The sequence below is a fragment of the Haemaphysalis longicornis genome, unplaced genomic scaffold, assembly GCF_048455015.1.
Source record: "Haemaphysalis longicornis isolate Haplotype H1 unplaced genomic scaffold, Haemaphysalis longicornis Haplotype H1 scaffold_8, whole genome shotgun sequence".
Taxonomy (NCBI): Eukaryota; Metazoa; Arthropoda; class Arachnida; order Ixodida; family Ixodidae; genus Haemaphysalis; species Haemaphysalis longicornis.
In genome coordinates, this window is record NW_027526445.1 from 121046721 (window position 1) to 121190899 (window position 144179).

Consider the following 144179-nt stretch of genomic DNA (forward strand, 5'->3'; position numbering starts at 1 on the left):
GTCGTTGCCTGGAATTCGTGGGGGCGGTGTCCCGAACGCCACACCCTTGGCCACGGCCGGGCTAGAGCGGCGGACGACGCCTCTGTAGCCCGGCCATGAGCCGGGAGAAAGAAAGCGGAGAGGAGCGTCTTTCGAAGGGTGAGACAGCGGAACATGCCATCCTGATGTGCTAGCTTGGGGCCGCACCACCACGCGACACAAGCGCAGACACCGAAACAATTCGTCATGTGAGCTTAGTGATTCCCATTTATACCGATTTAAACTAGTTACTTTAGTAAGTTTCAGAATTGCGAGAAAGCTGAGGGAACTTTTATAATCGCTATTTATCAATACCAGTTGCTACTTTCGCCTTTTGTAATAGCTGTTAAAACACAACCGGAATGGTATTCACCAATTTAAAAAAAACGGAGTCCCATTCGTGTCAAGCCGTGCGCAAAAGGTAGCGTTTCTGTAGCTGCCAGGTGTCTGTATGTGGTGTCTACATTTTGTTTCCCGCCTTGCAAACCAATCCTTAACGTATGTTTGCTGTACGACCACTTAATTCCGTTGGGTGCGGGTTACCCTGGAGGTGCTGTCGAACAAGTTAATCAAGCCGTGCGAAGGCACCCCGCAATGGACGCGAAGCTGCACCAAAACAGGGCCAAAACAACCACCGCTCAAGCAGACGACAAAGTCGTAGCGCCGTCGCCGCCGCCGGCGAGCCGGCACTTCCACGCGGGGAACGCTGGGTAAATGCGCCGCGCATCTACAGTGTGCTCCGTGAGTGAAACCCTCCGCCCTACCATGAAGAGAAAATACAACTTCGTTTAATTTGAAAGAACTAGGATTCAGTATCTCACTCAGCTCCATTACATCCACGAAAGACGTTTTTTTAACGAAAAAAAGCAAGTATTTAAAAAACTTTCAAATTTTGTGCCACAGTGACGTGTTATGAGCAAGAATGACGTCATACGGGTCCACAATAAAACACAATTTTCAGTGCGTTAACTGCACGTTAGCATTCAAGTAATGCGGTCAAATGGAACTAGAGGCCCCATTACAAACGTCCAGTCATGTGTCGTCGCGACAGGGGAGTTAGGCGGCCGCCAATCGCACAAACGAAGTTCCGTGACGTCATAGAGAACTTGCGGGAAATTGGCTAGTGGGTCGCGACTGCTTCACACGTTTTATTTCATATCTCCGTTATTTGTTCGAAGCTTGCGATGATATTGGTATCATTGTTATCGGGACTAAGCACTCTTTCTAATAAACCCAACTTTTATTTTGTCTTCATGCCTCCTTTAACCCCCGCCGCCGCCTCCGCCGCGTTGGGAGTTTGTTGTCCCTCACGCCACGAAAGAACCGTTGTCTGGTAGAGCTAGAAAGCTTTGCTTTACGAGTAACCTCGGGGCTTCAATTCTTCCTCTATGGAATGCGCTTATATATAGGAGAATATTCCTATTATGCTGTGCACGTTTTGAATTCAGGCCGCGGCGGCCGCTTTTCTGATGGACGCGAAAAGCAAAAACGCCCGTGTGTGCGAGATTTCGGCGCACGATAAAGATCCCCAGGTAGTCAAAATTAATCCGGAGCCCTCCACTACGGCGCGCCTCATCGCCTGCGTTGCGTCGGCGCGTTAAACCCTACAATCAATCAATCAATAGCGACGCCAAGCCTGCGAGTGCTGTAAGAGAATCAGTGAAGACAGGCCGTTTATTTTCTGGCTGCGTTAAGAGGGAGTCAAACGCAGACCGCTGCCCAACCAGCTCAATAGCCATCGTCGATGTATTCTCGGCACGTGGTGCGCAAATTATCATGTGAGCATGTGGCCACCACTGAGCCGTCAGTGTGCATGTGCGTATCGGCTCCACAGCTGTTTTAATGAGGTCCAAGGCAAATAAGTTTGGAGCAGGGGCAGGTATGTGTGCCTCTTGATTGAAGCTAGGCAAAGGGGTTGCAATTTTTTTCGGTGGAAACGTCCGGGATGGGAGATGGAAAAGCGCTGGAGCCTAGTATAACGCAGGTAGGACCTCATGCTCCTTCGATACTTAGATGACAGCCAATCATTGCCCGCGCTGCCCCGTTACAATGCGCATTTCAGAGTGACAAAGCTACTGTGCCCGCAAAACGTTGGCGGTCTACTTTCTGTCACAGGTTCCCACATCATATGTGGTCTTCGGAACGCCAAGACAGATTCGTATACGAATCTGTCTTGGAACTACTGGCCAAATGTCTATAGACATTTGGCCAGTAGTTTCTTTAGCACTTTCAGTTTCCGTTAGAGGAAGGGGTCACTACAGGGAGACTGTAGCCGACGTGACCTTCACAAAGGGTGCCATATGCCCTTAAAAGAGAGTGGCACCGCATCCACCAGCACTGGTAAACAGCATGCCAGTGATGCGTGCAAGCGATATGAGCCAAGGCGTTTTCAAGCCATGAAAGTGCTGTGTCCATTTCAGATGACTGTCGAAGTTGACTCCCGCAAATTGGTGATGGCCAACGTATGTTACTGGTATAACTGCGGCTGCTAGCTGGTACTTGGGGCGGTTAAGTGGCACGGCTAATTACGTGCCGTCTGCAGTTGAGTATGAGCGGTGGCACATGCGGAAATGATGTGTTCAAGGTCGCAAGGTGAGAATGTGTTAGTGGCCAAAAAACCCCACAATATGGTATTTATGTCAACGTATACTTCACGTTTAGTCTTTCAGACGAACTTGTTGCCGGGCGAGCTGATATATACTTGACGACAATATTTAGCCATAAAAAATGACGAACACTTACAAGGTCACAGAACAAGCGCTACGTAAAATGTTTTATTCAATTTAGATGTCTAAACATCTGCAGGACACTGACGAGCCGGCAAAAAACGCGCACACGTAGCCAGTACTACGCATCCCGCTGAGGACTTGCGGAATCAAGAACATCTTGCTCTTGTTAAAGGGTACCAAGGCATTCGACTGGGCTAGTCGGTACATGTCAATTGGGTTGTGGTCGCGCTAACAAAATCTATTCCTTTTTAACAGCAGAGTTGATTAAGCTTGAGTTTGGTCCGGTGTCCTTCGCAAATATGCCAACAAAAATATCGAGTGCACCTGAGCTTGCGTCTCGTGAGGGGCACCCGGCGTCGTAGAACTCGACCTCCGAGAACGCTCTGCCGAGAGTTCGTGGCGTGATCTCTCGCGTACTCTTCTCCTCGCCAGTTTACGTGCGTTTGCAACTGAAGTGGGGATCACAGACGCCGGGATCGCGCTACAGGCGCTGAGTTCGTGAAGCCAGTTGCCGCAGGTTCTAGCGCGTACTAACACAGTCCACCGCGGAAGAGGTGTGAAAACCTGCGTACAAAACGATCCGGGCCTGCCAGTCACGGAGAACTTTCAACGGCAAGCTTGGAAATTCATGGGAGGTGCAACAGCGCGCCTTCGACGAAGGTACAGGGGTCGCCAGCTCTGCTGTTTCTCAAGCGTTGCACCACTAGTGAATGATGAGCTATTTTTTTTCTTTCCAATATATGCCTCCTAGCGTCCATGGAGAACTAATTTCTAATTGTACTTAGAACCTTCGTTTCCCGAAATACCGGCACATACACGTATTTGCAACAATGGGAGGAAAGGTAGGCATTATCAATTCTCTTCAAATTTTGGGCACACCAGTTTACCGGTCCCCAGTACGAACCATAGATCCTATGAAAATAAGAGGCGTACCATTGAAGTAATTGAGAAGCCCTCTTATTTATAGGACTGAATCGCTGGGAAGATGGAGGGCGTATCAAGCCAAGTCAACTAAAAATCAACTAGGGTTGAAGGCCGGGGTTGCTAGAGTGTATTTCGTCTCAACCCTCATAAGACTGCAGTTATCGCCCCGGCGGTCCACTGCCATCGACTCAGGCGCAACCCACACCACATTGCTAGCAGACACCAACTATATGCCTCTTGACAGTGGTGGGTACATTTGTGGCGGAGGGATACGTGTCCTCGATTCGCAATGCCGGAAGAGGCTTCCGTAAAGCATGCGTCTGCAAACTCGCGTGTTAGTGGCGTGGGGTTTAAGATGCCGTGTTAAGATGTTCACGTATTGTCCCTCCCCCTAAATCTCAGTTGTACAATAAAGCGGTTCTCTCTCTCTCTCTCTCTCTCTCTCTCTCTATCTCTCCGGGAGGCCAATAGGTAGGAGGGGCATCGACGGTATCATCGCTCCCATTTCTATTTTTGTATTGGTTATGTTTTAGTTTTTGGTTATGGGGAGGAGGTGATTGTCGGTGTCACGTTCATTACCTTTACCTCTGCGTCCTTCTCCCTGCAAGCCATTGGCAAGGCACCAGAAAAGTGATGCGCCGCGTGAGCGTCCATGTATGGTTCACGCCTTCCTTGGCTGGTGTATTTTTGTGTGTTCTTGATAACCCTCGGCACGTCTGGGTTTACAAAAACAATTTGTAGTAGCAGCAGCAGTAGTAGTAGCAGTAATAGTAGTAGTAGTAGCAGTAGAAGTAGTAGTAGTAGTAGTAGTAGTAGTAGTAGTAGTAGTAGTAGTAGTAGTAGTAGTAGTAGTAGTAGTAGTAGTAGTAGTAGTAGTAGTAGTGACACACATGTTCATTGGCCCCATATGGGCGAGGTAGTTGCCCGGTAGTTGGCACCCCTAGTCCGGGATGCCACGGCCTGTAGGAGTACGAACGGCTCGGTTCACCAGGCCACGCTGATTCTCCAGGTCCGTGCTGGTCAGCAGGTTCTCCCACTGTTCCGGTGATGGTGCCAGTGTCTTCTGAAGTTCCTTACCACCCTTAAATTCGCATACAATGGGGTACAGGGTTTTAGGCGGGCCGGTGCAGAAGTTGCATTCATAACTGTATAATGTAGGGTACCCCTTAAAGAGTTCAGCGGCGTGGGGACATTATTTTTGTTTGAAGACTGCGTAGTTGTGTTACTTCTGCGCTTGTAAGAATAGGATATGGAGGTGGGTATTTTCATCTTGTAAGCCTGTGGTGTTCTAAGATGTCCCGGCTTCATTTGGGAATCGGCCGGCTGTGTGGAATCCCGGGGAAGTGATCAGTTCCAGCTGATTCGGCAGCTGCCTGGAGTGAGAGGCCTGGGACAGTGCCGTCGGTCTCTACGCTACTTTTAGGAACTCGTGCCCCGGTCCACATGATGTAGACTTCTAGAAGGTTTCGGCGTGCTTGAAATGCGTTAATCATTACCTGAAGCGCAATTCTCGATATTCGTCCCTTTTAAAAATACATAGGATCTGCTATAAGTGTTTTGGTTCCGCACGGCCAGTACCTGCTACGAGGCACTGGGCATACGCGCGCTCAGATCGTATGAACATCACTGGTGTATTTGTGACTTGATAACCCGCGCAATATATCAATGGCAAATCGAGGCTCTCCAGTCACTAATCGTATGTTCGTAGTTTTACCGCTAAATCATGCTTAGTTTAAAGTGTCTGATAAGTCACCAAATATAAGTGCGCATGAAAGACCCGTGTATTTAAAGAAAACGCACATTACAAGTAATTACTAGTTGTGAGTACTTTACCGTAAGCGTCTTCGTGCATGCACAAGGAGTGCAGAAAATTGGAGTTGTTAGGTAAGTTTGTGTACAAAAACTGTTAGATGCCGCCCCGAGGGAGGCCATTAAAGTAGTATGTTTAACGACTCAATGACACAGTCGACAATACAAAGGTTACATTTAGTCCTCCGAATTCGTGCATGTACAAGGAGTGGAGAAAATTGGAGTTGTTAGGTAACTTTGTATACGCACAATGAGTGCAGAAAACTGGAGTTGTTAGGTAAGTTTGTATGCGAAAACTGTTAGATACCGCCCCGTGGGAGGCCATTAAAGTAGTAGGTTTAACGACTCAGTGACACAGTCCACAATACAAAGGTTTCATTTAGTACTCGGAACCTTTAGTATTTCTTCGAACAAGCGTCTCATAATTGCCCAATTATCCCCCCCGTCACGGTCAAGACTTTCCAAGAATGCTCTCTGGCTTTCCTCCAGTGCCAGCATTGCTCCGGTCAAACTCTCTTTTACTTGCGCTAGCGTTTCCGAAGTCATTTTCTTTGTTTCAGTAATGCCGCGGTGCACCGCTCTCACAGTTTCTTGATGCATCAAGGCCGTAGCGTTCATTTGTTTGTTGATCACATCCAATGAGCGCTGACGCATTGAAGAGTGCTCCGCCATCTGGTGACTCGTGTTATCAAAGATATCATTACTCATTTTAGTCGCTTTTGACATCTGTAGACTAATCCAATTGAGTGCTTGATTTTGCAGTTGTTGCGTCACCTCTAACGTTTCCGGATCTCTTTCAACTTCTCCCTTCAGGAGTTGCAGGGGCCCCTCAAACCTGAAAACAAAAAAAATGGTTGGCACAGGAACTTCGACAAGTATCACTACAAACTAAACTGCGAAATCGACCTGGAGAGTTTCCTTTGGCCATGAGTTCTGGCAACTTGCCTGCTCACACTGTGTACACCACATCCTATTCAATTGAGCACTGAGAAAGAAAAACACCCTGCCAACAATCACTTTTCATTTCAGAGGTTATGACATTAGGAAAGCCTACTTACTTTTACGTCATTACGATTTGTTTCGTTCGTAATGCTTCCGGAACGAACACCACAATCTTACAAATACACAAAGACCTTTGGCCTTATTAAGGCATCGGAACTAACGCCTACTACCAGCTGGCTATTCTAAACCACTTTCTAAATATAAGGCGTACCGTCCCTGAGTAGCCCCCACTAGGGATATTCAGAGGTTGTGATTACGGCATAGTATCGCTGAACAACCCGTACGCCACTAAAGAAATCTTAGTTGCGGTCGCTGCTCGTTTTGGCAGCTACTAAATAAAACTGCTGTTTGCGAACGGTACGCGGATAGCAAGCTCAGTCAGTTTTTAAGCGAATAGTTTTTCCGCTAAACGTCCGATGTTTTTTATGAATGTTTAACGCACTTCAATCTTTCAGCGCTGATACGCTTCAACGGCGCTCCGTGCGAAGGAAACCATGCGCAATGTACGCTTCGAGGCTGAAGCACTTACTGGCGACGGAGAACCGTCTACGCCCCAAGCGCTTTCTGCATCGAGAGTGTTATGTGACGTGTGCCGACAGAGAATTGCGCACAACGCAGCCTCTGGAGCTTCACGAAGCAACTATCGTTTGGGTACTTTTCAACAGACCATAAAGGCAAGAGGCCTGTGTCATCTGCGCTGTTATGATTCTGCGGCAGTTTTCACGCCGCAGAATCGTAATGGCGCCGACGACATGCCGACCAGCCCTACCACGCAAATGCGAATAAACATAAGCAAATAAACGAAATCTTTACCTATGCAACCAAGTTTCTCTTTACAAAGACTGATGAAATACAAACATCCACATGTAGCAGGCTATTTCAAATATTTACTCACAACTCAGCTCTACCCCTGCGACTATATCCACTGCTGCACAAAATGGCTCCGTCCGACAAATGAATGCCCCCAGAACTGAAACGAAAAAGGGGCGCAAATTATGTTGAATTTTTAATCACAGTTTATACCGGCTGTCAACTTATAGGGGGCGAACAGTCTAGGTAATCAAATCATTTTCGCAGTCACAAAACAGCACAAAAAGGAGCCGACTGTCTGACTCCACAATTTTAGTGTATCTGAATAAGAGGTGATTACGCTCTAGCAGTTATAAATCGGAAACCATAGATAAGTACCTCCGTCGACGAAGCCTGCACTCCTCCCCAGCTAATTCCGTATTTTCGCGCCTCCGAAAACCAACGGGGGGTCCATTCTCGGCGCGCGCTCCTGATATAGAATTTCAGATAAACAACACTTCAATCCCAAAGGTCAAACTGTCCCTCTACTAGGACTTACGCTGCAGCAACATGGAGCGGGCATGGCAACACGTCACAACTTGCAAACCACCATTCATCAATTAATACATCTCATCCACCGATATGGCAGAGAACCGTTGCTGCCTTAAAGGAGCCATGAAGAGAAAATGCAAGTTGGTTTTATTCGAAAGATTTCGTGTTGTATAGTGCCCCCAGCGCTTGTCCGGATACAAACGGTGCTTTATTCACTGAAAAATTAAACAATTTAGGTTAAAATTTTGATTTTCCCGCTCAATCGTGTGTTTTCGTGGTCCCAAATAACATCACAGTAACCGACCGCTCTTCAGCCTAGAATACCTTCATTCACGCATCCGCCGTACAGGGTAGAGACACGTATACGCTGGCGCCGCCATTTTCGGTTGCTCGCTCGCCGCCGAAGCAAGTCATTGTGTCAAAACCGCGCTAAAATTATCGCCGCAACGTGGTTTCCTGAAGAAGTTTGAATCATATTGTCTGTTTCGCGTTGCTAGGTCTAGTGGGAAACGAAAAGAATAACGCGTTGAGCCCGCTGGCCCAATTGCGGCGGCACGGGACCGTTCAAAGGTTGTCTCCACCCTGTACAGCGGTGTTGGTTTGTTCCCGCGTTTCTTTACGTTCCGTAACCTAGATGGCGCCACCATACCGTGGCAAGCGTTTGGTTTGTTTTTGCCCGCATTTAAACCTGGCTTGTTTTTGTTCTGGGAGAAAATATTCTTTCCCTGAAACAGTGCTCGCTCGACAAATGGGGTCACGTAAGACACCATTGCTTGCGTCAATCGGCCAGTGTCGTCTTAGACAACCCCAAGCCCCGTAGTGCTGTGCAGCTAAACCAAGCATGCTGTGCGCAGTACGAACAGCAGAACGCATCAGTACTTCTATGTTTACATGTGCTTTCGTAACTTCCACTGTTTGTCCCATCATTCTTATTGCTTTGTAAAGAATGTGCCCTAAATTTAAGCGCAAATCGCTCGTTCGTCTAGTTTGTAAGCTCTACCTAATGTCCAAGATAAGCATTCAAACAAGTTTCGGTTTTCGTTCTGTAAAACAACATGCTTTACGTCCGACGTTACCGTTGGATGGGCATTCTCGATATCTCAATAATCGCCATATCGCGCTTCTGCCATGTTGTCGGCTGTAACATGCCTAAGATAAGCCTCACAGGACGGCTTGGAATCGTCGTAATCATTACCCGAGGCCTACGCAGTGGATGAACGTCCTCCGCGTCACCGCAGACGCTCAAATTCCACGCGCTTTTCCCCCATATTTGGAGCTTGCCTCACTCATGCCTGTATTATAAAAAGCGTGTTCACACCATGGCCAAGAGTCTGCTGATTCTGGCCTGCGCCCACTGCCCGCAAACAGTCGGTGCTTATGGCAACAGCACGTCAACAGGAACTCGATAGCACGTCAGTGTCAGTCTGCGCGCGTTGTGCGAACTCACTCGTGGAGCAGTGAGTGTTACGGCCTAAAAATGCTGAACTGAGTATACAAAACACCGGCCGAAAACGAAAAAAATCAACTTCCAAAAGAATGTACCCTCGGGGATTCGAACTTGCGACTTGCATAATAATACACCTGTACCGCTCCAGACCACTCGGCCACGAGCCAGCGCGGCCGGGGTTGGAAATATAATGTATATAATGTATAACCAGTTTACACTTTTATTTAGTTCGAGCGTTTCAAGCAGCTTAGGTGACTATTTCTTGTATAGCGCTCGTGCAGTGAGCATCCGCCAAATTTCCACAATTCCTCACGTCTAGAAATTGCATTTCTTAGACGGAAAAGCGTTCGCAGAGGTCTGGTCGTGCTGCTTACCGCTGTGCTTGTTCGCCCAGCGCAAGAAAGTGCTTCCTGCTCCCTAGTTTTACTCTGCGTGTACGGTAAAAGTTTCAGTTGATTTTATTTCCTTAGTACCTATATTGACTAAGGATGAAATACATTCTTGCAAAAGAAAATCATTCGCAACGTTGCTGACGTTGGTTATCTGTCCTCAACGCGTACCTGGTTTCCCTTGTATAATATTGTTAAAATTAAAAACATGTACAACTTCCGAATACTGCGCATGTTTCGTTTTTCATCCAGTACGCACAAATGTTTTGTGGCAGAAACTGCCTCCGTGACGCCCAATATCAAATGTGTTGCTACACGAAGCACAGATGAGTGGTTTGTACCCCGGTTTCGAACCAATTACAAATTTTAGATGCTCCATCATAATCTGCAGTTTATATTAAACAGTTACACTTTATTAACATTCAAAGATATGCGACAATGTTTTGTAAGCATGTAAATTGATGTTGCTCTGCTCGCTTGTATCGCTTGTTTGATATGTTTAATGTTATGATATATTTCGTGTGTCATTTAGATTTTTTTATAGCAGTTTGGAGAGTGTTTATTTAATTTAACTATGTTGGCAACTGTGTTTCTCGTACGATAGGTGTGTATACTTTAATCCTGTATCGAAGTTAATCCCGTTAGTTATGAAGTTGTACACCCGGTATTTCTCTGGTCTTCATTCTTATATCGTTCGTATTTTATTTATTTTTTTTTCTGTACGTACTGCTCCGCCGTTGCTGTATTGTAATGGCTTCCCGGGCCCCGTCAAGCTGTGTAAAACAGCTTTTAGCCCAGGAAGCTTCTCAGGAACCTCTGGGAAAATAAAGAATTGAATTGAAATAAATACTTCGCTGAGTCTTCTCCCGCCGTCAAGTGGCCTTAGATTTTCCTACTAGCGTAGCAGTCAGCGAAGCGTCGCATGTGCGCTTGTGCAGCGCTTGTGTGGAGCTACCTGGACTTGGAGCTTGATACAGTGTACAAACTAACAAAGTAAAAAAAAGGCACATTCTTCCATTCACAAACGTGTCGTGGCTTAGTTTCAACTGAGCGAATGAATTGCGACGACCCGTCGGCGGCCGGCGGACTAAACGCTCCGCCGACTGACTCTGTCGGAAGGTACGCGAGCCGTGCAGTAGCGCAGTCAAGCCAAGTCGTTTCCTCCTGGCGTCACACGAAAGCGCCACAGAAAATGGGCGAGAATGCATAGAGGAGGACAGCATTTTCGGATTGATGTTGGTACTAAATAAATTCGCGTAAACGCACTCAGAGTGGTCGACACATGGCCCATAGAATCCGGACTACAATTTGCGCTAGTAATCCGGCAATATTTACAAATAACTTCACAGCCCCTTTAAAAAACCGGACAGCATGAAAATCGTAAAATTTCACTAACGATTGGAATTACTTATAGAACGCCATATCATTCCCTGAAAAACAACGAAAAAATACATTAGTAATTAAAGCTTGCAAGTTTTCTCTTGGTTTGCACCCTCCGCCCCCTTCCTCTACAGGCAAATTACTGGAATAAGGTTTGCACAACGTTTGGAGGAATTGGTGGAAGCCCACAAAACCAGCCGTTTCGAACGCCTAAAAGTCACCAAGACTGGGAGACACACCCTAAAAAAACTGGGTGACCAAGTCCGAAAAGACAACCACGCTAAACAATGTATTTCTCTACATCTTAGACACTGTCACCCCAATTCTAAAGGATATGCATCCGATCCACAACAAGGCACGGCGCGAGGCAAGAGCTAGAGCTCTTCGAACGTGTGCATGCGAGAAACGCGGACGTTAGGTACGCCGACGGAGCAGTATATATCAGTGGATTAGCCGACTCCATCAAGGTAGTTGTAAGGTTCACTCATGGGATCAGTGGCCAGGCGCCCAGGCCACGCCTGTGAAAGGTAAGATCCCCGCCGCCCGGTCTGGCGGCACAGCCCTGCCGACGCTACGGTGGGGCCGCCACAAATTCGCTCCGGCGCGTTCGGGAGGCGGCTTGTCTGGACGGAAGAATGCCGCAGGAATAATCCTCTTTAAGAATGCAGACGACCTCGCCAGGTTCTGAGAATCGTTGACGTAGTAGTATCGTCGTCTGCCCGCGCGGCGGGGGCGGCTTTTCCGCGAGACCCCGTTGTTGCGCGCCGCAGTCGGAACGGCCGCCGCGCGCCGGCTTTTGACCCGGAGGTGGTGGCGCCTTATTGACTGTTCGGCAAATGGCTGAGTGACAGCTGTCTGCGTGAATTTGCGCCTTCCCTTACGCGTGTACGAAAGCTAGAGGGGCGTGCCCGAAAGATAGTAATACCGAAGTGTTATAAGGCCGAACTTGGCCTCAAAACAGCGTTCTTGTCTGAGGTCTCAGCTGGGCAGTTCCCGGCGAGACAAGGAGTCTCGACCGTTAAAGCTAGGTTGGGAATTGTGAGCCTTCTAAGCGAGAGGTACACTTTAGGATCGCGTCGGAAGTTTAGGGTACAGCTGTGTACCGGGCAACTAGACGGGTCCTGCGGCGGGGACAGAGTCCCGGCCGTCGTTTCTCGAGCGGTTTGTGTACGCTCCGAGGATAGAAGAGTTAGACGGAGTTGGAAAGCTCGAGTGACTTGTACGCACTTGGAGCTAGCGTCTAGCTAAAGTTTGAAGTTTTTCCGTTTTTATTACTCATGTACCCAGTTATCCTAATACAAATAGTTGTATATAAACTCTTTGTTCCCTTCATCAACTACAAACGTCCCGAGTTCATAAATTCGGTCGCCATCTCCGAGAACTTCAACACCATCTCCCTGCGAGCCTAGCTCTTGCTAAATCAACCGGAGCCCGGGCGATTGGGTTCCTGATCGACACCGGACTTCGGGGAAACGAACATCATCAATCTTTACGGTAGTTAGCAACAGCGGAGTGGAATTAACATCTGTTGCCATCCCAACAATGGGCATCGACACCGCCGAAGAAGCAGCCATTGTCCTTGGAGCCACCGTCTTATCGTAGTCACAGACATGTCACTCTCATATCAGACTATGAGACTGCGTTTCGAAACCTCCAAATGGAACGTATTTCATCTATAGCTGAAAAATTCTATCTACCCAACCTCGTCTACGGGGCATTGTCATCATATGGACCCCAGATCATTAATCCCTGGAAGGGAGTGAGGCGGCTCACACCGCTGCCCTACCTTACAGAGTGCGGTAGTCATCAGGGATTCCAGTCAGTACTGCGATTAGTCCAACGAGCAAAATTATCCCCAGAATATGCCCTGACATGATGGCCAATTACCGCTTTGGAGGAATAACATTTTTGGCTCCATCTCTCAAGATATCTCGCGAAGACATGGTCATATACCGACAGCTCCAGCAAACACATTTCCACATGATTACTACACTTCATACACACACCTACAATTGTAAATTCTGCCTAGGGTCATGAAATATTTATAACATTGGTTCACAGCCATGCGTGTGGGGGGACCCCCTTCGGCCATGTAAAAGTGATGGGAGACCCCCCCTACGGGCCATCTTGATCTGTGTCGTCATGTCAAGATTTTTTCCCTGCAGCTAAAGTCGCCCGCATGCTTCAATGCTAGCCTTTTGTGTCTGATTTCTGTGCGGAAGCGTGTCATATTGCAAAACAATTTACTTTTGCGGCCAAAAGTTACCCGAACGCCTCATAATCATCATCATCATCATCATCATCATCATCATCACCAGCCTATCTACGCCCACTGCAGGGCAAAGGCCTCTCACATTATTCTCCAATTACCTCGGTCCTGTGCTAACTACGACCAATTTATCCCTGCAGACTTCTTGATCTCATCTGCCCATCCAACTTCCTGCCACCCCCTGCTACGCTTGCCTTCTCTAGGGATCCACTGTGTTACCCTTAGTGACCAAAGGTTGTCTTGCCTTCACATTAAATGCCCTGTCCACATCCATTTCTTCGTCTTAATTTCTACTAATATATCCCTAACATGCGTTTGTTCCTTGACCCACTCCGCTCTCTTCTTGTCCCTTAATGTTACCCCAACATCTATGCACTGCATTTTGTGCACTGTATCGGGCTTTTTCGCATAGCTAGCGTGCCGTGCAAAGGCCCAACGTTAAAGCTTGGGCTACGCGGAGAAATAGAACGTACAATTGAAGTCATCGAGCGAAGCCACATTTTTGCATCGCCAGCTAGTTTGGGCAAACAGGAGAAAAGAACGTGGGAAGAGAGAATTTCAGCTAGGGCTTCGCGGACACCTGAAATGTCCTCGCGAACCTACTGGGGTCCGCTGACCTTTACTTGAGAATCACTGATCTACCACATAGTGTGGGAGCGCCGCCACATACCATCCCTTGCCCCAAATCCTATTTCACCAGTGGGAGGGTCGAATTACCAACTGCAACCCGGATCCCCTACAACATCTGGTAGACCGGGTGAGACAGGCCGCCCAGACTCAGGGCTTCTTGGTTAAGGATTTCCCTCACCTTGCGGTCAATTAAACTTGCCCTAATAAACGTTTATTCCTGCTCCTCCTCTTGTGCCTTCTTTTCGAAGAGGACGTCTTGTTACAGTACAATATTGTTACTGAAGCGCTGCTCTAGAGCTTCCAAAGTCTGCTTTTGTTATGTTTAAAATAAGTATTTATGAAGTAGTATCTGTGGTAACGTTTTACCCTTGCAACGTATGTATTTGAACTAACGAAATTTACGGGTACACCCAGGTGTACGTAGGTAAAAAGCGCTACTGCGCATCAATTCGCAACCTCAAAACTGGTAATACAGGAACAGAAAAAATTTTGAACCGGCAGAAATATATAACTACCCTAAAGACGTGGCCAGTGCAGATCCCAACGCAGAGAAAAAAATTACGCGTCGAATTGGGTAGGGCTGAGGAGAGGCGGCAGTCCCATGCAACTATAGAACAGTAAGCTACCTGGCTTACTCCACGGAATCGTGTATAAGCACTGCTGGGGATGACAGATAGGGTAGGAACTTCGAGCCTCACTAAGCACTTGGTAATAAAACTTGCCTAATGCCAACGTGTCAATGGACGGAGCATGATAACAGTAGGGCTCGGGTATAGCAAACCTGTGTCACGAGTCTGAAAACAAACTCGTCGGGAAGGCTGTAAAATAGGCTATTTTCTCACCTACAATACTCACCGCGCTTTATTTGTCATGCTAAAGAAGATTTTTTGCAATGTTAGGGGAATTTCTGGATGCAGCTTGGAGATTTATTTGCATTTTGTGGTCTGAATGTTTAAATTTTCTATTCACAGGCTACCAAAGCACAGGGAAGTATACTGTTTACTACCAGGCAGCCATGTCAAGAAAACAAGCTTCGAAAACAAACACAAACTAAAAAATGGTTTCTAGATTCGGGTATGAGAGAAAAGCACATGAAGACGAGTCTGGTCATGCCTTGTAGTGGAGAGGGGATTTGGGTGGATTTGGCTAGAGGATAGGTCTTTACCGTACATTAGACATGATTGACCTCCTTGTGATGATGATCATGATGACGGCGACGAAAAATATGATGATAACAATGACAGTGACGACATTTGTAGGTTTTTATTGGGTAGGCTTCCCGATGGTTCTCGTAAACTGGCGTTCGTCCTTTGCGTAATCGCCAACAATGCCCCTGCAATGCCCTTTTTCAGCCACCTGCATAACATATGGATAGCCCGTTTTTGTTCGGCGTCTAGGAAATATGCTCAGCGGAAGCAAGAACTGACGACCATCACCAAATACCGTGAATTTTTTTAACAATTTCTTACAAATTAAGAAAATGTATGATTTTGTCGTTTTGTAGACGCCACCAAACTAAACGGTCTACTAGCAGATACGTACCAATTGAGCAAGGACCTGAGCGGAGAGCACTATGAACGACGAAGTGCTTAAAAATACAAACAATTATTCATATTACTAGGAAAGATAACAATTCTGTTGCTTTGTAGTGTGTTACTCATGTTTCGTGCGGGTTTAGGCACAACTAAAATTTAGTTGAAGCCTTTTTTTCGCGCCGGTAGCAATTCAAGCAAGGAAAAATATTTTTGACCATTGAAGGCAAACCTGCTGACTGTTTTACCCAAGACTTATAGGTAAGTAATAGTCATAAATTTATCTCATGCATAGGTTTAGCACCTCTGGGCATACGTGAACACAAGAAAAATAAACGCCAACTTGTTCACGGGGCCAAATATTGACGTCGGGAAAACACTAAGTGTATTATTAAAATCCGCCACACCACAGCATGAAATAGCCATACAATGCTTAAATTGATAGGGCTCATATTAAAATTTATGCTCCACTGAGCCGGAAAAGTTCGGAAAATGAGCTTCAGCCCACATTACAAAGCACTGTGCGTGCAATACTGTAGCCCTGTCATTTATATCTTTCCAGCGCCTTTTCCCAGTTATGAAACTTCAGAAAAGACGTAAGTGCTGATCGTCCCCGTACCTCTTGCAGACGTATGTCTCACCTGTTCGCTGCAGACGAAGAAGACGGCTCCATTTTCATGAGTTCTAGAAAGAAAAAAAAGTCCTTGATTTGAGCTCAGGCCCGTATCACCTAAGATATTTTTCATGCCGTGAAGTAAGGCTCTCCTTTCACTTACGCTACTTTACGACTTTTACTTCGAGCTTTAAGAACGAAAGTACAACGGTATTACTTAAATGGGAGAAAAACGCACGCAGTTTCTGACTTCAGCATGGCTAGAACAACTAAGAGAATAAATATTGCAAATAACACTGGTAGATGCGAATGAACATCGCTCTGGTATAACTTAAAAAAGTTTTCAAGTGCCCACTGAACAGAGAAACCAAAGAAAAGAAACGCGAGGAAACGAAAGGTAAATGTTAAAAGTACGAATGGTTTATTTATGCCTTGACTGCCTAGTTTTATTTCCACCGTTCTAAAAACAGATAAGAAGGACAATATGAGGTCAAAAATAAATGTTTGCAAATGCCGCCAATACATTAGCCACACCAACTGTTACCTTAAAAAAACCCCTTGAGAAAGACCAACGGAGCATCATAACCTCGAAACGTTAATAATAGCGGTTAAGCACTGGAAATGCATACAATCTATTCTTTTTGAACGGCAATACACTTCTACTGAGTAACGACAGAAGAAGTAAGGAAGGCTTTGAAGGAAATAAAAGGGGGCAAAGCACCTGGTGAGGATCAGATAACAGCAGACCTCTTGAAAGATGGCGGAGAAATTGTTCTTGAAAAACTGGCAAACCTGTATACGCAATGCCTAATGGCCGCAAGTGTACCGAAATCTTAGAAGAACGCGAACATCATCGTACTTTATAAGAAAGGTGACATGAAGTACTTGAAAAATTACAGGCCGGTCAGCGTACTGTCAGTCGTCTACAAGGTGATGATAACAGAATTTCTGCAACCTTAGATTTAAGTCAACCTAAAGAACAAGCAGGGTTCCGTAAATGCTATTCACAATGGACCATATTCACACAATCAATCAGGTGATAGAGAAGTGCGCTGAGTATACGGAACCCCTGTATATAGCCTTAATAGATTATGAGAAAGCATTTGACTCGGTCGAAACCTCAGCAGTCATTCAGGCATTACGGATCCAGGGTGTAGTTGAGCAGTATGTAAGAATACTACAGGATATCTACAATGGGTCTACAGCTAGCATCATCCTCCATAAGGAGAGCAGTAAAATACCTATAAGGAAGTGCGTCAGACAAGGAGACACAATTTCTCCAATGTTATTCACAGCATGTTTACAAGAAGTATTCAGAATATTGCATTGGGAACAGGTGGGAGTAAGGGTTAATGGAGAACACCTCAGTAACCTCGGATTTGCTGATGACGTTGCCTTGCTTGGTAACTCGGGGGCCGAATTGCAAAGCATGCTTTCCGCACTAGAAAAACAGAGTAGAACCGAGGGCTTGAAAATAATATGCAGAAAACTAAAGTAATGATCAATAACCTCGGGACAGCACAGCGGTTTGAGATAGGTGGCGAGGCAGTGGAAGTGGTAAGCGAATATATCTACTTAGGTCAAGTTGTGACCCCGTATCCCAACCATGAGGCTGAGATAATTAGAAGGATAAGAATAGGATGGAGTGCATACGGCAGGCATTCTCAGATAATGAATGGCAGCCTACCACTGTCCGTGAAGATTTGATTGATTATAGGGTTTAACGCGCCGACGCAACGCAGGCGATGAGGCGCGCCGTAGTGGAGGGCTCCGGGTTGGTTTGGACCCCCTGGGGATCTTTAACGTGCGCCGAAATCTCGTACACACGGGCGCTTTTGCTTTTCGCCTCCATCAGAAAAGCGGCCGCCGTGGCCGGGAAACGAACCCGCGACCTTGTGCTCAGCAGCGGAACGCCTTAGCCACTGAGCCACCGTGGCGGGTCTGTCCCTGAAGAAGAAAGTGTATAACAGCTGCATCTTACCGGTACTCACCTACGGGGCACAAACTTGGGGGTCACTAAGAGGGTTCAACTTAAATTGAGAACGACTCAGCGTGCAATGGAACGGAAGATGATAGGTGTAACATTAAGGGACAAGAAGAGAGCGGAGTGGGTCAGGGAACAAACTTGTCTTAAGGACATATTAGTAGAAATTAAGAAGAAATGGACGTGATTAGGGCATGTAAGGCGAAGGCAAGATAACCGTTGGTCATTAAGGGTAACAAAGTGGATCCCTAGAGAAGGCAAGCGCTGCAGGGGCCGGCAGAAAGTTAGATGGGTAGATGAGATCAAGAAGTTTGCGGGGATAAATTGGTCGCTGTTAGCACAGGACCGGGATAATTGGAGATTAATGGGAGAGGCTTTTGCCCTGCAGTGAGCGTAGATAGGCTGGTGATGACACTTCTACTGTATGTCCTGTAGGAGCGTACGGGGAAATTCTGGAGAACAAGAAAAAGACCAAAAGCGAAAGCCTGGTGGTCGTGTTCTAAAAATGGGAAGGTTGATTCAATTGAGCGCGTATGGTTAAATAACGCTTGGTAAACTCTTTGGACGCGTGGTCGAATCGCCTAACCTTCTGACCATCGCCTTAAGCTATATAAAAAATCCCCAATATTATCGTGAAGTTTTAAGGTCATTTAGTCAAGCTCCCCTCAGTGTCCTCTTAACGTGAGGTTAAGCTTCCAGTCCAACCTACGTCTGGGTGATAATCAGTAGTTATAAACGCTGCACTCAGAACGTACTACTGCTGACCATCTGCTTAGCATAATCTTTGGAGGAAATGTTTTCTTGAGTCGAAGTTGAAAATCAAGAGATTTGTATGGCTGGCTGTTGTAGTGTGCCACATGGAAGAAGACTCAGGGCCAGACGCCGCGATATTACCATGAACCTAATTTCTGTCTGCGTTCTAACCAAATATTCAAATTCTTCAGCAGAATGGCCGGCTTTGACAGTTGGGAAATCCGCATCCCGAAAACTTCAAAAAGCGCAACACTGAAAACGTGAGACAAACAGAACAACAGGAAGCGCTTGTGCTGTTTTTCGGACAAATGAGGACAAACACAGGCGCTGTCTCGGAGCGCAGAGTCATCAGCATCCTTTGGACGTGGTGAGTGGACGCAGCTTAGAACCCAACAAGTGGCTGTAGGTCTGACGGGAACTGATGATGTCGAATATGCCATTCCAGAGCGTAAGCACGACAATCTGACGAAGTAACAGTGGAACAACGAAGGCAGGGTTAAATAATCGGTTCGGACATGAACGGAAAGAGCTCGAATAACTAGAAATGAACTGTAGCAGTAATGAAGGGCGAGCTAATTTGTATGGTTGCATTCTTCTAACAGCGCTAAGATGACGGGGGCAAGGAAAAAAGGACAAACACAGCCGCTTCCGTCTTTGTCCCCATCGTCCTAGCGCTGTTAGAGGATTGCAACCATACCAACTAGCTCACCTTTCATTCCTGTTGTTCTGTTTGTCCCACATTTTGAAGGTAGCGCGTTTTGAAGTTTTCGTCAATAATATTCAAATATTGTCACGACATTGCAAGTTGAACACATTTTTGTCATGGCTCAAACATTTTATGTTTTCTGAGTTTATGAAATTTTGTTGGGTGACCAACGACGTCAGGTTTGCTGGAGATTTGATAGTTTATGCTGGAATCATTAACTTTTCCCTCCCGTTTTCCGTGACATTTAGGAGAACGCCAGTAAGGGTGCAAAGCGAGCCGGCACGATTCTGGCCTTCACTCTAATGTCGCCATGTTCCTGAAAGCCTGTTGTTATAGGCGTTCTTTACGTCGTGCTTATGGAAAGCCAATCATACGGGGATTTTCTGATGCCATCTTGGAATGGTGGCGCCCCGCACAGAATGGCCTTAAAGGAGCCATGAAGAGAAAATAGAACTTCGTTTAGTTTGAAAGAAGTAGGATTCAGTATCTCACTTAGCTCCATTAGAGCTACAAAAGATGTTGTTTTAACTGAAAAAAAGCAAGGAGTATTTAAAAAATTTCCAGTTTTGCGCCACAGTGACGTGTTATGAGCAAGAAGGACGTCATATGGGCCAACAATAACATATAATTTTCAGTGCGTAACTGCACGTTAGCATTCAAGTGATGCTGTCAAATGGAACTAGAGGCCCCATTACAGACGTCCGGTCATGTGTCGTCGCCACAGGTCAGTTAGGCGGCCGCCAATCGCACAAACAAGGTTCCGTGACGTCATAGAAAATTGGCAAGGGGGTCGCGGCTGCTTCATACGTTTTCTTTAATATCTCCGTTATTTGTTCGAATATTGCGATGATATTGGTATCATTGTTATCGGGACTAAGCAGTCTTTCTAATAAACCCAAATTGTATTTTGGCTCATTTAACGCCCCGCCTCCCTGCAGCCCATTCCCGAGCGTTCCTAAAGTCACAGGAACTAGGAAAGTACACCCTTTGTCAAAATTTTTCAGGGCCAATCCTAAGCCTTCTCGACCATAAAGAAGACAAATATTCGGCTTTACCTTTTAATGTGACAGAAATATTTTAAGGCCGTAAGATAGAAAGGAGTTTTCTCTAGCTTTCCTGCATAAAACGTTTGTGCCGCCCTCGGGACGTAAGCTTGTAGATTGTAGTTTTTACAGCCTGCGCGTTTCCGGCTTGGCCCACAATATTTTGAGAAAGACTATCATCATCAGTGGGTGGCGCGCGGGCAACATTGCGTGTTGTTGCCAGGTTACGTCCAGCGCTTGCAGGGTCATCGTCTGCTATGCGTAGAAATCGCCGCTCACACGTGCGAGATTTTTCTACAGCTGGTGGGTTATCCCATTCTGAAATGTTATCTGATAATTCCGCGTAATTTACGAACCAAAAAATAAACAGCTTCAAAATATTTTTTTAGTCCTTGTTAGGTAACCATAGCAACGCCAAGGAGCAGTAACCCGCTTTCTCGTGAGCGGTAAAGCCATCCGACTTCGTGCGCCGTAGAAGTGCGCGCCATTTGTTTCTCCGGGGCTTAAAAGTGCACGTACTGTTTGGGTGGCCATCATCTTTATCATAAGCTGCTTACCCGAATGGGACCGAGTCCTACCACTCTTATCGAGCCAGTTTTCCAACATGCACTGGTGCGTACGGCGCATATCAGCGAACATCGACATTATGAGTATGCGCCAGAGGATACACGGTTTCTTTCCGAGTTGCCGGGCGCATATCAGCAGATATTCTCGTTAGGAGTATGCGCAAGTGGCCTACACTAAATTTCTTTCCGGGTTTGCGGGCAACGAGGGTGCTCACAAAATGTGAAAACATAAGGAGAGCAAATGTAACAATTTATATTGAAAATCAATCTTATTGTTCAAAACTTTAAGATAAGTTATATCCGCCATAGGCAGTCTCAGTTGGCCTCGATTGAAGCTATATAACATCCCGTAACAAAATGCAGTGGAGGGCGAAGGGGGCGCCTGCCTTTCCCATCCGCGCACGGAACGTATACATGGTTCGTTTAAAGGGGCCATGCAGGCAAAACACAAGTTTGTTTTATTCGAAAGATTTAGTTTTTTATAGGGCTGTAAGCGCTTGTTCGGCATCAAACGATGCTTTATCCACCGATAAATTAAATAGTTTAAGACAAATTTTCAATTCTCCCGGTACATCGTGCGTTTTCGTGATATCTACGATAACGTATTAAGAGCAGGGCCTTAAAACTAAATATAGCCTGCTGACCACGGCTGCTCCCACCTCACAAGCGCCCGTTTGATTATCTTGTTTTCGCCCACTTTCACAGATGACGCTGCATACTGCTGAAGTGTCAGTGTTCGCACTTTGCTTCTGGCCGGACTTTTACACCTACCGTATTTTTATTACGGTTCATACTAATCGTTTTATACAACATAAGGCATGACTCCACAAACATGGATACGTAAGCTACGTTCCGCTTGTGTCAGTTGGTCAGTGTTATTTCAGACAAGTGCAGCGCGTCCGACGGCGGTGTTAGCGGTGTCCGCCGGCAAAGTGCCGCGCTAACTGCCCCAGTGTTTACGTGTTCATTCGTAACTTTAATTGTTCACTTCACAATTCTCCCTGCTATAAAAGAATGTGGCTTACATTTAAGCGCACATAGCTGGTTCGGCAAATTTATAAATCTTGCGTTATTTGCGTTTGCTGGTCTTATGAGCTCATAGGATCTGTTGCGAGAAATGAAGTGGGTCGCACGGCCATTCCCTTTTTTCCCTAATTATGTAGCCTATTTGAGGGAAGTTTACGTTAAAAGAGGTGTCCGTATGATTCTAACGGGGCAATCATTCGAATGAACCGAACTCGTGTTTTGTATGTATGACCCCTTTAACGTGCGTCGCAATATCTTCTGGCTTATCCATATTAGATTTAAATAGCTGTAAAACAAAATTTCTATCAGCACTAGCTGCAAGAAGCATTCAGTGTTCTGATTTTCCCCGTCGGCATTTTGTGAATGTGTTCCGAGAGGGAATTGCCTACAGCCAACGGTATTATTAAGGGGTATATGAGGCTTTTTTCTTTCGAAATGAGCCAAGCCCAGCTAACGCGATTTTCAGAAAAAAGCGGGAGTTCGTTACAAGACCTAACTGCAACGCTGTCAAAGCTATCATTTGACATGCTTTACATGTCGTCTAGGGGCAGATTATGGCCACATGCAATTAAAAATTACGCTGCTGCGAATTTGAACAATAATGGAATGGTAAGTTTAAAGTTGGCTCATGTTGAATTGAAACAGTCAAATGTAATGTGGCATTCTACTAAAAACTTTATTTAAATTGATTTTAAAGAATGGTAAGATGGATTTTGGACGGAGAAGGCATTAACCATATGCAACAGGGCTTCATGAACAGTAGAAATATACATGAAGAAAAGGTATGTCCTCTTGTCACCATTAGCAGCTCTTTTTCGAATTATTCCGTAGGGTAACTTTTTTGGGCACGCCTTAGCGCACTCACGATGTAAGAAAGGTCTTTATTGCCTTGTCATGAATTTCGAGAACGCTTCACAAGAAGGCTGCTCATATCTTCTTCTTTACCCTAATAAAGTGGTTCGTTATTTTATTTTTTTTTATTTAGCACATACTGCAGTTCTCTAAAGACCAAGCAGGACGGCAGAAGAGAAAGGTACATCTCTTACATGGTAGCGATGAATACATATCAATTACCATGCTTTGGTCACACACACAAAAAGTATTAAGATATAAATAAATACATACACATACATACATATATACACACGTATGCAGGTAACAAGTAACGGAAAGATCATTTTAAACAAAAACCGTTGCACAATAAAAAACTCGTTATAAACTAAAAAGTTACAACGATCACAATATGTTTCTACGTCGAGAGAAAAAAAACTTTCGTACAATAGAAGCTCGTACAATAGGAGACCACCCTAAATGTTTCCACATCAAGAGAAACAACAAGGACCAAGAAAATACGCGAATTCAAAACAAACAAACAAAGAAACCCGCAAATAAAACGTCCTCAGCATTCAAGAGCTACACGGGAAATAGAAAAGCGCAAGCAATTAGTGGGAAAACCTCTGACAGAAACATGCTTGTTATTCTAGGGCAGCAAACACCTTCGCTGAAAAATCGGCTGCAGTTCGCGCAGACAAAACCGAACTCGGTAGGGTATTCCACTCCGCAACTATCTGCGGGAAGAAAGAGCATTTGAATAGATTTGTGCGAGCTTTGTAGGGAAGAAAATTGTGTGAGTGGCGATGTCTCGACGCTCGAGGCAAGAACGGTTTCACGTAAGCGTTTGTGTTGAGCTTCAGGTGCCCATGAAAAAGGGACAACAAAAATCTTGAGCCAACTAGTTTATGTCGCTGCTCTAAAGTTGAAATTCGATGTTGCACCATTAATGAAGACGGGGAATCAGTTGATCTGTACTTGCCGAAAAATAAAACGCACTGCTCGGCGCTGCACGATTTCTACCTTTTGCTTGTCTTTCTTAGAAAAGGGGTCCCAAACAACGTTGGCGTATTCAAGCTTAGGTAACACTAAAGTCTTATAAGCCAGCAGTTTTGCTTCTGTAGGGGCAGCTTTAAGTTTGTGCTTTATGAACCCAAGCTTGCGCATGGCAGCTGCGCAGATATTTTCAATGGGCTTAGACCATAATAATGTATTAGTAATTGTCACCCTTAGATATTTGCGTTGAAGATTTTCTTTAATAGTCACCCCATCAATACAATAAGAAAATATAAACGGCTCTTTTTTGTTTTTGATTCGCAGTAGAACAGTTTTATTCATGTTTAACATCATAAACCACGACGTGCACCAGTGGCCAATACGTGTCAGGCTGTCATTTAAGGTTATTTGATCCTCAGGACATGTAATTTTTCTGAAAATGATGCAATCATCTGCAAATATTTGTATATGAACATCAAAGGAGACAACTGAAGTTATACCATTTACATAAATTAAAAAGAGAGTTGAGCCCAAGACGCTTCCCGGTGGAACACCTGATGAGACAGGTAATGCGCCTGACGAGCACCCGGAGATCTCCACATATTGGGTCCTGTTAAAAAGGTGAGATTTATTCCAGTTAACAAGAAAATCGGGTATACCAAGGTTTAGTAGTTTGCCTAAAAGTTTAGCATGCGGAACGCGATCGAACGCCTTGCTGAAGTCGAGGAACACCAAGTCGATCTGGCTGGCCGAATCAAGTGCAGAGGCAATTTCGTGCACAGTAGCTATCAGCTGTGTGTGCGTCGATAGCCCTTTACGAAAACCGTGCTGAAATTCGGAAAGTAACCACTTACGTTAGAAGAAGTCTGTTATGAAATGAGCAACAATGTGCTAAATTAATTTACAGCATGTCGACGTTAAGATCGGGTGGTAGTTTTCTATCAGTAAGCGATATCCCTTCTTGTGGGCTGCCAAAATTCGAGCAACTAGCCAGTCATAAGGCAAAATTGCAGACGCCAGGGACAAACAAAAAATTTCAGTTAAAATGTGAGATATTGGTTCGGCGTATCGGCGTAAAAATGCGTTGGGTATGCTATCGGGACAACTAGATGACTTGTCTCGTACTCTGAGCAGCAATAATAACACGCCGTTTTGATATATGAGATCTTCAGGAGGGCATGCTGTAGGAACCAAGGGATAACTATCATCGTGCGGTGCAGAAAATACTGAATGGAAGTAGTCGTTTGCCTTGTCGGTTCACTGTACGGGCGTCAGTGACAAGAGCACTGTTTTGTTGTATTTGTTCTAGCTTACCACTCTTAAAGGCTAGATAACGCCAAAACTTTTCCGGGATTTCTTTCGTGAAGTCTGGCAACGTTATTCTAAAATATTTGTTTCTAGCAGTCGCCAGTGCTGCGGAGAGCTCCGTCTGCAGCGTCTGTATTAGCTGAACACTTACGACCTGTTTCTTTCTGCACGTTTTAGTCTTTTTTTAAATGTATTACATTGCGATCAATCCAGAGACTTTTGCGCTGCGAGTTGATGCACTGTAAGGGAACGTGCTTAATAATACAGTCCTTCACAGTTTTCTTCAATGTTTCCCAAAGCGTTCGAGGATCAGTATCAGAAATTTTGTCAACAAGCTTCGACAGTCTGTCAAGTATGGATTGACCATCAGCACGCGTAAAGTCTCTGATTGTTTTGAGTACAGGGTTATTAGGTACACATTTATCAAAATCGCATGAAAGAAGCACTACTTTATGGTCCGATACTCCCGGCTCCAAACTTAATTCATATTCGGGAAATGCGTTGCTTAAGAAAACAAGGTCTAAAATTGAGCCGCCTCAGAAGAGGGGGGGGGGGGGGGGCGGAGATTTGCGAGGGTTTGTAAGTGGCGGCTATTTAGTTCAGTACTAAAAAAGGTACATACGGGAGTATAACAAATAAATATAACCAGAGTTACTCCATAGAGACGGGGGAGAAGATATGAAATGATTGTTTCACATCTCTGTTTCATTTCGCTCACTTCTTCTTCTGTTCACTTTGTCGTCGACGTCTGGCGACAGATGGACAGATCTTTCGCCGATCTCTTAATTTCTGTCTGAGTTCATGGTAACCCAGCTCATAAAAGCATAAAGAAAAAACTTCTGAAAACACTTACGAAGCAGTCTGAACAGTCAAGCTAAAAAGCAAACTCCCGTTGGGAAAATGTATTTGGCTCATTTTTATCCGTGATACATCTGGCCCATTTTCGATGCAAAGTACGATCATCGTACACGTTTGCAGGGCGTCATCTCACCTATTTTCATGCCACCTCTTTTTTGGGGGAATTTGCCGAGTTTTTCTTGTCACTGCAGTTTTAACTTACTTAGATTTGGGTTTGTGGATTTGGCTAATTTCGAAAAATAAACGCCTCATTACCTCTTTGGGCCTTCGAATGCCCAGCCGCTTTCACCATGACGTACCTGAGATTTAGCGTAGTGCCATTTAAAAGTTCCCTTCAACGAAGTGTCCTCACCGCAACATCATGCGTTTGCGTTATTTTTTAGCACGTACAGAATACAGAGAAAAGGACAACGGTCTATGATTCATATAAAAACAAGTAAAATGGGTGCGAAGTTCTCTACGGCGCCTGAAACAAAACTGGCGCAAGCTGCGTAATCGACTCCGTACTATAACAGGTAACGTTTGCTCCTTTGAACACTTCAGCTCACCCGTTTCGTTCGTAAGATCCATCTAGGCCCAGCGCGATGTAACATACAAAAAGAAGCAATTGTAAACCCTTCTGTAAAACCCTCGCACAGTTTTTTATCCCCTGTGGCGACACATTTGTCCTGTTGGATCCTGTGTATCGATATCGAGTGTCGCTTAGCATCGGCCTTGCCTCTTGGAATGGATAGAAAGACCCTTTCCACACTCCCTTAGGTTTCTGCAGCCAAAAGCACAGCACCGTGGCATTCAGTTATGCTTTGCATTGGGCTGTATGACGTAGTGCAATGAAAAACAGACACATAAAAATGATGAAAGAATTCGATTGTTGCATGATCGCAGCCGCCGCCCACGAGGAAAACCGAACAGATGGACCGTAAGTGGTCGCCACCGACCACGTGAACGAAACCGGCCAATGAACAGCGCGGATTCGGGCGGCGGCGGAAAGAAAAGGATGGCGGCAGTTTCCAAGTTCCAGTGATTTTAAGCGTTGCCATGAACTACTGCAGCCTCGTAGCAGACGCAGAAAACACGTACGCAATTGTCCAACCTATACAGTTGATGGCCGTCCCCGTCCGGGCAGCGTAGCCCACAGCGCTAAAGACCCTGTTTGTGAACGCAAGGTGTTTGTTTATACATCGGAAGTAAGGAGTGTACAGTAGACTTTCGTGCTCACCGATACATTTGTTTCCCCTGCGGTCGCACTTAAAAGCTAAAAAATTAGACTAATAGACGGTGAAAAAATTCGCAGAGCCCGCTATAAGGCATCCTAATTTATCAGATTTGATAGCTGATGTTTGTGTCTTTTAAAAAGCACGGGCTGAGCTATTGCTCCCGCGTAGATTTATACCACATTTATAAGTATAACCTCCGGCTTCGGTTCTAAAAACGCTAACATGAGCGCCACAAATTCGGTGATTCAAATTTTGTCTGGAGACGTCACAAAATGCAGTGTGGACATTTTTTTTCTTAAAGGTGTTGTGCCACCAAATTTGTTGCTTGTGCATTCTTTGTTGCAAACGTTTTATAATTCGTTAGAAAGCATGATACATGCTCTCACACGCACATATTCTGAGTGAAAAATTTATTATCGCACGATTCATGTGAACAGGATTCGGTTTCGGTTTCTGGGCGCCGATTCAAGCAGTGACGTCACAGCGTTGCGCCATAGCCTCCTTTAGTAGGTTATATAGGAGGCTATGGTTGCGCGGACGCTCTGCCACGCGTGTCTACCATGCGGCGCTGCGGTACGTTGCGACTTTACTGCGGCGTCTGCTCCTCCACATACGTGCTTCACCACGGAAGTAAACACGCCAACTCGTCACGTCAAGCCGCGACAGCTCCGACCTGGATTCTTTGTCTGCATCCTCGGATGCAGACAAATGAAAACCATGGATTTGCAAACCATAAAAATGCTAAAAAAAACGCTAAAAAAAAAAAAAGCTGCCCCCGCCGCGAATCGAACCGGCAACGTTGACCGGATGGGCGGAACGCGCGAGACCACTGAGCCAGCGAACAAACGATTCCGCTTCGCGATATGGCCGGTGTACTAGATGGAGGCCCATCCTTGGAGTCGTACGTCGGTGTTTACTAGCTAGTTTACAGAATTCCTGGCTTGTAAACTCACATTTTTTAAATAGCGCTTGCGCAGCAAGGTTCCGCGAAGCCCCCGCGACAGCTTATCGCCATCAACTCTGCTCTTCTGCGAAAGCGCTCGCAAAAATAAGTGTGCCCGGCTGCGACTGCGATTTTGCACTGAAGGGATAGTGCTTGCCGTACTTTGGTTTTACGTTTTACGTTAAAAACATTTGCCGATACTGATCCCTTATTACCCAAATTACCCTACGTAACTGTTCTTCTGCACGAAACTGACCTTATATTTTCTACAGGCGAGCCGATCGCACACACATTCCGGGGTAGCGGCGTCGCCGAAGAGCACGGCCGCAGCGTCGAACGCCAAAATACGGATCGCATTAGCGCTAGTGTTGAGTTGTATGGGCTTCATGGAACTTACTGAGCTTATTACCCTCCAGAAACTAACAAAATAGAGCCGCGTGCATTGCGGCACGAATGTTGTCGGGGCGCAGTTCTCGCTTCTCGGTCGATTGACGACGCGTCGTGCGACCAGTCAGGCGACCGGTTTTGTTGGCGTCTTCGGTCGGCGAGTCAGTCACACTATGGCGACTTTCCATCGGCCGACGTATTTGTGTCGCCGTCGGCGTGGTGTGACAACGCGGTCTGGCAATTCGGCAGTCGGCCGATGTTTTAACGACTCGCCGGCGTCGCGTCGTCGTCGCCGTCGTATCGGTATAGTGTGTCGATACGACCAAGCGACCAAACAAACTGTGGTAACTGGAGTTCACGTTCACGTCGCCCGAGTCGCTAGCGTTGTATGACGTCACAAACTTTGCGGCGCTGGCAATTCACTGACGTCATGGTTAGTGGCGCTAGCGATGGGTCCCGATTTCCAGAAGAGCATTTAGGTAATTTTTAGAAGCGAATTAAAATATATATTAAGCGCTTGCTGTACCCAGCACTTCGTGTTGAGGGTCGTTGCATGCAGAGGAAGCCTACAGCAGGCTTTTTACAGACTTAAAATTTGGTGGCACAACACCTTTAAGACAATTCAAAGAATTCCTGCCAACCATGGATTTGGCGGCGCTGCTAATATTTAATTGCGGGTACATTATTCAATTACAGGGTAAGAGTTAAGTAAGAGTGAATAAGAATATTTCTCAAGCACTTTTTGCATCGTCATGCAATTTAAACGTGGGCGTTTCTGTTTTTCTATTTTTTTAGTAAGCAAGGGCAAATGCAGGCTTCGGTCAATGAAACCGTCGTTGGACGACGTGACAACATTCGTCTTTGATGGCCTTTCAGAGCGCGTTTCTCGCTGTGGCCTTCGCTGGTCCCAACACGCATCGGCGATCACCGACGCGGATTGATGGCGAATTCATCCATTTTTTTTCTGCTGTTGCTGTGAATAGGGACTCAGCGCCCGTCGATAGAGTGTTTGCGCCAACCCTCAGTTCGCTTAGGCACAAGAAATAGCACAGAAAGGTTCTATGATCCAACGTGGCTTTGCCTGCAGCGCAATTTTGATTGGCGTCCGTCGCCTACTTTCTTGTTCGCGTGGTTCGCTCAGCCAGAAGCTATCAGGCGGCTTTATTTTCTTTGTATTTCTACTTGCTGGCCAAAGCCATTAATGCCTTAAGGCTGTAACATCGTTCTATATGACACAATTAAACTTGTGCTAATGACGCTCTAAAGATTGTTGCAAGAGATTTCCTTTCCAGAGTACGCTGAAACGGTTGGTTGTGTAGGCATGAATTTATGAAAATCAAGGGCTGCAAAACAAAATAACCCTGAATGGGTGTGAATTTTTCTGCCTTTCCTTGACCGCTCCTTCAGGTTGGACGTGCGATGAAAAAGCTGCAGCGCTAAACGTTACTATATAATCACACACGTTGGAACCACCACCCGACGCATAGAGTAAACGGAAAAATTACGTATGAGTGGCAATTAATGTGCACTCAAGTGCACTCGTGCACAAATCGTGAAATATTATTTTTAGCGCGTGCAGTGAAGCAGCTAATCAAGTGGTCGAACTGCGTTAGCGGACGCAATGTTTTTTCTCGAGCTGGCACATAAAGCTGTTGACCTGAGCACTGCTTCGCGTTTCGCGTTTTTTAATTGTTTATTGCAGTCTTGGTCGGGCAGCATATGTGACACAAAAATTTTTGATGGTCATTCCTTTTTATTGTTTTAGATAGCTATTCGTTGAGTGATTTTTGTCAGATTTGCTACAGTAAGTTTTAGTTATTCATGACTTAATGCTGCGATAATCATGCATGCTGCTGGTTGGAATGCAAGAGAGGATTTAATTTCTTAGAGTTCAAGCGACGAAATTCACTTTTGTAGCGGCCATTCAGTAGTGCCGCTGCATCAGTCTACGCCGAAAATATTAAGATTACTCTGCTTCAATGTTGAGGAGAATCGTGCGAGGAAATATATCGCTTTAGATTTCACAAATACTGCCGGCCCCGAGAGTGGTTTTCGCAAGGTACGTGATGCTGGCTGTGAGCGAGAACTATGAACGTTTTGTTATGAGCTCCAGTTTTAACTGATGAATGCGTTTTTAGTGAATTTTTCACATTTCGCCTAATTTACCTGTAGTAATTAGCGTGACAAGGAGGGCACACGGAGGGGACATTAACTGTCCGGAGCGAATGACGGATTGACGCTAGTGGTGGCGGCGGTAGGACGTTCGCTGGTCTCAGAACATTGTAGCAGTTCCGTGAACGTTTGGTTCCGCTTCGCGGAGACTAACATGTGCTCCCACTGCGGCGACAATGTTGACAATGTTTGGTTATGGGCTTTCTTTGTGCTTTCTACGTCCACCTAGCGACGCACTTCCCCACGGACAATGGTAATCTACGGCGGAAACTGCAACTGATCGGTGGCAGCAGTGGCAAGTGCAGGGCTAGCGCTATCTAGTTTAGGCGTACCGAAGTGTCCTCTATAGACATTCTATACCTATTGTCCAAACCTCACTCATTCGACCAGCGTGCGCCATGTAAGGAATCGCCGTGTTTCGGAAGGACGAGCTTGCCGACGCCGGGTGCTCCTCACGTGGCTAACGCTAACGTGCCATTGGTATTTTTTTCCTAGTATTTTTTGCAAGCTTCTCACGTGGGTCAAGCGCACGCGGAAGCCTGGACAACGCTGGGCTCTTTTCGCGAGACACACGCTCACGTGCTCTTGGCTGCGCTGAGTTTTCGGCTAACGCTCCACGGCTGAACTAAAAGCTTAAACAGCTCTGCCGTTAAAATTGGAAACGTATCTGCTCACATGGCTGCCGATGTTGCCGAAAGGCGACGGTCGTCTGTCTGCACACCCTTTCCACGTAAATGCCTCTCTTCTTTGCCCGTTCTCCTCTCACGCGTCTCCCTCCCGCGCCCCCCCCCCCCTTCCCCCACCCCCGCCCCTGTCTCGCTTCTGCGACAATTAGCCCAGCCGAGGGTTTCCCAAGACAATTGAAGGTTTCGTTCCACTGCTCGACCGCCATATACGGGAACCTTTCGTTACTGTTTAACTTCTCGGAATGCCGCTAAGAGGTCTAGGGTCGCGCGCAAGCGGTTTTCGTATTATAGGATCAAACTATTTCTTTCAGGGTGTATTTTTATTTGCCATGACAAAAATCAAACTGCCACGTGTTTTTAAGCAAAAGAAAATTGAAAATACCACCTATGTGTTGGGGTGTTTTGCTTTAAACTGCTTAGTGTTTTCTTTTGGCTTAACAATGTTGACAAGCATGAAAGTTTCTCCAGATTTAATAATTTGGAAATAGTTTACCTACACCAACGTGTCTTTCAAAGAATACTTTAACTTTTGGCTTGGCAGCGGAATCAAGGGACAGACCTGTGGGCATTGTACATGAATATTCAGTGTCTAGTGTTAGTAGTGTAAAATTTCGTCTGTGTATCTTAATAGACATTTTAAAAAAGACAGAGGCCGACAGACGTAGACTTGGCGTCCCGTCCAAATTACGTCATGTGAGTACAATATGTCCCCTTTGGCATACCAGAGAATGAATTGTGTAACAACAAGCTTAGAAACATTGTCTATTAATAAGCGTGGCAAACTGAAAAAAAAAAACGCAGAAAAACGTAACAGAATCGAATAGAATTTGACCACTTCGGAGGCGTATGACAACATGGCTTCCATCATGCTCTCCAAAAAAAGCTGACAATTCTGCGCATGCGTAGGTGAAAGCCCCTGGCTTCATTGTACGGATGTATTTGTGTTTCATCTACAATTATATCAGTTGGAGGTGCAGCGCTCTCCTTGTCTCACCTTCGTCCGCGGTGACGCTGCTCTTTACAGTGCTGTTAACGCTGCTATCTGTGTATCATATTCCAATTTCCAACATGTCCAGATTGCCGCGTAATAAAATCAGTTGGAAGTGCAGCGCCGTCCTAGTCGCCTCTTGTCTGTCCATGTCTCTTTTTTTGCCGTTGAGTATCTTAATCTTAATAAGCAATGTGAATAAAGGTTCACAAGGTCTATATACATGTACGGTCTAGAACAACGTCGTAAAGAAAATACGTTATCCTCAACTGCTTTGCCCCGCCGTTGAGGACTGTGAATCTATCAGGTCCTCTTCCGGTCTTCTTGGGAATCGGGATCGCGATATACTAGAATTTACGCTTTTGGGTCTACTAGAAAAGTTGCAGCCGCCCCCGAAGAGATGGAACCTGAGTCCTCACCTCAGTAAATTAACACTTTAGGCACAGGCCCCCCAGAGTGTTGATAGCAAAACTTGGACCTTTGAGAAAAAGCAGCGAGTTGTAAATGGTATGTGGAAGAGTCAGCACTCTTAAAATCCTGTAGTTCAGATGATAGTGTCTTTGTACGGGTGCCATTACATGGTAGCTGAGCGTTGGTATTTATATTATAAATGTCTATAAATGTGCTTATTATATGTCTATATATGTGCTTATATAAATATATTATAAATGTGCTTATAAATGTCCGTTCCTAAGTGGCATATATCCACAATGTTCAGTATTGAAATGTGCCTTACCTTGCTTTTTAAGGTTGTCTAGCAGGCTTCTTGCTCCTTCATGACCCAGCACGATGGCAAGTTCATGCTCGTCCAATTTACCGATGTCAGCTTCCGAACGCACGCCAGCTGACTTTAGGTAATCAAGCAGCTTTATCATCCCATCGAGGGTAACATTCGGGAGGGCGTCAGTGATCCGGCTTAGGAAGTTTGCCATTGCTGGTTGTGGGGGACTACAGTTCTCGGCCATTGATTTATCTGAAATGGCCGAATTTCGCCGTCAGTAGGGTTTCTGTTTGCAGCACCGGATTTTTATTCCGGCGTAGTGATTTAAGTTTTGGACAGTTTTTGATAACAAAACTTTCGAAGAGGAACGGGGCATTCAGATTATCACACACTTTTGTTGCGTCATCGAGTCAGACAGCACTAAGCATGAATAGCTTCAGCACGCTTGTAAAACTAACTTGTTTTGGTATCAAGATACTGCTCGCGCGAAAGAACGTATACCAGAGGAGCCTGTGTTTACAGAGCAGACGGCGAAAAAATTGCAAATAAGTGTACTGAAGGGCTTGTTGGTACATCATATCGTTTAAAAACAGCGCGGAAGACGGGACGAAGGAAGGAACAGACGACACACACACAACACCGACGCGGCGGAAAATAACACGCGAACGTTTGTGTATTTTTCATGGCTTCTGAGCGATTTCCCGGAAAGTTATTTTGAATTATCGCCTTCTCTGGGGTACGTTTGTCGACAGTTACATCTTACTCTGCTGGGAAAAAACCTGCCACCGTATTTACTTTGTGTATGTGGGTGTGTTTTGTGGCGCGAAGGTAACATAGTTTAAAGAGTTCTAAAGCGGCATTTGTGCTACGGCTGTGGTCATGCTCATCATCATCATCAGTCTATTTAGGTCCACTGCAGCAGTAACGCCTCCCGCACCGAACTCCACACGATCCTGTCCTGCGCTGTCCGAGTCCATTCTTTGCCTCAGAATATTCTTATTTCATCTCTCTATCGAATTAGTGGCCTTCCTCTTCTTGCAGCCCCGCTTACACTTGGTAAATTAGACAGCTGCTGTTTCTTATCCTAAACGAGCGATCACCGTAATTACACCCGAAACATCAAACAAATAATGGAGAAATTGAAGAAAATATGCGATACATCGGCAACTCCAAGCTTCATCCTGCGAACTTTTCTATGCGGTTGGCGGCCTCAGACCTCAGCCACCGCGGAGAAACATGACGTGGTGATTGTAGTGGGGTCTAGTTTCGTCTGATCGTATCACTTGAAGGTGAACCTGCAGTTAAAACACTGAATAAGACGTTTGTAGTGCTGGCATATATAACCTCACGTCTGCCCGTATGACGTCATTGCAGCGCGATATTTAAATTTCAATATCTCTGAAGATTTCTATAAAAATCACTTCTGTCGGGGCTGGAGTAGAGTTGCCTGATCAGTTAGCAAACGCGAGTTCTTTCAAGCTAAACAGAGTTGTATTTTGTCGGCATGGCCCCTTTAACGGCTACGAGAAGGGCGCGTGCTTTTCAGAGTTAAAGATGTCTCTACAAGCAACTCACCAAAGCAAAGAGCTTACCTTTCTTTGCTACGTGAACCGTGAACTGCTTTGGAAGTAATGCTGAAATGGAATTAATTGGGAGAACGCGGGAGGAGGTTTTTGACATGTACTGCGCAAACGACAGGCAAGAAAAAAGGGCTCAATGCTAGCGCCGCCTGGTCACGCACTTTTCTCGATGTTGTCACTTAGTGCAGGAAAGATAGGGATGTGATAGGTACGAGAGCAGGTTTTCTATATGGGGAGTTGATTGCACCTGCAAGAAGCAATTCGCAGACGAACGAGGAAGTTAGCGGACAAGCTCCACCGGGTGCTCTCACGATTGTGCAAATCCATATCCAAGGTGCGGCAGCCGTAAAGTGGCTCTTGGGGCGGAAGTGATGCACGCTAGCAACCCCTAGAGTTTCATAGTAGTGCACCTTAGATAATAAACTGGCGGTGCCCTCCAGGAAAACCCGCGTTTCAACAAGTGTGGCGACGCGGACTGCCGAAAGTCGTTTCGAAGTTCACAGCACTTGTGCATGGACTCAAACAGAGCACCTAGGCGTTATCTCTTCGAGCAGGGTATGTTCTCGAACAGAGGCTTCGAGAGATGCCCGACGGTTCCTCGATTCAGCCAACCTATCAAGATTTGAAAAGATAGGTGAACAAGCGGTTTATATACGCAGAACCGCTCGAAATTCCTGGAACCGCTCGCACTTGTCCCCTTTACTCAGCGCAAAGAAAACAGCACGTACATTTGAGGCAAAATATATGTATTTAACTGCAGTTCGCGCATCCGTTTAGTTGGGAATGCTCATAGGGCTGGTTTCTTAATCGAAAAAAGTGGCCGCCGCGAAGAAAAAAAAAAGGCCATTCAAATTGGCGCAAAAAGGCTCCAGCACGTGCAAGATGAAAGCAAGCACAAAATTAACAGGACTAACGCACGTGCTTTTCGAGGCAGGACAAGAAACAAAACAGAAAGAAAAGGGTGCGAGCTGTCGGAGGGAAAGTCCCGCCGGCACTGTGATGGCGGGAAATTTGAATTGCTGTGAGACAGAGAGAGTCGAAGAGCGTGAGGGGTGGTAGCAAAATGCGAAGAACCGCGCCACAGCCCGCATGGGGAATAACTGCTATGCACTTACGACAGCTTTAACGTAGAGGGGAACTGCTTGAATTTCTTTTTTAGTGGGCATGATAGGCGAACGAGTTCAGAAGTGTGTCTGGCTATAAAAACCGAAATTGTGGTTATTTAATGCTATTTAAAGTTATTTTCTTAATATAAATGCAAGGCTTATGCAACACTTTTGTGTGATTTTTAAAAGGTTTCCTGCAACCTGAGGGAAAAAACCGCTGCCCTGTTCGTTGCTTTTGTCGTCTCGTGCGAGGCATGCACTCTAAGAAGGATCCGTAGGGCGCCTTAAGCACAACGCTGGAGATTGACCAAGCGGAGTGGTCGAACTCGCAAATTCCACGAATGACTTGGCCGAGCATTCAATTTCAATAAACAGGCATCAGTGCATGGACATTTCGCAATTCAAAACGCCATTCACACCTTTAGTGTTGTCCCTGCATACATGCACTTTTTTTAGTCTCATATTTTGGGCTTCGTCGTTCACGGTACTTGCACAATAGTCCACTACGACTGGTAATTCTGGAGTGCTGTGGTGAAGGCCACTTACGGAAACTAGTTAGAGCATGTTTCAAGCGACAAATAGCAGAAATAAACGCTGTGAGCTGCAATTAGCGGTGCCATGACGACACCTGACTGCCCTGTTGCAGCAATGGTTGTGAAAACCGCCCCACGCGTACCCAACAGTAAATAGTAGCGTTTCAGAAATCCTGGCTCTCTTTATTTTTTTTTTTTGCATGGGCCATGGAGACAAAATGCAACCGTCTTCAAATTGAAATACCTCGTCTTCGATAACTTCAATGTACTCGTAAAAAACGTTGTGTAAACCAAAGAATGAAGGATGTATTAACACAAATTGTGCGACACACGATGGTAGCCGTGACACTATAGAGGGGAACACTGGCTACGTTCCAATTCGCGGACAGCTTGGTAGACAGCTTAAGAAGCAGTCTAACTAGACGTCTAAAGGAATAAGAGTTGGAACGGCGCAGCGGTCAAGAACGCAGCACCAACGCAGACGACAACCTCGTAGCAGACACGTTGAGAAACGCGAGCTGCAGGTTTCGTAAATAATATTACCGTTATTATTACAAACATTACGGGATATAAAAATAAAACAAAATCATCTTTACCACTAGTAAATTATACTAAATATTTCAATAAAAGAACAAGTTAGTTTGTAACAACATTAATACGGGAAATGGTGGCGCTCGCATCGTTTTTCAGTTTAGACAGAAAGGTAGCCTGCATCGTTGCTGACTTCGATGCTGTCTCCTCGAAGCAGTCTTCGTTGACTGCTTCGTTCGAATTGGAACAGGCCTAACATGGCGGACTCTCCGCGAAGACGGCAACGAAGCCGTCTAAAGGGTAAATTGGAACGCACCTACTGATTACAGTGATCCGTGTGGTAACAGCAGGTTTGCATTGGAGAACGGAATTGCATGCCCGACTAGAACCGCCCATTCATGTTTCTTGGCTGTGGCTTCGGTCGGTGGCTGCCAATCCAATCGCTCGGGTCGCTTACCAGCAACCGATTTTGTATTTTAGACCCTGTAGCATTGCATCCCCTAACTACTCGACAATCGCTAGCCTACTACAGAGCCGACAAGGCTTGACATTAAGCGCATAAGTCCCTCCCGGGTGATAAAGCCAGTCTTTACTTTGTCTGCAGCATGATTTATGAAAGTCACAGGCGACAGCTCTCAAGGACATCATTGTTTCGTGGGAGGGTGTGTACATATTCCTTCGTGCGTAAGTTTTGGCGCCTGTATTACGCACAGAGCCACCAAGAACCGCGCATGTTCTTGCTCTCGGAGGCTGGAGGATTATACAATAACTACGCGTAACTTTTCGCACGCTTACTTGGCTATAATTTAGCGCTCCATTGAAGCCACCCTAAAAGGCTTATCTCGCGTTAAGTAAACCGACCCGATCACAATTGAATAACCCCAGCGCGAGCCTGGAATGACGGCGTGGCTGGTGCCCTGCCGGAAAGGAAGCCATGATTTTAAATAATATTTGCCACCGTCGCACGCTCCGCAAAAGGCGACAGCGTGTTGCCATGTCAAGAAATATGAAATATACAGCGCAGGCTCCCATAGAACAGAACTCCGTACCAGCACCGCAATGACATCCCCATCTCTCGAAGAATACGGCCAATTTCACGCCGCGTGGTAGCCTGATGTGCGTACTAGAACTGTTGATCTCCCACAAAGCCATACTATCAAAAGTAACAGCCACTAGATGAGCAGGCAATTTCGTAAACCGTGTTACGCGAGGCCAAAAATGTTGCAGTAGGATCCGCAGTATATAGCGTGATCAAAGAGAGAGGAATTCACCGGGCAGGAAAACATCGTCATGAGAAGTATGTAACGCCCCCTTATGAATGGAGAATTGTTGAAACGCGAAGAATTCTGCAATACAAACGCAAACCATCCAATTAAATCAACCAAATCTCGAACCTACCACAACGCTTAGCTAACGGAATGTGATGTAATTTTTGTCTATTAGTTTATGATTGGGTTATGTGAAGGTGCTCATTCGGTAGGCTCATGCTTTTCATAGGTTTGAGCGGGTAGGCTGCCTCCATACCAGCACCGCCATACAGGGTAGAGACACCCCTTGAACGGTCCCGCGCCGCCACTCCTTTCACGCGGGTGCCTAATTGGGTCAAAATGCTAACGCATAAAGTTTATACTACGCCCACCGTTGGCGGCCGTGTGTCTTAGTGTGCCAGGCCGCTTCTGGTGGAGTGTTCTGTCGTAAGCTGTACTTTCAAGGTTAACTACGTGACCAACGAGCACGTTTTGATGAACAGTAACAACTAGCTAGGACGAGAAGCAGCTTCGCAACAAAACAGGCGCGTTTTTTTTCCGCGCAAGACCCAGCAGCGCGACATAAAAAGGAACATTGAAACTTCGCAAGTAAATATCATAGCAGCGAAAATTATAGCCCGTGGTCTTGTTAGAGTGTCTTGCTGCGGGGGCGACCAAGTGACCAGAGTTGCAACGCATACGTGTCTCTACCCTGTACATTTATCTCGAGTGATACCGATTCGCGAGCAAAATCATCGCCTCATCTCCATCATTCACAACTTCCCCGGCACAAACAAGGAATTGCTAGATAAAGTACGTGATCTCTACCTGCCCTCTGGTGCTAGCTACTCCTAGCCATCGTACAGGGGTTCTATAAATGCAGATCTCGACGCCGACATTACGCAGGCGGAGGTGCGAGGTGCCCTACTCAAACTCCGACCAGGGTCGGCTCTTGGACCGGATTGCATAACAAATAAAATGCTCCGCAATCTCGACGATAACTCCATCTCGGTCCTCACGGCGTATTTTAATCATTTCTGGAAACCAGGCTCTCTGCCGCCGTCCTGGAAACATACCAAAATCACCCTCATTCCCAAGCCGGGAATACCATTGCCCCTTGAACATCTCAGACCAATTTCCCTCACCTCGTGCATGGAAGGTACTTGAGCATATCATCCTTTCCCGCCTCATGTCGCATCTCAACTTATCCGGCGCACTTCCGCATTCCATGATAGGATTCCGACCTGGTTTATCCACGCAAGCCATCCTCCTCCAATTGTCCAGGGAAGTCATCATCCCCCCACTACATTCGATACGGCAGCAATCCTGGCCTTAGATCTTGCCAAGGAATTTGACAGAGCGTCGCACACCGCGATACTGCTTGGTCTGGAGTCCATCAATCCGGGGAAGCGAACATATGACTGCATCTGCGACTTCTTGACGGCACGCACGGCATAGCTCCAAGTCAGCGATATCACATCGCACGCCCTGTCCCTACCATCTATGGGTACACCACAAGGCGCTGTACTATCGCCGCTGCTCTTTAATTTGGCTGTAATGAACATACCTAAAAAACTCCAACGAATTCCCCATCTACGCTTCAGTCTATATGCCGATGATATCACCCTCTGGGTAAAAGGAGGCAGTGATGCGCTCATTGAACAAAACCTCCAAACCGGCTCTCAAATAGTAGCGGAGAAAGCCAAACTGGCTGGCCTTACCTGTTCATCCACAAAGTCCGAATTGCTTCTTCTTCAACCTAAACGCGGAGCGAAAGCTCCACCCAACGTTCTAATTTTTCTTGATGACCACCCGATTCCAGAGGTATGCACCCTCAATGTGCTCGGGTTACTCATACAGCACAACCGGGCAAACACCCAATTCATATCTCAATTGAATAAACATGCAATCCAAACAATCGGTCTTATCAAACGAATAACTAACCGGCGACAGGGCCTACGAGAAGAGGAGAAGCTGCGTTTGATTCAGGCGTTTGTCATCAGCAGGATAACCCATTCCCTCCCTTACCTGCACGCTAACGTCACCGAATATCAAAAGATGAATTGCCTTATTCCGAAAGCCTACAAGGCGGCGCTGCGGTTACCCTTGCATACCTCCACGGCTAAATTCGAACAACTGGGGGTCCATAACACGGCAGACGAGCTGGTAGAAGCGCATCTCTCCAACCAAATGACCCGTCTAGTTACTACACCAACTAGGTTGTGCATCTTAGAGCGCCTCGGCATCAACATTCCAGCAGATTTAGACCGAAAAATCACCATCCCTCGCACCACCCACGCTAAGCTCATTGTTCGGCCTCTACACCGCAATATGCACGCAACGCATAACGCAGGCCGAAGATCGCATAGGGCACGGGCGCTGGAAAAGCGTCTTCCAATCCGTCCGGATATACAGTATGTAGACCCCACTGAATACCGTCATCACGATGCATATACCCTGGCTGTGATCAGTGAGCTCGACCACCTCCTGTAAATTCTCTCACCTCCAGGCCACCTCAAAACAGGTCACGTCCCAGTATTATCATCTCTGATTCCCAAACGGCCGTCCAAAATTTTGCTCCCGGACGCATAAGGCCGCTTGCGCTCAAACTTCTATCACAAAATCCCCCAACCTCCCCGGTGGAGTTGATATGGACTCCAGCCCATTCCGGCCTTAGGGGAAACGAGGCAGCCCATGACGTCGCTGGAGGACTCACGATCCGAGCGGGCCCCAGCCTCTTCCCCTACCATGGGGCCAGATCTGCCAGGGATAGGCTGACAACGTACCACGATATTGCCACTTATTACCGCCTCGCCCGCCGTAAATATCCCCCCGCACATCCAGAACTCACCCATTCACAAGAACGTACCTGGCGACTCCTGCAAACCCACACTCTCCCTTGCAGGGCGATACTTTACCACATTCATCCCTCCCAGTACCCGTCACCTAACTGCCCCGCGTGTGGTATCCGTGCTACAGTTCCCCACGCTATGTAGGGCTGCCCTCTTGACCCCTTCCCTTCAATCACCTCTGACGAGCAGTGGGAGAGAACGCTGGGTAGGTATGATTCGCGAGTGCAAGCCTCACTCGTGGACAGAGCTGCTCCTGTCGCCGCCAGACTTGTGCCGGCGGCCACCCCGCTCCTTTAACCTATTTTCGCTCAATAAATGTTTATCTCTATCTCTCCACCCTGTACAGCGGAGACGCGCGTGCATCGAGGCACCCCACGTGTGGCATGATCCACGGGCTATCTGTGCGCACGTTAGAGAATGCTTTCATCATCATCATCGCTCAACCTGAGGCCACTATGTTGCAATCGTCTACTACACAAAAGTGTGTTACGAATGTATACAGATATCCTATGCGGTGTATGATTGACATGTGTTCTTTGTGGAAACCATTATGTAAAGTTGGCTTTTCGTTAGTAGAGTTGACTTTTCTGCAGGGCGTTTTTCCCGACGCCGCCACAAGTGAGGCAGTGTTATTAAGCGCTTTTTTTACACGAACGCAGTTCGTTGGGCTAATTGGGGAAGATTTTCCTTGCAGAAAACTAACCGAATAGAAAGCGGAACATAGCAGTAGTCTTGCAAGAACTGGCCGCGCGATGTCACTGTCTCTGGGCATGTTATCCTGAAGGTGACACCGCTGTGATATATTGGCAATAGCGCGAAAACGACAGGGACAAAGGAAGCGAAGAGTACGAGCGCTGACTTGATCAAGCAAAATATGTAAACTTTGATCTCAACAGAAAGGGGAAAAAAAGAAAAACACAATCGAAGTTAAAACTGATTTTCCCTCCACACCAATATCGCTATTTTGCCGGTGTAAAAAAAAGAGCACCGTCGGTAGAAAATTTATGGCGGGCAACATGTATACTATAGAGTTCAGAACACAGGACAAAATCACGTGCTGGACAGGAACACAGACCGACAGTCGGAAGAGCTGACACCGTAGGGGACGTTCAAGTGCATCTGTCGTGCGCTCAGGCGCACCCAGCCAGTAGAACGCCATTTTATGGTTAGTGGGCAGGAATGTGTTGGCCTCGATTTTGGCGTTTTCAAATTGTATATTTTGTAACTGTGGCCGACGCTGTAAGGTTTATATTCCCTGTACACGATGACAAGAAATCCGATGGGTTCCTCCCTTTCTGACGTAGGCGTATAACGACATCCATTAGCCACATGTGATACATCCGTTTCTTCTTTTGAACGCCTCAAAACGTGGTGCTTTGTGTTTCATTTGGAGCCAACTCGAATCAAAACTGTTTGCTTTGCTGAAAAGGCCCATCGACGAACACGTCAACAAATATCGGAGTCCAGTGTTCGCTCATACAGAGCTATGATATGCTGTCTCACAATTTCAAAGACAACCTTGCATGGATTTGGGATGAACTACACCACCGCGTAACAAATTTATGTAGCATTACACCTCCTGTTCGCCTTAATTAATTGTTTTAGCACTGTCAGGTGCGTCACATCTCCTGTCGACAGGTGTGTACGACCGTAGACGGGTAGGCAAATTCCACGTCGCCCGTCTAAAGCTTTAAATCACCAGTAACATCTGGTGGTGTGCCATACGACCATTTTTCTATCTACGGATTAGGGACCGACCCACCCCGGAAGATCAGGCACCATCCCTAAACGTCATGCAAAAGCGGACGAAATTATGAACCAAAAGGAAATAAGAGGTAGAGGCAGGCATCATGTCTGCCCGCAGGTCGAAGGCAAGAGTGGAAGTGATCATCTTACTGCGGTTATCCTTCCTGGCACCTGACCTAGATTTGTTTACGCCATGTAAAAAAAGTCAATGCCTTTCCTTCAGAGGAAAACGGTTAAAGCGCGGAGCTTTCTCCCATGCAACATGGAAAGTTCAAAATCCAAATTACTTCGACTGTGCCGGTAGGGCGCAATCGAATAGACGTCGGTTTCATAACGCAAGGGGTGCAGGTTCTATTACGACCACGAGAAGCATTGTTTTCATTTGAGGCCCGTGTTGCGCCTTTGTTGGCTTTGCTGCAGTGCGGCTTGGGCGTAACAGTTTGGATTTCGGACTTTCAAAGTTTCAAAGTTTATTTCAAAAAATTCAAAAATGTGTGTTTACATAATGTAAGTATACAAGAGAAGGTCCCAAGGTAAGAAACCGTGGGCGGGACCTCCTATGCTTCTACACCATAAAGGGCGAGCATATACTTTGACTTTGGACTTTGAGCAGAGTTACTCAACTCTGGACGAGCACATCGGCTTTCGACCAGAGAACGCTTCGGGTTTCAACCATCTTTCATTCCACCCACGATCATCATCATCGTCAGGGAAACTCGGCTTTCCTTGAGTGCGTTCTCGTGTGGACGGTCACCGTCAGCGAGGGAAAGGAAGAGTAGCTTTAAAATGGTAATCCTGATAGACACGTGAGAATATATTTCGCACGTGCGCAAAAACAGGTAATTGCCTTCGTGAACGTGCCGGATAGCAGCTCCGACATGAGAAGCAGGCTGAAGAGACTGGCGGCTACTTTCGCAACTAGTCGCTGAAACGATTTTAGTGGTGTTCATACAGGCAGTGCTCATGGCTGATAGCTGTAGACGTTCGGCTGACACCACGACGTCCCAGCAATGCCTGTGGTTGCTTGTGAGGTTGGCTTTACTAAGAGTTTTGAAGTAAAATATGGGTTGTTCATTAGTACTAGCAGGTTCGTGGCTAATTTGTACTGAAAATTTGACGACTTTCCTATGTCAAAAAGCGTACTCACAGCACTCCAAATTGGCTTTTTCCTAAGATTGTTCGTAGCTGATTGCCTGTTGAATTTTTTAATTAGCTTAAAGGAGTATTGACACGAAATTTTCGTGTTACTTTTTTTGCTGCCATGGGTGCCTATCAGGTCACTAATCATAGAATGGCACATTACGCGGTCGACCGCAGCGTAAAAAATCATTTACGGCGTCATTTTTTCGTGCCAGTTTCGGTTTCGACAAAAGACACGCCGAGCGGCCGCCATGACAGGAGAGCGCCCGTGACGTCACCATTCTTGCCTCGCCGCCGCAGATCTGGACGCGTGCGCGAGTGAGCGCACGCGCGCGCCTACACCGGCCGAGGTCTTCATTGTACCCACGCGCCCGCGGGCAGCGTGACGTCCGTCCCAAAACCGTGACGTGAACACACGGCGTAGCAGCACGCGCCAACCGCAGCCAGCGCGTGGGCTACGTCTCTCTTTACCTATCTCCTTTTCTCTACCCTATCCTATTTATCCCCTTCTATATTCCCCACCCCCCGGACTGGGTTCTATGCCGGTGAGCCCCCAGCTGGGCTCAATAATATCCCCAGTCCATTTCTTTTCCTTTTCCATCGAACCACCTATTTACCTAGGGCTACGTCGCGGGGGCCCAGACGTCGGCGGTATGGGGCTAGGGCCCCGCTCTGGGCTCTCTAGTGCGGGCAAAGATAAAATGGATCTAAAATATGTTGTTTTGAGCGGTTACTGTTTAAACCTGCTGGGAGATATCTCCTGATAGAAAGGAAGCATTTTACATAGTTATCTCAGCCTTGAAATTTCGTGTCACTACTCCTTTAAATCTACGATAGCCTCGTTGGTGCGGATAGTGTTACAGATTAGTTATTTGAGTGTTCGTTCATGTGGATAGCCTAAATAAAAGGAATGAAATAAATAAAAATTAAGGGGTAGCAAGCAAAGATGCCACACTTTCCTGATCGCGGCTCGCTAGATTGATTTTTCTTCAGCCGGCAGGTGAACTAGAGTTCTAGTGCGCAGCACTTTGGCTTCCACTACCGTGGTTTTGCGGCGGCGGCGTCGAAATTCGCGTAACCGAGCGAGCGAACGAAGCCTTGAACACAGAAAGAAAAGGAAAGTGGAGCTTCTGGAAAAGTGTGAGGGGGAGCGCGGCACTCGCTGATGTGGCGTAATCTCTCCCACAGCCTCCCCCTCATAATTTGGCCATGCGTCGCCAGCGAGGAGCTCTCTCTTCCTCACACAGTCACCAGACGCTCCTCCTGCGGTTGTGGCTCGTCTGAACCACGCGACATTTGGGCGGGAGCTTCAAACACAATTTTCAATAACATATTTATTAACAATTAAAATAATATGCGAGATAACGGCAGAGTAGCGCGCGCTGCCATGCCTTCGCTGATTACGCGACCACTTCCTGAGACGCAGCAGATATGCGCCGCGACCCAAAAGACTGCAGTTCGCCCTGCGCGCAAATTTTGCATTTGTAAGTATAGCAACGGTATGTGCTTCTTTCCCTTTTATATCAGCCCAGTGGTGAGGTATAACAACATTTTGCTTCGCAGCCTTCCGGATTGGCAGCTAGGGGGACGAGCAGTGTGGACGATCATTCTTATGGCTCTGTGTTTCCACAGCTTTCCTGGCGGAAATACCTACGGTTTGAGTATTTTTCGTGCGGTGTAGTGTGCGTAAGCAATACCCGAAACTTGACGTTTCCACCACGAGTGCCCCTGGACGCCTACTAGTGTGTAATCGCCACCAAACCTACCCCCTTAACCCTATCGGTGGCCAGGCCGCGGCCGGCCGACAGCCCGGTCGACCATGTCGGCTGAAAACAAAGCACCGGGGCGGGGAAGGGGGGGGGGGAAGGGAAGGGGAGCTGAAAACGCCCGAAGCGCCCATCCTAGAGGCAAGAGGTCTACAACCGATGGGAGTTCAAGTCGAAGGTGAGAGTAGTGACCCCGAATCCTGCCAACACGAAGTTTTCGCGGCCGGCGTTTCCGGTCGTAGTATTTTTTCTGTTTCAGGTGGGCGTTTTCCAGTTTTTCGTGAGCAATTTGGCAAGTTTCTTCCAGACGCGTCCGAATATCGAGAAGGTAACCATACGTCATCCGAACTTCATCGTCAATCTTTTCGCTCGTCCATAGCTCCCTGAGCACAGACAAACGGCCTCTAACATGTCGGCCGTATATCATCTCGAAAGGGGAAAACCCGAGGCTGGCTTGTGGGACCTCTCGGTAAGCAAAAAGGAGAGACGCAATATAGCGGTCCCATCTTCGGTGCTTCTCGCGGCACATCCTTTTGAGCATTGTTTTCAGTGTGCCGTTGATCTTCTCAACGAGACCATTCGCCATTGCGTGGTAAGGGGTGCTTCGGGTAGGCATCCCGGAAGATGCCTACCCGAAAAAATATTACAAGTAGTGCCTAGGCGACATGCACAGCGCCGATAGCTGGCAGAGCAATAACATCCAGATACCGGTGGCAAAGTCAATAAGTGTGAGAACGTCGCGCTTCCCCTTTTCTGATTTCGGGGTGAATGGCCCTATTAGGTCTACGGCAACACGGCGAAATGGTGTCCGAATCAGCAGCATTTTGCCCAAAGGGGCGATGCCAACATCTCCCTTTGGCGTGGTCCGCTGGCAGGTGTCGCAGGACCTGACAAACCGCCGTACGTCACCGTGTAAATAAGGCCAGTAAAACTCCTGAAGAATTCTTTCAGTTGTGAGCCGTATTCCCTGGTGGGTGGCCATGATGGTCTCATGCGCGATTCGCAGTATGGGTTCGCGAAGCGGTTTCGGTACAACCACTTGACGGAACGTTCGACCTGTCGCCAGTTCGTACCGTCGGTACAGGATACCGTCTTCCTCCAGGAACCTATAGGAGTGTACTTTCCCAGAAAAGAACGGTTTGCCGATTTTGCGGTAGCTGCGACTTAGTGTTCCTGCGCTAGTTCGGCTCGCGACACCTGGGAACCACTAGTCGATGGAACCTTCATAGGTGTGACCTTCTTTTGGTTTTCCCTGGCTACTGCAGATATCAGCGCGGGAGTGTCCATCGGCACGGTTTTGTTACCGGGGTTGACACGTCCCTTGTTGGCGCTTGACGAGGGTTCCCAGCATGGGTCAGGATCGTGGGGTTCTCTCACGCCTGGTAAGTTTCCAATGACTAGATCGTATAGCGGGTTTTCCATGCAGGATGCAGTGACTTTAACAACAAAGAAGGGAGTGTCAACGTGAATGACGGCTTCCGGCAGTTGTTCCGCAGACCCGTCAAGAAGCAGAACTTCCTTCGTTTCTCCATTGAGTCTCTCATGTGCCACGATGTCCCGTCTAACTATAACTGTGTTGCTTCCCGTGTCCCTGAGGACGCGGCCTCGTTTCCCGAGTAAGCATCATTCGACGACGGGTACTCCATCTACTAAGAATCGAGGCGCCTTCCGGTCTGCTGAACTATGCAGGTCTGCGATCTCAAGGTCCTTAGTAGGGACCTTGAAACTACGAACAGATTTGCGGGGCCGTGTGAGGGCACAAGCGGCGACATGTTCTTGTTCGGGTTGCTTGCTCCTGCAGTCGTCAGCTTAATGCCCCGACTTGCCGCATTTCTTGCATTTGGGTGGGCCCCGTGAAGTGACGCGACAGTAAGGTGCACTGTGGCCGATGCGGTTGCACAGGTAGCATTTCAGCAGCTTCTTTTTGCCGTCCCTTCCGTCTCTAGCGGTCTTCTCTTCACTGTCGCTCCCAAGGATCATGATAGTTTGGGCCTCGAGGAAGCGGTCGGCGTGGTCCGCGAGAGAACTCAGCATCGCTCAGTATCTTGCAGTATCGCTCCTTCAGGAATACAATGAGCTTGGCGTGGCAACACCGAAGAAACTGCTCGGAGAAGACAAGGTCCCTGAGTCGTTCGAATCTTTTCGGCACGCCCGCCATCTCAATTCAATGGTCAAATTATCCTGAGAGCCGAGCAGCCAGCTGTCGTCAAGTCTCGCCATCCATGGCTCGCGCTTCCCTGAATTTCTTTTGGGAGCCCTGTGCAGTGAGGCGAACGCGCTGTAATAGAGTCTTTTTGACCGTTGGGTAATCCAGCGATTTCTCTGGTGTCACACGGCCTATCACGGTCAACGCTTCCTCAGACAGGCACATGCTGATGGCCGTGGGCCACTTCTCTGGTGGCCATTCTTGTGCAGTAGATACCCGCTCAAAGCGCTGTAGATATGCATGTAGGTCATCGTGGCGCTCGTCAAAGATGGGGAGAAGCTTGTGAGGATTGACCATGGCCCCACGGGGTGGCAGGCCGATCGGGCCAACGCCGTTCTCGTGGCTGGCGTTCCCCTGGGATCCTGCATTCGCCGGCGTTTCCCGAAGTCGGAGCTCCAGCAAAAGAAGCTCGTTGCGACTTTCATCCACAGCTTTCTGCCTTTCGTCCGCGGTATTCCGCTATTCGTCCGCGGCCTCCTGCCTTTTGTCTTCCTCGCTACTTGCTTCCCGTTGAGCGACTCTTCAGCGCGCTGGTTGGCGCGTTCTTTCTCAACCCACTCTCGGAGCTCATGCCCAGATAAGCCATACTGGACACCTAGCGCTGTAAGCTTTTCGAGGTCCATGGTGGCCTTTCTCCACGGTACGGAAGTCGTATCGGTCAGTACGCTAGCTGGATTCTGGCATGCTCGCCACTTTGCAAAGGTAAGTGGTTCAACCAGCACCTCGCACCAGACCTAACGACTGGTTGCGACACCCATCACCATCACCTGTATTTCCGATTACGCAAAAACCCATTGAAACAGCACACTTGAGACTACCTCACAGGACACCGGGAAAGTTGCAGACACAAAAGTTAACGCACAATGTCCCGCCGGCGTCTCACCCCAACCCGGTCCAGGTGCGGATGCTGTGCTGTGTGTTTACGCCGAGACGCAAGGGAAACCCGAGCCGACGGCGCGCAGCCGGCGGCTCGGCCCGCCCGACGAAGGAATTACGAGGGCGCGACCCGGGGAGGGGAAGCGAAAACTAAAGGCACTCTCAGACTGAACGCCAGACGTGTCGGTTGTACGTTTCTCGCGCTCCGCGAATACTACATGGTGGCAGCGTACGTTCGAACCTGCTACGAAGGCACCGATGGAGGGGTCGCAAGCCCAGGAAGGAAAAATGGCCATGTCCAGTTTTCAATGCAAGCCTCCAGAGGAATTTGCTTTCGCAAGCCCAAGTGAGTGGCCGCAATGGAAGCGGCGTTTTGAACGTTTTCGCATCGTGAGTGGCCTCGCCTCAAAATGCGCGGTGGAACAAGTCTACGCATTGGTCTACTTTATGGGCGACAAGGCAGAAGACATCTTTGCCTCATTCAAGTTGACAGAGGAACAGAAGAACAGCTACAACGATGTTTTGAGGCGTTCGAGAACCACTTCGTAGTTCGCAGAAATGTCGTGTACGAAAGAGCGACATTCTTCAGAAGAGAACAGCGGGAAGGAGAAGGTGTCGAAGAGTTCGTCACTGAGCTACACCGACTGGCCAAGTTGTGCAGTTTCGGAGAACTGCATGACGAGATGATCCGGGACCAGATAGCAGTGGGCATCAGGGACCGAAAGCTGTCTGAACGAATGCAGCTGGATGCGTTTTTCCTATAAAATGACACATGTGCCGGGAAAGGACCTTGTTGCTGCTGACGCTCTGTCTCGACAGCCGCTACCTCTGTCTCGGCAGTGCTACCTCACCGAGATAGCACTGAGCTTGAAGAAGAAGTTGCACGCTACGCTAGAAGCGTACTTGCCAATCTTCCGTCAACTGAGAAGAGACTTGCGGAAATTCGACGAGAGCAAGCGACAGATCCAATTTGCAGCAAGTTGAGCAGCTACTGCAATGATGGATGGCCAGACCGCAAAGAGCTCCCTTTCGAATGTAAAGATTATTGGCAGCACAGGTCAGACGTAGCTGTTCAAGATGGCCTTCTCATGAAAGGATCAAGAATTATAATTCCTGGGCCCATACGCAAAGAAATACTCGCGAAGATACACCAGGGACATCAAGGAATTGTTAAGTGTCGAGCAAGAACCCGAGAGTCGGTATGGTGGCCGGGTGTATCGACAGAAATCGAAGAGCTTGTTCGCCGATGTACACAGTGCGTTAAAGAACAGGGATACAGACATGAGCCGTTGATGCCATCTGATTTTCCCGATCGACCATAGCAGAAAGTTGCCATGGACATGTTTCACTGTGGAGGGAAGAACTACTTGCTTGTGACCGATTATTATTCAAGGTATCCCGAGATCGCCCTGCTTCCGAGTATGACAGCGCAAGAAGTCATCAAGCACGTGAAGTCTATTTTCGCAAGGCATGGCACGCCTGAGACAGTTTTCAGCGACAATGGACCTCAGTTCAAAAAACTTGACGGCTCTGCTTTCCGCCAGTTCGCGGAAGAATGGGGCTTCGAGCACGGAACATCAAGCCCCAGGTTTCCGCAAAGCAATGGCTTCGTTGAGGCAGCCGTGCGGATCATAAAGAAGAGCCTACAGAAAACGGGGGACAGTTATGTTGCTCTTCAGGCGTACAGAGCCACGCCATTTGCAAATGGCTTTAGCCCTGCGGAGTTGTTAATGGGACGGCGTCTGAGAACGTCTGTTCCGGCAGTGTCTAGTTCGCTAGATCCCGCTGTTGTCGACAATACAGCGCTCCGGGCGTGGGAACTGCGCCGAGCAGCCCAGCAGAAGAGAAACCACGACAGAAGGCACAGGGCTCGGATCCTCCGTGATTTAGAGCCGGGAGAAACTGTGTGGATAAAGAACGAGAACAAGACTGGAACGGTGCTTTCATCGGCGGGGTCTCCGAGGTCTTACATCGTGGAGACAGACACAGACCAACTGAGAAGGAACCGAATCCACTTAGCCCCAGTCCCTGAAGTTGAGGTTCCAGACTCATCGAATGAATCAACGCCTGGGAGAAACCCGCCAGCTTCGCAAGATGCAAGGAGACGTGAGGTGGGAGAAGCACCGGTTTACGGTGACCAAAAGCCACCAGAAACAAATTAACCCCAGGAGAGCTCATCCGCCCCACAAGGCTACAAGACACGGAGTGGACGTGTAGTCAAGCCTGTCCAACGCTTGTAAAAGGGAAGGCTGAGAGGGGAAGATGTGCTGTGTGTTTACGCCGAGACGCAAGGGAAACCCGAGCCGACGGCGCGCAGCCGGCGACTCGGCCCGCCCGACGAAGGAATTACAAGGGCGCGACCCGGGGAGGGGAAGCGAAAAATAAAGGCACTCTCAGACTGAACGCCAGACGTGTCGGTTGTACGTTTCTCGCGCTCCGCGAACACTACAGATGCCTCTGGTATCGCCGACCGGGCGAGACAATCGATTGGGTGGTGCTCGTCGGGCCTACGCCCCGAAGCGCACACAGCTTCGGGTTGCGTTGTTGACACGCCTCGAGCGCACACGCTATCATGCTCCCAGGCTTGGATTTACGCCGCGAGGCATGCGGGCACCGGAGCTGTTGGCACGGGGGGTATACGCCAGGGCCACTCCCCTGCCCGGAGGTCCACGACCACAGGAACGAGCGGTATGCCAGGCTCGCTCGCCAGCCTGGAGGTCCGAGAACTCAGGAACGAGAGGTGCGCCTGGTCCACTCGCCGGCCCGGAGGTCCAAGAACACGGGAACGAGCAGCTCCGTTTTTTCCCGTTCCTCCTTCGCGTGCCTCCGTCTTCTTCTTCCTTCTCGTCGTGGGTCCCGCCCGTTATTTACACTTTACCGCGCTTTCTCAGATGAGGCGTTGTCCATTGGGTCATTCCGACACTCCACGCAGCACACCAACCTTAAAATCCCACACTTTACCACAATCTACTAGTCCCCCCTCCACTTTCCTTGAGCAGCAATGAAGATGTCTCTGACGGAAGCGCCTTGCACCAAACGTGCTGCATGCTTGGTTACTCTGCTATTATTTGAATTGGCATTTAAGTGTTCTCTCCTTTTTTTGTGATTTCATTAAGGTGGAAAAGACGCTATGTTCCTAGTCTCACAAAGCTTCTTCCCTCATTTTTCATTACTGTGTTACTTGCGTTATGTTGCACCTTTCTGCTTCTAGAAAGCAGAAAAATGTCTCATTTTATTTTATTGATGTTCTTGTTTTGGAAGGAGTAGAAAAAAATGTGTTCCTTGTCCTATCGGAGTTCTCACCGTAGTAGTATTGTATTGTAGCAGTACGGGATATGAACATTTTTTACCTTAATGTTACTGTAGGAAAGGGGTCCTCAGTTTAACGTCACTGATTACATTCAGTAAATAGTTTGTGTTACCTCAGTGGCGTGTTTGTGTGCATTTCTGAAAGTTGAAAAAAAAGTGATCTTCCTAGTCTAACACCTCTGTCACTGAAAGTTTCTTTTTGTTCACTGTGCCACAATATCATGAAATGTGATTTTGCTATCATACTCATGGATCCTCATATTTGATTGATATTGTTAATACGTTGGTCTAAACTGAGGTAATTCATGGTAGTAACAGCTTTACGTTTGGCGGAAAATAAATAATGTCATTGATACTTTCATGCTGCTTTCTTGTGTGCCTGAGTGGTCATTTTATGCTATGTACTGTACATCACTGTGTTGGACGTTTCAAAGACTATGATACAGGGTGATGTTTTATGTTCAAGGTGTGATTTTTCTCACCTACGAAGCATAAAGCCGCGAATTCCAATGCAGTACTTTCAAGATGTGAAAAAGTAACAGAAAATGTATTTTATGAAGGACCATAACCGAAAATGTGTCAAGGTGCTGAATACTTTTTCTTTGACTTAATTTGACAGAGATTGATGTCAAAATAAGTAAAAGCAAAGAAATTTAACCATATACTTGTTAAATAAGCAAAACAGTTTTATAAGAAACGTGAAACAGTATATTATTATTATTTTGGTAAGAAAAAACGATATATGCACAACACAAATAGTCTGTAAAAAAGCTGCCAGTGAAAAACAGAAGGTTCCCAGATTTTCTGTGGACGAAAACAGAACCTTAAATAACAAAACCTTTGTAAAAAAGCAGAAAACTGAAAATGGAAAAACAGGGATTTGACATAAATTTCCTCTAGTGAAAAACAGAAAACATACATTTACGAATAATTTCTGGCAGGACAGCTGCCAGAAAATTTGTTTTTTCGAGCAAAAAGTTTTACAGTGTAGGTCTCAGAGGATAAAATGTTTTCCTGCAAAAGCGGTTACGAAAACGTATGATGTACTAAAGAGACCGATCATGATCTTTATAGTGGAATAGAAGGTGGTCCAGCGCAGCGTCTTTAACGTTTGTATTGGAATGACCTTAATGTTTTCTTTTTGCTGAACAATGTTGCAAGGAACAAGTATAGGAGCAAATTTAGTAGCATGGTAATGTGTTGCCAATACAAACGTATCGTCTAAGAATTATTTTCACCTCTTGTTTGGGGGGCTGACTCGAGAAACGGACAGACAGACAGACAGACAGACAGACAATATTTCTTTTTAAGTACACCAATAAAGACTATTGTGTTTAAAATACCTCCTCTGGGGCTCTTGGCTTTTTCTCATTGCGCTTCTTTCCAGCGCACCTAGAGGCACTGTTCGAAAATGACAGGCAGAAAATTCAGCCTACGTGTCGTCAAGCGTGTGTAAACTGTCCCCTGCAAGAAAGTTTACACACGCTTGACGACACGTAGGCTGAATTAACATCAGAATCTACAGGAGCGTTTACGACAACTTCATGGATTTGTCGTAAACTCCAAAGGAAATCCCTCTAAATACTACGCACAGGTGTTGGCGGACCGCTAGCCGAGTTAGAGGAATGTCACTGTCGAGACATGCATATTGTTTCCAAAACAATCAACGGGGCGCATCCGATTCGTCATCAGGGGCTGTAAAGTTTTCGGAAGTAAAAACGCCTTGGCAGGGGACAATCTCGGCCTACATTGTAAGGTATTCAAAGATTTACTTTACACTACTTCAGAGAGGGGCAGTCCCCTCTAGAAACTGATTGTAAGCGTAGAAGATGCGGTCGAAGCAGCCGTTTCTTCAGTGGGACTCGCGGGGCAGAGGAGGGCCACCTGCAAGTCCGCAACTACATCGCGTCAGCGGCCCCGCAGTTCGCAATTCAGGAAGAGTAGCACCTCCGGGAGGACGATGCTTGTCTAGAATCACGTGTGAGGCCGCAGAGTTTTGTGCACACGTTGGAGCCCATCCTCCAGAGACCGCTTTGCGGCTGCCACACCCTGAGTACACACAGGCGAGATACTTGTTGGTGGAGCGCAGCCGAGGTGATTCCGCGTTCGTTTGGCGCATTGCTCTTCGCCTGTGCAATCGACACTCCAGATATAAAGGCGTCGGTTGGGCGTACCATACGTACATTTTTTGTGACCGCGTACCGTTTCGTTTCTCTACAGTCCCCCTACAGGTCCCTACAGTCCCTTTTTCTTCGAACGTTCTTGCGAAGCTTATTTCTCTGAGGTCGTACCAATTTTCGAATCAATTTTGATTGGACGAAGCTCTTCCAACTGTTTTGCGGTTCCAGTTCATAGAGAAAGGTAAGCCTTCCCCGTGGGGAGTGCCATATACAACGGGTGCTGTCGTCAAACGTGGGTGCTGTCGTCAAAACGCTGTATGGGTGCTGTCGTCAAACGTGGTATTTTATTTCGATGTTTGTAGGCACAGTACGCTCAAGAAAGGCTTATGATACTCCTTATAATTGGTCAAGAAAAAACTGCTTGGGGAGACATAAATGTCATCGATAAACAAAACACTTTCGCATTAATCTTCAGGGCAGTAAATATTATGCAACCGACCAATTTTTATAATGAGTATTGACTACGAGCATACCGGGAGTACTGTTACGACGCTAGATATTGGCGGTGAGCGCGACCACGGGCGGCGCTGCGAAGTGCGCCACCGTGACGTCGGCTTAGGGATTCTCGCATTTGTCATCTGCTTCACTCGGGCTCGCTCTCCCTGCTGTTTCTTTGCGCTCGGTTGGTGTGTGACGCTTGTCCGCACCAGATTTTGCATGTGCGTAACTTTTTATCATAATAATAGACGTAAAATCGCATACACTAGCTCAAGGCGTGAGTCAAAGTGCAGTTCTGGGTACCGCTACGGAAGAAACATTGCCGGCGTCACCCCATTCCTTGAGAAGCCGGTCCTGTTCGGAGCGCGAACAGTCAGAGTTAGGGGTCAGCTTCTGTATTAAGCAATCTTTCGAACAAATAGAACAGTTAGCTGCTAATAACCGACAACGGCGAAATTGCAAGACCAAAACAAATACCAGGCCTTCAGGGCTTTGGGCTTTGGCAGAAGGCATTACGAGTCCCGCTAATCGTATGTAAGGTAAGAGTTTTTGCAACCTTGTCGAACGCTCGAAAGTATTATATCACGTCAATTTACGTCATCATGGTATGAAAGTATGCCGGCATGCATTATGGGGCTGCAAGAACTGTAGGTTGAGTTCCGAATAAGCAACTGTGCGTGTAGAAACGTGCTGGTCTTATACCACGAACCAGTATGGAGGTTTATTGAGCAAAACGAGTCACGTGTACGGTAAAGATACAGTAACACTATGTTTGTTTAGACCTGGAGGGATATTTCAGTACATTCTCCACAGCGATGTCTTCCCAGTATTCAGATTTGCGTTATAGGAAAACTGCACTCAAGAGCAGCAGGAGGAGGAAAGCGTGAGGAGGAGAAATCTGTATTTAACAGTAAAATCGAGCTGATTAGTGGTTCGGATCCTCAGTCCAGGACAAATGAGTAAGAGCATCTTTTTCGAATTCATAGATCGCCATGCCGGGTTTGTTCTTTGTTCTTTACGCCTGGAAGAGTTGAAAAGTGTTGACGAGAGCTCCTTCGAAAAATTCATCGGCTTTGATTTTTGTAATATATGCACGTATACTATTTATTGCGGTCGTTAACGAGTATATCAAGCCTCAAACACCGTAATCGTGTCATAATTTTTCGGGTGAGAGTCAGTTCGTTATGATTATAGTGGTTACGATAGAAATTCGGAGCATAAAAGCCGCCTTCGAGCACTCTGGACAAGGTTGCGTGGGGAGCGATCGAGGTGGCGTAGCAAAAACCTTCTCATTGGATTTGCATGTGAATAAACAACAGAAGCTGCGGATATGTATTTAACTTACAAGTAGCCATAACGGCAGCCAATTTGTAAAGAAGGGAGTGTATGCCATGCATACAGCCTGAAGAAAGTATCCTCATGTTCTTTGCGAGCCTCCCAAACATCCCAAAACCTGCTAATAAGATGTTTGTGACAGTTATTAAATAATTAATAATTGATTTTTTATAAAAACTATTGCGTTGGGCATAGAAAAAAAACATTCATCGGGTACAAGTCAACAACGAAAAAATAGAAGACATCCGCTTTATTTCCTGCTGTGCGATGCGTGTGTACGTAGCAATGGACTGTTGAGTCGTCATAAGAGCATCTCAAAAACACTGTAGGAAAGCGAACACGTTCTGAATACTTATCTGTGCGCTGAACCTTTCGAATAAGCTAGAAAGGTCGGGTTGAACACGAGATTCTGACCGATGCTCTGAAGAAAGTTGTTTTTTCTCTCCTCGTGTGTTGGAAACTCGTGGGGGATACAGCTTGAAATTATTCAGATGTTCCAGAAGCTTGCAAAAATGACTGAATTACTAAAATACGCTTTTTAATGCACTAAAGCATCAAAGCGGGAGATTGCGAGCACAGGCACTGCTGCCCCTCACAAGCGGAGTGTAGCAGACGAAAACGGCGCGAGTCCCTAAGCCGACGTCAGAGCCAGCGGGCGCCACTCAAACATCTCACCGCCAATAGCATTGGTGGCCTTGTGCAAGGAAGAATAGCTGTGCACACAATGCATGCAGTCGCTTTTGTAAAGCGTCAAACGTAAATGAACATTAACATGTAATAGGCAAGAAAATCATTTCAAACTACTCTTTAATAAAGAGCTATCACAAGAAAAAAAAGACACAAAGCTGTAGGTTTTATCTTTTACTCATCGACTCTGTGAACACGCGCTTCCCTTGTGCACTTCCTTTTAGACCAAGCTTTACCCTCGTGCGTTAAAAGTAGAAGTGTATTGCGCTGCTGAGCACGAGGTCGCGGGTTCGATTCCCGGCCGCGGCGGCCGCTTTTCTGATGGAGGCGAAAAGCAAAAACGCCCGTGTGTACGAGATTTCGGTGCACGATAAAGATCCCCAGGTGGTCAAAATTAATCCGGAGCCCTCCACTACGGCGCGCCTCATCGCCTGCGTTGCGTCGGCGCGTTAAACCCCACAATCAATCAAAAGTAGAAGTGTAAAATCCTGGTATAATACGTTGAACAGCAGTTCCACCTGAATCAATCCCGTTTATAACTGTGCAATAATTTTAATACTTCAAGAAAACTCTGAACCCCCCTTTTTTTAGAGCAGACCACAGCAATGATCCACTGTACTATTACAAAAACGCGCCGCAGTGCCAGCAAGTTATCAGCGGCAATATTTGGCCATTCCAGCTAACGCAATGGCTGAGAGTTGTGACCACTCCGCAGAAGCGCTGGAGGTCTTCGTGAGCCACGTCTGTAATGTCATCCCGGGAATTACTCCCGATCTTCTGAAAGAGCTTCTTGACTACCTTGAGTCAGCGGGCGTGCATTCAAAAGACGACATTGGGAAGGTGGACGAAAGTGAACTAGCCATCGTCGTTGGTCCCAAGAACGCCATGAAACTGATGGAGTACTTTAAAAATCAAGGTAAGGATTTTTCGTCTATTAACCATTGTAGACTTATAGCACCTAATATCTCAATATTACATATTTAACGTGAGACGTTGACGTTAAGACAAAAGAGCAACGAACGCTCAGTTACCATATATAATTGGGGGATGGCAGCGCAGCTGGAACACGGACAGAAAGGAATAGATATAGACACACACCCTAATTCTGTTCACCCAACAAGCCCAAATGGCCCCTATAGTACCATATTGAATTACGCAATAAATTCACTTCGAGCTGTCCAAGTCCCAAATCTATACATAAAAACAAAAGGGGACCGACCGACTGACCGACCGACCAACCGATCGACCGACCGAATGAGCTCAACATCCAGCTGAAACGGGGGGTCCTAGAGACTTTCAATTTCTGCAGTACATTTCGATCACTGCTTATGGGCTCGCTGCGGCTAGTTTTTCGGAAATGCCTCCCCTGAGGGAGGAAGAGGGGAGTATTCTGTTTTCGCAAATTCGTGATGATGTCGGTCGCCAGTTGAGATACCGGTGTTTTTTTTTCTCGATATATCCAGCCCGTAGAAATGAGCCAAAAGTAGTTTAATCCATTGGCACTAACAAACCCATGCGGTGCTAATTTGAATTTCGTAATATATTGCGGGCTCTTACTCATTCCCAATACATGCTCAATTGAGTATTACATCAACTTGATTTTTGCTGATAATATTTACTGATGCTAATACTCAAAACCGTTTTGAAGTATTTCGCTTTAAGACGTCGCTGCAGGAGCGAGGCGCTTTTTTATAATTATTCCCTTAACGGACGTTTGAAAAGGCCCAGCAGGCGATATCATAGCCTATTGGAACTGGTGGATCTAGGTACCCGAAATTTACGGAGTCTATTCCTATCTTGGTGTAGATACTCAGTATTGCTGAGTTTTCCGAAATATTATAGCCAATGAGGGAGTGGAATGGGCGAAAATGCTCTTGTTTTCACGAATTAGTCGTTGGGTAGCTGGGCGTTCAGATAACGAACTGGTTTTTGCTGGTGTACGTAATGTATTTGAATGTCTAAAAATTGCTTTACAAATTTTCGCCTAACAAACCCTTATTGGGACTAATTTATATTTTTTGGTAAATTACATATCTTTACGTATTTTTCAGATGTATTCAGCCTCTTCGTATATATAACTTGTTGTTGATTATTAATTCTATTTATACAAACGCACCAACCCAACTTCAGTATTTTGTGCTCAAATGTAAGACGGTGGGGGTGTTTTTCAAATCTGAACTCATATAAAGTGAAACTGGCTAAGAAATAATATCAACATTCATCACAATAAGCTGGACCTGCAGGCTTGAAATTTTTGGAGTATGGTGTTTTTTAAAAGGTGGAGGAGCTCAACTACATTGCATTTTTTACTGATATCCTAATGGGCGAATACCAATTGGCCGGGCATCTCCTTGCCTCGCTAAAAATATCATTGAAGGATGAAACATCAAGCGTACCATGCCACATAGCTTCGGCACTCCTCTCCCCCTGCCTCCTATCATGTTCTTTTTCCTCCCCACTCACAACTACCATGATATAGTTTTTTTTTTACTTTAATTCAGTTTTCCCTCGTTCGCATGATTCGCGCCATCTTTACGGGCAGCGCGTGGCTCCTAGGCCCCGTTTTTAACCGTTTGATTTTTTAACAGCAGAGCTGTTGATTCCCGCGCAAATCTATCCAGCGTAGACAGAAAGCCCCAAGTCCCCGTGAGGCGTGCCTTGCAGCACCCATCCGTCGTCCCCGGCGTGAGGCGCCGGGCCCGACCTCCGCGTGTGGCTTAGCAAAATGAAAAAAAAAAAACTACCCAGCACACGTGCGCGCTTGCGCCGCGGCGACCGCCCGGCGTCGTCCAGGCTTGCGCGTGGGCCTGCGCCAGATGAGGAGCTCCCGCCTTCGTTGCCGTGGTCGTCATCGTGTAGGGACCGGCGCGCCACGGGTCCGCCGCGCCAAAGACGATGACGACGAATAGGTCAAGCCAATCCACACGTTGAGACGGCTGCCGGACCAGCTAACGAAGAAATGGGGGTCTATTAAGGCGAAGATGCGCTACAAGAGCATATGCTCTACCCGGCTCTGCGTCTGATGGCGACGCCGAAAACGATGTGTAGGATTGGTAGTAAATAAACACTATACACACTTTAATGGTCCTTGATTTACAGCGCAGTCCAAAACGGCTTTGAACGGTTGGGGTCCGGCTGCTCCCTTTTTCCTCAGATCCGCTGGCAGTGTGGGGAGAAGCTAGGTTTACCCCCAGCTCCGCTGTTTCTCCAGCCTCGCACCACTAGTGCAAGCTGCAGCAATTTATTTTTCGCTATCTTAAAAACCGATTCATTATGTTTCTGCAACCAAAATTATTACGGTACTCCTTTGACTTTAGATAGACCAGCCCACACTATCGTTATATGAAATTCCGCCAAGCCACGGTGTAAGCGTGGTTGGAGAATGAAGCCACTTCCCGATATCACTGGGTACTACCACTAGTAATTAATAATTTTTCACCCGCTGCTGTCGCACAACGGCTACGGTGTGTTGATGCTGGGTCCACGGACGCGGGTTTAATCCTGTTCGCGGCGGCTGCTTTTAATATAAAGGCGAAAAGCGAGAACGGCCCTGTGCCGAGATTTCACCGAACGTTGATGTTTCCCAGGTGGTCAAATGTAATCCGGGGATGTGAAATACGGTGAGCCTGATAGCGTAGTGGCTTCAATTTGTTACACTCACAAATTATAATATGTTCAGCGTCAGCACTTATTAGCCACGGAGTACTGAAGGAGCAAACAGTGCGTATTTGTTTTTCCCAGTGCTTTGATCGTTCTTGCCACTATTCGGTCATAAACGTAATGGGTTGTTCATGCATGTATGCAAATGCATTTTATTTTCATGCTTCCGGCTTCAAGTAAAAGTTAACGCTCAAGCTGCTGCTTACAAAACACCAGAAGAAACAGGCGAAAGTGTGGTGCAAGAGCGAGGCTTAGATCACATAATTAAATAAAGGCTAAACGATTGTGGCATCAGCTTGAAGCGATGATTGATTTCTTTCCAGATTCTATGAAAATGGATCCACCTTCTTTTTCTACAGCGAAAAGGTGAGATATGAGTCCGACATGTTTGGCTCATCGTGGCCTTACCCGCGAGGACTGAGATTTGTATGGTTCCCAATGGACAATAGGCACTTGCTATAAAGAAGTTACACCGGCGGATTCTGACCCATACGTTGCTTTGAACGTGAGCGGAAGCTACTTTTCACAAGTTTACCTGCTTAGAGGCCTTGAATTCTGAGGCTGCGCCCATGCTCGATGAGTTTTCGTTGTTGTTTCATCGGGTTTTCAAAACAACGCCGGTCCTGTACCACGACTATTTTTGCGTCTCGGTGCGTTCACTATTATATCCCTCGTGCTCCGGCGAAGCCTAAACGTCCTTCATTACTTTTCTACATAGAGTTGGTTCTGATACTTGCAACGAATTCAAGAAAAGATACTGCGTAGCTGAGATTTATTGAGCATTGCGTTGGGTTGCTTAGATAATAAAAAAAATACAGTTTGGTTATTTTATTGCCACCTAAAACCAAGAGCAAAGCGCAAGTAACACAAATAAATTCTCAGCGCACTCACGTCTGCTTACGGGCTTTAAACGCGAAATCCCGGTTATAGTTTCTACGGGCTTTTAAAAGCGAGACTCTTTAAGTTGATGGTTAGGCCGGCGAACGGGTGCGGAAAAAAACGTCGCTGAGCAATAACATCATCCCGCCAGCCGGCACGGCCTTACCGTAGCTTTGCCTCTGCTCGGGCGGGGCTCGTGTCGCCACCTGTCGGAAGCGCAATACAACTGGTGCAAGCACGGCTTTGCAAACGCGTCGAGGGGAGGCGGATTACAACTTGTACCAACACGGTCTTCGAAACGCGTATCGGGGTGTCGCTCTATTGCTTGATGCGACGAGTGGGGCAGTTGTGACGGTGGAAAGAAAACAATGCCAAAATAAAAGAAGTCAGAAGGCCATGAAGCGAAAACGTTAACCACCTCATAATTATTGTCTCACACGTCCACCATACAAGCCCAATGGTGCTTGAATGAATTCAAACACTTTGGGCTAACACTCGGCCGGCCTCCGCTACTCTCGGAGGAAAAAGTAAACCAGGGGCCCTATTCTCGACTCCACAAATTACCGGCATTTCGCCCATGTTTTTTTGCGTAAGCACGACGTAAGCAATCAGTGACGTGCTGCGCCTATAGCTATGACGACATGCAGTGTAATTTGACGAGTCACTCATAAAGATCGCTACCAAGGTATCAAATATTGTGCAAGAAAGATTTAAAAACACTTGGCATGTACTATAAAAATTAAGACGGTAGCTGAGGCTGACAAGAAAAACACATTTCTGGAGGTCAAATTTGGAGCCAACACCACAAGGCGATCGAGTAACGTTGATCCAAAAGCGAGCGAAAGGCGGATGTCGAGCTAAAGAACATCACACAATTATTTTACCGTATCTATTTATTTCTTTCAAGCGATTTTATTAACATAGCTGGGCTCTCTGCTTCAATGCAAGCTTTGTTGCGTTATCACCTTCCCTGCCGCCACCGCCGCCACGCCATCGTCTGCTGCTATGTTACAAGTTTATGGCGTGATCACAGAAAAAGACGGCCGCGACCATCGCTTCTATGACACATAAGAGCAGCGAAGCGCTACGCCTGATAACCGCGGAGCGCACCGATGTCGCCGATTCACTCATTCGTCAAGCTGGACTGCAATCAGCGCTGTAATGAACTAAATAGTCACTTTTCATTGTTATTTTTCTCTTGAGTTCGATCATGTGACCCAACAGCTTACTAGGACAAGTATGGACAAATGCCATGCATTGCGTTCTCTTTGTCATGGAGAGGCTTGTACTGCCCTCTTATGTTGCGGTTACGCCAAACAAATTATTTTTATTTCATTGCTAAACATAAAAGCAAAATACTGCATGTTATTTGTATGTTCCATGATCGCTGACTTGGAAGCAGTTGAAACTATAATTTGTTTCGGTAGGAAACACGCTTTAAACAGTGCGCATGCGAAACTGCGCCTGCTGCAAATTGCCGCACATTTCGCAGCGCCGTAAGCCGGGGCATGATTGTGCCCTATTTTGCTTGTATTTTGCGACAAAAACAGCCGCCATTTTCAAGCTGTTACGTAGCATTACGTCACTTTTACGCAGGCTGAAGTTGCCAATGCATGACGTGATCGTTCCCGCCAACTGTTTAATTTACGTCACCTCTTCTCAGCCAATCACAGAGGGGGTGTGTATTACAAGCAGTATTGTTGTTGAATACCAAAGACAGGCTTACGTTGTCAAGTCCGCTGCATTTAGTCTGGTTTTTCATTGCCGGCCAAGAATTATGCGCCTTTAGTAACGAGAAATAAGGCAAACGTTAGAACTGGTGTCTGTAGACGACATGAAACGTCAAAATGACGACAGCACACACAACCGCTTTGTCAACCGGAAGCACGTGACCAAAATTGAAAGCCAATCAGAAAAAGACTTCCGGAAAATTGCCTGAATTGCCGGCAATTTGTGCAGTCGAGAATAGGGCCCCAGGGGGAGGGGATGATTCTTTCAACCTAGATTTCCTGTATATCGCTTAGCGCAAGAGTTGTGCATCTGTTGCCACATGCCGGGGGATCCAGTTCGACAGAAAGCCCGCTTTCAGTGCTGCGCAAGTCAGTTCTGCTCAAGTGGGCATCGGCGGCAGTGGCGGCCGCTCATCTGATAAGCGGTCCGATATCGTGCCCGGCCGCTCCTCGCCACTCCTCCTCGCCGCTGCCACAGGCGCGGCGGCAGCTTTTTCACGCGAGAAGGGTGGCTTTCCCGCACGACCTGGAACTCAAGATGGCGGATGGACACGCAACACTGCTCCCCAAGGGGAGCTATATACAGGAACTCTATTTCAACCCGATCAGTAACGCCTCTTGCGCATTGTTGGTGCGAACAAAATCGACAGCGTAGTTTTAAATTAGAGTATAATTTGCCACGCCTTAGGGGCACAGCATGTAGTGCATCCCAGATATAGGCCTCCTGCGCTTGAATTTGTCGGATATGGAACGCCGTCTGGTGCCCTTCCCCCCTACACCCTGCCGATGTTTGCATTGGCTAGAAAACGGGCGACCGTTTTAATGCGTTGCATTGTTTGCCGAGTGCCCCCACAGCCAGGGCGAGTAACGCCCTGCATTTCCACAAAAATGCTGACTTCGTGGAAGTTCCACCTGTAATCGCCAAAATAGCGTAAACGGAGATAACCGGTCGTACGAAATTTTGAAAAACTAAAAAAATAAGAAAAATACAAAAATTTGCGGAAAATTGCCAAACGCGTAACGCGATGCATTTCCACAATAATGCAGATATTGCGAAAGTTCCATCTGTAATCGTTATAATACCGTAAATGTAGATAATTGGTCGAACGCAATTAAAAAAAAAATAAAAATATATAAAGTGTTTCCGGAAACTGGCGAACCCTGTAATGCCCTGCATTTCCATAATAATGCAGGTTTCGGGAAATTCCCACATGTAATCGTTATAATAACGTAAATAGAAATAATTGGCTGGACGAAAGTATGAAAACTAAAACATAAGAAAAGTATTAAAAAATTACGGGTAAATGCCGAAACGTAAACGCATGGCATTTCCACAGTAATGAAGATTTCGCAAGAGTTTAACCTGCTATCTTCATAATAGTGTAAATGAAGATAATTGGTCCCACGAAATCTTGAAAAAAAAAAATAGAAAAATGAAATATTTACGGAAACTGGCGAACCGTGTAACGCCGTTCATTTCCACAGAAATGCAGATTTCATCCGCCGCGGTGGCTGAGTGGCTAAGGCGTTGTGCTGCTGAGCAGGAGGTCGCAAGTGCGATTCCCGACCCCGGCGGCCGCTTTTCTGATGGAGGCGAAAAGCAAAAACGCCCGTGTGTACGAGATTTTGGTGCACGTTAACAATACCTAGGGGGTCAAAATTGATCCGGAGCCGTCCACTACGGCGCGCCTTATCGGCTGCGTTGCGTCGGCGCGTTAAACCTTACAATCATCAACAATAATGAAGTTTTCGGGAAATTTCCACCTGTAGATGTTATAATATCGTAAACTGAAATAATTTGTCGAACGAAATTTTGAACAAATAAAAAAGGAGAAGTATTAAAAATAATTGCGGGTTACCCAATTAAATACCCAAATTATAATAATAAAACAATTACCCAAACCACGCGAAAGAAACAAGGCGCAGAATAGGACTGGGATTGGGTGCGTTCGGCAAGCACTCGCGAATAAGGGAAAGTAAGATACCTCTATACCTAAAAATAAAGGTACTCAACCCATGCGTCCTGCCGGTGATGACATACGGAGCGTGGCGACTTACTAAACAATTAGAAAGCAAGCTTAGGTCCGCTCAACGTGCCGTGGAGCTAATAATGTTAAGAGTAACGCTGAGGCACAGACAACGAGCTGCCTGAATTAGTGAACAAACTAGGATAGATTATATTATACTTCAGGTTAAGAAAAAGAAATGGACTTGGGCTAGCCATGTGGTACGACGAACGGACACCAGGCGGACCACAAGCACAGAATGGACACCGGGAGACAGGACTAGAAGAACAGGAAGACCACTAACTGGATGGAGAGATGAAATAGGAAAATTCGGAGGTAAAGAATGGACTCGGACAGCACAGGACAGAAACGGGTGGAGGTCAATGGGGGAGGTTTTCGTCCTGCATGGACCTAAATAGTCTGTTGATGATGATGACGAATTACGCAAAATGGCGAACAGTGTAACGCCCTGCATTCCACAATAATGGATATTTTGTGAAATTTGCGTAAATAGAGATAATTGGTTTAACGAAATTTTGAAAAACTAAAAAAATAAGAGAAATACGGGTTCCATTGTGGTAGACGAATACAGTTTAACGCCATACGGTTGAGCGATGATGATGATGAAAACATTCTCTAACAGATGCACAGATGGTACCTTGATCACACCATATGTTTAACCAATGGGGAAACCAAATAAATTACAATGCTGAGTTAAAGGGGCCCTGAAAGGCGTTTTGAGCACAATAAATTGACTAGCGCAATCGTTAGATTGGGTCGTCAACATCATCTGTGCCAAGTATTACTCTTTTACGCGCAGCCGAAAGCTCACACTTTTGTTACAAAGTTTGTCGTTTTTTTCTCACCCTTTCCTTCGTGTTTTTGGACGCCGCCATCTTCACATGTCTACATCATCGATTCCCAGATGTTCGTCATGAGCTAGACATCCTGCTATTGGGCGGCTTTTTCACGCACTTCCGGCAACGAGATGAGTCGTCTGCTCAGCGGCGGCTCGCCGGCTGCTCTGCCAGCGGAGTGCCGGAGTGCTTGGGCATTTTACAACAAACGAAACAAGTGTAAACAAACGCTTAACCATTTGTATTGAATGCAACACGGCCATAACACGACATGGATATTCTCTTACTTGAGTACGTTCCATAAAGAAAGCGTTGAAGCCCCGTGGCACTTCTTTCGTGCAATCGCAGAGAACGCCCTGAGCCGAATGCCCGGGTTTGACGCATACATTTTATTCAACTTCCAAACAATCCAGAGATGTGTTTCGAACGAACACAACGTCGCAACATGCGTTGCAAGTCCGAACCGCGACTGACAGACGATGGGTTGCCTCCTCCTGCCCCTCGTAAATTCGGCACTCACCTCGCGCGCGGTTTGCGGGGACGAACAGCAAGTCACTTAACTCTGGCGCACAAGCCGAGATGGCTTTTAGCCACGCACACTGCACATACCCCATGCGAGGTTGAGTCGTACGCCGCTCGAGAAAGATAATCCAGACCATGGGAAGCACTATCCACCCGCAGAAGCACAACGTCGCATTTCATCGTGAAACAAAGGCGTCCACAACACACACACCATCGCCTCCTGTAATGCCAAACGCATCTCGCACTTCCAAATGGGAGTGAGTAGTATGCCTGCAGTGCCCATATGCCGCGAGGTGGGGCCCCAAGCTGAACCGGGATCACGCAACCGTAACTGACTTCTAGAGCGGTTTGTGCCTTGTTGCCAGGGCAACCGATGTTTGATATTGTCAAAGAAATGGCGCTCGCTCTGCGCTAGAAAGCTCAGAGGCCGGATCATGTTTTGCCAACGTTGCCGCTGTCCACCACGCGTCGCCCCAAGCTGAACTGGCGTTTTGTGCACGGGTTCTGTATCAGTTTAAAATGTCTTTTTCACATGCCGCCGGCAGGAATTACCACCGCCACAAAATAAGACCCGGCACCAGCGGGGCCACATCTGATACGGCGCTTTTTGGATAAACAGTGCGCTGTGCATCCAAGGGAGCGAGCGCAGGATCCTCCCCGTGCGGCTGCGAGTTCGCCGCCGATAAAAAGTCGCGTGCCGCCGATAGCAAAGTTCTGCAGCAACGTACACCGCGAAAGGGCAAGGCCAGGCCGCCGCACACATGGGGCCAGATTTTTCGTTCGCTTGAGCTGAGTGCGGGATTCACGGTGTCAACAAATCTTGCCCGTAGCAGACGGCTGTGACCAGCGCAATAGCGGAAGTACGTCACCGCGGAGGAGCGCAGCATCATGGGAGGGAAGGCTCGCTCGCCTTTAACAGCGGAGAGTAAGTTGAAAGGAGGAGGAAACGTGGCGCGACGATAATGCGCGGTTTTTGATTTAGGATTTCTCAGCTAATACTCATCGCTTCAATAAAATTCTTGCGGGAGGAGATTGCTAATACATTGCTTTATTTGGTTACATGTACATCAACGCATCGGCGGAAGGTATTTCAGGACCCCTTTAAACAAATCAGCACATTCAAATAAACCAATCACAAACAGGTACAAAATCGTAACATCACATTCGGTTAGCTCAGCCTTGTCGCAGATTTGAACTTTGTTGGGCTTTCAATTTTTATCGCAGAAAGATTCGATTTTCAGACATCTGTCTTCCAGAAAAGGACCTGAGATTTTTTTTATTTATAGCACAATTTAGTCAGTTTTATCGGTATCTTTGGTGAAAGAAGCACCTCAACTGGCTTCACTTGTAAAATGAAGGCCAAAAGAAGCGGATTTCTTTCTGTTTCCCGTAAACAGGCCAGTGAGCTTCCCAGGCACCGTTGTCGTGCACGTGGGCATTGGGAAAGCACATCCGTCAAGTTCTTTCAAAGCGCTTCTTCCGTGCCCCCGGCTACATATAAATTAATCGAAAAACAATGAACGCAGCGGTCCCACATTGGGATAGCTGGAAATACATAGGTAGCCTTGCCTGCAAATCGCCGTAATCGTGGCACTGTTGGCATTGTTAGTTCCGCACACAAGGGGGCGTGAAATCTGCCCTAATTCTGTGAATTTGGCTCGTTGTTCCATGCGCTTTCTTTTTTTAAAAAACAGTCGTCTCAGTTCGATTTCAGAGACAGTGGAAGGCGTGGCGTGTTGTTTAAACATCCGAATGTGTCAAGTGTATGCTTAGGAATTCGTGTCCTCTGCGTCAGTGTCTTAAGTGCGCACTAGCCGCTTTACACACAGTCGCACTCAATCTGTCCCCTTTCTTATAGAAGCACTCAGAACGACGCGTATAAGCAAATGAAAAGACAACAAATCTTCAAAGAAATATGTCCAAGCGGAAACTGGATGGGTATTTATACGAAAGCACTTATAAGTCATCAAGGGAACGAAATAAGCTAACGAAAGAAGCAATAGGAAAAACCTAACGAAATAACTACAGGTATCCTGCGAGCCCTGTATAGCCGAAATAATAAATTATGCACCGAATGTAAGTGATCTCTGGTGCTGGAAATATTAAGGGGTATGCTAACAGAGATTCGAAAGAGCGGCTCCAAAAAACAAGGATCTCGTGCTGGCGACAATGGCGGGGATGAACAAGGCAGGAGAGAGATCTGCCTCGCCACCTCCTCACGAACCAGCTCCTTGATGAGGTTCAGTAGCGACGGCTTTTCTTCGACTGCCAGTCCACAGAGCGGCTGTTCACGCTCCGAAGTTCGGCGACGAGTGAGGATACGCTGTTTGCGCAGCTTGTCATAACTTTGGCACAAGCTGGTGATGTCTCTGACCCTTAGAGGTTTTCTTTTGCCAGCAGCATCTGAAACGCGTCCCGATCTATTCCCTTGAGAATGTGTTTGATGTTGTCTTGCTTAGGCATTGAAAGGTCCACGTGGCGGCAAAGATGTACCACATCGTCGATGTAGCTGGCTAAAGTTTCACAGGCCGGTTGAGCCCGCTCCCTCAAGCGCTGCACCGCACGAACCTTGCACACCGCTGGGCGGCTAAATACAGCTGAAAAATTCGCTTTGAATTCGGGCCAGGTTGCACGACAAGCTTCATGGTTCGGATACCATTGTTCGGCAACTCCCTTGAAGGAGAAACCCATGTTAATGAGCTTTAAGCCATCATCTCACTTATTGTGCGCGCTTACTCACTCATAAGAAGAAAGCCAATATTCGACGCCTTGGTCGTCTGTGCCAGCGAGCATCGCCGGGTCACGCTGGCGGATCACCCCGGAGAAGACGACAGCCGATGGCGAAGGTGGTGTGTCAGGCATCACTAGTCATGCTTGACCCAGAGGCAGAACGCCGGTTTCGACTGCGGAGTTCCACATTTGTGGGCGCACGGGGTGTAGAGGTGTAGAAGGGTGTAGAAGGGGGGCGCTGAGGTGTAGAAGGGGGGCGGAAACCGCGCGCTCCACCAAAGTGTAATGCAGGCTTATTGGCTCGATGGCGGATAGCAGGAAAAGAGCGCTGAGACGCGGCAAATGGATCGGTGGTCCATTTGGCAGAACGTCTCGCATACTCCACGATCTTAACGCCGACGACGATGCCGCTGTAGTGGCTACCCTATTCCATCGCCGTCATCTGCACAATCAGAGTGGACAATCCTTCTGAGCGGGCGTACACCAGTTCTTTCGGGATCGTATACACCAATCACGAGGACAGTGCTGACCGTTGTTGTGCCGCTTGCCTGTTCTTCGATAGTTCTCGCACGGTGGCTTCGCGCCCCTTGCTCGTCTTTCGCACTACCTCACGCACACACTCGGCGCCCGTTCTCTGAGAAGACAATCCTGGGCCACTGGCCTTCTCCGTCGTCTGCGGACAAGGCGACAAAAGCGCTCCTGTGTTTTCTCAAAACGACGGAATTGCACAAAAGACTGTAGCGCAAGACAACTCTCTACGAACTGTCTGAACTTTAGACAATATCTATAGTGTCCTACCGCTGGGCACACCACTCCACGCTCTGTCCGTACCTTTCCCCTTCTTTTTCTATTTTCCTCTTTTTCCTCATTGTTCCCCTTTCCCCCGTGCAGGATAGCATACTAGGCCGTAGCCTGGTTAACATTCTTGCCTTTCCTATACTTTCTCTCTCTCTCTCTCTCTCTCTCTCACACACACACACACACTCACACACACACACACACACACACACACACACACACACACACACACACACACACACACACACACACACACACACACACACACACACACACACACACACACACACACACGCACGCACGCACGCATGCACGCACGCACGCACGCCCACACACACACACACACACACACACACACACACACACACACACACACACACACTTACGTAGCGGCAACGGGACTTGCCTCCATCATAGTACAGTTACATGATTTTCCTGTCACGAACATTTCGAGCACATTTCTTATATAGAGTTGCAGAAAACTATGAGAAGGATCGGAAGATGTTTCGAAAACGGAGAGTATGCATGATTTCGCGCTAAGCCTATGTTACAACAACAACAAACACAGCAAAAAGAGACAAAGGAGAGAGGAAGGGGTCGTATTTAGACGGCAGCGGTCAAGGTTGCTACACGATAGGGAAACGTACCTGGCATGGGCTGCAAATGCGGAAGACTAGACAATAGCGGTTTCAAAAGGAAGGAAAAAGTATACAATAAGGTTTTCAGTGGGCGGGGAGACTGGTTCGGACGGATCCATACAGGCATGAACGAAGAATGTGTTTTGGGTGTGCCCCTCGCGGATGGACAGAATAGACACAGTACACAAAAGAGCATTGCACAAGAGCTAGCAACTGAACAGGAAATAGGTAAGGTCCGTAAATCACAAAGAGTTAAACGTTTCTAAGTAGGGGGGGGAACGCGGCCTCCTTCCCAAGGACAAATAACATTGTTGAGTCGCATTAGGCAAATAAAGCTGCTGTATTTGGGGAGTTTCTGCGAATTCTGATGGGAAACTCAAGGGTAGAATTAATGAAGAATGTGATAAAAATTATGAATCCGCCATCTTAATCGAGGGATAAGCACGTTAATTTTCCGTAACTTTTATTATACCAAGCGTCGCTGACCAAACCTTATAAATGAGACAAGATTCCAGAACCTCGTGGTCGTGGTGGGTTTTGAAAGCGGATTCTAAAATTGTTGCTTTAAGATGTTTAAATGCATGACCGGGACCGTTCACATGTCTTCACAGGGGCAAATAAGGGCAACTTTTTGCATAAGAGCGGTGATTATTGAATCGTATTCGGAAGGGCGTTTCAGTTTGGCCGATATATTGCTGCCTACAAACAGTGCACTCTAAAAGGTATACGACATTAGCAGTGTCATAGTTGAAGTTACCCTTTATATCACCCTGAAGTCGTGCTGGTGGCACGCTGTGTATTGGTCATGTGTGGGCATACTTTACATCGAGGTTTATGATACGAGAGTTAGTAAGGAAGTCGCCTAAATTCTTATTATGCCGGTAGACAACGCGTGGTGGTTCGGCTAAGCGTTCACTTTGAATTAGGATATAGTGAGGTTTTCTTAGTACGGTTGACACTCTTGGAGCGGAGGCTGAGTGGGTTAGAACTAAGTTTGTTTGCGGGTTAACGTTCGGGGCTTTTTTCTTACAGATTTCGTTACGGTCTAATTGGTTGGCTCGCACAAGAGCGTCGTCGATAATTTGTTCCGGGTATTCCTTATTCAGGAGGGCGGTCTTGAGTTCTCGACAGTTTGAGTCAAAGTCGGCTTGGTTCGTGCAAATTCTCCTAAAACAGTCGGCTTGGCTCTACGGTATTGCTGTCTTACAGTGTCTGACATGGCTACTTTGGAAGTGCAAATACTGCCGTGTGTGTGTGTCGGTTTTCCATAAAGTTTAGTTTTGAAGTCGACTTTGCGCACTAGTGACGCTGACGTCCAAAAAGTTTACCCTGTGTTCCGAATAGGAATGAGCAAGGGAAATAGTAGGATGGGCTAGGTTAAATGTGTCAATGAAGGTGAGGAGCTCCGCGTCACCGTGCTGCCATGTCATGAATATGTCGTCAATATACCTTTTATAGTACAGTGGCTTTAAGTTTTGAGTGTTAAGAAAGTTTGATTCCAGGATAGGCGTAAAGATATTGGCGTAGTTGGGTCAGATTCGAGTTCCCATTGACGTTCCGCTGACTTGCATGTAATGAACTCCGTCAAACTCAAAAATGTTGAGTTCAAGAATAAGCCTAAGGAAAGTTTGGAGAGTAGAAGAATCGATAGGTTTGTCGCACGATTACTGCTCATACTCAAGCGATACAGCGGTGATGCCATCTTCATGGGGGATGTTAGTATACTGGGACGCAACATCGAGGGTGACTAGGAGGCAGTTATCAGGAATTTCAATTTTTGAGATGTCTGATTGAAAATCATTGGTATCCTTAATGAAGGAGAGAAAGCTGGGCGGAATGTCGCAAATTAGATTATCGACATAGCGCGAGAGGTTTTTCGTAGCAGTGCAAATGCCAGAAACAATGGGGCGCCTTGGGTTGTTCACCTTGTAAATTTTAGGCAGAAGATAGAATTTACCGGCTACTGGGCTTAAAGGGATCAAGGAATGAGCCGTGGTTTCATTTATTGTTTTATTTTAACAAGCTCAGCTAGTTTATCTTTGACGATTTGCTTATAGTCTTGAGTGGGATCATTGGGTAGTGCTTTGTAGAACGTCGATACCGATAGTTGCTTATTGGCCTCGTTAACATAGTCGGCTTTTTCAAGGATTACGATGGCGCCTCCCTTATCGGCAGGTTTAATAATTATGTCGGAACAGCTTGTGAGTGCCTCTAGGGCTTTCTTTTCGTTGGTAGTCATGTTATGGCGGAAAGAAATGTGTGTTTGGTATGCTTCCTACATCCTCCCCTTTGCTTTCCGAGGTTTTCTTGACTGCCAATTCTTATTTCTGTCTTATTTCAACGAGCCCCTCATTTCCTATTCTGATTCGCTACATGCATAGCGAGGGCCTCTGTTCTGGCAGTCTTGGTGCCATAGGGAGCTTAAGAGGGTTCAACGCTGGTCGACCACTCTAGACATGTCGTAGACGCTCGAGTCACGGCCCGGGAGTTAAAAAGAAGGTCCCCGTCACCCCGAGTAGTCCAAGTGGCGCTGGCTACCACCCCCAAGCGCAGGAAACAAAAACACCTGAACATAAATACCCCAGAAAGTGGAGGCTAAAGTAGCCCCGCCGGTAGCGTAGTGGTTATCGCACCAGACCGGTATTCTGGAGGTCGTGGGTTCGGATCCCACCTGGCGGGCATTTTTTGTCCACTTTCTTATTGTCCAAATTCTTTGTCCTGACCAACTACATCCTCCCCTTTGCTTTACGAGGTTTTCTTGACTGCAAATTCCTATTTCTGTCTTATATATATATATATATATATATACATACACATATATATAGCAAAAAAAGAAAGACACACGTCCAAAAAAGAAAAGGTATAACGTTTCGGCCGAGGGACCGGCCTTCGTCAGAAATATTCTGACGAAGGCCGGTCCCTCGGCCGAAACGTTAAACCTTTTCTTTTTTCGACGTGTGTCTTTCTTTTTTTGCTACGACTTGCTGGTGTCCAAGAAATATTTTCCTGCAATATATATATATATATATATATATATATATATATATATATATACATATATATATATTAATATATATGTGTGTGTAGAAATGTGGGTTGCAGACAAGAAAACCTCGGAAAGCAAAGTGAGAATGTGGTAGGTCATTGAAACAGTTAAAGAAGGATGATTTACAGGGCGGAAACTTTCGTTCTCAGTGAACGTCTTGATGACAACAAAGGTCGGCCTAAGGAAGTCTGGAAAGGATAATGGGGGTACGGCATAGGGTTAGGTAACGAGCATCTTAAATAACCGAAGAAACGTGGGCTGAAGATATCATTGTAAAAAAGAAGACTCACTAAAGCCAGCCATGTAATGCGAAGAATAGGAAACAGCCTCTAGCTAACAGAGAGGCTACCGAGAGGTGAGAATGGGAATAGGAGAGGGTAGTTACTCGACGGAGAGGTTAAGTACCAAAATTGTGGGTTAAGAAACAATTCGTGTATCGCAAGTTCAGAGCAATTAAGAGTCTGTGGGTGAGGCCCTGGTCCGCCAGTCAGCACGCATTTTCTTTTTAGAGTAGTTATAATATCCTCATTATTTCTTCGTTTACACACCCACACATTATATATTTTGAGGGAAGCTCTCCAATGAGGTCTCAAACAGGTATGCTTGGAGTCCGATGATGTAAATAAAAATTAGCACAGCGTGTTGTATATCCAAATGGAAGTTATAATGTTCACCTGAAGCGGCTAGTAGTTTTGTGTTGAATAAATGAAGTAGTGCAAATGGAAGTGTTTTCCAAAAAAGCAAAAAAAAAAATAATCCTGTGCTCTTGCGTTCATCAGTGCTCCACGTCTAGATTATAATTTCTGGGTCTCTTTTCGGACGATCTTGTAACAGAGACTATTGAGAAAAACAGTTCGGGAGCTATGGACAGAATACTACATAGACTCTTTGGAGCACACAGCGCGACAACTGTTCTACTTAAGCAAGTACTCCAGAATTGAGGTGCAAAGTCATGCTCCTTTCCTTACGCGTGCTTCTTGTCTTGACTAAAAATAATTGTTTCTAGAATTTTAGAGGTGGGTGGTCTTCAGTGGTTTTTTAAAAGTGAAAAATTACTGGCGTGTCAAAAGCGCCGACGATTATTCTTTCGCATGCTGGAATGAATTGTGGAAACACATTCAAGCGAAATTCACGCTTTTGCTTACTACAGCGCTTTGGACATTGACTACCCGGAGCCGAGGGGCATGTCGTATAGGTGCGGAGAGGAAGTAGCGTCTACGGACAGTGATATGTGAGTACAAATTCTGCAATAAACGCCCTTTTGTGGGATTTCATTTCAGTATCCTTTGCATAAAGAAATGACTAAAAAGACAGTAATGATCGCCATTTGGAGAGCCTAACTAGAGAGCATTGGCCATGTTAGTTCTAGTTTGGGAACGCTACTTCCGCAGGAAGCGAATATTTTTCTTAGTTCTTTTTTTTTTTTGGTGCAATGTCCGTTACAACTTTTTCAAGGAGAGTGCCGAACAACACATCCTAGTTTCCCCTTGCCTTACTTTCTCTTTCTGGCCGATTTCCACTTTTTACGCTTATTCATCGAACCTTCTTTTCTCAGTTGAATTAACCCTAAAATATTTCATCATCATCATCATCATCATCATCATCATCATCATCATCATCATCATCATCATCGTCGTCGTCGTCGTCGTCGTCGTCGTCACCACCAGGCCATATACGGCCACTGCAGGGCAAAGGCATTTCCCATTATTCTCCAATTATCCCGGTCCAGCGCTAACTGCGACCAATTTATCCCCGCAAACTTATTCATCTCATCTGCCCATCTAACGTTTTGCCACCCCCTGCAACGCTTGCCCTTTTTAGGGATTCACTCTGTTACCCTTAATGACCAACGTGTATCTTGCCTTCGCATTACATGCCCTGCCCACGTCAACTTCTCTTTCTTAATTTCTACTAATATGTCCTTAAAACGCATTTGTTCTCTGACCCACTCCGCTCTCTTCTTGTCTGTTAATGCTACACCTGCCATCTTCCGTTCCATTGTTCGCTGAGTCACTCTTAATTTAAGTTGAACCCTCTTAGTGAGCCTCCAAGTTTCTGCCCCGTAGGTGAGTACCGGTAAGATGCAGCTGTCATACACTTTCTTCATCATGGACAGTGGTAGGCTACCATTCATTATCTGAGAATGTCTGCCGTAGGAACTCCACCCCATTCTTATTCTTATAATTATCTCTGCCTCATGGTTGGTATCCGGGGTCTCAACTTTGGCTAAGTAGATATATTCGCTGACCACTTCCACTGCCTCGGCCGCTATCTCAAACCGGTGTGCTGTCCCGAGGTTATTGATCATTACTTTTGTTTTCTGCATATTAATTTTCAGGTCCACGGTTCTACTCTGGTTGTCCAATGCGGAAAGCATGCTTTGCATTTCGTCCCCCGAGTTACTTAGCAAGGCAACGTCATCAGCAAATCTGAGGTTACTGAGGTATTCTCCATTAGCCCTTACTCCCACCTGTTCCCAATCCAAGGTTCTGAATACTTCTTGTAAACATGCTGTGAATAACATTGGAGAGACTGTCTTCTTGTCTGACGCCCTTCCTAATAGGTATTTTACTAGTCTCCTCGTGGAGGATGATGGTAGCTGTGGACCCATTATAAATATGGGTATTGTTAAATAATGCTCATCTACACCCTGGTTCCGTAATGCCTGAATTACTGCCGAGGTTTCAACCGAGTCAAATGCTTTCTTGTAATCTATGAAGGCTATATATAGGGGTTCAGTATACTCGGGGCACCTCTCTATCACCTGATTGATCGTGTGAATATGGTCCTTTGATGAATACCTTTTACGGAACCCTGCTTGTTCTTGAGGTTGACAGAAATCTAAGGTTCTATTAGCGATTACTTTGGTAAGTACCTTGTAGACGACTGACAGTAAGCTCATCGGCCTGTAATTTTTCAACTCCTTCATGTCACCTTTCTTATGGATTAGGATTGTGTTCGCGTTCTTTCATGATTCCGGTACACTCGCCGTCATTATAGTCATTGCGTATACAGGTTTGCCAGTTTTTCAACTACAGTTTCCCCTCCATCCTCCAAGAGTTCTGCAGTAAGCTGATCCTCACCAGGTGCTTTACTCCCTTTCGTTACTTTCAAAGCCTTCCTTATTTTTTCTGTCGTTACTGGTGGGATGTCCATCTCCTCTGATCTACTTTCTCTTTCGGCATTATTCTGGATGTCCCGGCAATTGTTGAGATCTCTATAGAGCTTCTCGGGTACTATGACTACTTTAACCCTATTTGTGATGACATTTTCTTGCTTGTCTTTACGTTCATACATCTGATTTTTCACGCCAAGACGCTTCTTCACTGCTTTCAGGCTGTCTCCGTTCTTTACAGGATATTCAATCCTTTCCCTATTATACTTCCGTATGTCAGCTGTCTTACGCTCATTGATTAACTTCGAAAGCTCCGCCGGTTCTATTCTGTCAGCAGTGGTGGAGATTGTCATGGTTTGCCCTTTCTTAATTAGATCTTTCGTCTCCTGGGAAGTTTAACAGTATCCTGTATAGCCATCGTGCCCCCGACGTCTACAGCACACTCCGTGATAACGCGAGTGAGATTGTCGCTGGCTTCCTGCGTCGTAAACTCTGCATCATGGGTAAGAGCTGAATATCGGTTCTGCAGCGCGAGCCTGAATTTTTCTACTTTACATCTTACTGTTAGCTCATTAATTGGCTTCTTTCGTACTAGCTTGTTACGGTCCCGCCTCAAATCTAGCCTAATTCGAGATCTTAGCATACGGTGGTCACTACATTTTACCCTTCCTAGCCCTTCCAAATCCTGCACGGTGCCAAGGTTACAGTATAATATGAAGTCCCTTTCATTTTTATGCTCCCTATTCGGGCTCCTCCACGTCCAGTTCCGGCTCTCCCATTTGCAGAAGAAGGTATTCATGATGCGAAGGTTTTTACGTTCTGCGAACTCGACTAGTAGGTCCCCCCTGTTATTTATACAGACCAGACCATAGTTCCCAACTGCCTTGTTTCCAGCCTGATTCTAGCCTACTTTAACATTGAAGTCTCGAGTAACTACGGTATACTGTGCTTTTACTTTCGACATTGCCGATTCCACACATCCATAGAGGCGTTCCACTACCTGGTCATCGTGGCTGTAAGTGGGGGCATCGCCCTGTACCACCTTGAGCTTGTATCTCTTATTGAGCCTAATTACAAGACCTGCTGCCCTTTCGTTAATGCTATAGTATTCTTCTATGTTGCCAGCTATGCTTTTATTTGCTAGAAATCCCACTCCCAGTTCTGTTATGTCCACTAGACCCCGGTAACATAGGACGTGTCCATTTTTCAGCACCGAAGGCTTCACCTGTCCTCCTAACCTCACTAAGCCCTATGGCATCCCTTTTAATGCCCTTGAATTCCTCGAACAACAGCTCTAGACTCGCTTCGCTAGATAAGGTTCTCGTGTTAAGCTGTGCCAGGTTCAGATCCCAATGGAGGCCTGTCCGGCTCCAGGGATTCTTAGCGCCCTCTGCTGCGTGACAAGTCGGACCACCGCCGTGGTCAATTGCTTCGCAACCACTGGAGACTGAAGGCCGTGGGTTAGTTGTCGTATTCAGGGGAGGTTGTGGCCGTTACTACACCAGGGTGGCCAATCCTACTCTGGTCAGGGAGTGTGTTACCCGCAATGGTCGCCAGTGTCTGGCCGCACCCCAGGCCTCATTCTGAAATTCCATCAATACGCGGGTTTTTTTAAATCTGGTGGGAATTGTACGGCAATGGGATTCGAGCCACGGTCATTCTGCACGCGAGGCGGATGCTCTACCTCTGCGCCACCGCTGAAAACATCTAATATAATTACAGTTGGCTTTAATTACATTGCCTACATGGAGACTGGAATCTTTGGACCAATGAAATAGTGTATATGAGCAATTATTCCCAAATGGGCACCCATCGTTTCGGGGCCATTCATCAGTTACAAGTATTTGAGGCGTGGTAGCGGAAATGGTTGTGGTCCACTCGTCCTCATAAGCTTCACTTTTGGCAGAATAGTTGTCTAATGTTGTGCATTCGTATTCCACCGGGTAGGAATATTTTTCTGCGCTTTAACCGCGAAACTGGTAAGGGTCGAGGCTTTCATGGTACGAGGCGTGTCAAGGCGGGGGCAGCCTACGGGGAGGGAACAACCTATCCAGAGGTTGAGAAAGCACCAGCACACGTGCATGGAGGTAAAACCGTTATATAGGCAGATCTATTATAAACTACTAAATCTGGCAGCAGTGTTCATAATTGTCGTCATTGTTTTGTAAAAAGAAAATAATTAGGCCTACAGGGGAACCCCGTTAATACGTTTTTTACCGGACCGCGGAAAAGAAACGTAACAGCCGGGAAAACGTAAGAGTGAGGAAAGCCACGAAAATGGGCCGGCGCCTAAGTGGCGTTGTTGCCAACTTGGTCTATGCCCGTACCGCAAACGTAGCGCTCTTTTCTTGCATTTTTATGTGCACATTTAGTGTTTCCAAGAGCACTTAAGATGGGCGTCAAGTCATGTTGGTCGTCGTAAAGTCACTGTACTACTCGCTCGCCGTCACCCTACTCGTGAAGGTCGACAAAAAAATCTGGCGTCGTGAAATCACCGTACCACTCACTCGCCATTCCGACCGCTTCGAGGCGCGAACACGGTCTTCGTAATACGTCAAATGAACGAAAGCAGTGCCTCTTTGGGAACAACAATTTATTTCTGCAATGTGAGCCTAACGCTTAAAAAAAGTGTGGTTGATTCTTCTGTCATACGAACCGGTAAAACACGAAAGTGAAATGTGCAGCGAAATTTGGAGCTGAGCATGGTTTGCTGGTCGGCGGCTGTCTTGAGGGTGTGGTTGGCGAGCGAGGTCCTGCTGGCTGGTCGCTTCGGCAAAGGTGTAAAAGCGTCATTTCCAGCACGGACATGACGTCTGTGAAATCTTTGTGTATCCCGGCATTAAACACTTTCGTGTTAAAATTTAATACCCGAAAACGAACAACCCTGAGGTATAACGAACTCTTTAGCACTAATGGTTGCTTCACCGCCAGAAGAACCTGTCTGCAGGGGTGCACCCTTTACAGATCGCTTGCTTCGTCGTACTGGCGTCACTTCCGTGACGGATATGACGTACGTGAAATCTTCGTGAATCGAGGAATAAAACACTATCGTGTTAAAATCAAGAATAGAAGCTTCCCGTTTCTTTCACTCGCTCGTAAGCACCTTCCGTTCCTAAATAATCTGAAAGGCCGCACTGCTTTCAGCGTCCCTTTGAGGTGCGACGTATGTGCGATAGAGCTCCAATGCCGTGCCGCCTTCTCCTAAGCTTGTAGTGTCTGGCAAGTCCCCAGACACTACAAGCTTTGGAGAAACTGGGCGCAAGTGATGGTGTGGGTGGTGTAGAAAGCGCCGAGGGTAGCAGGGAAGGAGCAGAAGACGCGCCGAGGCCGATAACAACGCTACCCCAGCGCCACCGACTGGGCGGCGGCATCACCAGCCCGCGCTGCGGTACTGGAAGGCCGCGCTCTTGTCAAGTGACCTAATCTAAAAACGCTGCACTGCACCATTACAAGAGGGCTGCGGCACTAAAATCACGCACTTCCGGCGTTCCGAAGTGAAACTTCTCGTGTGAGCGCAGTGATGATGGTGATAGCACTTTCGATGAATGGCTATCTAGTGAAGGCCTCTCCAACTCGCTTGCGGCTTCTTGTAGCCAGTTCAGTAAGAAAGCCTGGCCAATACTCATCAAAAGCCAAAATGGCGAAGCCCAAACGGCTTCGGAATGTCAGGTTGCGACGCATCATACGGGAACGGGCCCACAGTTGCGACGGTACAGCGGGGTTCGCAATGCATTATATCCAATGGGAGCTAGGCCGGGACCGATTACTAACAACGTAACAGCCAGGAAAACGCAACAGTGAGGAATGTAACAGGGGGGTTCTACTACTTGATGCAAGTCATCAACAGATATGTTGCAACCTTCCGCAGTCGCAAACATCACCCCGCTGCATGTACAGCCAGCAGCGGCTGCGGCGGCCTTTAACACTGTCGGGAGCGATGCTGCTCTCTATCTTCACGCTGCACCGGCCACCGTGACACATGAGGGTACGGACCAGATGGACTTGGGGGGCTTGCAGCAAAGCCCACCCCTGACGCAACTCCCATGCCTCCTGTTGCATTCGTAACGCCTCGAGCCTGCGGTTCAGGTTCAAGGTGCTGGTCCAGGGATACAGCGTTGTCGGTAACTCCCAGGACGTTGGATCGTCAGATGGACCTCGCTCCGTTCTGGCCTGCATCGCAGCGCAGTTAACGGTCTGCAGGATCCAAGTCATCATAGCAAATAAAAAAAGCATTTGCAAGAATAACATCCCCCAAAGAAAATAGATAAACACACTCTACACACGCAATCCAGTCGTTGTCAAATGTAAATAATGGGAAGAGAAGACATTTTGAATGCAGCTGTAGATGCCTCATTAAAAATATTGACGATTTATACGACATACCCGAAGTTCGTAGTAAATGGACCACAGTAAAAAAAGCAGAAGTAAAGACACAATTTATTTTTTCGCAAAGAAGTCTGTGATGGCTATTTGTTTCTGCAGTGCAGACTTGATGAGGCCGGTCTCCAGTTTATTTAGGGCAGCCGCGTGCTCTTCGCGGAGGCCCTTGGCCTAAACAAGTTGTTTAAGGTCCTCTATGTAGCCCATTGCAACAGGCGCACTTATAGGCGCAGGCTCAGAAGTTTCGTCGTCGCCTCCGTCCGATTCCTCCCCATCACTCTTGCCCCGCACTTCATTAACGATGCCCTCGTCCGTGCACGGTTCCGCTGTGTCAGCATCTTCATCGGCACAAACGAAATCGTCCGAGCCGATGTATTGGCTCCCCATTTTGGAATCGATGACTCATTGCGACAAATCGCCGCCGAACTGACCATCGGAAGCATCAGGCTCGGCTTCAGTTTGTGTGTCGACGAAGCCGGCCGTGCGGAAACAATTCCGCACGCAAGTGGCTGTCACATCCGACAAGGCAGCCTTCACCATCTCTACAGCTGAATACAGCGAAACTCGAAGCGGCAAGTTGGCTGACGGCCGGTCAACAGCTATGACCAAGCACTTCAGGCGCCTATTATTCCCAAATCAAGAGACTTCACTTTCGAAGTGGAAGGAAAAGCAGGTTCACTGCCTGCGGGGAAGTTTGCACGTGGTGCAGAGAGCAGTTATCAATCCCGAGCAGAACGCGCCTTCTTCGCCTCTGCAAGTTACGGTCGAACTCGCTCAGCCACTCCGCGAATAAATCGCGCGTCATCCACGCCTTAGCGTTTTGCCTGTAGCGCACGGACACATAGCTCCTAAAGCAACGCGGCTTCTTCGATTTTCCGGTGACGAAGGGCACGCGCCGGTCGCTGCCATCCACATCAGTGCATAGAAGTGCTGTGACGCGCACTTTGCTATGCTTTTCGCCACTACATGTATCACCTTCCATAGCAAGCGTTTGTTCCAGCAATAGAGAGTTTTAGCATAGCGGCTAGAGAAGGCTCACGCTAGGGTGGCGGGTTACGGGGACCCGACCGCGCATGGGCGCGCGGGGAGGGCTAGGAGGTTGCTCCTCAGTGGAGAGAAGGCGCGGGCATGGCAAAAGCCAGCCGACGGGTGGTACGGCCCGTTCGTCACATGGCGTTTCGTCATAGGCCGGTTCGTAATAGGCCATTTGGTTACATAGGATCATTCGTCATAGGCCGGTTCGTAATAGGCCGTCTGGTCACATAGGATCATTCGTCACAGGCCAGTTTGTCACTTAGGAAAGTTCGTCACAGGTGCACAAAATGTTGTCCACGTGTTGTTTTTTCTTTCGACTCAAAAAAGAGAAGCGAGGCACAGGTTTAGTTAGTTTCTTTTGTAGTTTGGGCCGTACATCTAGCAAAGCTCAACAAAAAATGCAATCCTGAGTGCAAAGGAAGGGTGACGTGTTCGGACAAGGTTATAGCTACGAGTTCAACAACCCAAGATAGAAAAATGAGACAGGGACGTAGCCCAACAAAGTTCTTGGAAGACGGGCCAGGCATCTGGTTCTAAGTGGTCCCGTACACAGTAAACTTTTTTACACCCTTCTTGGCCGAAAAGGGCGTAAAAATCTTGTCCCATGGCTAACACCCTTAAAAGGTGTTTTGGCAAAAAAGGGTGTACGGATGAAAAAGGGTGTTGAGCTCAACACCCTTAAAAAAGGGTGTTGAGAATGCTCAACACCCTAAATAAAGGGTGTTGAGCCTCACACCCTTTTTTTAAGGTGATGGCCTGCGCAGTGGCAATGGAATCGGCGGAGCACGCAGCATTCAAAACAAACAGTTAATACGCACAAGTTACAGTTGGAAGACAAATGAATTGAGCAAGAAAATCAACGGGATGCAAGCGGTACACGGAGTGCATACTTACTTAGAAATACATGTGCTGTTCTTACTTTTATATCCAGCAGAGGAAAGCCCCCGATGGAGTCGGTTGGCTTCTCGCAAAAAACAGATATTTTAGCGCTAATTTTGGAAGTATGGATTTACTATGAGATCAACACGCGGATTTGCAAAAACTTTTTAATTACGAGGTAGTTTTTGTTTTTCATAACTTGTAGAATTATATTAAATACCAAACAAATCTTCCCTGCCAGTTCAACACCCTTCAAAAAGGGTGTTCATTATTACAACACCTTTTTTCCCAGAAGGGTGTAAAGCTACAACTTAGGGTGTTCGAAACTAAGAAAAAGGGCAGAAAGAAAAAAAGGTGCAAGAAAAGGAGTGTAAGAAAAGACCGCCAACTAAGAAAAAAGGTGAAGAGGCCTCCAAGTTTGGAGGCATTTTTTACCTGTTTATACGGGTGGATTGAACATTTTCACCAGCGGGGGGTGTTTGGTACCTCACGATGTTTAAAGCAATATGAATTGGCATAATTTATTACCAGTGAAGCTTTTTAAGCTGCAGATAGTTTCGGTGGAATTAGCAAAAAAATACAAAAAAAGAACTGCGGCACCTGTAAAGGGGGAACCACCGCAGATAGGATATTATAACAGTGAAGTCGGCTTTCGAGCTCGCTAGAGTGTGAGCAGAAGGGGCGTATGCGTATGCGTACCTCTTACTGTACCATTTCAAATGTACTAGTCTCTTATGGATTCTAAAAGGCAAAAAAAAATGGCGCAAAAAAATTGCAAGGCTGGACAAACAGCATAGCTGGGGTCCGACCTAGCTTGTTTCCCACTTGGGTCCCCTGGCATTGGTGGGGGGCGGGGGGGGGGAGGGGACACTGGAACAACCTTGTAAAATCCGCTTAAACTTGTCCTCACCCCTCAGCGGTCATCGTAGCTTAGCAAGAACATTGCAAAGCTTAGCAAACATACAAAACTTAGCAACACCGGAAGAAATCAGGTCGACCCCCAGCGCCGATGTTCTTTTTTTGAAACTGAACACCTAATTCATACCGTTTCAACAACCTACAGAAAGCTAAGCGTGTTGCAGTCGGTAAACACCCTTTTCGCCACACGACTGTAGTCTTTTTGGTGTTTCACGTGCCAAGGCTAAACTTGGGGCATGAGGTGCACCGCATATGGAAACTAGCGATCATTGTATACGAGCAATTATTTTTTTGCGCTTGAAAACTTCTTGCGAGTAGAGGAGTATATGAGGGGATGTATTCTTTATTACAGTGCTATTATGCATCCAAGCATGGCCTTATTAAAGGAACAGCTGAACACCTTTTCCACACCCTTTCAACACCGTAATAAATACCAAGGGTGTTGAAGTTGATCAACACCTTTTCTTTCACGCAAAAAGGGTGTAGAACTAGGAAAAGGGTGTTGAGATTCAAGAAAAAAATTCCCGCGCCTTCCCGCGAGGGGAACACGAGTAAATGCAGAGCATTGGGGGTCGTTAACGCCGCGTAAAGTCGCGTTAGGGTGGGTAGTTGGGTCGTAGTTGCGTTGGGGTTGGTTTGGGGTAGAGAGAGGAGAGTAAAGTCGCGTTAGGGTGGAGCGAGCGTCAACCAAGGAAGGAAGGAGCAACGCAGTGACTGAAGCACGAGCGACCGCTAGCCGCTTTATATTTGCAGCGCGCGCAGTAGAGGGAGAGCAGTACGGGGGGGAGAGCGCGCATGCGCAAGCAGCGCGCGCCCTTCCACGCCCCACCGCGCTGCTATCACGCACCTGTTACGCCGAGACCGCGACGGAGCGAACGGGCTGACTACGACGCATGCGCGCGCCAGCTGCTGTTGAGAGAGAGGAGGGAAGGAGGAGAGGCGCACCTGCTGCGGACGCGGAGCTGTGGACGCCGTCCGACGCAGGAAGAGGCGAGGCTAAGAAATGCTCTGCATTTAAAAAGGGTGTGAAGGCCTCCCAACACTCTTTTTTCACTTATGTTACACCCTTTTTGGCTAAAAGGGTGTAAAAAAGTTTATTGGGTTAATGGGAAAAGTGGTAGCCCCGACCTTATCGTTCTTGGAAATTTCACATGGGCCATTTTGTGTCACTTATTAGTGGCCTAATACAAATGGTGCAACTAATTATTCTCCAGTAGCCATCTGCGAATGCGCGGGGCACCGGTCCGCCAATCTTGGCAGTAGCTCTCGGGCAAAATAAAAAAAAGGGCGGCCCCTCAGCTACATGCTTGGGGAGCGGATATGCCTCCCTGCACATTTTTTTTTATTGTTAGGCTGCACGTTTTTATATCCTCCTTTCGGACAGTTCGAGTGAGTTCTTATGTGCACACAAATAAAGGCTTTCCAAGGAAAGGGGCAAAAATGACCATGCTGTGAGCACTTGTATACCCGTCAGGGAGCAACGAAAATGAAAAAGTGAAGAAAAAGGAGTGCTACGGCCACTGCAAATTAGTCACGCGAGCGTGCGCCTGCTACCGTGACATTCATGCGAAAGGCAAGGGGGACGGGTGGGGGCGGTATGGACTGCAGGACCAGGATAATTCGGTTCCCCGACAGCCAAGTATTTTTTGTGGCGTGCCTCACTGCCAGTTTAGGATCGCCGTGGCGGCCGTTAAGAGCACCGGTACGGCGAAAAGGTGTGAAAGTCACGCCTCATCCCCACTTACGTCTAAAAAAAGCCACGAATTTTGTTTTTGCGTTCCTGTGACGAACTTACCTAAGTGACAAACTGGCCTATGACGAATGCTCTTATGTAACCAAACGGCCTATTACGAACCGGCCTATGACGAATGATCCTAGAGTATAAAGCACATTCACACAAAACAGCAAAACGAACACTTATGGCCAGAAGTCGATCGGCGTTGTTTACATTGCTCGTCGCACTGCGCGGGTTCATCGCTGTCGCCTTTCCGCTTCATTTCAAGGGAACCGAGATAAACTATTTTTTTCGGCAGCCTCCTCGCGACATTTTTAAAATGTTGCGGGAGCCGTAGACCCAGCAATACATACAGAAATACGCACTACTAGCTCGACTTTTTCACAACGACTGCGGATTCTCCGCCCGGTTTAGCCGCTCCTTCGGGCTGACCAACATCCGATTTCTGACGGAGCCGCTGCTCGGCGGCGCTGCGGTCGCGCTCGAAACACCAGCGCACGGAGCCTATAAGGGTTGTTGCTCGTGTTTCTGCATTATTCTAGGCCAGTAAAAACGTGTGTGGCCTTCCCAAAAAATGCCTATCTATTTGCATAACAGTAGTCAGAAAAAGCATAGCTCGTTCATTACTTCGTTTCTTTAGATACATTATCATCATGTATTTTCTCTCGCTTATTTTATCAATAAACAGCGACAGTAAATATTTTTTGCACTTTCCAGAAACTACAATAACAGCTGCGTAATTAAGCGCCACCGCAGGGGCCATGGAACCTGTACCTTTCCAACGTAATGACCAAGAAGATCTTACAATATTTTGGCATTGCATATTTGTGGGCGTTGTTTTCTCCTGATAACGCAATGCACATACCGAGTCATTATCAATTCATTACCGAAAGCACCTGTTGTACATTGTCGCACGCTTCCGTTCTAGCCTTATCTTCGTTAGCGGTTACTATGCTGGGTTTACGGTGTTTGTGAATTGGAAGTTGAAAAGGCTCTTGTACAATATTCAAAGCTATCTGCAATGTTTTCTGAAACCTACATCGATATATTTTTTGCAAGAACTGGTCGCTTGTGATTTTCAAGCGGTTCTGCCAGAAATTATATACTTGTCATAATCGGGTTTAATTCCTACCAGAGAAAAATGGCACCTGCAGCTCCCCGCCATCAGCATTTTTTTAAGACGGTAGTCTTTCTTGGGCTCATTAAACGCGAAAAATGTGGCCTCTCTGTATGTTGGTTTGTCTGACTGTGTGCATGTACCTCGATTCATCTGCCCGGCCAAAGTTATTGTAGAGGTTGAACGATACGTTTATCGGTAGCATTTTATAGACGTGTTGTTGAGTAACGTGTTGTGGCTGTATTGATTAGCTCACATCATACATTAGCTGGTACTGCAAACGTATCGGGGCCCGGAAAGGCCGCGGATCTGTCAGTCCGGTCTGGTTACAAGCCCGCCTTAAAAAGTAAATCACGAAATTTTCAGAAATCATGGCAAGAAGCTTCTTTTTTTAGTTTTTCTAAACCTTCGCTCCCTCCTGCCCGCCCAGCTGCAGAAAAAATTTCCACCTAGAATAGCCCCCCCTGTGATTTATACAGTCGAAATTTGTGTGTGGGCTTTTCAAAATCAACTTTCGTGGAACTTTTTAAAATTTTATTATTCAAATGAACAGCCCCAATAATCTTTATTCTCAGTGTTGCTGAAACAAATTCAACAGAGTGATTCTTCGCTGATTTTCCGCCTTGCACGTCTTTGCGCATGTATGTAAAATGAGGGCCACAAAGACTGAAGTTTATGTACGTGCAGTTATTTTCATTCGTACAAAATAATAAAAAACGGGAAAGCATGGGGATTGACAACCAGGGAACGAATCCCTCTTCGTCGAAGCCGATGGGGCAGCGCACCCTACACAAAAATACAGAAATATTCAAATATTCGCCTTCTCGAGGGGAAGAATTTTTCATCTACATCCTCGCGTTTCCCATCCACGTCGTCGCCCGCGTGGTCGCTTTCGCTTTGGCGCGTTCTGCGAAAAAAAAAAGCGCACTTTGCCCCCCCCCCCTCCCGACTGGGTTGCCTTGGTTAGCTGAAGCTGCAGCTTGTAATTAGCGGCACGAATGGCAGCGGAGGCCCGATCCAAGGGCGAGCGTTTCAGGCGAGCTTCGGCGATAGCAGGCGCCATGCACACTCTTTCCCTACTTCCCGTGCGTCGAGAGGAATTCAGGGAAGACAGGTGGCTGACCCCCAGGGCGAACGTTCACCCGGACTCCGCAGACCCTTCGGTCCAAAATCTCGGTCCAGAATAACAAATTTACGGGTTTTAAGGAGTTTTCAGTGAACGAACATATCAGTTTGTTTTTGTTTTGATTTGTCTTTGGACAGGATCTTTCGGATCTATTTCTTTAAAGACGGCATCTGTGCTGTTATTTGTGATTATTTAACGCATACTTATGAATCCGCATACGTTTCAAGCGATTTATCCTGTAAATATTTGTTGAGGATAGCTCCTCGATTCTTTTTCATTGTTTACTTTTCGCTTAAATGTCCTTTGAATCGTTCTTTGAAATGTTCTTCGTTCTTTGAAACGTATACCCGTGCTACACGAGCGTTTCGAAGGTCTTCGAGTCGAATGTCATTTGACTCAAATGACACTTTCAGCTGCTACACGACGTTTTTCAAAGGCATTTTGTTAAAATGTCATTTGAGTCAAAGGAGCACGACGACTGACCTGTGAGAGTCTCAAAGGCCTTTGAAACACGAACGGTCGTACCCCCGGGCTCAGTTTCTGCACGCCGTAATAACGAAAACAATTATTTACGAGTAAACTTGGTGTTTGAAGTGCAAGATCTTTATAATTTTTCGATTGTTTTCGTTCTCTGTCACTCGCTCTACGATTACGAAGTAACTTGGTACTCTCAACACCAGCGGTGCGAAAAAAGACAAAAAGAAGCTGGCTGCCTTGTGCATGTCTTGTGCGCGCTTCTAGATAGTTATCAATTTGATCACTAATAATTGATCTTTGCCCATTTTCACTCTAAAATTAAATTTTTGCCAAGAAAGAAACAAGGCAGCAGTGCCGACACCAAAACATGGTGGGCTAACGCGGAAACTTTCAACTGCCTTTGAGAATGGTCGTGTAGACCGACAGAACTCCTTCCAGTTCGAATGCCATTTGAAATTTCGAAGGTCATTCGACTGAAATTTCCTTCCAAACGCTCGTGTAGCACAGGAATTAAAGACATTTTTTTAATTTTTTTTCTGAGTAGCCAAGTTCTTTTGCACAACAGTACCGAATGTGAGCCTCAGAGGTACCAATAAGCCACGATCCAACGTCGCTCCTATTCGGGGATGCTGCTTTGACGTGCATTGTTGCTGCGGAAAATATTTCTTACGCACTAAGCGCTCTTCCGTGCTCTTAAACAAAGTGAACACCTATCTTATAAATAAGAATGAAATGGTTTAACAGGGCAGTTCGAAACAAATTATCAGTCGGAATAGTAGCGCGAAAGTGTTACACTGGATGTGTTACACTAAAGTAGTACACTGAAGTGCAACAGTGAAAGTGTTACGCTTGCATCATCCCACGCGATTTGAGTTGCAGCGGCTTATTATAACCTGCAGCATGCCTGTTGTAGTGGGCACTTGTTTTTTTTTTATACCACGTATAATGTCGCGCCGACACCTGCTTCTGCGAACATCATTTTAATGGTAATGTTGTGCTGCTCAAAGAACAACTGATGATGGGGAGCTGCAGATGACATTGGTCTCAGATTTCGACCATAATATGGGAATTATACTCTGCGGCAAAACACCAACAATTACAGATGAGCAGTCCTTGCGAAGATGAATAACCGTATGTACGCTGCAGAAAACATTGCAGAGTTTTTTCAACGTCATTACACAGCATTCACAACTTTTGATTCACAAACACCAAAAACCCGCCGCAGTCCCTGCTAACTACGAATCAGTCGGGACGGAAGCTTGCAGCAAGTTACAATAGGTGCCTTCCGTAATGCATTGCTAATAACGCCTCAAGTACTTGCGTTATCAGAAGACAGCAACGTACACAAATGCAGAATGCAAGAAATTGTAACCTCTTCGTAATTACTTTAAAAAATCACAGGTTCCTTTCCCCGTGCGGTGGCACTCATCAACGCAGTCGTTGTCGTAGGGGCTCCGCAAAGTGCAAAAATAACATGGTTACTTTCACTGATTTTAAAAAAAAAGCAATTGATAATAAGTCGTCAAAGAACGAGTGAAAAATACGATACTGTCATGATTTGTTGTATAAAATACTGGTGATAATAAGTCGCTAAAAACAAAATGAATCATTAGGTTTCATAAATGCTTCAAATATCCCAGCTAATATTTAACCCATAAACCGACGTTTTTTTTTTTTTTCTGGCAAGGCCGTACAACCATCTCCTTTCCTAAAATAACACACCATTGGGAACAAGAACATAATGCGCGCAGCATAAAGTGCTCGCCAGAATTCGTCTTTGTACCGAAACACCCGTGTCCTAAAACGCCCGTGCCCCTAAATGTCCTGTACCACGAGACCTGAGCCGACGGCGTTCCTGGCCGGACAAAACCTACGGAGACATTCGCAGGTATACTTCAAAAACACGCGTGCAGTCTAAGGCGAAACGAATGCATAATTGGGGCAGCTAACACATTTAATAGAACGAACAAACTTACCAAAATGACTTAACCAAATAAAAAGTGTGCATCTTATACATATGCTAAAATTAACAAAGACTGAAATAGAAAATGCCGGGAAATAACATTTGAAACATGATTAGAAATATCGAAATTATAGATGCGCGTGTTTTTGAAACCATGTCTTCTGCGAATATTTCATGAGGATCGCTCGTCGATTCTTTTTTATTGGTTAACCTTTCTTTTAAACGATTTTTAAATACGCGCTAAGTTCAATTACGCACGCCATGGCGCTATACCACTCAGCTATTGTCGCAGGTTGCTCAAACCGTTCCTCAAAAAATTAAGGCAATAAGTCGTAACAGGAAACCAGTGAAAAAAAAACGCGATGATACTGTCACTGATTTGTTCTATAAATTAGGTACCTAGAAAGAAAGGAAATAAAAACAATCAGATTGTCTGAAAGCTTCAAATATTTTGGGTCACATTCCACAAATAAATATACATTTTTGGGACGGCCGCATAACGATCCGCTGTCCTAGAATAACGGTGAATTGCGATCAAGAACATCTTTTGAGAATTGCGAATTCTGAGAATTTGAGTTCAGAATTGCGTGCTGGCTCCATCTAATTACACTCCGAGCCACTCTATTATCTGAATTATTTGAATTCAAAGAAATGAATCGTAAGCGCTCACTTTCTTCATTTCAACCCCAGAAAGCTTCGTGTTTCAGCCATCTTCCTCGTTAAATGAATAAATGACAGGGGCTTTGATTTGTTTTTGTTCTTTGGAGCCGTGTTTGCGTACAGCATTTCAAAGGCAGCAATTTAAACAAGGCACACATTTTTGCCACGCTCAGAAAAGGTACGCAGCTATCCCGCAGAAGCCCAAAGAGATAAACCCTTCATACGTGTAAATTTCTTTTGAAAGAAATAAATGAGTGGCGTCGGTAGCTAGTTACAGTGTACAACAAGATAAGAACACAAGATTGCTGTCGAAATACGAACTTTAAACGCAGTAAGCCTGAAGATAATACAACAACCTCGCTTACCTTTTGTCCTTGCACGCAAAAGGCGCTTCTGTAGATGTGTACGATTTAATTCAACAAAACGTCTTGACAGAATCCTTCTTCTACCAAACGCCGTCCGCTAAAAAGGCATTTATGTGGTGGCGGTTTATTTCAGCGCGTTAACTGATTGTACGCTTAGTTGTTTGAAGCCACCACTATGGTTTTATGTACACGGTTGAAGGGTTTCGCCTTGAACATCATCTGTGCAAGAATAATTTAAGTTGAATTGAATAACTACATTGTTTTCCGCAGTGTCTGCATATATACTGTTTTGTTTGCAACCTGCTACACTGAATGTCATTTATGGTAGGTTGGAGCCAATGATCTGGTTCTGTTTTATTCGCAATCGCTCTCCTGGATGTTAAGCCAATCACCAGTCATTACTTCATCGTACTAGGTATTTGCTTGATGTTTTTTTTATGGGCTAAGCGCCTTAGGGTCTCTAGCTTTCTGCGTCTCCTTGTCATTGTCGTCGTTGTAGTCACGGTGATAGAAAACGGAACACTGGTTTTCCAACGCCTCGCGCTGGAAAGATTCATCCCCGTGGGCAATAACGCGTACTGTCTCCACTACCCCCTGAAGGATTCATCTCCGTAGGTAAAAACGCCAAGGCGACAAGAATACTGTTATACGCTGCATGCTTTGCCCCTCCACAGGCTTCACGTCAGAGGAGATGGTCCAGGATTTTTTTCTTCTTTCGCAAACACTGTTCGCTATCATGTTCAAACTTTGTGTGTTGGTTAACCAACACACAAAGTTTCTGTATCCTCGTATCCTATAACTTCTGTATCCTCGTATCTAGCGAACTTGAATTTTCCAATTTTTTACAAGGCACACATTCGAGGAAACATCGTATCGTTTATATCTTAAATATTTCGACACTGTAGGTTTATGCAGTGTAAGCCATGCAATGTATTGTATCCTGGGCCTCAGTAAAGCTATGTTGACAGTTCTTTTTTTTTGCATAGGAACCCATCTAGGCCTTTTGGAAAATAGGTCGGTAGCTGGGTTAACTGGTTTATTCAAAGCAAGGGTTGGAAGCCAGCAAACCCCACCTACTTTGATTCACTGAACGAAGGGCCGTAGACCCGATTAAAGAAATCACAAGTACACGACAAAGTAGACAACGTCCCTGAGGTCTAGTTGGTCCATCTGGGTTCGTATTCAGGAATTCGCGGTGAAAGGCTCACACTATCCGTTATTATTTTGAAGGGATACCTGCTGAGTTAAAGAATGCATTGATGGCAAGGACAACCTTATTTTGACGGCCAGCGTCACGTCATATACCTACTAGTTTCTGGACACACCATAATACGGTTAGCTACTGCTATGGTTTCTGGTATAGTTCACGTTTTAGCCGGGAGTATATTGGGAAATCTATAATAACACGCTGGAAACACCTTCCTTGTGCTCTCCGCATGCATGGGATGGTGAATTTTCACAGTCATTTTTACAGCAGACCTGGTTAGGCCGAGCTTTGTCCGTCAGTCTCACCGAAAAGCCTGGAAGCCTGAGAAATAATTGTGGTTAGGGAGGTCCGGGAATCGAACCCCGGCACTTAACGCCATGAAACCGTAAACCTATAACTGTGCCACCCCAAAGGCACGAGGGGAACGGTGGCAGCGGCGGCAGTGAACAGCATAATAACAATAATTGGAAAGAACAAAATCCTGGGCCATCTCCACTAACGTGAAACCTGGGGAGGGGCGATGCATGCAGCGTATAAGTGTATTCTTGGCGCCTTGGCATTTTTGCCAACGGAGATTAAACCGCTGGGAGGTAGAGGCATACAGCTCTGCTGTAAAAGTCTTGTCTTTGAAGCCAGAATCTCTCTAGCGCGAGGCGTAAACGAGTGTCCCGGTGTTTGTTTAGTACGCGTTACGACGCGCTCCAGGGCAAGGGGTAAACGAGTGTCCCAGTGTTTTTTTTATTACACGTTACGTTCTAGCGCGAGGCATAAGCTACTTTCCCGATGTTTTAGCCCCGTGGCTACGTGAGACGACGATTACAACGACGATTACGACGACGACGACGACGACGACAGGAGACGCCAAGAGCCCCAGCCCCTAAGGGGCCCCTGCCAGCGACCGGTATCGAACTTGGGTTTCTCGCGTTCTGGATACTGAGTGAGCTCTCATCGCATTCCGGGGGCACCGCATTTCCTTTGGGTTCGTAGCGGAGGCGCTGACTTGAGACTCGGCGGCCAGTTCTAGCGCGGGCTAACGCGGTCCACGTTGGGAGAGATGTGAAGGCCTACGGACGAAACGATGCGGGCCTGCCAGTCTTGGAGATTTTCATGGGCAAATTTGGAAATAATTGTGAGATGCAACAGCCTGATCTCCGACTAAGGGAGGGGGCCGCCAACTCTGCTTTTTCTCATGCAGTCCAAGCTGCGCTATTTTTTAAACAAGAAAAAATGTGTACGCCAGGCCGAGTTGCATAAGGTGGAAAACAGCTTCCACATATCGTGGCAGCTCTACATTCATTCGGAACTTGAATTGAAGATAATATAAAGAACTGTAATGAGCATAGACTTAAAAAAAGTTTTGTAACGAGGTCTCAAGGCAATAGCTTGTTATTATTATTATTATTATTATTATTATTATTATTATTATTATTATTATTATTATTATTATTATTGGCCGCATGATGGCCGCATGATGGCGCCCAGTAAGGACAAGTGCCTCCTCTGCTGCCTCGCTTTCTTCGGCAGGCAGACGTTTTTTCGATGTTCTGCGTGTAAACGCCGTGCGCACGGCAAGTGCATTGTTCTTCCGGACGAGGAACTGCAGCGTTTGATCTCCGGTGAGCAGCCGTTCGTCTGCAATCTGTGTGTGGCTGCGGCGTCACCCGCTAGGCCTAGCGACCCCGCTGACCAAGCCAGCGAAGACGGTGAGCCAGCGAACATCCCGGCCAAACGAGTGGCGTCCCCTGTCGGAGCAAGCTTCAACCCTTCGGCGGACCTACGCGCAGAGGTAGCTGCGTTGAAGAATCTCCTGTCCGAAGCCTGCGCCAGCCTCTCTTTTCTCGGGGATGTTGTCACCGAGCTGCGCGAAGAGAACCGGCTTCTTCGACGGGACAACGTGGCTGGGCTTGCCCATCAGGCTGCAATCGTCGCTTCCCTGCGTGAGGAGGTTCGCTGCCTGCGAGGGGAGCTCGCGCGTCCCCCGCCTTCTCCGCCGGCTTCTCCGAAGCCTGCTAATCCTTTCATGCCGCCGGTGACGTCACCGCAGTCTGGTATCCCTACGAGGTCGTCGTTCGCCGAAGCCGCCGCCGGTGCAGCTGGTGAAGGTGCCCCCTTCCTGTCCTCTAACACCGCTTCGCCGTTCGTTGACCGCCCCAGCAGTCAACCTGCTACGGCCTTGTGCACTTTGGTTTCCCCTTCGGTCCACCCTCTGCCCCCGCCTCCTAGGTCCGAAACTGCGTTTAATGGCCCGCCGACGAACTTGCAGAAGAAAAGGAGCACTCCCCGCGTGGGTGCGTCGGAAGCTTCTCAGTTGGTTGTGGTACACCGACCACCGAGCTCCAGGGTCATCTTTGTTTCAAAACTGTCCGCTAGCACCACATCTGCTCAACTGTTGGCTCACTTGTCAACTGTGCAAGTTACGCCATTGTCTTGCAAACGCCTTAGGACCAAGTATGACTCATATTCTTCTTTTTGCGTAACTGTTAACGAGGAGTGTTATAGGCGCCTGAGCGACCCGTCTATGTGGCCAAAAGGCTGCCTTTTCAAGCCGTTTCAGGGCAAGGTCCACCCTGGTATGCTGCACAGCTCCGAAATAACTGAAAATGATCAGTAAGTACGAGAGTTTCGACATATACTATCAAAACACTAGAGGTCTACGAACTAAGTCCTCTGAATTTATTAGAAATATTGTATGCTCTAAATTTTCTGCTGTTGTCATTACTGAAACTTGGCTTTCCGATGATATCTCGTCTTCCGACTATTTCCCTTCTAACTATCAAATCTTTAGAAGCGACCAAAAATTAACTGGACCTAAACAAAAAGGTGGCGGGGTTCTCGTTGCCATTGATCATTCAGTGCATTGCATGCGGCGTGCTGACCTCGAGACCCTAGACGAATCAGTCTGGCTTGAGGTAGGCCTCACGAAGGGCGAGAAGCTACTCATCGGTGCATTCTATATATCCCCGGATGTATTACCTTCTGTATTTAATCGAACACTCACAACCATAGAAAATGTCTCAAATGCACACTCCAACCATAAGCTCATTATACTTGGAGACTTCAACACCCCAGGTATTCGCTGGAACAGTCTTTCCTTTGAGCACAAAAACCATTATGCAGCGCAGAAATGCAGCATGCTATTAGATTTTCAATCGTTCACCTCCATGCAGCAGTTTTGCCGCATAGAAAACTCTTGTGGTAATGTTCTAGATGTGTGCTTCTCAAACTTAAAAAACGTACAAGTGTGTGCCTCCGAAACATCCCTTGTGCACCCCGACAAGTTTCACCCCCCTCTTATTGTCTCTGTCTCGGTCACGACCCAGCATCGCTCTGGCGGTGTTGACAATTGTGCAGTCCCGCGATATGCTTTCAAGCGTGGAGATTATGCTGGGCTGTATCACTTTTATTCATCTGCTGACTGGTCTAGTGTTTTGGATGTCAATGATGTTGACGAACAGGTTCGACGTTTCACTGAAATCGTCAGAAGGGGCATGGAAAAGTATATCCCTTGTTATAAGCCTGTTCCTTCCAAATTTCCCCACTGGTTTTCTAAAGAACTTCGAAGTTCGCTTAAACTTAAGGATAGCGCCCACAAAAAGGCCAAGCGTTCTGGGCTTGACAAGTGGAAAGCGGAGTTTAGTCGGTATCGCTCACTTTGTAAAATCCTCTACCGGCGTGACCACCAGCTCTATATAGAATCGTTAGAGGCTGCTGCGTCTCAGAAACCGGCTGAATTCTGGAGGTATGTACGCGGCCGTTCTAAGGCGTCTAAAGAACACGTTAGCCTGCTTAATTCCGATGGCGAAGAGGTTGAGGATGTTGCCACCAGTTTTGCTCAGTACTTTCATTCTGTCTTTCAACTGCCAGATGGCAACGACGAACGCCTATCGTTTAATAACTCTAATTTTAACACACTTAGGTTCGATGAAAAAATTGTCAATGATAGCCTTCAACGGATGAAACCATCATTTTCCTGTGGTGCAGATGGAATTCCAGCAGCCCTCATGAAGGCTTACGGCAACATTTTTGTGCCTGTCTTAACTTCCATTTATAATAACTGCTTACTTTTAGGTAAATTTCCTTGTGCATGGAAGATTGCTCGAATTTTTCCAATATTTAAGTCTGGTGATAAGTCAGCCGTTTCTAACTATCGCCCGATCTCACTCCTTTGTGTCGCCTCAAAACTCTTTGAGTCAGCTCTGCACAAAGTTCTTGCTGCCTGCGTCAAGAACGTTGTGATACCAAATCAGCACGGCTTTTTCTCTGGTCGATCGACGGTCACAAATCTTGCAAGCTTTATGACACAGGCTTCGGCTGCAGTTTGTGAAAACGGCCAGTTGGACGTTATTTATTTTGACCTCAGTAAGGCGTTTGATGTGGTGAACCATCAGTTATTAATTAACAAGCTTGCTAAGTCCGGTGTAGACGCAAGCCTTGTTGCCTTGTTGTCCAACTATCTCCTTGACCGGTCCTTTTATGTAGATGTTAACTACAAAAAGTCTAGTGTTTACCCTGCAACAAGTGGTGTACCCCAGGGTTCCGTGCTGGGTCCATTATTGTTTTCTGTCTTTATCAATGATGTTTCAACAGTGTTAACAAACTCTTCTTTTCTTCTCTATGCTGATGATGTCAAACTATTTAGGCACATTAGCGGTGTTCAGGACTGCTGTGCCTTGCAGAGGGATGTGTCGGAATTATCGGTCTGGTGCAGGAAAAACTGCCTAATTTTAAACCCCACTAAAACAAAGGTTGTCACCTACAGCCGGAAAACCCACCGTCTGCTGTTTTTCTACAGTATTGAGGGAGCTCCTCTGCAAAGGGTTGATGAGATTAGGGACCTAGGGGTGCTTTTCGACAGTACCCTCTCTTTTTCTCCTCATATTAGGCTCATCACCCGGCGAGCACTCCGAAGCCTTGGAAATGTGTGTCGGATTACAAAGGAATTCTCTTCTCCAGATCCATTTCTAATGCTATACAATGCAATATGTATACCACAGTTAGAATATGCTTCTGTTGCCTGGAACGGCATCTCCAAATCTAGTAGTGAATTAATAGAACGTGTGCAGAAGAAGTTTTTATCCATATTTAAGCACCGTCATCACAATCAGAGTTTTCATCCTGATTCTGACTTACCCATAGTCCCTTCCATCCCCTCCTTGAACTGCAGACGTATGCGTGCAGACCTTACATTTCTTCACAAAATTATTCATGGTGACCTTTCTTGCGCAGACCTGCTTAACTGTTTAGAGTTTAGTGTACCACAAAAGCCCACCAGGTCGCATCGCCCGTTCTTGACCGCTGCGCGCAACTCCAATCATTCTCCTGTGCGCAGAATACAGAATTGTTACAACCGCTTCTTTGAACGCCTTGACATCTTTCAGAAATCCTTTACAATTTACCGTACAGCGCTGTTGAATACAGTATGTTAAACACCTATGATATGTCTGTCGCTATTTTTTTTTTCTGGAATTTGGTTTCTCTGCGGTTGTGTCTATCCAACTGATAGTTGCCTATTTTTGAAACTTTATTGTCATTTGTTCATATTATCATTTGTCTCTACACTCCGTTGTTTTTGTTGTATTACTGTCAAACTTTGTTGCTCTGCCTGTCGTGTGGCCTTTACGACAGGCAGAGCAACATAGGCATCTTCTTTTTTTATTTTTTACCTGTACCCAGGCTCCGCCTGTGCTGTATTTGTCATTTTCACTACTTCAATTTGTGTGTCTTGTCGCTTGTTTGTTTCTTGCTATATGTTTCTTGTATTTTGTTTTCATGAAACTACCCGTGCGCCAGCACTCAGGCCTCTGGCTGTTCCTGGGCACGTAAATAAACATGATTGATTGATTGATTGATTGATTGATTATTATTATTGATTGATTGATTGATTATTCCTTCGTTGACCTGCAGACGTATGCGTGCAGACCTTACATTTCTTCACAAAATTGTTCATGGTGACCTTTCTTGCGCAGACCTGCTTAACTGTTTAGAGTTTAGTGTTCCACAGAGGCCCACCAGGTCGCATCGCCCTTTCTTGACCGCTGCGCGCAACTCCAATCATTCTCCTGTGCGCAGAATACAGAATTGCTACAACCGCTTCTCTGAACGCCTTGACATCTTTCAAGGCTCCTTTACAATTTACCGTACTGATTTGTTGAACACAGTATGTTAAACATCTATGATATCTCTGTCGTTCGTTTTTCTTTTTTTTATTGCTGAAATTTCGTTTCTCTGTGGTTCTGTTTAACCAATATAGTTGCCTGTTTTTGAAACTGTTTACTTATCATGCTTGTCTTATCATTTGTCTCTATACTTTGTCATTGTTTTTGTCGTCTTACTGATAAACTTTGTTCTCTGCTTGTTGTGTATTCATTACAATAAGCTGAGCCACAAAGGCATCTTCTTTTTCTTTTTTACCTGTACCCAGGCTCCGCCTGTGCTTTATTTCTGTAATTTTCGCTACTTCAATTTGTGTGTGTGTTGTCGCTTGTTTGTTTCTTTCAATATGTTTCTTTCAATATGTTTTTATGTAACTATCCGTGCGCCAGCACCCAGGCCTCTGGCTGTTCCTGGGCACGTAAATAAACATGATTGATTGATTGATTGATTGATTGATTGATTGATTGATTGATTATTATTATTATTATTATTATCATTTGTCTCTACACTCGTGCCGTTGTTTTTGTTGTATTACTGGCAAACTTTGTTGCTCTGCCTGTCGTGTGGCCTTTACGACAGGCCGAGCAACATAGGCATCTTCTTTTTATTTTTTACCTGTACCAGGCTCCGCCTGTGCTTTATTTCTGTCATTTTCACTACTTCAATTAGTGTGTGTCTTGTCGCTTGTTTGTTTCTTGCTATATGTTTCTTGTATTTTGTTTTCATGTAACTACCCGTGCGCCAGCACTCAGGCCTCTGGCTGTTCCTGGGAACGTAAATAAACGTGATTGATTGATTATTATTATTATTGTGTACCAGCACCAAGACCTCAGGGTTGTTCCTGGGCACCGAAAAAAAAGGTTGATTGATTGATTGATTGATTGAAAATTATTATATTATTATTATTATTATTGTTATTATTATTATTATTATATTGTTATTGTTATTATTATACTCTGGTGTTTTGCCCAAAAATTGAAGGGCTACTTCAAAAACGGTAAGTGTAAGTGATCGTTTCTATAACCTTGATGTTGATAAGGAAACAAAAGCCATTGTGAGTTTTATACCAGCCAACGTACCGCCTTCTCTTTTTGAATGTTTTTGTTCTATACAAGTGCGTTTTCTCTTCTGGCTTTTGGCGCTATCATTTCAAACATCCTACATAGTGCAGTAATAAAAGCCAGAACATGTTTTCCGAGAAAGAGCAACCGAACGTGAAGACGAACTTACAGAGAGCATTTTGCGCCCTCTATAATGTTTGTACACGTGTTAATATCTAAGCAATCGCCTTATTAGGCATGCCATAAAATGGTGCCGTTTTATCGCTGTGCTGTTTGGACGCTGTGCTGTTTTGTCACTGTGCTCTTTGGCGCGTGCGCTTTTGACTTAGTGCTCTTTTGACGCGTGCTGTTAAGTCGGCGCTCTTCTGTCACGTGCTATTTCGTCGTGTGCTGTTTTGACGCCGCCCCATACAGCTTTGCTGTGCATGTCTCGGGTCTTAGAAGCACGAAGCGTCCTATCACGGGGCGTTGAAAAACCAATGTCTCGGTGAGTTCTTTCAGTAAGCGTTATTCTTCTAATGCGAGGCGTTGGAAAGCGGGCGTCCCGGCGTTTTAGTTCCGTGACTACATGAAATGACGATGATAGCAGAAGATGCCGAAAGCCGAAGCCCCGAAGGGGCTTCGCCCCTCTCCCCAGGCGCTCCGAATTCTTGTTCGAAATCGCCCTTGCGACACAATGGAGGGGGTCCGCATTCCTGCCCATATGTAGCTGTGGGGCCAACAAGGCAGCCAATAGAGCAGCTCGCGAGCTAACTCTCCCAGCAGGCATAAGCCTCGCCCACTTAAATGGAGCCCGATTGGCCGGAGACAGCTTGCTTAGCTATCAAGAAATAAGTGCCAATTACCGTAATGCCAGCCACATATTCACACAGGCTCATCCTGGCTATATCTCTTTGTGAAGAACGCCTATGGCGCCTCATTCAAACCTACACCTTGCCCAGTACCGCCAAACTGCACATAATTTACCCCACCCTGTATCGATCCCCAAACTTCCCTTCGTGTGGCTTGAAAGACACACTCATTCATATCATGTGGCCATGCACCAATATTCCTTTCCGTTAATGCCTACTACCGACCCATGGTAGGCGGCGTTGAGGAGCTGAGACCCGAAGACGGAAATGTCTGAGGGAACCGGCTGCCTTGGTCACGGGTGAGGTGGAACTACCAGTCACCAGTGTTAGTACCAGTGCTACTGACTAGCAGTACCGGTGCTTCCAGTACGTACACACTGCGGCGAGTGGCGTTGTGAGCGACCGCCGCCTCTCCGGGACATTGCCGCCAGCGTGCTGAAGTCGCCCGCCAAATACCCCTCCCTTAGTCAAATAAAAGTTTGCCATAAAGGACCGGCATTCCTTCGGTCGTACACGCCCACCGCTGGCCCGCACCTTATAACCCTTACCGCGGGCCCAGAAGTGCTATGCTGAATGATGCAACGGCCGTAGAGTGCGCCACCTCAGTCGCGCGCTGGTCCACGAGTCACACCCCACCCCCCACTCCTCACATATATGTCCCAATAAACTACGAGACCTCCGTTGGTCAGCTCCCGGTACGTACATACCACGGTGAGTGGCGTTGTGAGCGACAACCGCCTCTCCGGGAAATGGCCGCCAGCGTGCTGCAGTCGGCTCCGCAGTTTCAGCGGATTCCACAGGCATGCAACCGGCTTTGATTTTTATCTCTTTTTCTTCTTCTGCCACCAAACGCAACATTTATTGAAATACCCTTTCAACTCATCTAGGTCCTTTATTAATCGAAGTTTCCCTGAGAACTATGTCGTCGTTCCGTGCAGTATTTCTTATCTATTGAGCAGTTGCCCATTTTCTGGCCATCCGTTTGCCATTTCGAGGGCCATTAATACCAAATTTGCAGAGAACAGAGTTAACTGCGTGCTTCGCATTAATAAAGGCGTAATGTTATTTTAGAGCGCCCAATGAGCTACTGCCGCACCAGGTAGGATGTAGTAGCTTCACGTTCAGCAATCAGCAGTTATAAGCTAAATGAATGACGGTGTTTTAACACAGAACCAGTGGACCCATAGGTTTCTCAGAGCAACTTCTCTCATTTTAGCGTATTGCTATAGCAAGTTGTTCACTGCAACTGCAAATCTGACGGAAGCATTCACGACAATGTATGAAGGAACGACTGTATCGATACTTCTTTTCCACTAAGATACGGATAATGTAATCAATGAAGTCCTACCAGATCAATGAGAACGAACCAGACCGACAGTTTCCATTTCGCTTCTTGTTTTGATTCAAACCTGAGGGGCTTTGCCTTTCCTTCTCTTTCATCCATCGTGCTGCTGTGTAAAAGTGAAAGTATTCTTTCGCCAAACAACATTGGCAGCTTGTAAGCTTATATGCCTATATATATTGTAAAAATCTTATTTATGCTCAGCTTCTGCTTTTCTTCTCACTTCAGTTCTTTGGACATTGACGTTTCGGAACCGAAGGTCAGTTCCCGCCCTCATGGAAACGTTCCGCAGAGAAAAGCTAAAAGGTAAGTAAATGGTTCAGAGCGCAGCTCTTAAGCTGCAGCTCCTATGGTTGCGCGTCGCCGTCGGCCTCATTGTAACAGAGCGAATGAGGAAGACACCGAGCATAGACGAGATTGAGTGGGCAGGAAAGCGGAGGAGGAAAGTATGGCAAAAGCGTTAGCGGGAGTATGGTATGCCGAGGCCACGCGCGACATCCCCGCCTCGCGGCACCGCGCTGCAAGACAACGCTATACTCGGTTACAACTTAGGAATGGCACCACCTCATGTAGTGTATCACTCCGCCGAAGCGCCGGACCCGTAACGTCAGTGCGCGCGTGTTTTGAAAGAGGATCGCGGTAAATGCGTGACATCATCTGCGTTTCTCACCGAGTTTTGTCGTCACTGCAGTAATTTATAGGCAGATTAAGTCCGAAAAGTGATGAAAACGACTCGTGTCCGGTGTGGTTATTGTGTGCGTGCGCTGGCGGTGATTGCTATCGGTTGTTTATCTTGCGTCTATCATTTTAGAACTGATCCATTGTCCACACCTCACCCCACCAGTTCGTGGACGGTGCGAGATTCCGTAATTATGACATACGAATGAACCAATAAGTTTTAATATAGTGCGTAAAACAGCGAGTGCGTCCTTAATTTTTATAAGATTCACCATGTTATAAGGATCGATGCAATTATACGTACGTGAAGTACTCGATGTGCTGAAGCATTAATTTCGCGAGGTACGCAACATTATGCGCGTTCGACGACGACACGGAGAACAATCTTAGATTTTTAGATTATGCTGATGGGTAATAACAATGGCATCAAACACTCTTGTGTTTAGTAATGTGTGCCCAAAAGCCACGCCAATCGGAGCTGCACATAGGTAGCGCGCTGTGTGTAAAAAGAAAAACAATAACAGAATTGCCCCTTTCAGATCACGCGTGAAAAATAACTTCGCTTCTACTTCGTTGTTATACGCGTGAGATTATTTCTTTCTATTCCTAGTTATTGCTCCTTACATGTGCATTGCCTAAGCACTGCCGTCATTTCTACGACTGTCCTTAATATCGCGCTTTTACGCGCTTTTTTTTTACGCAGTCTTGGCAAGAAAGCCTGCAGTTTACAGGAAGCGACCATCAAGTGTCTGCGCGTAAAAATCGTGCTTCATGGCGCTGCACATCTTTGGGAAAAAGCGCTTTTAAGCTTAGTTCTACTCAAGTCTCAACGCAATGCCATTCTGATCGAGCCTACGCAGGCGTTTCCAAATGGATGGTAAATTCTCCATTCCTGAAAAATGCTCTTTCGCAGCTGCCGTGGCAATTGCGATTTTGAGAACGCCAATATAGGTTATAACAAGTTATTTCACTTCTCTCAGATTGTTATACGCCCCAACACACGGCATTTGGAGTGTCATTTTACGATAATGGGGAAAATGCCTGTACAGGGGAAATTTTTTGGCGTCATAGTTACAGCTCACCTTTTTATGCCCATTGCTTGAATTTACATCTGGTGGGGCAAGCTCAAAGAAATCGCAGTCCAGACAGCAAAACGTTCCTTTTCTCTTAATTATATGTGGGAGTGAATTATTCACACTTATAATTTGCTAGAGAACCGCCATTTATAAACAGCATTTCCTTTTATTCCCTTTTGCGCCGAAATTTTTATGAATGGAAAGTTGTAGTGTCTTCTATGCAAATTGAAGTGACAAAACAAGGGCATGATGCAGACAGTCTCACTGGCAGACATACTCATAGATGCGAGCTTCAGGTACCAATTTACAAATATGAAAAGGTTATTAGAGCCCAGAAACAATACCAGGTGTCTCCCCCACCCCAACCAAAATAAATTGGGCTAAAACGAGTTGTGTGGTTTTGACATGGAGCTTCACTGAACACCAGAATGCAGAGTGCGACAGGTGATTCTCTGCAGGCCTTCCATCTGGATTTACCACTAAGGCACTACCGCAGGTGTAAGAAGACATTCACAGTGTCCGTACGCAGTTTTGTTCAATGTTTCCTCCACATTATCACAATAACGCACTGCTAAGAACCTCCATATCTCACATTTCTCTCTGAAGTATGCTTTAGACCAGATGTTGAAACAGCTGCTTACACTTCTGTTCAGCTGCTTATTTATATACGTGAGACACATTCGACAAACTTGACACTCAGTCTTCTTTATCACATCCAAACAAAGTTGCATTTAATGAAAACAAAGTTGCATTCAATGACCTCCCCATGCCCATGATATGGCAGTTACATTTTATCGTGTCCTACAATGAGCCTGAGATTATTATACATGCATTCGTTATAAGCAGTGTACTCTACATGCACAAAACTCGCAACGGCTGCTTTTTTGATACCATTCAACACGACACCATGCCAGGGATGTGTTCCATATTTCAACTGCACCGTCAATTGTAATTTTTTAATTACATATTACATACATCGAATTACACTGCAAGCTTTGACTTAAAATCACATACAAGCACACCTGCAGTGATAGGAAAATGTACTTATCCTCAGGGAAAGAACAAAACCGCCCATACGTGGCGCTGCCATGAGAAGTCCATTCAAGCACATAAGTAGCATGTGATGCCACTTAGAACACTGCAGTGATTTCCCTTATACCTTAATTCCAAATGTTGCCGGTGCAAAGGGCTTAGTGAGATGGTTATACAAGTCGTTTTTTTGCCTCATCACCTCGGCAACTTTTCATTGCCAGCAGTTTCAAATGAAATAAAATCACCAAACAAAGAAAAATATAGTCGCAGATCACGTAATGCTGCAAGACAATTTCAAGCTTACGCGCCGAAGATTCCTAATCATCAGGCACAACGCCACAAATTAGACGTAAAGAGAACAAAACAAAATGAGCACATTTTGTACAGCAGCTAGTTACCGTAGCAGCCATTTTAAAACATTTCTGTACTGCCACGAGGCACAGTCCCCTCGTTGAAGCTTGTCGCTGAAAGCTTCAGGCAGTCCGATAACTTAATCAGACAGCCTTGCCCTGGTGGCATTCAGCGTATCGTGTGCATTGTTGCAACATGTTGGCATTCATTCCAAGGGTAGAAGAGTCTATTGTGGAAAGGCAGGGCACACACGGTAGCAACGTCAAAAAATTTGTTGGTTGGACGTGACAAATGCAGCCCATCTTGTCTTGGTTTGGTTGGGTTGTCGTATTTCACATTTTTTTTGCATTTCAAGTCCCAGGTTCTTTATATCTCCAGCAGCTCTAGTGTGACAGCAAAAGTGGAACACCAAGCGTGAACAGGTTTAGATTGAAGGCGATTTGCTGGTCACGTTTCATGTGTTGGTTTTTTATTTGCCACCTCTGGCACCATTTCATGGCCCTTGTAACTCCCTTTGCCACCATCCTGCGGATGGGCACTTCGATCGTTCTGGAGAAATTCCTTGAGCCGTTTTAGGTTTCCGTCCCATTGCTGTAAGTGCATACAGTCACTCGCTTGGAGTACAGCAGTATATTTTAGTTGCACCTTTATGGGATTCAGAAGCCAGTCACATCCGCAGCACCATAAGCGTCTGTGTCTTTGATAACCAAAGTTGCATGTGTAAATTAATCTGCTACTGCAATTGCCTGTACTGTATTAGTGTCGAGCCCATTAGCATTGAAGGCCATTTAATTTGCATGCAAGCTGGCTAAAGTGTGCCTGTCGGCTCGAGATGTTTCACCACAGCACTCAACCAAGCCAGCGATGACACTCTCCCAACAAACAGTAAGTTAGCCTGCTAAATGTAGACGTGCGGGCAGAACAGCCATTCTTACTAGAAAAAGAGACTTCCTTAAAATTGTTGACTGCAAGGTTGGGCAGATGGTGGTTTCTCCCAGGTCGATACAAAATTAGCGGGAAGTTTTTGTGTTTTCTTTGCGTGCATTCCCCCACAAGGTGCAAGCTCGTACTGACCTGTTTGCTTCCCCACAAACAGTATCACGTAATGTACCGGGAAATGTATTTCTTCTTTATGAGGACATATTAACTGCGCAAAGTGTCAGTGACAAGGAGAGCAGAGCCAGACACTCTCAACTTGTACGTTAATGTTCGTTTTGTAGGACAGTGATAGAATCCATGTGGACCTGGGACGTCAGTGGGGTGCCGCCCCGCAACACATGGTGGCATGGCACGTCTCAAGCTCATCTGGAACGCTTCTGCGTTACCAGGGAGTTTTTGCAGTGAGTGGTTAGATACAGTGTCGCACGTCTTTTCTGACCATGGATTAGTGTATTTCTCCATATTAATCAGCTTGGCTCGTGCGGAAAGAAAGACCAGATAACGAATCCTGACGCTGTTCACAAACCTAAACTCGTTGAAAAGGTAAACAAGACCATTGGAAACCTTGAAACCAACACAGCTGACGTGGCCGCATGAAAATATTTTAAGGCAAGAATTGAGCGTGAGGCCGCAAAGATAGGTAGGCGGGAGGCAGCCGAGCATAAAGTTACAGAGCGTCGGCTCAATAATACAAGATTGTCTTTTCAATAATGCAAGATTGTGTAACCAGCCGCCTTATTTTATGTTTCATGTTTCTCAGCCCTACATTGTTGACCAGCCATGTAAACAACCTTGGTATTGTTCCAGAAAAAAAGTTTAATTCTGCTGCATAAAGCAAACATAGTGGGAGGATACACAGGTGGCAAGCTCGCTGTAGGCCAGACCGCTATTCAACATTTGTTGGGCTCTTAAAAGAGCCGTTTGGAGCTTCGGAGCTGAAGACTGCAGCATGGTAAGCCTCACTCCATTTGCTCGATGCCGGAGAGGTCGTCATCTGCACTCCCACAGCTGTCGTCGTCTTCCTCCCCAAGGCTGATGATGATTGGCTCCACATGGTCGCTGAACCCACGCACCTCTCGGCATCTGTCCTCAATGCCAATGACGTGCTCAACAGCCTTGGCCCAGTTGTTTGGAGAAACATACTCAGCTTCTGTGATGAGGAGCTTCCGCACACTGTCAATCTTGAAGTCAGTGTTCAGCCTGGCAACTTCACCATTCATCTGCGCCCAGATCACCTCGACGGGGTTAAACTCGCAGTAGTATGGTGGCAACCTCAGAACGACGCACCCAGCCTTTTCTGCCGCGACATCAACTCTGAACTTCACAAACTGGTCTTTCACCGGCGCCACCAGTTCAAGAAGCTGATTTTTTGTCATCGTTGCATTACGCGGGATACCTTTTGATGTCAGCCATGCTAGTAGGTAAGGCTTGCGTGAGGACATGGTCGGGGCAGTCTCCAGGCACCTGGAGTGGTAGGACGCATTCTTCATGACGTCAACACTACCCTGGGGCAGCTTAGTGAGAACAGAGTCAAACCAAGCCTCTAAATACTCGCCGTCCATTTCCTCGTGATAGTCTCCCGACTACGTTCCATTGAAGACGGGCAGACAGCCGCCAACAAAGGTGTCCTCGTTGCCGATGTGGGTGACTATCAGCCGCGCTCCTCTTCCGGATGGCTGTTTGAGCCCAGTTGTCAAACCACGCTGGAAAGCGTCCTGAGGCGTTTTCACTGTCTCGTCCCTCCAAGCCTTCGTCACGGCCAGTGTTTACCCAAGTTTCGTCTGTGTAGAACACCTTGCGGTGCTGCTGCCTGTACTCAGCGATCTGACGAAGGTACCTCTGCGGCCAAATCAGCACGTCCTGACGCTGGATCATCATGGAGTTTCGTTCACGTTTCTCGAAGACGAAGCCGATGTCCCTCAGGAGGCGGCGGATGGTCCACGTTGGAAGGCTGGGGAGATGCTCACTCCTCCGAAATTCTTCCGGAATCTTCTGTGCAGTAGGAGGCTCGTTGCGCCGGAAGAGATCGTGCACAATGTTTCTCAGCGCGCACAAAGTGAAGCCGACATACATTGCAGTGCTGCGTCTGCGGTTCTCGGTTACGGGCCTTTTCCGCGAAGGTGTCAGCTTCCCGCCCGTCGCCTTCGCTTTGGATTTGATGTTCAAAATCTTCGGGAAACTGACACCGGTGTACTCACTTGTCGTGCGTCAAGTTTCTTTCACGCCAACGTGCGGGTGCTCCTCTCGCAGCTTCATGTAGACGTTCAAAAGTGTATCCTGAACGTGGCGACAAAGAACAATGCCGCTGCAGTTCTTCCTGTACAGATGCTTTGGCGTTGTTGGGCTCTTTGGGGAGGTGAACTCGCCCCGACCGCAAAAGCGACGAAGAATCTGGAGTCGAAGAAACAGTAACAAATGCGGTTGCAGGTGGCCCTTGTGTAGTCATGCTCCGCCAAAAAATCGACCTCGTACCAGACGTCCATGTTGGAGAATTAGATGGTGGCAAATGTGGGGACAAAAATACAATGCGCCAAGCAAAAAGGCCACTATACCGTGATACTTCGTAATTTCAAAGCTTGTGAATAATGCATGCGTGTGTAAAATATGCAATAGAAAGTAAACTGAACTTTGTTATTTTTTAATAAGGTTCTGTTTTGTCCATTTTGCAAGTGGGAATGGCAACTTTTTATGATACTTTTCGTTTTGATACACGTTAGTTGTGGTAATGTATCTCACATTGAAATTTTAAAATCGCAGGAACATTAAGTTTACTTGTTTTGTTTTTGGGGGGTCTTTTAGTTTGTGCTTCAAAAAATATTCGCAGTAACGCACTCTTTGCGCCCAGCGGTACAACAGCCGGTTGCGGTTATGAGGCGCAAGGGCAACTTCCGGTGCCATTCCTAAGTTGTAACCGAGTATAGAGTAGCACGTACCGTCGTGCTTTCCGTGATGATGCGATCACTTCCTGAGACGCATCAGCTATGCGCCGTCACTGAGAAAAGTGCAGTTCGCGCTGCGCTAGAATTTTGCATATGGCAGTATCGTAGTCGTCAGCAAAATTTCTGGACAGCGGGCCACGTCTTTATTTTCATTTCTCCTACTTTGTAAAGGATATTTATTCAAATGCGGTAAAAATCACAGTGTCTATAGATTAACTTCTACAGCGTCGGTCGCGTACAGTGTGCGGTGCTACCATGCGGAACTAGCTTCGAGCAACGGGCCACTCCTGCGTTGCTCCGCCCTGTTGCTCCATATGGCTAGAACTCTTCGAAAGCACCGTCTCTTCGGAAGCTGATAGACCATGACTTCATCCTGCCTTGTAGATTGCCTAACAGGGATAAACATGCGCTTTGAGAAGTATAGCAGTCAGTTGCATCATGCTGGTTAAGGCGTGACCTGCCCTTGTGTGATCATCTAGCGAGCCTCTCATCCCAAGCTCCGACTAGCCGCAGTCATAGCGAGGGCCTCGGAACTGGCAGTTCTGCTGCCTTAAAGAAAATATCCCGACGTACCAACCAGACGTAAAATTTTTAGACAACCAGATGTACTATTTCAGCACATTTCCTGTTCAATTCACACGTACGAATCTGGCCGTTTCCTTCACTTTTGTGGGCGTGTCCCTATAATACCTAACCGCGCACAAACAATTTGCCCCTTCTAAGGTCTTACTGGTAAAAAACAAAAGTATTATTTTTGCCAAATCTTTTCATTTCCTTTGAAATCAGGTCTTCGGACGTAGACCTGCCTGATACTTCGCGGGCAGTTTCCCACCGCCAGGACAAGGGCCTACAGAATGGAAATGAATTGTGAGTAGATGATTTAAAACAACTGCTGCGTTAGCAATTTTATTTCACCAGTTACACAAAGAGGAATTACTGCAAAGGCAGCAATGATCACCAATATAAAGCTCAACTTCAAAAGCATCGGGCGCATGGTTCTAATTTTACACGGCAGGCATATTTCCCCCAACTTTGGTCTTATTGGCTATTGGCATACAATCTCCATATTAATTTATTGACCCATAATTTTCAAATACCGTGATCTATACCGCTATCAAAGGCATGGGTTCTCCGAGCCTTGCTTGGAGAGTTTTATATACCAGGACAGACGAGCTGTCGGCTGTTCTTGCATTCTTCTGGTTCACGGTTTCATTGACCCGTTAACCTACGCCCCACGAAATATTGAATAGTTTTGCATCATTGCTACCCAGATCGGGAAAGCGTTGCCTAAAGGCCAACCTCCATTCAGCGGAATTCGACAGCGAAGTGCTCGCGGCGGCCGCCGAGGATCAACGCGCCGCGAAGTTTTCGTCAACCTCAACCTCCAAGCAACATGAACCGGCGAACGCCGCCGACCAGCGTCCTGCTTGCATCAAGGTTGCGAGATGTCCAATCCAAGACACGATGCGCGTGAACATATCCGTGCTTTTCGGGATATGAACGACCTAATTATATTTGTTTTTTTATTGTGAGGGCGGTGTTTTCTTTAAGTTGGGCTCACGGTTAGCACAAGAAACATTACCAAATGGCAACAATGAGTGAAACTGTTTGTGTTGTGCGTTTGCTTGCTAGCCCTTAGCTACTTTGTGGGCGGAATTTCACTGAAATGGCCATCAATTTTTCGATTTCGGTTACACTTTTACGCACCGCGCTACTGTGGAACTTCTCTGGCAGTTTTCTGGACTTGGTATTCCCGAGAAAAGAGCCGTACACGAAAAAAAAAGCCGCTGCTTAGGGCGCGTGCGCTCTGCGCAGACAGGAAATAGAAAGCTGTGATTGGCTGCAGCTTCAAAATACAGTCCCACTCTTCCGGTCACGTTCCCCGCCGTGCGTCTGATGTCTAGCCCGCGCAGATCCATGGCGAACAGCTGTTTTCACGACGCCGGCGGCGCAGCGGCCGCCGTGGTTCACCGGATATTCGCCGATATTTCGCTGCATGGAGGTCAGCCTGAATACCTCACAATAAGCTTTCGACATTTACCTTCAACGTTCTTGCAATATTGTGTACTGATAAAACTATACTCGGTTACAACTCAAGAACGGCACCACCTCATGTATTGTATCACTCCGCCAAAGCGTCGGACCCACGACGTCAGTGCGCGCGCGTTTCGAAAGGGGTTTGCTATGAATGCGTGATATCGTCTGCCTTGTCTCACGCAGTTTGTCTGTCGTCACTGGAGTCGTTTATAAGCATATTAAGTCCAAAAAAACACGGGAAAGGCTCACGCCATGTTCAAAATATTCCCAGTAACGCCCTACTTGCGCCGCACGTAGAAACATCCGGCTACGGTGATAAGGCACAGCGGCAACTTCCGGTGCCGTTCTTAAGTTGTAACCGAGTATACACACACTCGACGGTGTCCGTGTGGCATAGAGTGTTTTATTGCATTTGTTTCTGGCAATGGAAGCGGGGGGAATAACACCCTATAGTTGACTACGCGAGGAAGCCACCACGTTTTCTCGATGTGCGTAGTAGGGGTAACACGCTGCTACCACGCCATAGCTTTTGCACCTGCGGCTTCAGCGCATGATGGTGGCGTGTCGATCTGGTGGCCTGCGGGCGATCACGCTGCCTGGTGCGATGGGATCTGCCCCAGCGCTTTCATAACTGCTGGGATATTCGTGTTCATTAAAAGAATTCCTTTCCTTAACCCCCTTCTACTCGCACCGCGGGCTTCTACGTCGTCGCTTTACAGTCTTCACCCTTCCTACCTCCTTCCCCACTAGCTCAACTTCTCGCTCGTTGTCCGTTTTGGCAGAGTTGTCGCCCGCATGTAGCTTGGGGTATGAGGGAACAGTGACAGACAACGTAAAATGGGCCAGATAGGCTAATCGAAACATTAAAAATCCGTGCGTACGCACTAGTCTACTCACTATTGCCTCTGGATATTTTTGGCACCGGGACTAATTCGAGTGTCAACAGCAAGGTGGCATTCAACTCAAATACCTAGACTCCTCGAAATTTCTGCCGGATTCTGCCGCAAATATCTCAATCGGTGGGGGTCCCTTTTGAACCAATGAAACGTTGGTTCTATCAATGCGCGTAACCGCACTGAATGACCTTATTTTGAATCTTACATGTCCTGGTTTGGTCTAACAAGCCCGACAAAGGCACAGATGTAGTTCGCCAGCGGTACTAAGATGTTGGAAACCAACACTCGACAATATCTCGCTCGGTGGTCCATGTAGCCCAAAAACCTCAATCGTACATCGTTTCGTTTTTTAGAGGCTTAAAGGAGCCATGAAGAGAAAATACAACTTCGTTAATTTGAAAGAACTAGGATTCAGTATCTCACTCAGCTCCATTACAACCACAAAACGTGTTTTTTAACGAAAAAAAAGCAAGAAGTATTTAAAAACTTTCAAATTTTGCGCCACAGTGACGTGTTATAAGCAAGTTTGACGTCATACGGGCCAACAATAAAGCATAATTTTCAGTGCGTTAACTGCACGTTAGCATTCAAGTGATGCGGTCAAATGGAACTAGAGGCCCCATCACAGATGTCCAGTCATGTGTCGTCGCGACAGGTCAGGTAGGCGTCCGCCAAACGCGCAAACATGGTTCTGTGACGTCATAGAAAAGTTGCGGGAAATTGGCTAGGGGGTCGCGACTGCTTCACACGTTTTCTTTAATATCTCCGTTATTTGTTCGAAGATTGCGATGATATTGGTATCATTGTTATCGGGGCTAAGCAGTCTTTCTAATAAACCCCACTTGTACTTTGTCTTCATGCCTTCTTTAAGAAAGGCATAGGATGTCGAAACAAGCAATTAGAAGGGTGTGAATGTGCTAGACCGAAAATCCTCCCTTTAAAGGTGTGACGGTCTTTGAAAGTAAAATAGACTAAATTGAGGATGCGAAAATTGCAAATTACCTGGGATGTTAAGATATAAACATGATTTTTGTTAAATAAGAGTTGTTTGAATGTGTCGCCTGAGAAAACTCTATGGAGCAAGTCAGAATTGAGGTATATTGCCTTTTTTTCACTGATATTACTCGATATATTTTTCAGGCTTTGAAATATGAAATATTTTTTTTTGCTGGCAAATTTGATCCCTATAAATGCACAAAAGGAATCTAAGGATTATCTCCTAAGCAGTTTTTAGAACAGGAAGCGGAGACGTTTTGCAATTACCCCCTAAGTATGTGAAAGGACCAAAGAGGGCATTCACGCCCAGCCAAACTCCTAAACCAAAATATAGAAGTTTTTGAGCATATTCCTACCAAGGAGAAAGAGCAGGAGCCAAATATGCTAGATTTTTCGAAAACAATCTTCATATACTGAGGAGGTGTAATCATTTTTGTAAGTTACTCGTTATCTCGTGGGCCCTTTGTTTTGATGGTTGTTGCTTAATTAGGTAACCCGTATACGAATGAGTAAAAAGCGGTTTCCAAGGTTCCGCATTCATCAATTCCTTACGGGGCGATTATGTCTTTTGTATAAAACGTATATTCACATATTCCTGAAGCTGTACTCAGGCAGTTCATCCATACAATTGGGTGTGCTGTCAAATCGCGTAGCTATGAAATTACCAGAAACAGACCCCTCAGGATTTCTGCGTGGCAAAAACGCTAGCATAAGTATGGGCACGTGTGATTCAGTAATATTGATTTGGTGGATTCGTAAATATGTAATGGTTACGAATGCCGAAAAAATAATTTTGTACTTCCCAAAAAACGCATGTCGTGGGAATGTTGATTCAAAGCAAACAGCACTTTTACACGCATGCCTGACTATGCGTTAGTCCAGGTGATACATGAACACACACGGGTATCGCCACCGGGAACTGCTGCTAGTATGCATATACACGCACAAAGCCCGAGAGTGAGGGAACGAGGTATGTAAAGAGGGAGAATAACCACTGCTATAAAGGCTGCAGTACACGAGTGGGATCGACGCTACAGCACCAGCAATTGTGCACACAAATGAGAATACTAGGCTAGGTTAAACGGGATTTTTCTTTCCCGCGAGGCTTTTTATATTGACGCAAAAAGCACCATCAGCAAAAAACGTCGACATCTACCGCTTCCGGGAGATGTCTTTGTTGTTATGAATACAAAAGCATGGGAATAACTACAAAAGAGGATATGTAAATGTCTCTGCTGAAAAAGGGAATAGGCAGTCGTCGGCAGAACTTTCGTTGTTTCAATTTCTCGACGCGCACGCCATGGTGAACGCAGTTAAGCAAATAGCTGGCAAGGCACAGGCAAGCAAGTAAGCTTCCAGCTCACTATTGATGTTTGCTCTGTACGATGCCACGGTGTCTCTCACATATTACCGCGTTTCAAGTCTTCTGTTTTTGATTTGCTAATGTGGTATGCTACGGGCGCCTGGCCTTTCCCCGCTATCTTATCTTTGTTGGAAGCGAAGTGCGCGTTTCCTTTCCTGGATTTTGTATGCGGCACAGACCATGTTACCTGGTACCGTAACGACGTTACTTTGTGATACGTAACCTAGAGTGTTGATTGTTTAAGCGAAAATGCTTTCGGTCTAAATCATACTTTTAGTAACGAGGCCACTGGAGATAAATGCGAGCCGAGGAAACGGCGCTTGGCCGACGGCCATAGTGGCACGTCACTTTGCTTGCTGTTCCTTCGTGGCTCGTTTTTTTCTTTAATTTTACCCGCCGCGGTGGCTCGTGGCTAAGGCGTTGCGCTACTGAGCACCAGATCGCGGGTTCGTTTCCCGGCCGCGGCGGCCGATTTTGTGATGGAGGCGAAAGGTCAAAACGCCCGTGTGTACGAGATTTCGGCGCACGTTAAGGATTCCCAGGTGTCAAAATTAATTCGGAACCCTCCACTACGGCGCGCTTCATCGCCAGCTCTGCGTCGGAGCGTTAAACCCTGCAATCAATCAATCAATGTTTCTTTAATTTTTATGCAAGCCTAAGTTCGTTACCATAAAAGTTAATTTTTACGATAACATTGTTTTGTTGTTCACCGCGGGACAATAACGCTGCAAATGTGAGTGTGCGAACTCATCACTGCCGTGGCAGCAGCTCTTGTTTTTTATGATTGCAAAAATAACCATAGAGTTTCTTAGTAAATATACTAGAGAGGAAACTGCACTTGAGAAGCAATGCCGTCGAAGGGGGTTATGGGAAGACCCCGATTTTTGGCTTGGGCTTGGCATGACCATTGGATTCTTAAGCGGTTTTTAGGATTTGCTTTCTTCACTATGCATTAGCACATCTACGAGCTACGAGGAAGCAGAAATCTTCCCTGTTCTGTGGTAGTCATGTTCGGCAAAACAGCAGGCAGGGCGAGATAATACCTGACGTTGGTCATGCCGGAGTGAAGGAACGTATGACTAAGCGGGTAATATACCGCCGCGAAACTTGTAGCTGACGAAAAAGATAAAGAAACAAAACCTACTTCGACGAAGACAAGATACGACTGATACGGGCGCCGGTATCTGTCCTGTCTTCTCTGCTTCCGCGACTTTTTAACGCCACGTTTTGTTTTCTCTTCAAGTATGAACCAACTTGCTAAGTAAGAAGATTTGGTAAACTGTAGCTGACGGTCGGTGCACCTGTTCACCAGGAAGACGACGCTTTCATAGGGGCGCTGCGTTCCAAACTCTACAAACAATGATTGATTGATTGTGGGGTTTAACGCGCCGATGCAACGCAGGTGATGAGGCGCGCAGTAGTGGAGGGCTCCGGAATAATTTTGACCACCTGTGGATCTTTACCGTGCGCCGGAATGTCGAGCACACGGGCGTTTTTCCTTTTTGCCTCCATTAAAAAGTGGCCGCCGCAGCCGGGAATCGAACCCGCGACCTCGTGCTCAGCAGCGCAACTCCTTAGCCACTGAGCCACCGCGGCGGGTATAACTCTTCAAACAACTTATTATCTGAAGTAATGGTAAAATTAATAAAATAAGAGTCTCTAATGGGTTTCCCCCGAAAACTATTATCATTGTTCGTAATACCAGCTTGGCCTGCCGAATGGTAGGCACAGCCGTGCCTGCAAAAATGCGCTTTACTTCCTTTTTCTTACCTTTAAAACAGCCTGTTTTATTTTCCACTTATATAATACCACACCTTTCTATGCGTTTTTTGTGGCAATGTGTTCGAATATACGGCCACTAAAGCGTTTTAATCCGAGCCAATGATAAAACTAAGGCGAGCGCATGATCTAATGGCGGTCCATGACTACACAGACGGCCTTGATGTGAGCCTCATACACGCTAGCGCCAGATTCCTCTGTAGTGTATACTGCAAGAAACTCTATGAAAATAACATATCATATGTCGAGATTATCGCAGGAGATAAATTTCACCACATTTTATAGGTGAATAGCTTGTGCACAACTACGGCGCATATCATTGCGTGGCGCGTAGAGCACAAAAGTAAAGAAGGAAGTGATGACTACTTTTTTTTTTTTTTTTTTGCGAGAGTTTGCCTTACGGCATAACAGTCATATATACAACATTACATTGGTTTCACGCAGAAACGTCAACAGAGACCGGTACTGAGGCCCCCATATCCACCGCTGTAGATCAGGGGGTCTCCCAGGATGGAGCCCTGTGCCCCGGAGGTGTTGCAGGCGAGAGGTTTGAAGGGCAGGGCAGGTCCATAGAAGGTGGCTCGTGTCGGCTTCAGACGCAGGTACCGTACAAAAGGGACAGGTGTCCGCAAACGGTGCGTGATAGCGGGCAGGCCAAGCGTGGGTCACTGCTGGGGATAATGCCACCCCAACTCGAAGCCTCCGCAGCAGGACCTCCTCCCAGCGAGCGAGCCCACTGGGGAGGTCGGTTCCACGCGGTGGAAGTAAAGCACGCGTGGCGCGGCGGAGGTTCTCCTTTTCCACCAGCAGTTCTTCTCGGGTGGACACCGGAAGAAGTGGCAGCGGCCTTTGTAGGTCTATACGGCGACAGGCGCGATCCGCCGCTATGTGGGCAGGAAGCATGTCCCGGCGAACCCACAATACACGCACAGGGCATGGGTATGTGTCCAGGATCGCGTGAATACGTGCCGACATGCTGGTGCTACGCGCAACGACTACTCGTTCTTGACAGTTTCACTGGAAAACGATTATTTTTTTTTTCAGGTTTCAAATGGTCATGATGGTGCAGAAGATGGAAGGCCAAAAAAACCAGGAGATTCTAGAGATGCAGAAGAAAACTTTTGATGTCGTTACGGAGCAGATGAAAGCAATGACTACAATGCAGAATCGTATGCTTGATAAGATGAGTGAGCAGATGACGGAGCAGACCAAATTACATAAGGACACTATAACCACAATGACCGACCACATGAATACTACCGCTGCGATGCACGGAGAAACGCTGAGAGCGGTGCAGCATGGACTTACAGAAGCGCAGAGGATGACCAGTGAGACTCTGGAACATATGGCGACTACCATGGGATCCACTTGTGAAATGCAGGAAAAAAACATGGCAGAAATCCGTAAAATGCTTGCCGAGGATAGGAATCGTACTTGTGCTGTTATGTAACCGTTGCACAAACGAATAAAATGTTCGCAGTTGGGAACAAACTACCGCCATTGGGTTAAACGACGTTCGTTCACTGGGAGTACTTATTTTATAATTTTTATCAGCACAAATTGTAATCGCTGTTGTAGAGCGAATAGCCTAGTGAAAAAAGGTGGTGTTTCATATTTTCAACATTTCAGGTCTTTTCCAGGAGGTTGGGCTCCTCGGTGAAACCCGTCTCCAGAGTTGTTGTTTCTAAAAATGAAAATTTTGAGGTCTTACTGGGTTTCACATGTGGCCAATGAGGTTTACCTTGTTACTAAGCTACAGTCTACTTCAGACAATCGGGGATTTTTTACGTTCGCCAATATCTAGACATGGGTGCATTTTTTCCCCTCCACTAAAAAATGGCCGCCGCATCCTGGGGCTAATAAATGCGACACCTTATGTTTTAAACCACCACGGCTTGTGGTTTATCGCTCATGATATGTTCGGTTTTTATTTTGCAATGATGAGTGATATATCTTACCACTAAGTAGGTTTTAGAGGATAAGGTTGTGTGGTTAACTATGCAGCCACGAATGACTCGTTATCTGCCATTTGCAAAGCCACGGCCTTTGCGGATAGGACTTTCATATCCAATTGGGGGATATGGAGGAGGTTAAAAAAACTTCAGGAGTGCAGGTAGCGCTTTGATGTTGAAGCAGGCAGCCGCCATATTGCTCCAGGCAGAAAAAGTGAGGGCGGCCACTTGAACCCATGTGACAGTTCCGGTGTTTTGCCACTTCTCTTGTGTTATGAATTTTAAAGCAATGTAAAAATGGCTACGGTGAGCTCTTGCGTCGCCTTCAGCTGCACGAATCGTGAAAAACAGAAGCCAGTAATCGCTGTTCATGTGCAAGCATGCGCGACACAGCCTTTCGCTGGTCCCCTTCATCCTGCTAAGTCGAGGAGCGGAGTTGGAGCGGAAAACGTTCGGTACCCGCATTTTTATTTGGTGTACACACCGTCACCTGGGGTTTTCGTGCGTGTGTCACATGTTCCCGTAAGACAAAATGATCCGTGAGGCATGGCAGGGCACTGTTCGGGGGACTGGATGGATACCTAAGAATACGCACGCTGTTTCCCCCGAGCGTTTTGAAGCCGGTTGCTTTAACACGGTGGGCCAAACAAAAACTCTGGGACATAGAGAATATTAATTCCCACTGTTTTTTTTTTTTGATGTTACAGGTATACATTTATAGACATCTCAATTGCTGGGGACACTGGAATATGATAATAATGATCGATCACACCCGTCGGGTGGTTTTTCGGAAACGATTTTGCCTGTGTTCGGCGCATATATAGTGCTATATGTATTGTATAAGAGATAGCCGACGTCTGGGTAGCCGATTGGAGAGGGGTGTATTCACGGTCGAGACGTGGCCAGGCAAGGACTGAGAGCAGGGTTCCGCGAGTCCACACGCAAAGCGTTTTTCCGCTTCTTCTTTTTACAGCGATGCACCGAATACCCGCATGGGCGGATAGCGCTGCGTTGTCTACTTGCTCTGAGGCGTCCGCTCATACTCCTCACTACAATCAACCCCCTTCAAAGAGCAGCCATCTTGGCGTCTCACGGGGACGATACGACGAGTGGTTTAACGTAAGCCTTGAGACGCTGAATGTGAACAATCTCACGGCCGCGACTGCGCTAAAGGAGTGACCGACTCGACAATGTAATTTACTGGAGACGTGCGTTCAACAATGGGGTAGGGACGGTGGTATCTCGAAAGTAGTTTAGTGGATAGTCTAGCTGACTTATTCGGGACCCACAACAAGACAAGAGAGCAGAGCGAAAAGCCTCAGGCATGCGTAGAGCCATCATGGTGAGACTTCTGGCGAGCTTGTTCTTCCGTCATGAAGGATCGTGCTAGCTGGCGGCACTCTTCGGCGTGTTTGACAACGTCCTAAATTGGCCTGGTTTCAGAAACATCGGCGTGGTAGGGAAGAATCGTGTCGATGGGGCAGGAAGGCTCACGCCCGTACCAAGGGAAACTGGCAGAAAAGCCTGTTGTGTATTGTGTGGCGGTATTATAAGCGTATGTGTCGAATGGAAGCAGAGCGTAACAGCCAGAATTATCTGATCCCAGGCAGCGCAGGCCTGTTCGGCCTAACGCACGCCGGTGCACTTTGGCCGGAGATTTTCTGTCCGGCCTTTTTGCAGCAGACATGTTCGGCCCGTGTCCAAATGTGGGCTTTTTGGCCGTATACGGCCGTACTCCCATGGCTATCCAACGGCCAGTGTCCGTCGCCCAGTCGACAGGCTTACGTTCATACGGCCAGATTCCAGCCGTAGGGCTCCGGCCATTCCGAGGCCACATGTGTGCGGCCGAAGTACGGTCACTGGAGGACAGCCGAGATGCGGTCGTCGGACTCCAGCCGGACTAAAGCTGCCGGAAGTTCGGCCAGGCTATGGGTATTGAAGTTCAGCCACAGTACGTTAACTGTACTGAGGCCGGTGGACGACCGCTGCTTGCGCCGCAAGCATACGACTCAGTCGCGTTGTGCAGCAGCACAAACCCACCATTTTGAGTCACCTGCACGCACATTAAAGCGAGTCCGCGCGCAACAACCAGCCGTTCTGCCTTCAGCGCAGCCTTGCTTAATTATGAGAGTCAGTTGAGAGCAAAGTCATTTATTAAAGAGTGCTCACGAATGGTCGTTCCTTTAATTGCTGTGCCTCTTTTACTGTCGGATGCAGAAAATATTCATTTCTTTGCAGAGGTGGAGTAGTTGTATTGTCCAGGTGCTGATATCTTCTGTGGGGCGGCTTCCTGTAATAAAAGGTGAAGGAGGGGGGGGGGGGGGTGCGGAAGGCGCATACTTAGTGGGTTGAATTTCACAAAGGTAAAAGTGCCGGTTTTCTTAAATTTCTTTTAGGACAATCTTCCTGAACACTTTCATGCTCTGACTAAATCAACTATTTTTACATCAGTTGCTTCACCAGTTCAGTTGTATATAAAACCGCCGCGAATGCCTTTACAAAGCGTTTTGGTACTCCACAAAATGCTCAGGAGCATTCAATATAATTTCCTTCACACAAAAAGTATGTCCAGTTGTTTACTACTTTTTCCTGCAAAAACATTTTCTGCTCGATCCACTTTTCTGATGAGCTTTCACAGGGCTGATGCGAGGAGAGAACAAGTACTATCATTTTCAATCTATTTTTCATGTTTTCATGAGTTACGTGCACACCATTTAATAGTTAAAAAGAACTTAATTTTCCTCTATGTCGTACTATGGTAAAAAAATTCTAGACGCGTTGGGAATGATGCCGTGCTTCCGGTGGCTGCAGTTGTATCCATTCTGTGCTCACGGAAAGAAGGGCGTAAGACCAGAGTTTCATCATTTATTTCAACCCAATAACATAGCAATGATTGTATGCATACATTAAACCTTGCAAACTACAATAAATAAAACAATAACTATTTCAATGGTAGAGTTTGAATGCGTAAAGCTCTCAACCCGTCGGAGGCGAACTTGCGGCTCCGCAAGTTTATTTCATATTTATTTATTTATTTATTTATTTATTTATTTATTTATTTATTTATTTATTTATTTATTTATTTATTTATTTATTTGATACCTGCTGCGACTTTGCATGCATTACAGCACGGAGATGCATAACACTATAAGACTCACATTTGAGACCAAATACCAAATAATTCTACAAAGCGGTGGTTGCGGCGACCAGTCCACGCATCTAATTCTCGCGCTCTGCAATCCAGGTTGGTTCCACGAAATTTGAGGTTCAGAGGTCTCTTTATTGTTTGCTTACGCCGCAGTTGCTGCCCAGATCTCTGTTTTGCCGTACTTGCTCTGTGCTGAATGATGCCGACGAATGTGGAACTCGCAAAAAGGATTGAGTTGCTCGAGGGTCTACTCAAGGGGAACTTAGATGCATTAGTGCTTGAACTGACAACAAAAATCAAAGAAAAGCTTAGCGAACAAGGACTGGGTGAGCAGGCCTCCTTGGCTGAAAGTGTTCAGCTTATGAGCGACCTCTTTGATGAGATGAAGAAGAAACAGGTCGAGCTCATTTCCACGAACAAAGCACTTGTATTGCGCAACAACGAACTAGAAAAGAAAGTTGCCGACCTAGAACAGTACTCCCGAAGCGACAATGTAGAGATTAGAGGTGTTCCCTCTACCCAGGGGGAGGACTGTGCGGCGATCGTTCAGCTGATAGGGGAGGCCTCTGAGTGTCCTGTTGCGCCATCCGACCTAGACATCGTGCACCGCGTTCCCGCGAAATCTGGTGACAAAAATATAATTGCCCGCTTTCTTTGTCGCGAAAAGAAGAACGATTTCTTGCGCAAGGCCAGGAAGGCTCGTTTGTGCGCCAACCAGATTGGTTTTCCGGAAAGCTTAAAGACGCCAGTGTTCATAAATGACCATCTCACCGCTGACAACAAAAGGCTATTCGGCAAGGCACTTGCTCTCAAAAAGCAAAAGGGCTGGCAGTTCTTGTGGACTGACAACTGCCACATCTTGGCGCGCAAGACAAGCGACAGTAAGACGTATCGCATTTCATCCGAATCTGACCTGCACGTTTTCACCTAATATCGCTCATCTCATCTCTTGCCGCTTGCCCCGCGCAACTGCGCGCCCAAAACTTCCATGTCGCTGTTATCTCCAGACAACTTTAATCATATTCTACCAAAAAATAATTTTTCATTGATTCACTTCAACGCGCGAAGCTTACGAAAAAATAATGATGATATCAATAACTTTATCATGTCCCTCGACCACCATTTCTCAGCAATATGCATTTCTGAAACGTGGCTTTCTGACAGCGACAATAACTTGCATGGATTTTCATCTTATCAGGCTGAATACTGTCATCGACCCTCGGATAGCTACGGAGGGGCTGCCATTTTCCTTGATCCCACCGTCGTTTACACTCGCAGGCATGATCTATCTTTCAATATTAGCAACTGCGAAGCTGTTTGGTTAGAAATAGAAGATCCTTTACTTGCACATAATCGTAAAAATTTCGTTCTTGGCTCAGTCTATCGTTCCCCGTCATCTTCCGTTCCTGAATTTCTTCATGCTCTCGATAGCATTCTTAACAAGCTATCATTCGAAAATAAGAACGTTTTGATATTAGGTGACATAAACATTAACCTTCTCGATACAAGTGCTAAAGTATATACTGAGTACACTGATTGCTTCTCTGGCTATGGACTCGAATCCCTGATTAACACCTACACAAGATGTAGCCCTAGGGGATCTCAAACACTTCTAGATCATGCATTATCTAATCTAACCCCGACTCCAGTATCTGGTGTATTGTGCACTGACATAACTGACCATTATCCCATTTTTGTTTCATTAGATCGTTCAGCTTCACTCCCTGATAAACCCTTTTTTACTTCTGTTTTTTCTAAACATAAATTTACTGATGCCATTCTCAGTACTGACTGGTCTGGTGTTAATACCGCTGTTGCCCCTGTGAAGGCTCTCGATGAATTCTGTACATTGTTTTTGAAGGCTGTATCGTTGAGCACAACAACTGTTAAATGTAAAAGACAGTTCAAACACGCATGCAACCCTTGGATGACGAATGCCTTACTGACCAGTTTACGTAAAAAAGATAACCTTTACCGGAAAACAAAACGTCAACCTTTTAACACTGCTTTAGACCAACGTTATAAAAAATATACTAATACTCTCAGTCATCTACTTAAGCTTGCTAAAAGGCAATATTATGAAACCGAATTTACGAATAATAGTCCTAACCCCCAAAAACAATGGAAATTAATCGGTGAATTTTTAAATACAGTGTCCTCGCGTAATAATTTTAACAAAATTAACTTTCACGGGACCGTCTTTCTTCAGCCATCCGACGTTGCTAATGCTTTCAGCAACTTTTTCTCGTTATCAACCCCAAGCATTACCACTACTGATCAGCACTCCCTACCCCGCTCCCCACACTCGTTTTATCTGTACCCCGTTACTGCCAATGAAGTGTACTTAACGATTTGTAACCTCAAAAATACCAGTCCCGGTTTGGATAACATTTCGATGAGTCATTTCAAACTTGTTGCTCATATCGTTTCGGAAACAATGTTTCATAACTAATACTATTTTTAAGTCTGGCAGTTTTCCTAAAAGCTTAAAGATGGCCAAGGTTATTCCAGTATTTAAGAAAGGTAATAAGGAGTTAATTAACAACTATAGACCAATTTCAATCCTTTCCAGTTTGAGCAAGATCATCGAACAGTTACTTGTAAAACGCTTAACTAACTATCTAAGAAAATTTAACGTAATAGATAATTCACAATTCGGTTTTCGTGCGGGAAGTTCCACTAGCTTGGCTTTACTAACGTTAACCAATTTTATTAAAAAATCTATTGATTGTGGTAAATATTGTCACGAAGCCAAGGACGACGCAGTTGTTTGGAAAAGAAACAAGTTTATTGGAGCGAACTTGTGCTCCCCTAACAACTGAAAAGAATGCAGAGGCGGCGAGGCAGCGGTCAACGAAGTGACGTACGTACATGCGTCGGCGAGCGTCGCAGAATCGAATGCCCCAGCGTCTGCTCTGCAGGCTTTTTATCTTTCGGCGCGCGTGGTTCTGGAACCGTCGATTCGCATCGAGAACATTGTAGATGCAAGAAGATTATTCCGGGCTGTTTACGTAAATCGGAATGCTCTCCCTATCACAACAGATAACACATGCGGCACAGAAAGAAGGAATGGAACACGCGCTTCCCTTGGCACGGAGATAACACAGACCGGCGCAGCCGGGCGGTAAAAGCAAAACAAAAATAAACAAACCCAATGTATGGTTCGCGGCAATATTGGCAATATGTTGGCTCAGTATTCTTAGACTTCACAAAAGCTTTCGATACCATCAATCACAAAATTTTATTCATGAAACTAGAGCATATGGTATAACCGGTCCAGCACTTACTCTATTAAAAAATTACTTGGTTGATAGGCAATACGTGGTAGCTGCAGCTGGCTCGTTCTCCGACTGTAAAACTATTAACCAAGGTGTCCCGCAGGGTTCCATTCTCGGTCCCTTATTGTTTACTATTTATATCAATGACTTACCCAGCTTTTTACACCGATACAACTGTCTTTTATATGCTGACGATACCACAATAACATTATCAGACATATCTATAGCATCCCTAACTGATAAATTAAACGCTGCTTTAACGGATGTGACTGAGTGGTGCTGCAGAAATAATTTAATTATTAATCCTACTAAGCCTAAATTTATGATCTTTAAAAGCCACCAGAAAGTGTTAGGTATGTTGTCAGAATTAAGACTTGGCTCTAATCGGATCATATGCGACTGCGTCCAATTTCTTGGTATAATTCTTGACACTAACCTTAAGTTCACATCTCACGTCGATCATATCAGAAAAAAATGGCATTTGGCATCCGGGCATTGCTCAAGGCACGATCGTTTTTTCCAACTAAAGCTTTGTTATCACTTTACTTCGCTTTCATGCACAGTCATATCAACTATGGAATCACTGCTTGGGGTAACACATATCACACCCACCTATCATCCGTTCAGCACATTCAAAATCAAGCTATCCGAATCATTACTAGCAGCCCCCGCCATTCAAGTGCATCACCTCTACTCCGCGAAAATTCTGTTTTATCGGTCACAGCATTGTTTGATTATAACTTAGGTATTTATTTTTTTCAACTACTCAACAACCAATTATGTTTTGAACTTGTTGACGTAGGTACTTTAGTGAATCATAACACTACTAGATTTGCCTTGAATAATAACTTGTTGTTACCTAAGGTAAAAACTAATTATGCCCAGCAAACATTTCATTTTGCCGCCATTAATCTATGGAACCGCCTACCACTTAATATTAAATCATCACGTTCTATCACAGCCTTTAAAAAATCTCTAAAAAATCTTCTTCTAACCTGATATGTTTCCTAATTTCTTTGTTGTGCTGGTTTGACTTTTGTCATTTGTTTGCGCAGTAGTTTTTTGTGTTCTTTTGTAAACTGTTAGTATTGAACTGTGTATAATGATAATTTGTTTTTTGAATGCCGTTTTTATGTACATAGCTTAATATTTTAGTAAATTCCATATGAAAACCATGCACTACATGTTCTTGCTTCTTTGTTTTCTTCACTAATGTTTTATTGCACTTGTTTTTGCTTCCACTGCTGCTTCTGAAACGTTTTTTGTGTACTTCATCATCGAGGGTCCCAGTGCAGTCTCTGACTTCGGGACCCTCGTCTGTAAACTTCCTTTGTAACCGTTTACTTTTTATGAATAAACTTCAACTTCAACTTCAAAAAAAATCGTCGTTATAAACCGTGGATACAATCATGCGTGGAAGATAATTACACTCTTGTATTGATCTAAAAAACAAAATGAATCGCGCAAGGCGTCACGTTCGAAGGAAAGTAATAATTTGCTTTAAGCTAGCGGTCCCACTTTGGAATATGTAGAATGGCGCTTGGATATACTTCTTCCCATCGATTCCAGTTTTCGAATGATAGATATTGCGAAAAAATTTCAACCTGAGGTTTCGGCTCTGATCTTCCCCGTCTTACCATTCAAGTTTAATTTTACTTTCCCTCATGCTAAGTTGATAGTGCCAATTACCTAATACGAATCGCACTGCCCTATTCTGTATGTTTTCGAGCGTATCAACCAGCTCTTTGGTGTAGGGACCCCAGCAAACACATGCCTAGTCCGACATGCGTAGTCCAACGGTTGTTCTTTTAAGTTAGATGGAAGTTCGCTGAAATTTTGTCTCAGAAAGCCAAAAACACGTGCAGCCGTAACTTTTATGTTGTGAACGTGCCTATTTAACCTCTGACCACTGGTTAATATACTCCTGGTTATTTATATTCCCCGGGCGTTCTTAAAGCAGCGTAATTAATGGTATACCTATTCAAGTGGAGTGAAGGTTTTCTTGTGAAGGGGACGTTAACATAATTTGTAACATTCAACGACTTTTCTGAATCAGCACGCCAGGATGTTATGAAATTCGAATCATGCTGCAGGTATTCGGAATCACGTTCATTCGCTATAGTCGTGTAAACTACACAGTCATTCGCGAACATTTTGAACAACGATTTGAGGAAATGGTAATATCATTTATATATAACACAAACAAAAGAGAGCCCGCAACTTAGCCTTGGGGAATTCATGTTGTCACGGGAATATACCCGGAAGAACAATAATTGAGAACAACCGACAGCTGTCTTAGAGAGAGATACTGGACTATCCATGCAATAACCGGTTAATTCAGTTTATAGCCCGCAATGTGCTAACAAGAAGGTCATATGGAACACCGTGAAATGCTTTTTGCACACCAAGAAAATACCGTCAACTTCTGTAATCTTATCTATTGCTAGAGCCAAATCGTGCGTGAACTCAACAAGCTGCGTTGAGTAAGAAAAAGCTGACAAAATCCGTGTTTGCTAGGATGCTGGCGATTAAGTTTAACCAAATCAGTCATATCCCAAGTGTAGCTGAGCTCACCTTCAAACACCGCAACTAAATTAACACCCAGGTTTCGTAATCGTTATCGCAAATTAAAAATAACACTTGTTTCAAAATAGGCAGTCATAAAATCCGATGAAGTAACACAGTTCAGGGCACGAAGTTCAGCCTACAAATGCACGAGCTTAGCCTCTTCTACGTTTATCACCAACAAAATAGTGCAACTTTGTTTTTCGCAGTATTATTGTAAGAAGAATAGCCGAAAACTTGCGCTTTTGCGCGCCCTTGCCTTTCTTCGGTGGGGAGTCCTTCACATGGCGCCGGTTGAGCTCGTGCGTGGTGGCCGCCTGCTTGACGCCCTTTAAGACCAGTTATACTCGGTGAAACACCGCCATCTCGGGTCGGACATCTCTGCCGGGTCGATGTCTCCAATGCTCTGCATTTCTTGTGGGGCCGAATAGCCTCGAGCTGATGCGTCGACGAAGCCGGCGGGCGAGGCGTGGTAGCGCCTATTACTGGTGAGGCTTAGCTCACCCGTCGGTTTGGCAGTCTTCTTGTGGCAATAAATGGCATTCCGATGGCCTAAAAGGTTACCTGGTAATGTCCAGTGAGTCCTTGCTCCTTGCCAGTTCACCTAGTACCCCTCATTACTGCTTGACAATCGAAGTTCATTAATTTAAAGCGTATAAACACCAAGCAGGTCAAACCCGCGTCTGCATCGCTCGGGTCCCTAACGGCTTTTCCTCACCAAAGGACAAACCCGACGTACACCAGCGGGTCTCCTTCCAAACACGTTTGAGCATGAACTCTCGGCACCCATACGCGTGCCGTTGTTCGGCTGTACGCCGCGTACCGAAAGAATGACGTATAACCCGAGAGTTTACGTCGGATGGTCTCCTCCCGAACAGTGGTTGCCAAATATTCTGCGGCCGTTCACTTGCCGTAATTCGCCCGAGGACCGCTAGCCGAATGGAAAACGTACGTTCCGGAGCTGTACGTCGGCCGGTCTCCTTTACAACACCGGTTGCCCGACGAAAACGAATATTCTGCCGCCGGATGCGCGGTTTACCGTTGAAAGAGTGAATGCGCGGCAGCCGCGCTCCGGCCGGTCTCCTCTGGAACACCACCTGCCACAAGAATACGAATATTCTGTGGCCGGTCGCTTGCCGTGCTTCGGCTGAACACCGCTTCCCGAAAGAAAAACGGATACTCCAAGGCCATACTTCGGCCGTTCTTTTTCTGAATATCGGCAGCAGAAAGTGAACTAAATATCTGGCAGCCGGGTACCTGCCGTTGTGTGTCTGAACACGGGCGGCCGGAGAAATACCGAAGCGCTGGTTGCCGAATGTTGGCTGTTCAACGTATGATCAGTGGTTGCTAGAACCTGGATGCTGGCCGGACATGCCAGAAAGCGGCCATAGACTGGCCGGTCTTGGGACACACTTTCTGTGCTGCCTGGGATGCCACATACATAGCCAGCATATCTTCCAGTGTTCGGTTGAAGCACTCGGTTAGGCCATTGCAGTGCGGATGGTAGGCTGTAGTGGTACGGTGGACGGTGCGACATGCTGTCAGAAGCGCCTCGATGACTTCCGATAGAAAAGCCTTACCCCGGTCACTGAGGGGCTCGCGGGGCGCTATGCATGACACAGAATAAAGTGGTGAAGGAGGAAGGACGCAACGTCGCAGGCCGCAGGAGCGGGTAACGCAGCATTCCCGGCGTACCGGGTAAGGTGGTCAACAGCAACGATGACCCAGCGGTTGCCGGCCGCGCTGCAAGGCCCGTATAGATAAATTCCGGTGCGGTCGAATGGTCTCATAGGTAACGATTGCATGGGGCCGGGCGAACTCTGAGGCGGGGACTTACGGCGCTGACAGGGTGTGCAAGAGCGAACGTACTGGCGCACAAAGCTGTATATGCACCGCCAGTATAGCCGAAGACGTCTGTAGATTTTCAGGACACTGGCGTGGGCGCAATGAGGCTCACTGTGAAAAGAACCTCATATTTCTGAGCGTAAGTGGCGCGGGATGACGAATAGCGACTTGCGCCCGTGGGATTGATAGTTGCGTCAATACAACACGTTGTAATGAATGGCAAAGTAAGATACTTGACGCCGAAGTGCGCGAGACACTGAAGTTTGGGTGGTTCTAGGCAGATGGTCGTAAAGGGCAGCGATCGACGGGTCTTTGCGTTGCTCGGACTTCATGTAGTCAGAATCCTGCGGGGGCTAAGTAGCAGCTGACGCTGCCAGCATCAGACGTCAAAGGAGAACGCGAAAGGGCAAAAACGTCGTTGTGCTTGCGTCCTGAGCGATATACGACACGTCTATCGTAGTCCGGCAGATGAAAAGCCCAACGTGCTAGACGATCTGCTGGATCTCTTAGCGAGGACAACCAGCGAAGCGCATGGTGATCAGTTACAACGTCGAATGGGCGGCCATATAGGTGAGGTCTCAACATAGTAAGAGCCCAAAAGATGGCTAGACATTTTTTATCAGAGTTGGTCTCAGCTTTCGTGAGGGTGCAACTGGCGTAGGCTACTACGTATTCATCAAATCCGCGCTGTCTCTTGGCTAGGACTGCGCCCACCCCGGTGCCGCTGGCGTCAGTGTGGATTTTGGTCGGGGCCGTGGGGTCTAAATGCCCCAAGATCGGCGTAGATGTCAACAGACGGCGTAGTGTAACAAACGCGTCGTCGCAAGCCTGTGACCACGCTGAGAGGCCAATGTCACCAACGAGCTGAATTAGCGGAGCGCTGATAGATGCGCAATTGCGGATGAAGCGGCGGAGACAAAAACGCACCCCGAGGAAGCTTCTGCATGGTAGGTTTCACGATTTCCGCCACCGCATGGTGCTTAGCTGGAGCGGGAAGGATTCTATCCTTGCTAACAATGTTACCGAGGATCATCTGATGGCGAGTAACAAAGTGACATGTTTTAAAAAAATTTAAGTTGGAATCCCGCTGCCGACATGCACGTCAGTATTTGGTCTGGGAGAACGAAATGCGTCGAGAAATCACAAGAAAAACACCACGACGTCATCAAGGTAGCACAAGTATGTCTTTACTTCAAGCCGCGAAGAATGTTGTCCATCATTTTTTCGAATTTTGCGGGCGCGTTACATAGACCGAACGGCATAACGTTAAATTCGTACAAGCCGTCGGGGATAACGAACGGCGTTTTGGGTTGATCTGCTTCTGTGATGGGGACTTGCCAATATCCTGAGCGTAAGTGGAGGGTAGAGAAAAATTCAGCTGCCTGCAAGCAGTGGAGGAAATCATTTATTGATTGCAAAGGGTAGACATCGTTGCCAGTAATCCTCTTTTGACGTCGGTAGTCAACACAGAAGCGGATGGAGCCGTCTTCCTTCTTGACAATCAATGCCAGTGGTGCCATACGGCGGAGACGCGCGTGAAGTGGTACACCCTACTCCAATGTTTCTAAAACAAGTCGCCCTACTCCACGAGCGTTCCAAGCGGACCGTGGAACGTATCTAGTGCAACCTTTGGTTACTGGTGCCATTTGATTTCTTGAATGCCGTTAGAAGCCATAGTAGCGTGGGTAACCGCAGGCGACGGTTTTCTGCAGCTGATGTGGTATTTCATTTGGTATGGCAAAAACCAAGCATCCATGAATGTTTAATAAAGGAACACTGTAAATATTGCTTATATATCGATTTCCTGCATTATATTGGCGTGATGCATGGTTCTTGTTCAACAATGTTGACAAGTGTCATGAGCAACCCCTCGAACGGGTATGTGTCGAATCCTCCGAAGGTGTATGCGCCCAAAACCTCCCAAAGAGTATGTGCCAGTCAAGAAGGTGAGTGTGCAAACAGGGAAATGAACATCGAGACCAGAAGAAGAGGAACGAGGCAAACGTTGGGAAGAGGAAGAAGACGCGGGAGACCAGGCTACGCTCCTGTAACTGCTGTAGCAGAGTGGAGAATGGACGGCGGATCTGAGCCACGTCTGTTATCGTGACTTTTGCAGGACTAAACTGTCCCTCTGAGGTGATGGCATGGCCGCTGGTGCATAGGGTAGACCCTTTGGAGCCTAGTCCACTGCAGTGCCGGAAGTGTTGGAGATTTGGCCACACATTTCGGGGATGCAAGTCCAGTCTTAGGTGCAAAAAGTGTGGAGGCAGTCATGATGCGCAATCCTGTCGATCAGACATCGAACTCTGCTGTCTCTGTAAGGGAGCCCATGAAGCGACGTATTCCAACTGCCCGGCCCGGTCTCATGAATGTTCCTTCTTAGAGATAATGGGAAAAAACCGCTGCTCTAGGTTTGAGGCTTCGGCTCTGTTGAAAAGTCGTACCCAGGGTTATGCGGCAGCAATTCACAAAACAAGTTCCGCTGCTGATGCCGCGTTTCCAGCGACCATTACTTCAGTAATTGAGAAGTCCATCACGCAGGTAATGCAGCAAGTGCTCGCTCCGCTTACTGAGACTCTTTTCACGCTGACGCATGTCACAAACCTTTTGGCGGCAAAGTTAGGATGCTCACTACCGGACGTTCCCATTAACCACCAGGCCACATGTTCTACTTCTGAACCTCAGCTTGTAACACACTCTGAAACAGGTGATGCCAAGGCTATTGCAGGCTGTTCCTCACGGCATACAGCAGAATCAGTTCCAGACTGGGGTAGCGATGAGTCAGTCGGTCCGAAGGGAGTTCAGGTTGTTAGTAATGACGAGGTTGGAAGAGCGGCCCCAGCTGTAGACATCGACGACTCCTACGTCATGGAAGCGAATGACGTTTCCACAAATAAAATTCTCCCCACAAAACAGAAGAGGCGTATCTCCCCTATAGATGAAGCTAAGGCTGCACGTGGAAAACCAGCAAGCAAAAAGGCGTCCCCTACGTCTTCAACTAATGGCACTGATATACTGGGGGCCATTGTTGCGTCCACAGTACACGAGGCAGTATAGCATTTCTGAAGGTTGTACAGTGGACCTGCCGCTCCGTTAATTCTTCCTTTGTTGATATCAAGAGTCTAGTTGCAAATTACTGTCCTGATGTTGTCCTCCTTCAAGAGTCATGGCTTTCTAAGGACAATTTTTTTACTTTGGGAAATTATCGGGCCTTCAGATTAAAGCGCAATAGTGGAGGGGGTGGGTTACTAACCTTAGTTTCATCAGAACTTTGTCATAGAGCATTTTCGTCGTTGGAATTGATGTCACCCAGTGGCGAAGTTATCGCGGTAGACTTGCTTCTTCCTGGGAGTCCTCCGATCTCCACCGTCAATGTTTATTTTCCGGTAGGTTTCCGTAGAGTAGAGAAACTGGACAGATTTATAGGCAGTAAATCGAGAGTTATTGTTGCCGGTGACTTCAATGCTCACCACGTTTGTTGGGGCTTCAGAACGGATACTCGTGGTTTAGATCTCTGGCACTGGCTTCAGGAGAATGACCTTTCCTGCCATAATTCCCGGGCGGTTACATTTTTGCGTGGTGGATCTCGATCGGCCTTGGACTTGACCTTCTCCTCAGGCAATGTACAAGTCGCGTCCTGGGGTATATTACCCTGCGGTTCAAGCAGTGATCATTTCCCTATTGAGTTTACGGTAGGTGTTCCTCTAACTAGAATTGAGGTCAGAAAGCAAAAATTTATAAACGCTCGAGTTTATCAGGGGGCACTGCGGGATTGCTTTACATCAATGCAGACTACTCAGTCCATTGTAGATGCTCAGCGAACGATGGAGTCTTTGCAGGCAGCAGCAAAAAACGCTGAGTTCACAGTCAATTGTACCGCACAGCAAAAGGGTCTTCAACTGGTGGAACTCTGATTGCAGCCGAGATTATCGCCGTAGAAAAGCAGCTCTGAGGACTTTTCTGCACAATCACTGTCCTGTAAATTGGATAAACTACAAGTAAATGGCAGCAGTGTTCAAACGTACAGTTGCTAAAGCTAAATTACAGTTGCTAAATAAAATAAAATAAAATAAAGCTACAGTTGCTAAAGCTAAACATTATAAATCTCAATGGCTCTCTTTCGAATTCTAAAAATAAAGCAGCGCTCTATAAGTTCATGGCAAGCAATCGGGCGGTTTCTATCAAGAAGTTACAGTCATCAGAGGTCTTGACTTCGTCTGAAGTGGCCCGGATTCTTGAGCGCTCTGCTAGAGGTCTTGCGGTTCGCTTTTCTTCTCGTGATAACTTCCGTCTTATCGGTCCTCCAGAAACGGATGATTTCATGCCAGTCTCATCTTGTGATCTGACGGAGGCCTTGTCCATCACACGTTCTGCGGCGCCGGGGCTTGATGGAGTGACTGTTGGTGCTATTAAATTTTTGGCTGAGGAATTCCAACGGGTTCTATTGAATGTGATAAATTCATCCCTCAGGTTTTGTTGGATTCCACTCAACTGGAAAGTGTCCAAGATAAGTTTGCTCCAAAAAAAATGCCAGGTCAGGGTTTCGATTTAGACAACTTAAGGCCGATTGCTCTGACCTCCAACATGATAAAATTAATAGAGCGAATACTTTTTAAACGGATGACTTCTTTCATGCAGGACAGGCAAGTACTCAGTCCTGCTCAGATTGGCTTTAGGCGGGAATGTTCTATTTGGAGCGCTCATGTGGACTTAGAGGCGAGGATCCGCTTAGCAAAAAAAGGAAACTGGTGTCGGCGCTAGTGACTTTAGATGCAGCTAAAGCATATGACAGTGTCGAGCATGGTATCTTACTTGACAAACTAGCGCGTATAAACTTGCCTACATATCTTTTTGCTTGGATTAGGGAGTTTTTGGCTGATCGGGAATTCTTTTGTAAAAACTGAAGGCTATCTTCAGGAAGATTTCCACAAACTAGAGGAGTGCCTCAAGGATCGGTTTTATCGCCTTTACTTTTTAACATCCTTATGAGTGACATTCCTATATTCCCAGATGTAACAACGTACGTTTATGCGGATGATATAGCGTTTTTTGCGGCCGCAGTCGACATTCATTCGCTATTGACCGTTTGCAGGACTATTTATCTGTCTTGGAGACAGGGCTTGACAGCATTTATTTAACGTTAAATGTGTCGAAGAGTGCTTTACTTGTCTTCCCGGTTGCAGGAAAAATTTCAATTTCTCTCGCTTACAAAAATCAAGTCATTCCGCAGGAGGATTCGCTGAAATATCTTGGTGTTACATACACGTCTGCTCTTGATGGGAAGGCACATATTAACGCATCGGTCACGAAAGCGGAGAGAGCATTTGGTCGCATGAAAAGACTATGTGGGAAACTAGCAGGAATGCGCCGGGACACAATTTTGCTGTTCTACCGAGCCTACGTCCGGCCAGTCATGAAGTTTGGGTGCGTCTTGTTTTGCAGTTGTCCTATCTACAAACTGCGTCCGTTATACCTGTTGGAGAGGCGCATTCTTCGATTTTGTCTTGGCCTTCCCCGGTTCGTTTCGAACCGAGTTCTGTACTTAGAGGCACGCGTTCCTGAACTTAGGGTCCGTTTTCTCTTGCTGACAGTGCAAACTTACCTCCGCATTTACGAAGCCCCCTCTGGGGATGCCAAGCCTATATTTATTTGTGAGCCGAGTATATTTTTTACATCTTCGTGGCCTAAACGTATCTCCCCCCAAGTGCTATTCGTTCAATCATGCCTGGATTGTATTTCTGTTAAGTTATATGAGGTCATTCCGGTATCCACAATCGAGCGAGAAACTGAGTTTTACTTTCAAAACCCCTTCCCTTCCGCTGCAAAACTTCTACCACGCTCGCTATTAGCCGCTATTTCAAATGAATATTTATCCATGTATCCTGCTTCTTCTGTGATTTATACTGATGCATCTCAAAATGGCGAGAAAGCTGGAATTGGTATTTTTTCACAATCTTTAGACTGGAGTTATTCGCTGCGAATCCCGGATTACACACCCATTTTCATGGCCGAATTTTTAGTAATAGCTCTCGCTCTATGCAAAGTACCGCAGCATGTATCAAAAATCATCATATTATCTGATTCGATGGCAGTTATATCGGCGTTAACTTCCTCTTCGGACTCTCCATTGTACTGCACACTATTATTATTTGTTCCCAGGCACGTGAAGGAGGTACGCTTGTCTTGGGTCCCTGGCCATACGGACATCAGGGGCAACGAGCAAGCGGACCATTTAGCTAATCTCGCCGTCACAGCTCCCATTCAATTCGGAATTCCTAATCTGGCTCTATTTGCATCTGCGAGACTAAGATGATATTGGCATTTAGACGCCACCCGCTCCGATTCACTTTTATCATTTCAAAAGTTCCAACATTTAAAGTTCGGGTGGAATGTTCATTTTTGTGGCTCTCGGCAATGCGAGGTGACCTTCACCGAGCTGCGCTGCAGGGTTCCAAGGCTTAATTTATATGTGTTCAGATCAGAACTTTCACGTACAGAACTATGTGTGCGGTGCCAGGTCCCCGAAACAATAGAACATTTTTTTCTCGACTGTCGCCGTTTCTCAACAGCTAGACGACTGTTTTTGAAGGAGCCGATTGAGCGGTTGGGGTTGACTTTATCGATAACACTTATATTATCTATTGGCGCATCAAAGCTGGGGTTTGCAAGAAGGGATATATATAATTGCATTCAAAATTTTGTTTCTGCCTCAGGTCGTTTGAATTGCTAAACGGTGCTGATTAATGGGTAATTCGGGTTTCGTTCACAGTTCAGTTTCCTTTTACAGCCCCTTTCCGGAAATAAGTATTTTGAAGTCCCCACGAATTTAACCGGTTTAGCCCTGGCCAATCCCCCCTTATGGGTACGTGCCAAAATATTGGAGGACATCATCATCATCATCATCATCATCATCAACTGACCCAAGCCGAATTCCTAGCTGTAGTACTGGCTTTCAAAGAAGTTCCTCCGGAGCACTTGAATGTAGTTATAATTACAGACTCTCTATCGGTCTGTTCCTCTTTGGCATCGTCTGAAAATTCCCCCCTGATCCGTGCATTCAATTTTCTAGTGCCTTCCCATTTGCAGGACATATGCCTCATTTGGGTTCCCGGGCACAAAGGTTTACTCCTTAATGAAGAGGCTGATTCCTTGGCGCGATCGTCTTTGAATGGCCCTTCGGTTGATCTTTGCCCTGTTCCGGCTAGTATAGCAGGAGCAATGTTCCGTATATATCAACGCCTAATGAGTACACAGGAAGGGGTCATCCTTAATTTTGAAGAGTATGCCCATTTAAAACATAATTGGAATCACCGTTTGTTTGAATCTCGTCAATGCGAGGTCACATTAACCAACTTAAGATGCAGGGTCCCCCAGCTGAACTTCTATATGCACAGGTTTGGTCTCGCCTCCTCCGCCCTTTGTGCCATTTGCGGTGAGCATGAGACACTAGATCACTTCTTATTACATTGCCGTGGTTTCTCAATGATCAGGCAACGTCACCTTACCAAGCCATTACAACGAATTGGACTTACTATCTCCGCCCGTACTACTGTCGCTAGGGACCACATCACTGGGTTATTGTCACAGAGGGGTGGCTGCAGCCATTGATGCATATGTGTCCAAGACCAGGCGTCTGCCTTGTTATCCTTTATTATCACGGGTATGTTTTCTGAAATTCAACTGCCACTTTCAATTTGTAGCCAATTCTTCCTTCCAATCTCGTGCCGCTACTGGATGCAAACGGATAGGAATCTAGTTTTAAGCTCTGAGCGGGCGAGTTAGCCCCCTTCTTGCTCGATTCCTGGCCAATCCCCCGCGTGGGTATGCGCCATGAGACGTGGAACAACAACAACAACAACAACAACCCCAGCGTCATCGGGGCCTGACTACGCCTCAGAATCTACCAACACATGTTCCAGACCGTGATCCTGAAAGGAGACCCTGCGGCAACGCACCGTCATCGGCTACAGGCACGAGAACCAGTTGTGCTACAGGCGGCGACGCTCGGGCTACGCTGCGACCCCAGTTCCACATCGCCACTAGGGCTACGCTCCCTTGGCTGTTGGCGGCGACGGCTGGGCCAACTTCCTGCAAGCCTCTACGAGACGCGACGGTCGCCTTGATTTCTACGCCGAACAAGAAGACATCTGCTGCAACGTGAGGCGACGCCATCCTTCACGACTTTTATGCGAGCTCGAACCGATAGAACACTTCTTTGACTGTTTACGTACTTGTCGTGTGCTCCGAAAAATAGTCCTGGTTAATGAAACGGTTTTTCTGTGTATCCTGTCCGCTTGATGAATTGACGTGACAACAAGCCTGAACATTGCTACCCTCTTCAGACGTTCAGATTTCGCTCTGGATATATAGGACTATTACGCAGAATGTTTCACTTTGGCCAGGTGGCCGAATCCAGGCACAGACAGACAGACAGACAGACAGACAGACAGACAGACAGACAGACAGACAGACAGACAGACAGACAGACAGACAGACAGACAGACAGACAGACAGACAGACAGACAGAAAGACAGACAGACAGACTACCAAACGTTCTGCGTTTAACTGTCCCAAGAAAGACTATCGTCTTTAAAAAAAGAAACTAGATGAGGAAAAGTAGACAATAACACGCATTAAATCAACCTCCTTCGTTGACATCACAGTCCGTGTATTCAGCAGTATGGTAAACCACGTGAGGTATTGCTGGTCTTAACTTGTACCCGCGCATAATGTGATGAGGTGAGCTCATCATTCTGTTTTGTCGTGTTAATAAGGTTGAGCAAATAAAGGCATTCAGTGAGGCCACTTTTCGGACTGGTAGAGGAGTTATTGTGGTGGCTCATAAACAAAGAAAATGCTTTGTTCTTCGCACTGCTTTGTGAAACGATATGCATTTTATTTTCCGGTTACTATATTAAGGGCGGCGAAGAAGTGTGATCGCTAACATGCTAAGCGTGCAGGAAGTATTGCTGTCGTAGTAGCCCACCATCAAACTATTCGGCTGCCAGGTTTTCAGCCCTTCATGCGACTGCGGTTTGTGAAAGGCTCTCCGTTTTCATCTGCGTTGCCTGTAAATCTATAAAATTTGATTTAAAATGTATTAGACAAGACGGTTACTGTTCAGAGTTCCTGGAAGGTGTCTAGGTGTACACACATGAAATATAGAGTTCTTTCAGCTTATAAATGTAGTGCCAGTACTCGTTTCAGGTTGCTAATATTGCCACGTACCCAAGAGCCATAGACAACGTTCATTGGAGTGAACTTCTGCTCCTCGACAACACAATAAGTAAACACAAGCGGTTAATTTGAGTTCAACAAAGCGATATGCACAGTAGAGCGTTGGCCCTCTACTGTGTGGTTTCAACTTACTTTCCGACTACCTGTTTGCCACTTGCTTTTGTGTGCCTTGCTGCACCACGTTGAGCTAGTTGGTGACTAGCCACTAAGGTGCGTACATCGCACATTTAGACGAAGGAGAGGTGTACACAACACTGTTGGGATACGGTGCTTGTATTGTTTGAAATTATACATCGTGCTTAGTGTAAATGTGCGCTCTTCACACTTCACAATCTTCATATTCTGAGCACTGGGATTGTTCAAAAAACAGCGACCAATATCGCATGCTATGCAGAGAAAGAAAAACAATACACCAGTTGTATGGCAAAACGAACTTTTCGAATTGTTGTCTCTGTATGACAGAACTCTCTATAGGCTATGGGCTTTCAATTTGGAAAGTGCACGTCTGCTATGGTATTGGCAATCATTAAGGCAGCATTCCTTGCCATTTTGGTAACACGGTATACAAATAATGGAGAAACTGTTGTTGCGCATCCCAATTTAATTCTCCGAGGCCCCGAAACTGCACGAATTGATAATATTCATTGAAATATTACTAGTACTAATGACGAAGATAAAGTATAGGTTTTTTCCTAACCAACCTAGATAGAATAGGAACACACTTAGTGAAATTGCTGCTGTTTTAGACGCTAGTTCTACTAGGGTTCCTCTTTCGAGAGCACGCATTGTTAACTGTTTGATTGGACCAATTGAAATGCTTGCATGTGTGCTGTATTGTGTTTATGGCCAAGCTCAGTAAAATTGTTGGCGAGCTCGACGGCGAACACCGGAAGGACCTCTGGGCCTGCGCGGTACTCGCAGTGCCACAAGACGCTGAAAGAACCGGGGGCGTGGACGCTCGAGATGACGACAGGGCAGCGGACTCTTGGTCACATAGACCGACTACGGCGGGTTAAAGCGGGAGGCCTGTTACTGCAGCACTCAGCCATCCTGCGCTTCTGCGTTGGTGTCGTGTGGACAGCTGAGCGGAAATACCAGCACGAACTGGCCGACAGCTTCGCCTTCCGTCACAACCAAGGGCCCACTCAGTCCCGGTCGCACCTGTTCTTCAAGTGCCTATAGTTGGCAACTGTGACGCCTAGCTGGCCGTGCTGCAAGGCCTTCGCCCCCTGGACAAGCGCTGAGGCCATTGGGCTGTGCAGTGAGCGAAACGCAAGAGGTCTTGGGGTGCTACGTCTACGCATCAGGAGTGCCGCCTCCACTCCGTTTCCCGGTCCAGTGATTTGGAACAACATAGAAGAACCGATGGTTTGTTTGTTTGTTTTTTAACTCTTTTTTCGGTGTCTTCTTTTGTCCTGTTTTATTTTTATACTGTTTTAATACCCCCACGCCGGCAAGCGTTCTTGCGTCCACCACTAGGCGTGAAAAATTACGCCTGCTGGTGGACCTTCCTTTTCTTTTTTGTTGTCAATAAATTCATTCAGTCAGTCATTCTGGTAAACAATGACGATTCTTGGAGTCTTAATTCCTATACTTGCTTTCTGGTAGTTGTCTTTCTGTCTCACAACTTTCACTATTCACTAATTATCATTTTTTGACATGGTGCTTTATGTTATACCCACGCATCTCGTTGTCATGGGACAGCACACCTGTAGGCAAGATACGTAGCCAATGGGATGCACAGCAACAAGCCATACTTCTGACTCCTGCACCATGAAGTTACCATCAGTGCTCACGAATAATTAGCTTGTTGAAGGTTACACTTTTCTCTTTGCAGGAGCTTCCTCCTGTAGTTTGTACTGCTTTAGCCCGTCTAGCTAATTTGTGCTAAAAATAAACCTTGGTTCTCAAAATATCACAGGTTCGTTTTACTTGTTGGCATAGGCATCATTTTGATGTAAACAGGACCTGAAACAGGTATTTATTGAGGTCAAATTACAGCCCGCATCAACCATCGTAATACGTGCGAGTTTACGCCAATACCTCCTATTTATGTTGTGCTAACCAGTGTTGTACGGAACGGCGTTACAAGGAACGGCGTTCCTGGAACTAGTTCCTTTTTGGAGGAACGGAGGAACGCCACCGTTCCTTAAGGGTCGGTTGAACTATAACGGGAACTCGTTAGATTTTTGAAGGAACGGCGGGAACGGCGTTCCTGCCGTTACATCGCTAGCATTTGGCTGTTTTTGATGCCAAGGCCCGAGTACAAAAATCCACAAGCCGCTACTGCGTTTCCCTTCCTGTAAGCTGGTCAATTTGCCCGCCCTTCAGCCGTAAGTGCTTCCTCGAAGGTCAAAGGCAGAAGATTAACCACGCAGCAGGCCGCAGCTTGTGTTTGGTTTTATGGTGGTTGAACTTACGCGGCGTTCGACGGGTGAATAGCGTAGCCGCGAGAATGCTTTTCACCTTTCATCGTTTGCCTCGGGAGGCCAGACGCGCCTCTGGCCGATAGAATTGGTCCCTGGCGGGGAAAGATTGTCTAATCCGGAATCCGGAGATATCAGTGTCGGACATTTAGGTGCAGGACATTTCGCTGCGGACATTTCTGTGCGCGAACATTTTGGTGCACGACGTTTTGGCCCAGACCTTTTGAGTCATGGGATGTCCCAGGCATTCTTTGAACATTTCAGCTATAATATTGCAATTTCGTGACTTGATATGATTTTACATTCTGGACTTGTGCTTGCGCCGCCTTGCGTGGAAACGAACGCTAAAACCTGACGGAGCATTGCCACGTAAAACCCAATTTCTGTATTAGATTGTAAATTAACGTTGTAATTTGCACCCGTTCAACCTTTTTTTTAACATTCATGTGAACAACCTGACTACTTTAAGTGTTACCAAAGCGCTTTGCTTTCACTTCACCCAACGGTGCAAGACGCTGCTGCTTTTAGTCCATCCTCCCCCCCCTCTCCCCCCACCACAAAACATCTGCGAAAAACAACAACAGAAAAACGAGGTATATTAAGCGTGTGTGCATTCCGTTTTAATTATTTTCTCAATCAATCTCGTATTCGTTGCATTCGGTGTCAGTTCTACTTAAAACAAACCAACCAACGATCGCACTTACCGTGTGGCGTTACTTAGGGGAGAGGAAGGCTGAGTCCTGCCGGCTACCAGCCCCCTTGGTAGAGAGAGGGGGTGTCAATTGGGGTTCACCATTGCGTGAACGGGATTTCGAAAACTTGAAGACGACTGTTGCCGCTCTCGTCACACTAGCCTATACAATTTTTTTGCTCCTTATACTGGGAGAAAGCAATGTATGCCTGGGGTGTCCATGATATGCGCGACTTGATGAGTTAATTCCCAATGGGGCGACTTAAGGCGAAGAAAGAGCGATTCCTCGAGTGGGGGTGCCATCGCTATGACCGCGACGCACGGAATGGCATAGCCAGCAAACGATAGTGGCCATTGTGTTCTCGGTGGCTTTTAAGTGCGAATGCACTTTATAAGCGACCCCAAACCAACCACCGCCGGCGGCGGCGGCGGCGGCGGCGTCCGCAGTGCTCCTCTATATTTAAAAAAGAAACAGCATCCGGTGCCAGGTTTCGATCCGAGGACTTTGCGTCCGCAGCGCGACGCTCTACCGACCAAGCCACGGACGCGACGCTGATATCAGTGTTAGTGACGCGCCTTATATCTTTAACGCATTCAAACTACGTCGTCAGCGGCGTGCGTTAGCGACTCAGCGGCGTTATAGCGGCTTGATAACTGCGTGGTGTACACGTGATACTACAAACCCGATGGAAGAGATGGAAGAGAAGGCGGCGAGGCGGTGGGCTGCGGGGGCCGAGCGCAAGCGCCGCAAGCGGGCCGACAACCGTGCATTCGCACTTTCACATTCTCCCCCTCGGGGAAATGCGGGGGAATTTTTTTTTGGGTGGCTTTTTGTTGCACATTATAGAGGTTTCGTGAGCTCGTGGTGAATGTAAAGCTTTTTCCTGTATCACTGCGGTGAGGCTTCGGAGCCGTGAACTCCGCCACGCCTGTAGGATTTTCAGGGGAAGCCAAAAATACGACTGAAACAGAAATCTGGCCGAGATCCGAGCGTGCAGGCGGGGAGGTGGGGGGGGGAGCGGGGGCGCTAGGAAAAAGAATTAAAATGTCGTGAATGTAGGCGTGTAAACATAAAACGAAGGCTGGTTTTCCCGAACAGGATGGGTGGAATTTGTACACACAACCCGTACACGCCTAATTAACATTTAGAACATTAGAAGCTGCGGCTGTTTTCAAAAAAGGCCCGTTCTTCCTCCACGACAGTATCCTAGACCAGAGTTCGCAAATTCATTTTAGCAAGGCAGCCCGATAAGGTGTCGGCACCCCACGCCAGACAGTTTCGGGCCCTTTTCTCTCCCTCTTGCCCCCTCCCGTAAAACCTCATCGCATCGCAAGGCAGCCCAGCCTACGTAATGCAATTCATAAAGTTTTCTGGATTCTGGGGGGCTAGCTAACGTTACGTTTTGGATATTGAGAGTGTGCATGAAATTTATGTAATTTGAGGGTGTGTAAATTTTAAAAAATACAAGAAAGGCGTCGGACCATCGTAAACACCAGTTAATTGTCTTAGCTAAAAAAGAGCGAATATAAATAACAACCTGTTGTGAATAAAAAAAAACACGTGTGCTAAAGAATTCAATCGGCTGCATAACAGGTGTCCCCAGAAATAGGTATTAAACAAAAATATATAAATGTAGAATTTCTAAAAATACCTGGGAAATATCAAACATGGCATCTATAAAAAAATAAATTCACTGCTGCAGATTGTTGTCCATATCCCACGTTAAGCGGAAATAAAAATATAACGGCTGTCGCAAACAGGCAAGCACCGGATAATTTGGTCGCCGAAAAGTCCGTACACCGAAATGTCCGTGCACCGTAACGCCCGTAACCTATAAGTCCGTACACCGAAATTTCCGCACAGAAACATCCTGCACCAAAATGTCCTAGAGCCGTCTAGAATTTGTCCGGTGTTCGCTGAAAATTTCAGCCTAGGAGATTTTTTTTTGGTTATTTTTATCTCTAGATAGTCTGCTGCCGGTGGTGTTAATATTTGTATAATATACGTAGTTCGATTTGAGTTTTAAATTTCTCACTTAATTTCGCCCCAGGAGTATCCGACACTAGATTTTAATTTAAAAACCTAATTGTAACGTTGATGTAACGACACGTTCCAATTTTTGAAGTGGAACTGGAACGCGTTCCTTTCGCAATAAAGGAACTTGTAACGGGAACTCGTTTCAAAATTGGGAAGGAACAAGGAACGAGCTTTTGTTCCTATTTTAGAGGAACGTGTACAACACTGGTGCTAACATCGTTTTCTGCTCCGCTGCCCACTTGATGTTTGCGCAGTTCACACAGGCAGGCCTTTAATATGGTCACCAGCTGTCAACAATTGACATTTCCAATGGTTGTTTCCAGAACTATCGACACCGAGTAGCCCCTCTTCTGTGAGTAGGTAGGTTTTAATTTTTAAACTCTTCCATTTCAAGCAAACATCGATTCAGAGAACAGCGGGCAGCCAAAAGGAGTGTTCAAGCAGCATCTGCTTGGTGTGTCATTTGTGACGACAGCTTGTACCAATACCTGAGGCGGGCCAGGGTGAACAGCACAGGCATGTATGAGGTGCCGCTGATTATGTCTTGAGTAAACGTAGATGAGAGGTTTTTTGCTAGACGTTCATGAAACCTCCTGAAAATGTTTTGAAGAAACTACTTGAAAAATAGTTATGTAGACGTCAACAAGAAGTTGCTGGAATGCCCTGCAAGAAGTTGTGTATACGTCTTGGAAGCACCCAAATAGATGGCTATAAGCGTCGCGTTTGCACAGCTACAACACTTCCTCAGGATGGCTTGCATAAATACATTCTTGGCTGATGCGTTTGTAATAAATTTGAATTAAATTGGGCAGATTACGTTTAGGTTTACAATAGCCCTTTTCGCGTTTAATCCGTTGTAGGAA

At 46.4% G+C, this 144179-nt stretch overlaps 1 protein-coding gene and 1 long non-coding RNA gene across 4 annotated transcripts; one reads left to right on the plus strand and one right to left on the minus strand.

Annotated features, from left to right (window-relative positions):
* Positions 1–7375: 7375 nt before the first annotated feature.
* LOC144148725 (uncharacterized) lies at positions 7376–35097 on the minus strand. The gene is made up of 4 exons (XR_013318038.1): positions 34861–35097; positions 33284–33520; positions 16112–16154; positions 7376–7452 (listed from the first exon to the last, which is right to left on the minus strand). It is a non-coding gene; the product is annotated as an uncharacterized LOC144148725 (long non-coding RNA).
* Positions 35098–54335: 19238 nt separating this feature from the next.
* LOC144149431 (uncharacterized) lies at positions 54336–117739 on the plus strand. 3 transcript variants are annotated; one of them, XM_077680994.1, is made up of 7 exons: positions 54336–54521; positions 57480–57716; positions 60784–60826; positions 74817–74897; positions 102279–102356; positions 109852–109932; positions 117181–117739. In XM_077680994.1, exons 2-7 carry the CDS (start codon positions 57488–57490, stop codon positions 117584–117586), a joined length of 918 nt encoding a protein of 305 aa, XP_077537120.1. In that variant the 5' UTR covers positions 54336–54521; positions 57480–57487; the 3' UTR covers positions 117587–117739. The 3 variants fall into 3 exon arrangements, with proteins under 3 accessions (XP_077537120.1, XP_077537121.1, XP_077537122.1); XM_077680995.1 differs by lacking the exon at positions 109852–109932; XM_077680996.1 differs by lacking the exon at positions 74817–74897.
* Positions 117740–144179: the final 26440 nt, after the last annotated feature.

What these genes read in the sequence shown, in the direction of transcription:
- LOC144149431 (XM_077680994.1), top strand. Translation starts at nt 57,488, where the DNA reads ATGGCTGAGAGTTGTGACCACTCCGCAGAAGCGCTGGAGGTCTTCGTG. An exon ending in GCGTCTACGGACAGTGATAT is followed by an intron (nt 74,898 to 102,278) that starts GTGAGTACAAAT and finishes TTCTCACTTCAG; the next exon opens with TTCTTTGGACATTGACGTTT. An exon ending in CTACAGAATGGAAATGAATT is followed by an intron (nt 109,933 to 117,180) that starts GTGAGTAGATGA and finishes TTTTTTTTTCAG; the next exon opens with GTTTCAAATGGTCATGATGG.